Below are 135,074 nucleotides of genomic sequence, written 5' to 3'. Positions count from 1 at the left end.
AACAGGAAAGGTAGTGGTTGTTCTACAGACCTGAGAAGCACTTGTTTGGCATGCTGAGGACTGAGCAGAGGAACAGTCCCTGCCTTGAAGAGCGTACAGTCCCTTTCCTCAGCTGTGACCAGCCAAAGGTGCCAGAGCCGCTGCAGGGGCAAAGTGTACGAGCTGCAGGGAGAGGAGGAGACGGCCTCATCTTCATCACCTTGATGCTTGAATGTGAAGGCAAAGACTTGGATGGAGCCAGCAAAAGACTTCCATGTCAGTGTTGTCTCCCTCAAAGCCTGCCCAGTCACCCCTTTGCTGGGATTTCAGGTGACTCCTCTGGAAATTCCTTGCCTTGGAGACACGTGAGCCAAGGGCCACCTCCAATGCTGGAGCTGCAGTTGTCCCTGCTGCTGGCTGTCATTGTATGAAGATGATGCAGTGCTGCACTCGTGGGTTTGTGGATCCCTCCAAGATGTACATGTTCAGCTTCAGGCTGGTGTCTTGCCTGGCAGCAGGCTGTATGGATTCCTACAGCCCCACTTGGTTGTTTAAAGGTAAACCTGAGTCTACTTGCTATAAAGACAGCAGAGCTGTGAAACTTCACATGTGATTTACAAACTGACTAGGCTAAAAAAAAAATCCAAAACAAACGGATCTGGAGAACCAGCAGAATCTGGAAGGAAGAGGGAGACTGGCTGCATTTTGTAATACCTGGATGCCCTCGTGGCTTTTGTAGTTGTAACAAGGAGAGGGAAATGTCAGGTCTTTCTGCCTGCCTTTCCCTCAGCTGTTCCTTGAATATTTACGTGCCTAAGTGTTGCTTGTCTTTGCTCCTGCTGTCAGCAGACACAGAGAGGCTTGTTTGCTGTTTTCCCCTTACGATGACTGATTGCTTGGTATTTGTATGGAGCCTTTTTCCAGACAGGCTTGGGGCTGATGCTGATTCCAGCTGAACCCATCTAATAGGAAGACACTAGAAAGTTCAGCCGTGTTTTCTCATTGTTTATTCTCAGCAGAGAAAAACCTGCATGCAGAGATCACCAGTAACATCAAAGGCTGTTTCAGAAATTCCTAATCAAGGCACTTCACACCACTGCAATTATCCCACTTGCAAAACTCCCCATAGCAGAGCATGGAAGCCTGTGACAGCGAAGAGCACTCTATGCCTGACTCTGGTCTGCAGCTAGTATTGATATTAAAGATGAAGATCCTGCCTTCCTGCAGCCAGTGCTGCACATCTCAGCACTCGCCTCCAGTCCCCTGTTGCTCCTCAGACAGGGATCACTCCTTGCACAGCAGGAACTGATCTGGCTGCCCCGGCTGCGCAGGAAACTCGGAAGGCACGAGCCAGTTGTGCTTCCTAGATGAGGAATCAAGAAACAAATACTCCCTTGTTCTCCTCTGTCTTCATACAAAAAAAAAGAAAAAAAAAAAGATACTGCTCCCCACCATGGCTATTTATTATTCCCAGGATACTGGAGATTTCATTGCTTTCTAACATTCTTAATTTTTTCCAACTTCTTTTCTTTCATCATTAGGAGTTGTCAAAAATGTTCTGACATCCTTAAGAGGCTGTTCCGCTTCCCCCCTTCTCCAAAACCGTTCTGAGAAGGATTGAAAACTGCACAGTGGCAACTAGAGAGTCCCAGTGTGAGAATCCCTGCTGTTCCACATCCCTGCCTTGGCAATCCTCCCTTCCTCCTGCCAGCAGGTGAGGCAGAGGGATCCAAAGCTGATATTCCCTTAAATACTGTGACATTCCCAGTGTAATACACACTTGATAACAGCCCATCAAAAGCTTTTTAGGAAGCTTTTTAATTGGCCACAGCTACAGGAGCTGGACAGAGTTTGAGGAGGGAGATCTGAAGTGTTTAAACTGCTCCAAGTTGCTCTCAATGGTTGAAAAAAACAAGTTTGGGAGCTGAATTTGGATACAAAATATCGCTGTGAGCAGGAGAAAACTGGAATGCTGTAGGAACAGCTGTAGTGGCCCAGGTAAACAGAATGGGAATGGATAAAGCTGATTTTTGTTCCTCCTCATGCTGGGCTGTCTGATTCATGTTACCCAGGAGGTTTGGTGTGGAGTTGGCAGGAGGAGTTTTCCGTGTTTGGGTGTGTATTTTAGGAGGGATTAAAGCTCACAGTAGAGAAGCAGAACCACTGGAATTTTAATTCTGCTTTCACCCAGGAATTGATACCTATCTAATACATGCAGTCTATAATCTTAAATAGAGATGGGATATTTTTGCGTAGGTTGTATTCTATGGGACAGACTAAAGGTGCAGTGAAGTTTAAAAGCACAACTTGTCAAAAGCTGTCTCTGATAGGGCTTTACTCTTTTTTTGACTCTCTCGAAGAATCACCAGGATAAGCCAAGAATAAACAGGGCCAACAATCCCTCCCACCCCTTTTGGGTGATTATAACTGTCTTACTCTGCAAATTGGCTTCCACAGCAAGCAGGCTGTCTCTGTTCATATGCTTTACTTCCCTATGGGGTTTATAAAAATAAGATGAAGAAAGGGCAGGAAAAAAGTAGCTTTCCATTAAATTAATTTCTTTCTGATCCAAGAAAGACAAAATCATGGAGCAGCAGAAGGAACTGGTTAGGGCTCAAGGCTGATGCTACTCTCTGGGTGGGTTAATTTATTTATACATCCAGATTTTTTTCAAAGGTTTGAAGAGATGTCCATCAGCCTTGAGCCTTCCAATGGCATTGGAAGAGGCTCCATGGGGCCTGGATGGAGAAGCTGCCCTGCAGACAGGGGAAGCCCAGTGGGTGCCTCTGCCCAGGAGCAAACGACTCGTGCCTTTCAACCTTTCTCACATGCACATGTCCCTTTCCTTCATTCCGAGCAAGGAGAATCCTCTGAAATCTCAAAATCTCTCTGCTCAGCCTATGTGAGACGTTGAGGCTTTGGCTGAGGCTTAGGGCTGCATCCAGGCTTTAACAGACTTGATAGCAGAGCTTGCGGAAGCCCGGCAGCATCCCGGCATGCCCAGGATTTGTGCTGGCTACCAGGAGACAGGGGATGGAAATGTATTTAGCTGCTCCTATTGTTCTCCTTATTCAACCCAAGTTTTGTTGGTGTGAAGTTAAGGGAGGAAAATGTGGACTGGAGTTACGGAAACGTTCCCTGGAAAAGGAATATGGTGATTCCGGGGGGCGGGATTGTTGCGGCAGCGCGGGATGTGATGGCTGTGTGACAGCCTCTGACAGGGATCGAACTGGGAGTCGCTGTGGTACAATGGCACGGGGAAAATGAGTGATGGGAGCCTCCCCTGACTGCAGAGCTCCCGAATTGTGATGACACTCAGAGGGGGAGAAATCCTGGCGGGGGGCGGGGGAGGCTGACAGGGGTGCCAGGTTTTGCGAATCGCGTGCAGGCTGGTGTCTCTGACTCAGCCCTGGCTGCTGTCTGTGTTGGCTGCCTCCACCTTCCCACCCAGCCCAGGAGGGTCTGCCATCCCCCCTGCCACCCCCCTGGCCTTTGCAGGGTCTGCCATCCTCCTGCCCTCCTCCCCTCTGGCCTTGGCAGGAGGAGCCAGGCTGCCGGAGCAGCAGGAGGGCAGCCTGCATTCAGCTCCTCCGTGCTGCTGTGCTGCTCCAGCAATCCCGGAGCAGGCTTGGGGCGATGGCCCTGCTGGACACCCCTCACCCCCAGCTTTGTCAGCCCTTGCACTCGTTTCCTGCACCAGTTTATCTTACCACGCAGGACCAGCTCTGCTTTTGGGTCCTAGTGGACCCATCTATCCTCTGCAAGTCGTATTAGAGGTGCCAATCGTCATTTTCCTCCTGCGCCAACTTATAAATCCCACAGATTTATACATCCAAAGTCCTCATCAATCAAAAGATTAAGTCAAAGGCGACGAGTTAAAACAAGTGGGAGGTGACTCCATTGAGAGCAGTGCCGAGCCAGTGCTCACTCCTGCAGAGCTGGTGACTCGCTGAGCTGGGTGTTGTGGGTTCACCCTGCTCTCTCTGCCAGCCAGAGAGCTTAACCAGTGGAGAAAAGGGTTTTATCCGAAGGATTTAATTGGAGTGGTCCCTTTCCTCCCCACATCCACACACTGTCTGAGGAGCAGGAGCTGGATGGAGCAGGATGTGAAGCTCTCAGACCCCCGGTCTCCTGGCTGGAACCAGAAGCCAGACCACCATCCTTCCTCGTTTGGGGAGGAGCCTGCACTGAGTCACTGGAGTTATTCCTGCTGATGTGTCAGTGTTGTATATCACACACAGCTGGGAGTGACTCTCTGTGCAGGAAGGGAGTTTGTGCCTTGTCCTGCTGGACACTGGGAGATGTTTTTCCCAACAGCAGATCATCAGTTTATTTGCAGTAGGTTAATAACTCTCCTGGTGTGTAACAGGTTCTCCTTCATGTTGGGTTTGCCAGAAGGGGGTTGGCATTCCTGAAAGCTGGGGTGGTGGAGTGGATCTCAAACAGCACAGAAATCCAGTGATGCTTTTCTCTTTTCTCACCTTTATCTAGCACTAACAATACTCTCAACATCTGGTAAATGGTGGAGATTTTTTAACTTTATCTCTGCATCTGGATTATTTCCAGGCAAAGCTGGGGGTAATCTGTTCCTGCAGGGACAGGGACTTGGGAGCCCAGAGCTGGTGACAAGGGAAGCAGAGGGTAAGCAGGGAATGCTGCCTCTCTGCTCCAGTCATCCTTGGGTTGCCATGTGTGTTTGAGCCTTGAGATGCTCCTGCTGAAGCTTTCACAAGCTCTCTCTTGAGATTTTGGCCAGTGCAAGTAATTCCACTTGGGAGTCTTAAAACTGCCGTCTGGGGAGGCAGAGCTCAGCCTGCAGCTCTCTGTGCATATATCCTTGCTATTCCATGGATTAAAAAAAAAAAATAAAATAAACAGTGGTGCTCTTACCTCAGGCTATCCATTAGGAGTGTGATTTAGTGCAGGGAGGGCTATAAAGGCAGTTGATAAATCTTCCGTGCAGCACAAATAAAATCTCTTGCGGGAGGAGAAAGGGCCCTGGATAACGGAGCAGGGAGGGAACAGCCCTTTCCCCCTTGTCTAATTAGGCTGTCCAGGAGAAGTTAATATAAAATAATAGATCTGGAAAGTCCAAATCTTCACAGCCTTAGGAAGGACTTCATCCCCTTAAATTACGAGGCTAAGACCTCATTCAACAATGCTTTGAAGGAGATCAACTGGCAGCGCTATTCACGGCGGCTCTGGGCGCGGGCGCGGGCGCTGCGTGATTGCAGCATCTTCTGAAGAGAAGAGCTCGCTCCTGTTCCCGTTGAATGCTACTATTTTTGTCCTCCTTAATTTCTAGAAGGTATTTCCAAGTGGGAAGCAGAGCAGAGAATAGCAGATCTTAACTCTGCTCCGTGTAACAACTTCTGTAAAAAAGGAGGGTGAAATGTTTGAAATAGCTTGTACCTATTTTTGGTACCACCAGTGTGGTAGCAAAGCACCTGGAGGGTGATGGGGCACCCTGAGGGTGATTGGCCACTGGATGGGGGGGTTCACTGCTGGCCCTGTCTCCCATGGTGTTACAGGCTCCTGACTCTGCTTGGAGCCAGAGGTACCTGGGGATGTCTTGGAAGGGCCATGGGGAAGGGTGATGCTGGCAGGAGGGAAAGGCGGTGTCTGTGGTTGACTGTATCCCCCTTCCAGCTCAAGGGACCCCTCCTGTCTCGTCCATCCTGGGCCCCCCTAGCCTTTGGAGTGTGGTGGGGAGAGCTTTGATCCTTTCCCATATGGGAGGCAGAAGAGCAGAAGGACTTAATTAGATGCAGTTACCTTACCCACCGCAGAGCAGCCAGGCCTGTTGGCATAAGGTCAAAGAGGAAATCCAGGGCCCACCAGGGCCAAACTGGAGGAGTTGTGGGGGATGCGTTGGACCTTGTGCTCTTTCCTGTTGAGCTGTAAAAGGCTCAGCATCATGGAAAGGCTGGAGAGCTCAGGACTGACCATCACTGATCCCTAGATCGCTGTTGGAGCTGTGGGGTGAGGGGAGTGCTTTGGGAAGAGGACAATATGGGATGGATCCTGGCTGGAAAACACCGCCTGGGACTGAGCGTTGTGCACAGAGGCAAGTAGGGACAGTGACCTGCGAGTCCCTGTTTCAGTGTGTGACCCTGGCCGTGCAGTTTTGGATGTGTAACGGGGTTTTTATCTTGTGATTACTCTCTTCTGCAGCCACAGCTTTTGCTTCTCTACATGCCCAGGTTCTCTGAAGCTGCTGAGCACAATGCTGGCACACACAGCTCTTGTGCTGGGCAGAAGCATCCTGCTTCACTTGAACATGAAATATGAATCAGAGATCAAGTGAATTATTGTGCCATGCTGCTGCTCAGGCAATAGGGAGTCTTTAAATCAATCAGGCCCCAAATAAATAAATAAACGTGCAGCAGACATGCTGGAGTGCATGTCTGATTCCTATCAGAGGCAGTAATTCAAGGCAGATGCTTGCAGTTCTCTGCTTCCCGCTCTGCTTTACCTGGGCTGCTGAAGTCACAGGAGACAGAAAGCAAATTTTTTTCTAAGCTTTCATTATTGTTGCCAAAGAAACCGTTTCATTTGGTTGCCACGTGTGCAGCAAATCTGGTTCAATCCATCTGGATGGTGGCGGATGAAGGAGAAGGGCTTTGGGGAGGGAAGTCTGCAGAGTGCAGCCACCTCAATGCACTGTGATCCTGGGGATGAGGCTGGGAGCTGCAGGAGGGAGAGTGGGTGCTGCTCCTTGCAAGAGGCTGGAAGGGTCCCACTGCAAGGGTTTGACCTGCACAAGCATCCTCTCGGCAGCGTGGACACCGGGGTGAGCTGAGGCTGAAGGACTCATCCCTCGGAGACCCTCCAGACACAGCCCCAGGGAGCAGCACCGCCGGCTGTGAGCACCTGGCTGGAAGGTCCTTCCACCCTCAGGCATGAAGACTTCACTGGTTTTCCTTTTACCTCACACTGGCACTCGGGAGAGAAATGTTTGAAGCGTTTGATCTTTCTGGGCTGCCGTTTCCCTCCTGCAGGCACTGGGCTCGGGAGCAGAGCTCCCTGGGGTTCTGAGTCTGCCAGGCACCATCCTGCTGCCTCCTGGCTGGCACCATCCTGCTCCCTCTGTGCTGGTCAGCCTGGGCAGGAGCATGGAGGGTGCTCTGGGTGACTGTCCCCATCGCTGCCCAGCCCTGGGGATGGTTCCAACACCAGCAGTGAATGTGGGCAGCTGAGCCTCTGCTGGAGGGGACCAGGGTGACACGAGCTGTGCTAGCCAGGGAGAGCAGTGGCTGTGAGGTGGGCGTGCTGCCCCAGGAATGTGGCACTGGGGGCTTAATCCCTTTTCCAGGGCAGTTTTTGTCACATGCAGATGGTCCTGGGCAGCTCTCACCAGCTCCTGAGGCTGGTGCATTTGGATTTCACTGGAATTTTGCTTACAGCTGCAACCTCTGCCCTTGTGCATGCCCAGTTCTGGTGCTTTATAAAGGTAAACCAGTCCAGACACTGGCGGGAGGCTGCTGGCACAGCAGGGCTTTCCCCTGCACCGTCTGATCTGTCCTGAGCAGACTGGGCAGAATCAGTCCAAAGTGATGATATTTCACTAAGTCAGGGCCTCTTCTCCCTCGAGTTTCTCCAGGAGAGTGTTGAAAGTGAACCTTGGCCCAGTGGAGCTGACATTTGCCCGACACCTTGTGATGAAGATAAAGCAGTTGCAACACTGGGGATTCAGCCTGGATTTCTGAAGATTTATCCCCAGGGGAGAGCTGAACTGATGCATGGGTAAGGTTTTTTCCTCCTAAAACTCCACTTGTAACCCCAAAAGAATAAAGGTCAATCAGTTAAACCCACTCAGCACATAATCCTGTGCCCTTCTGAGTTAGCACAGTCCTTGATGATGCACGTAGTCATGCTGGATAGACACACTGTGTACCCCATAGCAGGTTCACCCCTCAGCTCTGAGTGCCATTTTTGGTGTGTTCCTCCTCCAGCAGCTCATCCCAGCCCTGGACAGCAGTGTAAATCCTTCTTTGGAAATCATTGACCCAATAGGTCATAAAAGTTCCTTTATGGCCTGTCAAGACAAGCGAGGTTCTTTACGTGCACCCTAAGTCAGCACAGTAAAACTTTTATGGTGTTTTCAATAACAAGAGCTACTGCACATGAACAGCAACTAATTTTTAAAGCCTTGATATTTCAGCTGAGATGAGGTTTTTTCCTCTTCTCTGTTGGAAAAACACTTAGATCAGTGTGCTCAGCAGTCAGTGCCTGGAGCTGACCTCTCTGCCTGACGTGGTGCTCCAGCTTCCACAATTACTGAGCACCCCTGGAAAGGAACCTCTGCAGACCAGGCTGCTCTTCTGGTGACATCTGTGTGAGTGGAGGAGCTCAGCTTCAGATTCCCAGGTGCCCTTGGGAAGCAGGAATCCCTAATCCCAGCCACTGCTGCACCCAAGGATTTAGTGTGGAGATATCCCAAGGGAGCAAGAGGGGCAAGGGGCGCAGAGGGGCACACGCCATCCTGGGACACCTTTGTTAGGGAATAACAGGGTTTATTCAGAGTGCTCAGCCTGCTGCTTGTTACAGTCATGATTTTGGTCCCCTAAGGTTGCTGTTGTGGCCATGTGTGACTGACCCCCCCAGAGTCCAGCCTGAGCAGAGATTATGGGACTCGCTGACATGGACAAGGGAATTGCTTTTTTGTGGTGTGTTGTTGCATTTTGTTTGTTTGTTTGTTTGTTCTTCTAAGAGAATAACATTCTTTTCTCAGCTCTGTCAGGCCGGAGCTGTCCTGGCTCTGTATTTGACCTGAGATGTCCTCAAACAAGGAGTGATGGATGCTGCCCCTGTGCCCTTTAACTACTTGGCTGGAATGACTGTGCCCTAAATTCACACTGCAGCAGCCAGGGGTTGTTACTTCTTTCTTCTTCACTGGAGCCTCAGCCACTTCATTGCTTCCTTCACTCCTACACCCCCAGTTACAGCCTTTGCCTCTTTGGACTTAGGCTTGCTTGAAGCTGTGTTGTGCCGTGACCCCAGTGTGGGGGCCCACACATGCCCCTGATCCCGGCAGGTTGCAGGGTTGTGGGGTCTGTGGTCCCATGCCAGCAGTGCTGGAGCCTCAGCCCTCAGTGCTGTTCCTGCACAATGAGCAGATGAGCTCCAGGCACCAGGGTGGGAATCGATCCTGGGACAGTCGGCACTGATTTCCCAGCCCTGACAGAAGCAGGGACCAGAAGGTGAGAGAGGCCTCACTCTTGGGGTTTGGTTTGGATTGATTTTACCACATTTTCATAGATAATCTCTCTGGGTTTGCTTTCTTTTTTATTTTTAAAAAATCCTCCTTTTAAGAAACATGCAAGCATGGGGAAACCCTTCCTCTTTCAGGTCTGTCCCTGGACAAAGAACATGGGATCGTTCAGGGACTGAGGGTGCTACATCCCAGCCCAGATCAGGATCCGTGGTCTGGGATGGAGGGGGTGCTCCTGCTCCTGGTCACAGCTATGGGTGGATGTGTGTCTCAGCTGGGCCTCCAGCAGGGCTGGAGCCGGTGGAGCCACTCCAGTTCTGTGCAGGATTTGGTTTTTTTTCCCATGTCAGGAACCACAGTGATGCTGGAGCAGCAGCACAGCAAAGGCTGGGAATGCTCAGGGGAGCTTCAGGGAGGAACTGTTGCTGTCGATCTGTTAATTAAGATTAATGTGCTAGCTGATAAGGATGACTCTGCGCCAATTGCTATTACGAGCCAAGATCCTGCAAGGCAGCAAGCAGCACATTCCTGCTTCCTCAGCAGTTGGAGCCTCTGCCTTGCAGCCCGAGGTTCAGGGCAGAAAGCGGGATCTCCGCAGCTCCCCAAATGCTTGAGGGCCCCTGGGGTCACTTGCTCTGCTGGTGGGATGCTCGAGAGCTTGGTCTTGTGCTCTCTTGGCAAAGGAACAGTTTTAGCTTTCCAGAGGGTGTTAAGGCAGAGCTTTGCATCCTCTCCTCCCAGGCATCAGTGTTAAAATTTCTCCACCCAAAAAGGGCATGAAATGAGGGACGTCATTGAAAAAGATATGTGTGCAAATATGCTTTTTTACCCTCTCAGGTGGGATTTCTGAGGAAGCTGGATGTGCCTGGTACAGTAGGATGTGATGAATTAGGACTTGGATTGCCTTTGTCACAGCTGTCAGTGCAGGATTTTGGAGCAGAGGCTGCTTGCTGAGCATCATAGCACCCTGTCCCATCCTGAGAAGAACCTGCTGAATCAACACCTTCACAGTCCCTGAGGGGACCCAAAAAGCCAGCAGGGTCACTGAAACTGGAACAGCTGCAGGGGAGCATGTGCTCAAGGTTTCAGAGCATCACACACACACACAGCTTGTCAAGGAGCTCATTTTAAAGTCCTTTACCCACTTCTCTGCCTTAACAACCTCCTCACTCCCTTGGCTTCTGTGTCTGGTACCAGCTGCATTTAAGGCCAAAATTTGTGTAACCAACATCATTAAAGTAAACAGGCTTGCCAAACCCTCACAGTTCACCTTTTTGGATAGCATCATTTTATTAGTGAAAGGTAGAAGTGGAAGGAGTGCTCCCTGAATCCCAGATGAATCTCCCCCTGCTCGGTCCCCTCCTGTCTTCTCCCCTTCCCACCCTGAGCTCTCCTGCAGCTGCTTTCATTTCCCTGCTGCTCCCCACGCAGGCCTCTGGCACCAGTCCTGATGAGTACGTGTAATTAACCTGTGACACATCCCAGTGCCTGCCAGCAGCGTGGGGGACAGTGGCCGTCCTTTCCTGCTGCCCTGGGATGCAGCGCTGCTGCGGCCAGGCAAGGACCAGTGCTGGCTCTTTGGGGCATCACCTCGGGTCATGGGCAGTATCTGCTGTCATGCAGAACAAAGATTTTGCTGAAATAACACTGCCCCAGGGGAGGAAATGTCATTTTCCCTGCCAGAAAAGAAATTCACCTTACATCAAAGGGAGAAGGTAATTTTTGTTTTAAAGTTAGGAGTGGGATATGATTTTGAATCCTCTGTTGTCCTAAAATTTGTTTTTCCTTACAGGCACTGCTCGATGGCCTCACCAGCATCCCCTTCCCACCCTGCTCCTGAGCTCCATCGGCTTCAAAGTTGAGCCAAAGTCTTTTTGCCCTGAGAGTCTGGAGTCAGCCCAAAGATGCCCAAGTCACATATGCAGAAGGAGATAACCTTATCACTGCACCCTGCACCCATCTGTAACTCCTGTGACTGTCAGCTCCCTGCAGACAGGGAATCTCCTAGCAACCTTGCACTGGCTCTTTGGATGCAGCCTAATTCAGTTTCTGGTCATCCAGAACAAAACCTCATGAAGGCATCTGGCAACCAGAGCAACAGACAGGCTGTGGTGGGGTGCTGGAGCATCTGGCACGATGATTATTTCAGCAAAATCTCTGCTTGGGGCTGATTTTGAGGTTTTTATGGTGAGCCTGAGTATAACATTCAGGTGAGGGCTCTGCAGCATCCTGCTGTGTGCTGGGTACCACTTATCTGAGCTGAGTGCTCAAAGGAATGATCCTGGTGCTCCTGCTCCTCGCTCTTTCATCCTTGTTTCCTGGTAAAAGGAGTGAGAGAATGTGCTGATGGTTGTGATGGCAGCAAAAAAAGAGGAAAGAGAGGAGGAGTGAGGAAAAGAGTGGCATTTCTCTAGCCTAGGGGAACAACATATCCAGCTCAAAATATTTGAAAAATTTGGCAGTCTTCCACTGCCAGTAGATTTTTTTGCAAATTGCAGCAGTGGAAGGATTTTAGCCACATCTGCTCTCATGTCTGTAGGTGACTCAGTGATGCCCAGTAACATGCTTGGCACTGGGAGCTGCTTTAGTGGAAAGTTTGAGCACCGCTGTCTCATAGTGCCAAGTTCTGACTTGGCAGGATGGGTTATGGAACCCGAATTCCAGCATTAACTGACTGGTGAGCATTTGGCTCTGGGATCTGAGGACTGGTCTTTACCCATGCTTCCCATGCAGAATCTATACAGGCAAAGCAGTAAGTCTTTCTGAAATAAATTAAATGCTGATGCTCATTTAGAAAGGATTTATAGGAGGCAGTGTGCAGCTCCAGCTGGCAGTGCAGGAATGGAAAACGGAGCACGAGGCAGGGATGGGGGCAGGAGCGGGGGCTCAGGGTCACGCCGTAGCCCTTGTGGCAGCTGCTGTGGCTGGAGGGTGGCTCTGTGCCCACACCCTGTGGGGACACAGCTGTCCCATCCCACAGGTCAGCGTGTTTCTGTTAATGATGCCCAGCATTGCCCAGGTCCCTGGGAACTGCCTGGAGCTGAGAGGGACTTCGAGTGCTCAGTCTGGGGATGTAAAAAATTTAAGTATGAGCCATTTCATGTGGATGGATGAGAGCCCTTTACTGCTGTCACTGAGCTCACTGACTCCCACCAGGGATGGCACATGCCACTGATTTTACTCCCTATCTGGAATCTCTTCAGAGGTGTCCAGATCCCAGGCTTGGAGCCAGCCCTCTGACCGAGCACAGACTGAAGATCTGAATTTAAACCCAGGCACAAAATTTGGGGTGCAGGGACTGAGGGGTTTCCTTTGGGCTCATCCCAAACTGAAACCTTCAACTAAGATTTCACCAGCTGGTGCTGGATGCCTGGAGAGCTTTGTGCCATCCCCTCTGCCCCAGCTCTCCCATCCCTCCATGCAGTGGCTCCAGATCCAATCCTGCATGCACAGAAACCTCTGATTCTCTGGAGCTCTGCAGGGGAGGGTTTTCCTCACACAGCGCTCTGCTCTGGGGCAGTTTATTCTCCTGGCATCTGGTTTTACCCTGCCCTGGCTGCTTGCAGAGGGTTTCAGAGAACAAGGGGCCGGTTTCAGATCTTGCTATTACAGCCTCACATTCAAGAATTACTACTACTATTATTTCCAAGGAAACAGGGACTCACGCTCGTATCTTTTATGTGATTTCTCACATCCGGAGGTTCTCACGTGACTTTGCTGCCTATTTTTAGCTCCTCAAACATCTCTGCCAGGATGAAAGCTTTAAAGAAAACCCACCCTTGAAAGGGATGAAACGGGCATTTGCTTTAACGGTAAATTTGTGACTGTGACCCCCGAATCCCTACATTTCAGCAGCCTGGGGAGAGCAGGCAGCAACATCAGGCTGCAGTTAACTGTTTCTGTGTTTGCTGTTACACCCTCCTTCATCAAACAGCAAAGACTTGTTGTAAAACAGAGCTGTTTCTAGAACCAGATCCACCTACAAGTCATTTAAAAGCCTCCTACCTCAATTTTGCAGGTAAAATGTTAGTCTAGCAGGAATTGAGAGGAGGGATTTTCCCCTCCATCTGCTTCTTGGCTGGTTTGTGGGAGGAAAAAAGCCACCCTGGCTGTTTTTGCTTGCAGCACCCACCTTGGAGTGAGATGGGTGAGGATGGGACCCCTCTGGCCTCGTGGACTTGGGGTGGCTGTGGGCACCCACCTGGTCCTGCCCATTCCAGCACATGGGATGCAAAACTTGGCATTTCCTTTGGATGCCTCACAGGAAGCATCCTATTTGAAAAAACCCAGCCATAAATAACACACAGTTGTATCCAGCTATTAGAGAGAGAGGAAAATTGTTCACATTGTCACAAACTTTCATTTCCATTTTTGTCTCAATTTCAGCTTCATTAACACACGCTGACCAGCCTTATCAATTATAGCTATTTCTAGTGCGGGCATTTTGGTAATTGGCATCAAAATGTCAGGACAGCCAGTTGGAGCTCTCTGGCTACAGAAACCTCAGCAGTGCCTCTCGCTGATTACAAGCTTCAGTAATTAGTGATCAGCCGAGTCCCACCCTCACTGCCACAGCTGCAAAAGCCTCGTGGGTGCCACACTGGGAGCAAAGCCCCAGCTTGGGTGCTCCCTCCCGGGATGTGATGGGTCACTGAGCACAGATCAGGGTGGCAATCAACCCCTCCCTGATACCCCAGAGCCACACAGAGCTGTGCACCCCGACAAGCTCTGCTGAAGGTGGCAAATTTATCCTGGATGAGTCAGGGCTAAATTTGTTCTCCTTCCCCGAGCTCGCAGCATGCAGCCCATGGCTTTGCTCTGGCTTTTCTTGTCCCTGTCCTTTCCTGGGTTTAGGGTCAGAGCCGTGGAGCTGTCTGGGCTGTTGGTGTAATGGCAGAGCCTGCTCCTGGTGGTGGAGGAGGCATGGAGGGGTTCAGCATTCCAAGAGACAGGCAGGTTGGGGGTGCTGGGCTGTAGGAGGATGAGCTGGAACAAGCTGCTGCCAGACAAGTAACTGGGGCTGCTCCAGCAGTGGGAGGTGGAGATTTTATAGGGCCTCTTGGTATTTGGTTTCCTTTTAAATGCTGGTCTCCAGGGCAGAGGCTCTGCTGCCTGCAGAAAGCCCTACAGAATGAGAAGAGCAAGGTTGGGACCCGCCTGTGTGCAGCACCTCGTGCAGGGCTCGGCTTAAGGGCTGTCATTAGATGTGGTCCAGGCAGGTCACTGCTGAGAGTTGCCTCTGCCAAATTTTCTTTTCCTTTGGGAAGCTGGGATGGGGAGAGGCCTCTGCCTTCATCTGAGGCATTCACTGCTCTGTGTCCCTGCTCTAGGGCTGGTCTCCTGCAGAGAAGGGGCAGCTCCAAGCACTGCTGGGCGCTGCACATGTATTTACCTTTCCATGCTGAAGCTACAAAGCTGTGGAGAGCTGGTGACCCCGTGTCACACGCTGCCCTGCCAAAGGGACAGGGCTAATTGAGATGTGACAGCCTGTGAAAGCAAACTTCTCCTCAGAGGTCAAGAAAGCAAAGCTGATGAACAGATGCAGAACCTGACACTTTGAGAAGCTCCTGGAAGAGCATCACGAGCGAGTGAAGGTGCATGCCAGCCGTGGCTTCACTGGGCTGGCTGCTTCTGTGTGCAGACAGGGAATTTAGCAAATGCCTGGCAAAGCCTTGGCGTTTTTGTGGCCGGATGCTGTGGAGGCGTGGGATGGCTGGGTCCTGGGAGAAGCCTCTGAGGGCACCAAGGGCTGCAGGGACACTGCCTGAAGCAGGCAGATAACACAGATCCTCAGGTGATTTGGGAGGGAAAGACGAGTGGGCGATGGGAGAGCAATCCGGAACACCCAGAGAAACCCTGAACTCCTCGTGCCTGAGGTAAGTTAAAATGGAAGGAGAGGAACTGCCTGGATGAGGTGGGTTAAGTGTGTGTGCCTGTTTCTCCCTTCAGGAACAAAACCAGCATAAACAAAATTGAGCTAACGAAAAGCTGCCAACATTTTGAAATGAGGCAAGGCTATAATTCTTAAAAAACCACCCGACCCACAGGGTGCAGGGGGATCCTGTGCCAGCTGTCCTCTCCCATCAGCACCAGCAGTCAGTGAGCACAGCCGCTCCCCAGCGTGTGCGGGTGACGCGCCAGCAGCCTGCTATCAGGGTGACATCCCAAAGACAAATGACTCCCATTATTGCCTTCATTCCCGGGCAGTCCCCTGAGGCCCCTGCACAGCCCCGGCAGCTGTGGCAGCCCCGGCAGCGGTGACCGAGGTGCTCAGGGCCCTTCACAGCAAATCCTCCCGGCTCTGGCTGCTCATGCAGGTGGGGCTTGCAAGGGCTCTTAACCTGACACAGCTCTGAGAATCTGAGCCATGCTTTGGGAGAGAGCTGAGGCTGCTGCACAGTGTTCTACCAAGAACAAGCCTGCTGCCAATATGCCCTGTATTGGGAGAGAACATCTGTGTCTGGCCCTTCTGGAGGTGTTTTTTGTGGCACCTCCCTCTGCTCAAGTTTTACAGCTGGGAGAGAGGCAGTGAGATGCCACGGCATGCTGTGGTGCTGTGCACTGCAGCCATCAGAAACACGCCTGCTGCTCTGTTTTAATCTTTCCCCCTGTTATTTGTCTCCATTCCCCACCTTGATTTCAGTTTGCAGTGCAAGGAAGCCTGTACCCCACAAGCACCCTTTTCACCCACTGGGGTGAGAGAGCAGGTAAAGCTGGCCCCTCTGCAAGCCACAGCAAAAGGCACGGCAGAGTTTGGGCTTTGTACCATCAGCTTGGGTGGAAAATGTCTTTGGGGTTAAATCATTCTCACAATGATCAGGTTTCACAAATATCTCGTTGTGCCTGGAACTAATGTGAATTAATTTGTGCAAAAAAATCCTTTACGAAGGTAGGTGCTGCCTTGGCTTTCTAGAAATAGAGATGCTTCCTGCACAAACATGGGTGCAGAGATCCCAACTTTCTGATCCTGACTTTCTCAGCCTCAAGAGACCCCACATGAGGTTGTACTCATGAGGTCGGGCTCAGAACCAGCACCCAATTCGGCTGCCAGCCCCACATCTGGGGGATGCTGAGAGTTCAGAGATGTGATCTGAGTTGTTTAATTCTATTACTCATGAGCTCTGAATAGCTGCTTTAGACACCCTTGACCTTCTGCTGCAGAACAGATCAAAGCAAATCTCTCTGTAGTGATACACTTTATCTGATTCAAAGGGGAAGCATCCAATGAAGCGCTTGTTTTGAAAACATTATTTCACATTGTGCCCCATTAAATTGTTGACATGTTGCCCTCTGGCTGTTTGGCATTAGTTATACTCAAACGCTATCTACAGCCTTAATCTAATTTCGTCTTTCCTCATCTTTATTCCTTGATCTTCATATTACACTGCTTAACAAATCTGTTCAAGGACGAAATTGTTTCAAGACGGAGTTTGATAAGCTGGGGGAAAGGGCTGCAGAGCCGGGCAGGAATTGTGTCTCAGGTCCCAGGCACAGGAATTCAGAGCAGCCAGAAGGGGCCTGGTTTATCTAAACTTTGCTCTTTCCCTCCATGAGTTCAGATTTCTGCTGGTCACAAGCTGTGCCAGAAGGGGTTTATGGATTGTGCCATTTATGGATATTTGACTTTGGGGTGGTTTTTGTGCCCTTCCCTTTGAGGAGCTGCAGGAGGCACCGAGCCCTGTGGGTGTGCTGGGACAGGCTCTGTGCCCTGTCCCCGTGGGTGGCACTGCTCCAGGAAGGGTTAATTGGTTTGCTCTTCTTCACAGCTTGGGCTAAAGCTCTTCAGGCTGGATCACCTACACATTTCAACAGATCCCCTGCTGGTTCAGGGGTGTTGGTGGTGCTCCACACTCCTCCTGAGCCCTGCCAGTCCTGTGCTTTGGTGATATTTTGCTGGGCTGCTGCTGAAGGAGTAATTTCTTCAGCAGAGCTGGACCCCAATTGCCATCTTTTTTGGTGTAAATCCACTAAGAAATCAGCAAGGAGAAAGAGGTTCCAGTGCCTTCCAGCCACTGAACCATCAGTCTGGAGGGAGAGCCTTTTGCTACCACCCTTCCAAGCTGCTCCGTGCCTTGGAGGGTTTATGCTGGGTAATGAGTCATATTTGTTCTGTGCTCCTTTGTGATAAGCCACAGGATTTGGTGGGGAATTTGGGAAAAGTGAGCCCTGCTGTGCTGGAAGCGTGCTGGATGCTCTCACTCCTTGCGTTGCAAGTCTAGATTGGAACCAGGTGAAAAAATATGCTCACACAGCAGCCAGTGGAAAAAAATAGCTTGATTTTAAAAGTGTTTCATTTTGAAAAGGGGAAGAAAACCTAAACAATCAGTGCTGTTAAAATTTTCCATCACTATCCTTTTCACGCAACAGGACTTTTTCCCGTGCTCCAAAGCTCCAGCTCCAGCAGCAGCACATGGCTCCTGGGAACCAGCTTTCATTAGAGGAGCATGGAAAATGTTCACAGAAGTGGGCCAGGGGTTTGCAAAATGGAAACAAGAGTTTTCATGAAATCCTTTTCCACCTTTGTAGTCTTTTCTGGGGGCTTATAGTGGATCCTCTTTGTGCTGGCCCAGTCACCGTCCCCAAAGGGCTACAACCATGGGCATCTGCACATGGAATTCTCCAAATGACAAACTGACAACCCTGTCAGTCCCTTTGAGAGCTTCAGACAGGAATCCTAGCAATTTTCCTAGGAGTTAAATGTATATTTATACTTTCTGTTTCTAGTAAACTGTCATGGGAATAAAAAAATAATAGTCCCTGACAAGATAAGAAGACCCAAGGATTTGAAAAATCCTTCGGCAATACAAAGAGCTGAATGAAACCCCAACAAACTGGACATGTTTAGCACCAGCTCATATCTTTCTGACATCCAAGCAGTTGGAAATATAGATATAATTAAAAGGATTTGCAAAGCCGGCATAACACTAAGAAGACTATTTTACTTTATTTTTATAATGAACTTTAGTATTTACAGTGTTGCAGCAGGAATCCAAATAAATGTTCGTGGTTTATCTCTTTTCTGCCTCCAGTATGCTGACTTTGGTTAAACAGCTACATGTATCTGTGCAATGCTGGCTATAAAAGTGAAAGAAACAAACTATAAAATGTCCAGTGAAGCTGTGTATTTCTTTAGGTTGGGTGGGTACACGGACAGTTCGTAATTCTGGGGGCAGTAGCCACATGAACAATGTCATCTACAGTGATGGTCCAAATTTACAAAGGTTTTTAAGATGTAAAAACAGTAGATATGTGTTCATCAGGATCATAAAATGCTTGGGGCTGGACTGGACCTTAAAGATCATCTGGTTCCAAGCCCCTGCCATGCTCAGGGACGTCACTCACTGCACCACAGCTGCTTAGGAAACCCTGTCCTCTTTGTCTGGAGAGGACAAACACTGGGAGGTACATCTGGTACTGCCTGGGTGACCCTGCCTTCCTAATGGGAGTGAATAACAGGAGGCTGACTATAACCCTGCTTTTTTTGAAGATTGAATCCTTCACCTGATGCAAGGGGGAAAACGGTGCTGCAGAGGCAAGAATGAAGACCAGCTCCAAAACTAACAAATGGGCAAAAAGGAGGAGTAAGGAGCCAGATCCCAAAAGGACACAATGGTTTAGATGGTCTCCAGCTTTACAGGTTTCTCTATGCAGTAAAGTGCCAGAAAATGAAAGATAAGGATCACTCTTCATCTTTATACTCTGCCTAATTCTGTGGTGGTCCATGGTGAAAGGTCCATAGCTCTGCTCTTGAAGTGCTGGTTCTGGTTGGGATTGAATATAATTTTCTCTCATCCAGGAATTTCTCTTGAACTGTGGACCTGGAGGGTCCTCCCTGTTACAGGCTTTGCAGGAGCCTGTCCCCACACCAGGAGCAGAGCAGAGTCCAGGCTCTTACAGGGCTGTGCAAGCAGACAAATACATGGGTTTTTTTGGAAAGGAAAAAAATAAGTAAAAAAATAATTGTGGTAGAGTGCCTGGTTGAGTTACAGTAAATCTTAGGAAGCAAGAGCAGAGGGCAGCTCCTTACATCTGGGTTAAAACTAATTGATTGCTTTCCCCCGGCACACAGACCTGTCTTTATACTGAGCCTGTAAAGAAAAGTTCCCTGAAAGTCACCGGAGACAAATAATCCTTCAGGAGTCAGTGCTGACATGGAATTACATTTTCAGTCATTTTTCAGTTGTATGCGTCTCCATCCTGTCACATTAGTTTGCTAACACTTCCAATGCAACAATGAGACAAACAGAGCATTGTGCTGGTCCAAGCCAAACATTCATCTCTGCTTGGCACCGCTTCAACAGGCCTGTCAAAACTCCTGGCGAGCTGGCCAAAGCTCATTAAGTGGTTGGATGCATATTTAGCATGGAAAAGAGCTTTACCCAGGGCTCTGAGTAATGTGCGGACTGAGCGGGCAGGAAAGAGGAGGGATGGTAGGAAGGAGAGAGCAGGATGTATTCCTTGTGGATTGTACCTAAGCTGAATAAAAGAATAATATAAATATCTATTGAGGCAACATATTTCAAGGCAGAACAGAAGTGAATTGCAAAATCCCTGGGCCCAACGCCAACCTGAAATGTGTCTCAGAAGAGACATTGATGTTACTGCTCCTCGATGTGCACAGAGCTACGAGGATGGTTTCCTTGGAACAGGAGCAGATCTGCTGGCCTGAGCTTTCCTTCCCAGCCTGAGCTTGATGGGTTTGGAGAGGTCTGGCCAGAGGCTCCCCTTGGACATTGACTTCACCAAAGTCCACGGAAGAATCTGACTTTTGGGAATCCAGCACGAGCCAATGTAGAGCATCCTGAGGTGCTGGCAGGAGCCTGGCTCAGCCCCCGGCAGTCTGACACAGCTGTTAACAGCTGGTGAAGCATTTCCTCAGGAGGAGACGAATTAAGAGAGAGATTTAATTGCAGAGCCTGAATGTTTGTGTTGCCTTCTGGTGTTGAGCTGATGTCAAGGAAAGAATAATCAGGGTACAAGTGGCACTTCCCAACTCGTCCGTATTCCCGTGCCTTTGCTTTCTGGACTGCTCAGTTTCAGTACATCTCTGCAGCAGACTTTCCCAGCTGCAGGAATGCTGCTGATTTTCACAAGCAAATTGTCAAATGTTAAAGAAAATTACCTCTAAACATGTATACACAAGACAGAAAAAATCCTTTCCTTCTTCGTGTATCCATGTTCACATACCAGTATCCCTGTAAATCTGAATTTCCTAAATTCACATCTAAAATTCCCAGCACTGTTCCATTAAGTACTCACTCTTGGACAAGTAATAATGAATAATAAAAAAAAACTATCTGTTGCAGGGGGGGGAAAAGAGAGAGAAAAACTTACTATTTAAGAAATAAATTTTTCTGTCTGCACTGAGATGATTCTATATGAAGGCAGATAACTAAGATGCTAGAATTGAGAAATCCTTCATTACAGACGATGAAAGAAGCCATTCATAGACTAATTAACAATGCTTCAAGCAAATGTTAACAATTAACCGACTGAGCATTTAAAGGTGTGGTTCATTTTAAAGCTAGCACCTCTGATTGCTTGCTTGCTTGCTTACAGGCTTGCAAACCATTGCTCTGTTCATTCAGCTTGTCTTCTTCCCCTACCTTTTTTTTTCTCTAAGTTTTTGTAGGGCCTTAGAAGGGGCCATCTAGTTTACAGTGATGTCCATATTGACCTGTGCAAGAAATTCAGGATCATCCAGGACTGTGGTCTCTGTGCCAAGAGCCGTCCTTGCCACGGTGAACATCTCCTGAGATGTCTCTGGAAGGTGCTGAGAGGTTATTGCCGCTGGATTTTGTCGTAGCTGTCAATCAGCTATGAATTGTTGAGCTTCAGTGTCTGTGATTTTAAAATGGAAGTTAATTATGCTTAAAAGTGTACAGAACTACCAGAACTGATTTAAAGGCTGTGAAAGGAGAAAGAGTTCAATCTTCCTTATCTAAGTAAAGAGCTTAATGAGCATATCTGTGAGCAAGGTAATTTCCTGGATAACTGGGATGACTTCTGGTGGATGAGAGTTGAAGCTGGGTCTGTAAGAGAAGATGGGGAGGTCATGTTACCCTGGACGTTACCAATCCTCCCTCTGGCTGATTCACCCAGGGACAGGGTGGGTAGTCTGAGCTCATTGCTTCAAGTCTGGCTGGGAATGGCTTTGTGCCTACAGGTGAGAATGGTCAGGTGAAAATGGGATTTTTTTTCTACCCATGGAATCACACCAGAATGGAGAGTGGCAAAGCTGTCTTGGAGTTTGATTAGTTCAACCACTCCTCAAGGCAGAACTTCAACCTCACAGAAGATAGTCCTGTAATCTGCCTCTTGTAAAGCCCCTTTTCTGCTGAGGGATAAGATCCCATCCCTCTCCAGGCTTTGGGGAGTTAACAGGCTGCAATATTTCATTTCCACAAAATGGAGACATGAGCACTGAGAAGACATCCAGAGCAGGATTTTCTTTATCTCTCTGGCCTTTGGGTGACTTTTTCTCTCACTATGGTGAGCATTGTTTCCTCTGCATGCAGTTACCTGACGCACTTACCTGACACTTAATCACTGCTGCCTGGGGTTGCTGTTCTGCTGGGTGTGCTCAGCAGAGAGTGCCTTGGAGGCAGAAGTCTTTGGCAAGGGTAAAAACCCCCTCAGAGCTTGGGTTTGGGAAATTCTTTTTGCCCCCACTTCTCAAGGGCTTATTATTGAAGGGCTCCAGGCTCAATTAGACCATAAAAGCTGCCTGACATCGTGATTTATGAGATCTTAAAAGTGAGTGCTGCTTATTGGCCACGGAGCAAGGGTCCCGTGTCTCCTGCAGGATGGAGCTCGGCTCCGCAGGGAGGGAGCCTTGGGAATTCTGCTGGAGGGAAGGTCCGAGGTCCACCTGAAGGGCTGGAGCACACAGAACAGGAGGGAGAGAGCAAGGGTGCAGCCGCTGATGGGTGGCACAGGCACTGCTGCTGTCTGTGCACCCGTGAGGAAGGATTTCAGGGACACCCAGCTCCAGCACGCTGTGATTCAGAGCTAAGGATGTTCTTCTCAGGAGTATTCTCCCATTTGCAGCATTTGGGAGTTTCTTCATTTTTTAAAGGCTCTATATTGTCTGGAGTGACTGGGAAAGCACGGTCTTGTCACAAAAATACAAATTCTGATGTGTTTTAGCTTTTCTCCAGCTGACAGAATGGCTGAAACATGTCCCCTCTCACAGCTGGCCAGAAACCTACTCAATTAAATTATTGTGGGTTTTTCAAATCAATATCTTTAAACCAATTGCTTTTTTGAAATCACGGGCATCTCTGGTGCTCCTCTCCAGCACTTGCAGGAGCTGCAGGCAGAGCTCAGTCACAGCTGGCACTCTGGGATACAGCGTGTGAGAGCTGTGCCTGAATTCCTGCCTGTCCCTGCTCTGGCTGCCTCCTCCGGACATCCCTCTGCTCTGGCTCTGGCTGTGTGGCCAGAGGGAGGTGACGTTATTGCTGTGACTCACAGCATTCCCATTCTGGCTTCCCCAGCCAGGACTGGGTTTCTCAGCCCACAGGGAGGCAGGAAGGTGTTTGACAGCCCTGCATTTAGATGCCTTTGTGACAAGCCCAGTCTTAACAGCTCCAGGTCCAAGGTTGCTTTTAAATGTATTATAAATTAAATTATTTACTTTTTCCCCCAGGGTTCAAGCATCTTAATGTGCTATGAAAGAAATGCCTCATAACTAAATACTGTTCTTCCACAATAGATGCCATAGCGTGGAGCCGCTGGCTCCAGCACAACATCTGTTAAGAATCTACAGATTATAGCTAACAGGATTTTTCACCTTAAATGAGGTTGCTGTGATCTGCAGAGTTTTCTTTGTGGTCCTCAGGTGATGAGGGAAAATGTAGCTGCACGACTTTGATCTCCAATGTACTCTTATCCCAAATCACTGTCGAGTGGCTTAATTGTACAAGATGCAAAATAAAACCTCTGTTAAAGCAGCACTTAGGTTTTTAAGTAGACTTAGATTTGCAGTTACAATAACAAAATACAAAGGATACAGAAAGGTAAGGTTCCAGCACTGTTGGCTTGATTGTGTTGTACACCCTGTGTATTTTTTTTAATGACATGAACCCAAATACACACATCTTACCAAAACTGCTGGGTTTGATATCGGGTTGCTTGTGAAAATTCATTCCATAATGTGAGCAGCACAGAGCCTGGCTGGTGGGGGAGCACAGGGCTGAGCTGACTGAGCACCCCTGGCCCTGCCTGGCCAAGTAGACCTGACACTTGTCCACAGCTGGTGCACAACAGGGCTCTGGCATCCTGTTCTTGGAGCACCCTCTGAGCTGGGATGCTGCCTCCTTCCACCTTCTTCTGTGGTTTCAAGCCTTCTTTTCATCCCCCTCCCTGCCTCCAAAACTGCATCAGAGTTGGCTTGGTTTGGTATTCCAACCTCTTGTCTTCACCATCTCACAGTACTAAAGCACTAAACCACATCATGTAACACCAAGTTATGGGACATAAAATCATTTCTCCAAAGAATTTTAAATGTCTCCAAACCAGAGAGTTCAATCTGATCGTTCATAGCCAAAGTACAAAGTTATTTTTCTGCATATGTATATTTCAGGTTGGGGGTTTTTTTTGGATGGAAAATAGGGTAAAAGGAACTCCAGGGGGTGACTGAAGTTGGAGTATCCTGGAGGAGCACAAAGATGTGGCCCAGGCAGATGCAAGGGGAAGGGAATGCTGGCAGGTGACAAGGGGAGATAAAATAGGTGGTGTTGGAGCTGCAGTGGACAGCTACAGGATAAAACTATGAGATATAAAACAGCACAAGAGTAAAACCTTGTCTCTGGTAATAAGATTTGTATTGGGGAAAGAGAAGAGCAGTAAAGACTTTTAAGAGTTACTGTGAAGCTTCAGGTTTTTAAAAAATATATTACTTTGTCCTTCAAAGAGACTGACTTTATTTTTATTTTTTTCAATAATGCAATAATCAATAATAGATTAAATGTCCACTCCATTAGAAATCCTTTTGCCCAGTAACAACAGAACTAAAATCTCCAGTGGTACATTAGAAAACGTAATTTGAACCCAAATCTGGCTGGAGTGTGCTTTATTCCAGGCCTAGCAAGACGGTCTGCCCAGACCTTTCCCTTTTACAGGCTGTGCATTGGATGAAGGCCTGTCTGGAAAGCCATAGCCCGTGAGTCTTACCCAGCCCCCTCATTAGATTTAGCCCTGCAATAGATGCTCAGAGACTTCAGTGCCTGTAAATTAATTTTCAAAGCCCCTCCAGCCTCTGGGATGGGCTTTGCTGCCAGCATGAAGAGCTTGGTGTGTTCCTGGGGCGTCAAGGATGCCCTGCACCATGACTTGAAAAACAATGGACTGCTGCAGGGTCCAGCTTGACAGGTCCTGGAAGTCCTGTGTGTCTTTCAAATCTAACAGATTTTCTTCTCTCTTGGCTTCTTGCCTCCCCATGCCCTCCTCCCCACCCTCAGGGAACTTCCATGAACTGAAGCTGCCCTGGCTGCTGCCCTGGGTGTCCTGCAAGACCTGAACACGAGGTTTCTATCCATGCAGGATGGCTCGAGAGTGGGAATGGCGAGAGAGAGTTGCCTCCTTCCTCATCACAGGCTTAATGGGACAATGAGAGAAAAAGGTGCTCCCTGCTGTTCCCGTATGTCCCAGAGGTTTTCCTGTGGCAATCATCCCATGAGCAGGCCTGCTGCTGGGGAACATGCTATCTCCTCTGGAAGCAGAAAATTCCACTTTCCCATGCTGTCTGACTGCATCTCTCCTGAGTATTAACATTAGCTCGTAAAGAAGTGTTTGTGAAGGAGAATTGAAGTCCAAAACCGCTTACTTGGCAAAATGCACGAAAAGCACGGGGGGAGGAGGAAGGGCATTGGTGGACCTTGAGCTTCTGACACATGACAATGCTGAAGCACATGTGTGAGATGCTTCTTCCAGCGACATCTTAAAAATGCCTACTAAGCACAGGCCAGGATGCTGATAAGTGTGGGGCTGATGAATGCTTTCATGGGGGGAGTGTAGCTGGACACCATATGGTCAGTAAAAAAGTGCAGGCGGAGAGGGGTTCGAGCAGGTATTTCTCCAGCAAAGCCTCTGTTCACTCGGGGTTTTGTTGCTTGCGCCTTGGAATGGGGGTGGCTCCCAGGACTGGTGGCAGGCACTGTCCAGCTGTGCCAGCCTGGGCTGAGCTGTGTCTGTTCTGGAACCAGAACGGACTTGTTGCAGCTGCCCCTGGCACCCAAGGCAGCTCCTTCAGACCTCACCTGGCTTAGCTTCACATCAGCATCTGATATCTCAGTATCTCTTATCAATGATGTCAAACACGAGGGTGACTCTCCTTCAGTGGTGTGTGCACAGTGCCTTCCACAAAGTCCTGAGCAGCAGCTGTGTCACTGAGGATGCTTCTGCTCTTTCTGGGAAATGTGTGCTTTCCTGGACAGAGAGGTTGATAAATCTCATCAAATACCAAAAAGTTTTATTAATCACCAGAGTAAAGTAACACATAAAACCTATGGAGCTCATTGGCAGGAAGGCAGCTCACTGCTGCCCAAGCCTGGGGTAATGTTTGCTGCTTTCCTCTCTCAAACTGTGTTTTCCTGCAGCTCTGCAGGATATCAAACCCTTTGGGAAAGGGCGTGTGCATTTGTGTGCGCACACGTGTGTGCGGACTCCGAGCCTGGATTCTTTGAAGCGCCTTGTTCAGTGGGTCCCTGTGGCGTGTGTGCTGAAGGAAAAGCTGAATTTAACATCTGTCTGGCTGTGACACAAGGTTTCCATGTGAAAGTGCATCCAGCGAAGCAGAGAGCAGGGTGGAATTCCTGCCCTCATTGAAGTCAATGGGAATTTTGCCACTGACCTTGATGGATCCAGGCTTTCACCCCAGACTATACAGTAGCTGATCCAGCCCTTTTGTCCATCAATCTCATGGAAGCAAGAGCCTCTATAAATCGCTCCTTGAAAGAGAAGAAAGGACATGGCTTCAAAGTCTCCCCTCACAGCCTTGTCCTGCAGAGGCTGGTCCTGGCTGGGGCTCTTTTGTGGAAGATGAGGCTTCCGACAGATCCGCAGCACTCGGCATTGGGTCACAGGGATTTTCATCCACCAGCAAGAAATGGGGACTCTGTGGGGCAGATTTACTGTCCATTTTGCTGGCTGGTAGAGTGAGGCACTGCTCCAAAAAGCAGCACATTGTATTTCTGACACAGGTGTGTCCGAGCAATGGCCCTGCGCTCCCTCACACAGAGGATGCAGCAGGATACCGAGTGAGCTTTGGAGCATCCTGCTGGTTTGCACTGAGCAAGGAGCAACTGGTAGGCTTTTTCAGGGAGCATTTGTTTGTTGGCTTAGTCAAAGTCATTCAAACATGTGACATTCAAACAAGATATTGTCTCTGCCATGAAGATTTGTTCAGTATCCACTGGTTCAAAGGGAGAACTGCGGAGGGCAAATGCGAGTGCAGCTGCCCTGGAATTATTTCGGAGCAGAAGGGGATGCAGATGATGTAGGACACCGGCTACTGGGAGCTGCCCATCCCACCAGGCAAAGGCTGCCTTTACAAAATACCATGCAGATAATGATTTGCAGGGCTGAGAAAACAAAGAAAGGACCCCAGCGACAGGGCAGGCTGTTCCCACTTCTCAAAGCACTTTCTTCACCTCACAATGTCCTCAGGGCTGCTGGAGTTTTTCCCCCATCGTGAGCCCCCACTGACTTGTGGGCCTCTCGCTGGCACTTTGGGCAGAATCTGCTTTGTTAGATGGCCTCCTGCTGCTCTTTTCTTTCCTTCTCTCCCCACCCCTTTCTCTTTTCTTTAAAAGCTTTATTGCAAAGCAATAAGTCGTTTCCCACCTCCCTGCCTCTCCCTTCCCAGACCCCTTTCCTAAGTCACTGGGGATTTTTTCACCTATACATGTAAGTTGACTCAAACAACATTCACCCTGTCAGTTCTCAGCTAAGAAAATAAACAGATTGTTATGAAAGAAGTTTAAAAACTTGTGGGTTTGAGCTCCTTTACTGTCCATTTTTTTGCAAGTGGCCTTGTGCTGCTGCGTGTGATGCTTCAGAGAGAAAACGCATGCTCAGGACCCAGACAGTGCTTGGACAGAGCTAATTAAAATAATAATCCAACTTTTCACAGCAGCTGAAATGTTCGTATGCTCACCATACCCCTCCAGAGGCTCAGGCACTTCCTTTGGGTGAACCCAGGGGCATTTACCAGCTCCCAGAGCACAAACAATGGGTGTTCTGGTGCTCTCAGCTGCTCATGCCCCCAGATGCCTCTGTTTCAGAAGCTGCTAATGGATTAAATGAGACATTTTGGTCAGCCTGGGGGCCAGAGCTGCTGAGGCCCTCACTGGTGTTGGGCGCCTGAACTGTAGGATGGAGCAGGACCAGAAAGTATCTGGTGCCAGGGAATGAGGCAGAATTACAGCAGGGCTGTGTGATAACAAGGAGGCAAAACCCACTGGGATGGGGGCCAGGGGTGCATGCTCTCAAGCCATTTGTAGACCAGCCAGAGCTGGGTGAGACCCTCCCACATGCCTCCTGCTCACCAAGGTGACCCCCCAGTCTCCACTGCTGTCATAAGGCTTTGTGCGAATTTGTGTGGAATAAATGAGCCACTGGAGTAAAAAACTGTGTCTCTGCTGCTCAAACAGAGCAAAAAAAGTGACATGAGGTCTAGGGCAAAAGTCCTAAGAGCTTCACTTGCCTCTTCCCAGAGTAACAACTGCCATTATAAATAATTTTCTCCTTTCATTAAAGCTCCAGTAAAAAGAAAATTGGCTTCAAAATTTCAGATGTAAAGTACTAAATTGGAGGAGAGGTTAGCTGGAGAAAGAGCTTTTCCAAAGGAGCCTTTTTGGGCAGCCCTTCAGATGGCATTAACTGTCATCTTCGGGGAAGAGCTCACCTAGGGCCCGTCTGATCAAAGTCCCGTATTGTGTCATTTAGGACAAAACAGTACAAAGCTCCAGAACTGGGAGGAAAGAATTAAAACAGGCAATGCAGTTTTCACCTCTGCCTCTTTCCCAGGAAGGCTGTTAGCTGACTGGGGGCACAGTTATTATTCCATCCATGGTGAGGTCCCATTGCACACACAGGAACAGCACTCCAGTCTCCCTCTTTTGCTGCAGGCAGAGCTTTGGTAGCAACTTCAGGTGCCCTGTGTAGCTATTGATCTTTTTCTTGGGCTAATTCAGCCTGCTTTCCATTTTTTATCCTTTTAAAGCCATTTTCTGTCTCAGTCCGAGTGGCACTCCTGCTGCCATGGATGGCACAGAGAACCTGCCCAGCAGGAGAAAACGCCCTCCTGGGAAATCTCTGCTGACTTCAGATAGACCTTAATTTATCTGGTAAAGGCCAAATTGTAAACAACCTAATACCCCTCAGGCCTCACAAGTCCTTTTAATTATTAGCACCAGGAGGAAGCTGAGTTAGATTCCTTCTCCACAGAGCTGGGGGGATTATTGCCACTTCAGGCCTCTCCCTGATTTTTTAACAGCAGCCAGTTTGGGTCTGTCCTGGTAACCAACAATAAATTCTAGCTCTTTGCTGGATGCTCTTAATTTGTTGGGTCCATGAGCACCACAGACTTATTTTGATGCCTTGTGGAACTATGTCTTGGACTAGGGGTTTGTGATTTACCACTTTCATTGCAGCTTGGGGAATAAAAAGGATGCAAAGAAAGTATGTGGAGAAACTCTGGGGTTTTTTGTATCCTCCTATTTCTCTTGTTCATTCCTCACAGGTAAAGCGGAATTCTCTTTCTTTCCAGCCTCTTTTTATCTCAGAAGCTGTAATATTCATAACTGGAAAAAAGGAAAAAAGTAAATGTAAAGAGGTAAATCTCCAAAGTCTGGAGACCACAGAGCTGCTGAATAAGACGGAGCCGCGTGAAGGTAATTGCAGGGGGATAAAGGATGTCTGTGTTGTAGGATGTCCTCGTTGTAGGACATAGTTATCAGATACACACTTTCTATATTTTATGACACTTCAAGATATTCACAGTGAATTTTGTCAGTCAGCTGGAGCTGCAGGGCGTGTATAAACCAGCTGTGAGTATTTAAGGAATTCAGTTATCTGGACCCACAGATCTGCATTTTTTCCCCAAAATGAAAGGCAAAAGGTACATTTCCCCTTGTACCTGCAGCCAGGTCTTTTGTTTGCTCTTGTGTCCCCAAAGCTGCCGTGTGCTTTTAAAATCAGCATTGAATTTGCATTCCAGATGAAATTCCTGATTTTGAAATGGGACTGTGGCAAATCAGAGGGTCTTGAGGAGCCGTATGGCTCTGGTAAGGACAGTCTTACCCTGCTCTCTGCAAAATATCCCTTCCTCATCCAGTATTTGCAGAGGCTTCACCCTCTCTTCATTCTCTCCTTCTCAACTGCCTCGGAGAGTTCCTGCTCTTTTCTGTCCTTCTTCTCACTTGCACCTTCCCTCCTTCCCTTGGATCCACTTAGGATTTCTTCCGAAATAACTTTTTTTGGAGGGGGGTCGCTTTCCCAGCAGGTTTCACATCAGTACATTGCTTTGATCCCGAGCTGATTTCCTCAGCCACCCCCCGATCCCATTTGGCACCAGTGAAAAGAGCTGCCAGTGGGTCCCAGCTCCTTGTGCTGCTGCTGGCAGTGCCCACAGCCAGTTTCTCTGTGCCAGCCTTGGCTCTGCTCGCTCCAGCCGGCAGCAATCCGTGCCACTGGCTGCAGCACTGGGTGGATTCCAAGCTGCTGCAGGCAAAAACATCCCCATATTTTGGAGGTCTGAGGTTCTAGTGCTCAGGGGGTGAAGGGAGCAGCCTGTGCCCTGGCAGGGACGATGAGCATCACTGTGGGGAAGGAACCACCAGAGATAAAGACTGGTGCTGGGTGGTGAGTTTGCTCCCTGATCTAGGAAATATCTTTCCTGTGCCTACCTGGTGTCTGGTTCAGGGGCTCACAGGCAGATTTGGAAGCTGGTTATGCTTCTTTTTTTTTTCACAAAACTGGTCTGTCTGGGCAGCATTTGCCTTCTTCACCAGAGTTTGCTGTGGTCTTGGCCGTTTCTTGGCACCAGCAGAGAGGGTCATGGCACTGCCAGCTGTCTCCCTCTCTTGTCTTTTTAGTGGCATTTCAGTTTTTAATTACTTACTTTATGATCCTTCTTAGGTCAGCTGTTTGCTGGAGGTTGCCAGAGCTACTGGAGGTGCCGGATGTTTCTGTAAACACCTCAGTCCAAGCACCCTCATGGTCAGACTTGAGGCCAGCTTGCTGCTGACTCCTGCCTCTGCCAGAAGGGCTCAGACTGGAGAATATGAACATTTCACAGATTGAGTTAAGCACGGATAAGTCACTCCTGTGACCATCCTTACCAGTCCCTTCAGGAGATGTGTTTGTCTGGAGCTGCTGGAAATCAAGCATTCCCCAGTATGTAACTTATTCCAGAGGCTGCTGGAATGCAGGAGACTTCCAGAGTATTTTAATAAATATAAAAATTTAAAACAAGTGCAGACGTGCTGGTTCCTGCCAATTCTCCTTCCTTTCCCATTCCGGGCGTGTGTTGCATTACTTTTTTCTTAAAGCACCAGCTGAGGAAAGAGCGAGTCAGGCTGTAACCGTGGGGGAGAAAAAACATCCCTGCCCTGCTCCTCATTTCTGCCCAGCCTCTCTGAATAGCTCGTCCCATGCCTCTCTGTCCCCCTCCAAGCAACTAACCACGTTTTCCCACAGGAAGCGTCTTTGGGATTAGAAAGCCGAGATTTTTATACGGAGCGTGTTTGTCTCTGTGATCAGGCAGGACCACAATGGCCGAGTCAATCACTTGTCAGCGAGGGCTCCTTGCAGCGGGCGGAGGGCAGGCTGTGCGCAGCGGGGAGCGTGGCACGGGCAGACGGCTCCCTGTGCCCCCGCGCTGCTCCATTCCCCTCCCCATCCCGGTGGCGAATCGGTGCCGGGGGCTGGCGAGTGCCCCCGGCAGAGGCTGCGGGATGCAGGATGCTCAGCCGCGCTGCTGTCGCTGTGGTGGCCGCGGACCGGTGGCCGCTCTAAGGACGCGTGCCGCCCCGAGTGACCGGGAACAGCCCATCCCACACCTTTCCTGGAGCACATCTGCTGCTCCTCATTCCCTTTCCGCTTCCCGACCCGCCACGGGGCTCAGCGCTCTGCCGAGCTCCTGAAATTGCTGTGAAATGAGGGCAACGCTAATTAGTGCAATTAGTCCTTTGCTCTTTCCCTGATGGAAAACGAAGGCAGCGGTCGGCCCGCCGAAGCCAGGCGTAGCTTTGCCCGGGGCTGCGAGGGTGTACGCAGCGGGGACGTGCTGGCACCTCCCTGTGCCTGCCGAGCTGACCTGGGGTTAATTGAGAGCAGGTCTCTTAACCCATTTTGCAAAAGACAAATTTGTTGCCCGTGTCCCTCCCGGCTGTGGGATTATGGCTTTCTCGCCTTGCTGGTGTCCCGCCAGCTCCAGGGCAATCTGTGGGCTCTCTCGCCTGGAAAAGGGATGAGGCAGTGGGAACATCCCCAAGCCAGAAGTTAATCCAGCTCCACGCGACCAGAAACTTATGCTCTGTAGCTGCAGAAATGAGCTTCCCCCCACCATTCCAGAGCTAATCCTGCCCAGAGCTGGTTTAGCACAGTCTCTCCTCCCCGGTATCTACAGGCACGGAAACTCAGCCATTTTGACATTTCTGGCTGCGAATCCTGCCCTTAGCAAACACACTTGATGCTGATACAAGGTCTCTTGGCTGCCTGTGCTCGTACCCATCTGTCGCGATGGCACCGTGCCCGTGAGCAAGATGCTCTGCTATATTTGCTGCAGCATAGGTGCCAAGCAGACCAGATGTTTTCAGCAGGAAAGTGAAATGGGGAGGCAGGGTCCTTTTTTAAAACTCCTGGCTCTCTTGGCAGCTCTGTAGGGTGGAAGTGTGCGATGGGCCCTCATCTGTCCCTGCCACGCCCGGCCACACGCCCCGACTCCCTGCGGGTGTTGCTGAGCCAGCCCTGTGCCTGCTGCCGCTGGAGGGACAGCCACAAACTGCCTTCGGCTGCCTGAGGAGGCTGGAGGCAGGAGGTCTCCTTCCCGGTCCGTGAGGACAGCCGGGAGGGACGGCTGAGCCCGTGTGGGTACCGGTGCCAGTACAGGTGCAGGTACTGGTGTGGGGCTCTGCCAGCGCTCACAGCTGGGGTTTGCATTTCGGCACCTCTCCGCAGCCTGTGAGTCAGCACTTGCTCAGCCCTCAGACGAGTCCCAGGAGAGACAGTAAATAAGATGTTATTTTCCTCTCCGGCTGAGCAGTAATTTTCTGCCAGCCCACACGAGCAGGGAATTGCAGCGCCTAATCGCAGCCCCTTATCCCCTTGGCAGTGCTGCTCAGCCCCGGGAGAGCACGGCAGCAGGGCAGGGCAGAGCCAGAGAGAGGGTACACACCACCGAGCAGGGAGAGGAGGATGCTCTGTCTGCATCTGGAGTCTCCTCTGGCAGATGGGCTGCACCCAGCTGTGCCTTTTGGGGCAAATCACAACGCAGCCTTGTGCCCCATTGCCTCCAGTGCAGGCAGCAGCCTTCCCAAAGCTGGGGGAGAAAGGAGGGGGAGTGTCTGGCTCCTGGTTACCCTGAGGAACTTGAAGTTTTTCAAGCAAGGTTGGAAAAAAAAAGCATCAGTAGCAGTTGTGAGTGTTTCAGGAAACAAGTCGTTGGTATCTGTTCTCACCAGTGAGAGAAAAATCAACCCTATAGGATTACAGCCCGCTTAAATCTGGGAATAAAGGATGTTTGAAGTTCCTCTCTATTAACAAAACCCCTGGAGTTTTTTTCTTGATACCGTTGTCAGGGAAATGCTGAGGTTGGAGATATCCGCCCCGTGTGTCTGCTGGCTCGCCTGTCAGATAGGAGAGCTGGAAGAAATGTGTGTGGGAGCTTTTTCCTGGTGCTGAGACCATTGAATGAGACAAATTCCAGGTAAGCTGAACAGTGACCACCTATTGCGATGCCCCTTGGCCGAAGAAGAAATGTGATTCCTCAGGGTTGCTTACTGACAAAATGGGAAAGTTGCATTTGAAACAAAAAGCGAGGAAAATGTTTGATTAATTCTTGTGAAAATCTGTTGGTTCTATATTTATTGTTCTGATTGACTTAAAAACTGAACTGCATCTGTGTTATTCTAATTAAGCAGCTCAGTGCTTCTGCAGTGTCACAGTGAGCATCTTGTCATGCAGTCGAACTCTGGAAAATAGTTTGAAGGCTCCTGAGACCAAAACCTGTATTTTTATTGCTTTTGGCTGCTGATGTTTGTGGAAGTTGGAGCAATGACCTGATAATTTGCCAATCACCATGAAACATGTGCTGTTAAACTTCTCTCCCGGGTGTCCCATGTGAAATCTCAGCTGCTTTAGATGCTTTGTGAAATAAAACTGAGCTTTTTTAATTTATGGGGAGTTGTGATAGACCTGGGAAGCTGATGCTGCTGGCTTTCAAACAAATGAAACTGTTTTTTTTTCAGTGCAGAAAAATTGAACTTCTTGCTCTTTGCATTAGCTAGTGCCTGTGAGGACTAAGCCAATTTGCTGAGCCAACTCCAGAGCTTGCAGCACTTGTTTGTTTTAAAGTAGTGCTGGCCAGAAAACAAAGATCCTGTAATACTACTGTAGTGAGGCCTTGGGTTTCCTTACCTTTAATTACGAAACCTTGGAAAACTTTTTCTACTGGAATTAAAAACTGTTGAGAGACAGAAATTCATCTACTGTGGACAACAAACGCCTACGGAAGAGCCACCACCTGCTACTGCTGCTGGAGATCCTCATCTGAAGTCCTGTTCATCAAAGCTCATGTGGTTCCCTCAAAATAGGTTGGTTTCTGTAGATCAGTGCACTTTTTTCCCACCCCCTTTCCAATCCATCACGCAGGAGGATTCAGAGAGATTTCTGAGCTGCCTGAAGCAGAGAAGGACAAGTCCTTGTGAAGCCTGTTCCCAGGGCAGGGAGGCTGGAGCAAGGTTAAAGGCAAGAAAAAGACTCCTCCTGGCAAAATTACTTTAAGCCTCGAGGTGTATTTAATGAGATTAAAGTTCCCTGGTTGCTCTCTCTTGCTCTCTTCCTGTCCTGTTTAATTTGCAATTGAACTCCCTTCCCAAGCCACCGACCTCACCGGAGTCACTGGGGATCCCGTGGGAGCCCTGCTGGGTCGGAGAGGTGGCTGTGCCCCTGCAGCACCCACAGGTGACAGTGTGCAACCCCGGGGTGTCTGAAGGAAGGTCACCTGGTGTGGGGAATCCTCCTTCTCCCAGCAGGACCCCGTGGTGCCCCAGGGACACAGAAGACCCCAGGAGGGAGCAGGGCTTCAGGCACAGCCACAGCCCCAGGATGAGACATGGAAGTACTTCAGCCCTCTTGCCTGTGGCTAGTTGCATCAGGAGTCAGTAATTTGGAGCAGAGGGATAATTTGTTACTATTTCTTCTCCCCACCACTTGGTCTCAGTCCCTGCCCTCCTCACACCTCTGCTGAGATGCTGTGATGAAGCTGCTGACCCGTTCTGGGACCTTTCCCATGCTTTCCAGCACGGCTGGGAAAGGATCTATGTCAGCAGAGATGCTGCTCATGTTTCTTCCACGTGTGGTGCAGATGCCCAGGGAAGGTGGGCATGGAGGATTCACCCTGCAGGGCCAGCCCAGGCCTGGGGCATCAGCCATCAGCCCAAATCCTGTGCTGGCAGCCTAGGAGCAGAGGAAAAAGGAGAAGTCGGAGATGATTTGCTTTACCTGGCAAAAGAAAGAGAGGCGGCAATGAATGAGAAATCATTTGAATGCCCATCCCTTCTGCCGAGGGGCAGACAGGGTGCTCCTGGGCTCTTCCCACCTCCCTTCTGCCAAGGGCTGCTCTTGGATGAGGCTTTCAAATCTGCTCTTCCCCACCCTAGCCAGTCGTTCCCTAAACGCTTATGGAAAGCTGGGACCTGCACAGCCCCCAGTGCCATGAGGCCCTGGCTCAGGATTGAGCCCCTGGCATGGTAAATCCTTGGGAGAGGTTGGAAAAACCCAAACACAATGGTGGCAGCCGCCTGCCAGGTGCCCTGCCCGGCCCTGGCTGCCTGCCTGGCACTGCTGGGGCCACGGGGTCTCTGCTGGCACTGGGATGTGCCACCACTGGCTCCAGACCTGAGCTCACCTGGGAGTGGCAGATGCTGTCCTGCGGAGTTGCAGATGCTCTCGTGGGGCACCCCCCTTCCCAGGGATGCTCTCCCTGTGTCCCACTTGCCCCTGGTGCTGCTGAAGGACAGCGCATCAATGAAGGGTATTTTTAACATCACCTTGGTAAAACATAAAGACTCCAAGTCTCTTGGCAGACAGAGAGCTATTCTTCTCATTCTGATGAAGAAACTATTTCCTTGTACATCTGGTTCATATTTTTCTTTAGGTTTCTGCCAGAAACAATTCTGAAAACAAAACGCAGAGCCGAGCGGAGTGAATGTATACATTCCTGAAAGATTCCTTCACTGCTCCTCTCAGACCCAAACCTACCAGTCCTCTTCACAAACCTTCTCTTTTTTTTTCTTTTTCATTTTTCATTTCTTTTTAATTAGTTTTCTTTTCGAAATGTGGAAACATATGGCCTGATTAGCTCTGGAACACTGCTGCCTGCATCGTATATAACGATCTACATTTAGAAAATAATTACAGCGAATAGGACGAGAAAATACTCCATCACAGAAATTCTTTTAAATTTTTTTTTCTTTTTCTAATTGTTTAAGCCTATTATCTCTCCAGTCAGATTTGTCTGGAAAGCCTTATTAATGACTGTGTGACACGAGCCTCACGCTGGGGCCTTGCGCCTCAGAGATCTTGTGTTTTTCTTCAAAACCCAGGTTTCAGACTAGAAAAGGGGAAGCAGCAGTGAGTAGAGTTTGAGGCCACTGGGCTGCACACATCCTGCTTTGGTCCACTGCCACAAGGAAATGTGGGCAACTGGCCAGGGTGGCTTTGCTGCTGCGAACCTGGGTGGGTTGGGCTGTGAAAAAAGATTTAGAATAGGGAAAAATAAAAGCAAAGGGAGAGTGTTATACCAGATGCAGCCTACCTAAGCTCCAGTAATTGGGAGGGAGGGGCCGGGGAGGTCACGGGTGGGTGCACCCGAAGGCTGCCTGTGCCACCTGTGAGATGGATGGCACCCACGGTGTTGTCATAGCACCACACTCTGCTCCCAGATCCGCTGCTGAGGAAGCGCGGCAGCTGAAAGCCGACGGCTTTGCCTAATTGGGAACAGAGGCAACGCGCGAAGGAAGAAATGTGTAGCCCCAAATTATTTATGTTCCTGGTGGGAGGAGTGCATTTGCCGTGTGACAGTCAGTCTCTACTCCCTCACCGAGGTATCCAAGTGATGCCTGGGCTGCAAGACCGTGCGTTTTGCAGGTGATGCTATGGAAATGTTTGAAAACATTCTACTGAGAGAGGTTTGTGTTGTGAGAAAGAAATCAGTCTTGGGTGTAGGACACCCTTTACCTCCTCCACGACATGTCCAGGTTTTCCTCCCTGGCTTAGCAGGGCTGCAGTTCCAGTTTAGGAGAGAGGAGGGGAGTGGTGGTGGCTGGGAGACGACCTGCAAACCACCTCAGGATGTCTTGCCTTGCTCTTAGCCCCTGTATAAACATTTATTTAAATGTCTGTGTAAGTACAGGCAGTCCTGTTTGCAGAGAAATGGGCTGGCTCTGGAACTGGGGACACCTTTGCTCGGGGCTGTGTGAGGTGTCCTGTGGGACAAGAGGAGGGCTGCGGTTGCTGGCAGGGTTATGAACCGGAGCCTGCTCCTTCCCTGCAGAGAGTTGCCTGCTTTCAGTCCAGTAATTGCTGCACACTTGGAAACGCTCCTGCTAAAAGACCAAAATGACTGATTACAAAAATTGGAAAGGATTAAAATCTCTAAAACAATGCAAAGGGAAGAAAATAGATGAACTAGCGAGGGAATGGGCTTATCGCTTCTTGAGCAAACAAACAAGTGAAAGCTAATTTTCTGAGCCAGCAAATGAATGATTAATGAACCAAGCCACGATTAACCCTTCGTCAGGAGCTCACCTCTTCGGGTGGCTGCTCTGCATGGCTATCGCTCTGCTTCACATTGGAATAAAGACACAGTTTGATGATCATAAATCTGTTGCTCAGGTTGTATTTCAAAGGGATCTGGCATAGTAGGTATATCTGGGGAAGGAAGAAAATATGATTTAAAGATGTTCCAGATGTACAGTGGGATGTGATGTTGTTTCAAGAGCCACCCATTTTTCTGTCTTTCCCAGCATGATAATAAACAAACCCCCTTGACAAAGGCACAACATATTTTAAAATATGAACTTGTCTTTTCGCCGCATTTTGTTAAATGATTAATTTGCCTTATATTAACTTAAAATGAGCTCATTAAAAGATTTCTTTTTTTCTTTGAAAGCACTGCTCATTATATTATCATTTTAAGTAATTAAATCAGAATAAATGGCTCTGTGAAGCTATTTTAATGTAACATCTAATTATATCTGACCTAGACACTGAACTATAATCATTAACTACATGAACTGTGTAATGTTCTGCAGACTCTTTAATAATTTATACGGGCTGAATTCAGCTGCGTGGAGTTGTAAGCTGAAGTGGTTGGATGCTGTGCACCTGTAGTGGTGTGGCACAGCTGATGGGAGTTTGCTTCTTAGGCGGTTTTCAGCCTTGCCTTGGCTTCACGAGGTTTCCCTGTGAAGTAGTGCCAGCCACAGATTCAGCTGCACTCGTCTGGGGTTGTTTCTTCTTTACTGTGTGTACAGAGATGGAGCACATGTGTGGTGTGATGTTTTCCTCTGTAGGATGCTCTGGTCAAGGTAACATGTTTATACAGTATATTTAAACTGTGACTTAGCTGTTTTCATGAGTGGTCAGCCTCAATTACAAGACGTTTTGGGTTTGCTGGGTTAAATTGAGATCTTGCTGTCTCTCCTACAGAGCCTTAGTCTGTCCTTCCATTTTAAGCAATTTTTTCTGATCTATTTGCATACAGCTTCCAGACTCATGTTCCCTGAAAGACTCATTCAAGTTAGATTTATTCGTGGAAATAAGTTTGTTTGGGGAAGGAAAAACTGGCTTGTGGGAGTTTTAACCTTTCCCTCCTCAAAGGAAAAAGAGAGGGGCTGGATGCTGCCATGGCAATAGATGGTCCATCCATCTTCCCTGCCCCGCCATGGGCTGGATGCCTCGTGGCAAGGGAACAGATGTACCATGTTGTAGCACATCCAAAAATTGCTGGTGCCACCTATTGGTGGAAAACTGCAGATTAAAACGTGATTAATGTACATTATTATGCCCTCTGCTTATCTCTCCCCAGCCGACAGGTGGGTCGGACCAGTTCTGCTGTTAGTTTTAATATCGGTTACCGCCGGCAAACATTGCTGGCATTCCTGGTGTATCTTGGGTGTGATTTGCAAACAGGAGGGCTTGCTGCGGGCAGGCAGCTGCCAGGGGACACGTGCGGCCCCAGGGATGCCTGTGTGGACAGGGCAGGTAGGCAGCTCCGCTCCCAGGGAGCGGTGGAGGGCAGACTGAAAAGCCAGGCTGGTGTGGATGGTGCTGCTGGGTGTGACAACAAACCCACCGGGCTCAGAGAAATGTTGGGTGTTCCTACAGCTGCTGGCCGTGGTTGGGATGCAGGGGAGAGGTGGTGTGGTGTGCCCCATGAGGGTGAAGATGCAGAGCTGCCTCGGGGGCCCCGCAGGCAGGGCACAGGGATGGATAATCTCTCCAGCCACAGGAGATCTGGGCACAGATGCAAAGGCTTTGCTGCGGAGTCTCTGCTGTGTGGATTTTTCCAGCCTCAGGGGGTTTTCCAGCCTTGCAAAGGAGGTGAGGGAAACCTGAACCCCTGCCTAGGGCCCTACTTCCCCCTGCCTTGTTGCAGGGGACTTTTAGCCAAGCCCTGATAGCCACAAAAAGCCCTGCTGGCCTCCTGCCTGGTACACTCGAGCAGTTTTATAGCTGTCATATAGAACAGCCCTATATTAGTATCAGGTTTAGTACTCCCAGGAAACATCCAGCCACAGCACTGACATCATGGACTAAAGGCTCCAAAGGTTTGCTTGCTTAAGTGGCTATTTGTAATAGAGTCTTTTAATAAAATCTCATTAAAGGAGTGCTCCTGCCCGAGCCTGGTTCCTGAGATTGCTGGAACAGAGCGCCAAGACCAGCCTTGAGCTGCTGCAAGAGGCAGGGGAGAATAAAAGGGGCCCTGCAAGGTTCTAGTGAGGATTAGAGAGAAGTGCTTGGTGCTCATGTTTGCTGCTCCTGCCTGGAACCAGAGGAGTAAAAGAGCCTTGTAGAATGCAGAGCAAACGATGAGCAGTGCAGAGGGAAAGGGACAGAGTTACTCCCAGCTTTTGTGTGGGACCACTCTGGCTGGGAAGGACTGGTGGGAGACAAGAAACGCTCAGACTCATCTCCAGTTTTCCCTCCCCACCACAAGCTCAGAAATGCTGACTATTTCAGCCCCTAAGCAATGTGCAGTGGATTCAGGTTGCTCCTATGTGAAGACATTGTAAGGTTGGTGCTCCCAGGACTTTCTTCATGTTTCCTGTAGCAGTTCGGCTGAACCTTTTTTACTGTGTGCTTGAAGAATAATCTGAATTCCAGGGAAGAGTTTTCTAAACACTTGTCTCCTCTGTAATTTTACTGTCATGTCATAGAGAGGAGCTGCTTGAAAGACTTCAGGAAAGAAATTATTCTCTACTTCAATCCTAGGGGATTTTTTTGTTGTTTTTATTTTTTTTTAAATACCTAAAAATTACCCTTTGATGTGAAAATTATATGCACTTAGAGATATGCTAATATGAGAATGATTGGAGAAATGTTGAACATGGAGAACAGCTCATTTCCGGGCTCTTTCTTTCACCACCTGCGCCTCTGACAACCTCAGTCCCACCCTTCCACATGCAGGTCTCTCTCTAAAGCTATTGTAAAAGCTGCCCTTCTTTTATCTGGGTTCAAAAGCAGATCCCTTGTTTTAATTGGGGGGAGTTTTAAAAATTATTTTTCAAGTGAAGGAATTTACACCCATTCTGTGGATTTGTCATAAAGATGGTGATAAAATTCCTGCTCAGGAGATGCTTAAAAGAAAGAACCAGCAGTTCTTTCCCAGACTGGACTTGGGCTGTGCACTGATCCCAAAGCCATCACCAGTCGTGGCAGAGCTAAAGCTTCTCAGCGGATCCCCCCTGATCCTTAGAGCCAGAAGTGGTCCCCAGCCTCCCTTCCTTAGGCACAGATTAAAAACTTGCTGCAGAATGAATGAAAACTGCCTGTGCTGGCCACCGATTTGGAGGGGATACGGCCTGTTCTGGTGTCTGTTTACTTTCAGAGATGCCTTGCCTGTAGTTCTTTACATATGTGAAATGAGATAAGCCAGGGGAAAAAAAGGATGGTTGTAGAGTGGCAGCCAGGATTACATCTTCTTGTTTTCCTCCCTTGCTGTCTTCAAAAGCAGAATTCAGAGTCAACAAAGGCAGAGCCGGTATCATCGCAGCTGAGGGTGGGTTTGTTTATAGCAGGTGCCCTGCTGCGTGCCTGGTGCGCTGCTGCAGATAGGAAAAGCTCTTAGAGAGAGCCTGAAAAGCAGGAGATGTGTCCTGTCTGTGTAGTGGCGTGGTGGCTACCAAGGGCTTAGGTTCAATGTGCTTCTGCCACAGTGTCCCGAGTATCCATGGTTAGCTCCTGGTGGCATCAACAGCTGATGTCAGGGCAGCAGCTCCTCAGGCCCTGGGTGGTGCTCGGTGCCATTAACACAGAAATTAGGCCAGCTGCAGGTTTTTGTTCAGAGACCAACACGGTGTTAAAGTGAAAACTTCCAGTGAGCAGCTCTTGCCTGTGCTCGAAGCCTGAAAGGGGCAGGGAAGGCATCCTTTCACTGATTAGCTCTGATTCCCCTGCTGGGGAATAGCCTGACTTACTTTATTAGTGCTGGTCCAGGTGGAATTCTTGGTAGATAATATGCCTTCGAGATGTTAGCATAAGGCAGAGGCTGCTGCTGCAGTCTTACCTCGTGTTGTCATCACTCCATGTGCTCTCCTGGTGTGTCCCTTTCCTGGCTCAGCCTGCAGGGAGCCCTCCTGCATCCCTGTGGCTGCCCCAGATGCCCTTCCTGTTTGTGGGGGGTGATCAGCAGCCTCCAGCACATCCCAGTTTCCTGGAAATCCATGTCCTTGTGTTGTCTTTCCCCTGCTGTTGGAATCTGGGGTGAGGGGGAAATATTCTTCTTGTGTCTTCCTTTTCCTGCTTGGTTTTTTTCAAATGAACATCTGTTGAACCACAGGTAGTCGTGTCAGGAAAAAAAAAAAAAAAACCCTCTTCAAAAGAACCCTGATATATTGAATTTCCAGCTGTTTTACAAGGCTGCTCCAAATCAACTGGTTACATTAATTAATTAGAAGAACTCTGATTTCAAGGGTCCCAGAGTTTATACCCAAATTCCATGAAAACATGCAAATCCCATGTAGGAAATGTTGTCTTTACTCACGTATTATTTGGTTCCATACTTTTTCTAATTGAGAGAGTCATTAAAAATATCTATGAAATGTAAAGTTTACATTTTAAGAAGTGTAGTACCTTTGGCACCAAAGGAACTCTGAACATTGGAATGCACATGCACCCACCACATCTGTCCCAAGGAAAGCTGCTGAGCACTGTAGGGTTGGTGACCAATGCTCAGAGTTGCATTAAACACTCATCTGAGTCCAGCAAAAGCTGAAATCTGGTATTTTGGGGTGGAGACACTCTTCATGCCTGGTTTCCTTTGGCAACCGGCTCCATGCTCATTTTTGTTTCTGGCAGGAGCACAGTGGGCTCTCTGTTTGCTCAGGCCCTGGTCCTGCAGATGGTTCAGATCCCCAGCCTGCAGCTTGGGCTTTGCTTTGTGTTAAACAAATCAGTTCATGGAAATCTTGCATCTGGATTGGAGGGCTTGGCTATAGGCAAAAGATTTCTGCTTTCAGTCCTAAATTCAAATCGCTTGGAGGCACAGGGGAAAATTTTTAACCTTGACAATGGGCAGAGGAACAGGTGAAATTTCCCTGCTAGCAAGGCCAGCTTTGGATGGGGTGGGCCTATTTGGGGGGCAAATAACATCCCAATTATTTATATTTATATATATATATATATATATATATATATATATATATATACCAGGCACTGGAGAAACAAGCCCTATTTATGAAGCTTTATATTAAATAAATCAGTTGTAACAAGCTCTGACTTTCCCATAAATGTGCCAAACTATGAAGTAACTTGCATAGGGTTGCACAAGTGTTTTTGGAAGGTTACTGTTACCTGTCACGTGGAAGCAGTTTTGATCCTAGGATCTCAGCATTCATCTGGGAATGGAGATATTCTGGCTCTAGAGAGGCTGTTAGAGGAAAGGTATTTTAAATGGCAAAGATGTGTGTGTTGTGAATGTATTTAAAACTGTAGGTACTTGGAGCCTGGTACCTGTGCAGCAATGAATCGCAATAAATAAATGCAAATGTCCAGAAGAACAAAAGGAACATTAAACAGATAACAAACGCTTCACTGGGAAACAGCAGAGTTTCAGAGTCCATAAATAAAACCCCCTAATCTAATAAATGTTCTGGAGATAACTGGAAAAAATACTGAAATGGTCACTTGGTTGTAAGGGAGCATATTTCACTTCTGCCTAGCAAAAGGACTTGAAGCCTCTGCAGTTGAGTTGATTCATAGCCTTCTGTAATGTCCCGGTTATCCCCAATCGCAGCAGGTTTCATGCAGCAAGTACTCCAGTATGTCAATGTCTAGTTAATATTTTAAGGATAACGGAGAACAACCAGATCGTAGTTTGCTGATGGATTTTTCCTTCCCCCCCCCGCCTCTTGTTTTTAGGAAATGGGCTACTGATAAGAGAAGAAGCTGCACAGAAAGGACTGCCTGATGTGCTAATCGCTGGGAAGATGCAACTTCCTTTGAACTCGCCAGGAAGAGAAGAGGCGGGAGGTGAGTCATGGTGAATGGACCATCTGAACGCGTGCCAGGATGGAGCAAACAATACAAGCTCCCGCGGGACTCCAGTTAAAATGCTGGGCCAAGCTGGTGTAAAAGTGCCGGTGGTTTTGCTGCTTGGTAAAGTTCTGACACGTGCAGAAAAACCGGAGAAGTTTGGTTTAAGCACTCCTTCTATTGTGGGAATTCCTGCTCATCTTCCTGCTTGCAGCCAACACAATCTGCATCCCTGTATCTCACAAAACCCCAGGAATCCCTGATGTGTGCTGGGACAGGTGATAACAGGCTGTTTGCACCCTAGTGGTGCTCAGAGGGTCAGGTGTACTCTGCCGCCTTCGCTGTTCCCCCTTGCTCCGCATCCTTTCCTCATCTGATGCTGGTGTCACCCTGGATATGGTGCACATCTCCACCAGTGAGAAACACAGATGCTGCTCATGGGCTTCCTCATCCCAAATCTGCCAGAAGCCTGGTGGGCTGGTTGCTGCTGGTGAGGAAGGAGGTGTTGGGTGTTTTGTTTTGTTTGGGTTCTGAGCTGAAGAAGGCCGAATTTGGTGTGTGGTCTGTGTGCTTCCATGAGGAAAGGCTCTCAGTGATTTGTATCTGTTCTGGCCCAGGTGTTTATCCAGGGAAGGATGGTTCCTGGTGTCTCCTTAGGAGGTGTTAAGATTGTTTGAACAGCACTGTGGAGTGCTTTCACCTGGTGCCAAATCTACCATCACTGAGCTGTAAGGAGCTCTGAGTGTAAGGAGCATCTTTGTGCTCCTTTCCAGGCACAAGTCACCCGAGAATGCACTCGACTGAGTTATTAAAGGGGAAAAAAATCAGCAGAAAGGGGTGTGTGGTGTGTCAGGACAAAGGAGACTGCTACGAGCTGTGTGGCTACAGGTGTGTCCCTCCCTTTGGGGCCAGAGGAGCCTTTGGGGCAGAGCCTTTGGGGAGGTGGAGGACAAGGGACTTGCCTGGCAGCTGGGCCCGGCGCTGGCCCGTGCCTACTGCTGAGATCCAAAGCTGTCAGTGTGTAACGCTCACGCTGTGCTCTCGAGTTAGCTGTGTCTGAACCCAAGAGACTCCTCAGAAGTCTATATTAAGCAACATTAAAAGCTGAAACAGGCTGCTCGGGTGGGTGCTTTGATAGATTTTCTGACTGTGTGTAGCGTAACGTTACGGCAGTGAAAAACTCCCAGCCTTGGCTGATCCTCCCTCTTTGCTCTGAGCGTGTGCTTTGCCATGAGTGATGGGGATGGTGAGACAAGCTTGTGCAGACACTGACCTGCAGTGCTCTGTGTGAATGCAAATCTTCCATTAACCCCTCTGCATCAACAGAAGATCCCTGGCTCCTGCTGTCCCTGGCAGATCTAAATGGGCAGCTTGGAGGAAGAGTATGGTTGGATAATAAATTACAGTTACAGATCCCTTTATTCATCATAGTCAGATATGTTGATTACCATATTTGCAGATATTTTGAATTTATTTTGGTAGAAGTGAGACAGAATTCATAAAGCTTGCATTTCTCCAAGTAATGGTCCCAGAGCATGACAGTGTGTACCTGTGCAAATGCAATTTAACAGTATTTTAGAATGCTACTGGTGACTTAGATGCAGTTTTAAAAATATTTGGGGGAATAAAGACTTTTTTTCCTTAAAGAATTCAAACACAAACTAAATGATGTGATTCCACAGCAGCAATGCTTTTCCAGGGCTGCTTGTCACAGTTCAAGCACTGGTGGGGGTGGGGAGGAGTTTGGGATCTGGGCACCTGGAAAAGGCATCGGCACAGAGACGAGCTGAGAGAAGTGAGAAATTGTGAGGTGTTGGTTTTGGCAGGGCTGCCCTGTTCTCTGGGGGGCTTTTCAGAGCCTGTATTCCCATTTTCTTTTGGGAGGCCTTCGCTGGGTGAATACCTTACACCCAGAGACACCTTTTTGTGTGCAGCCTGTTGTCAGGGCTACAGAGACTTGCAGATGTGCCTGTGTGAAATATGCTCAGTAAACAACCAGAGATTTTAGGTGGAGGATTTTAGGAGCATCACATCCTTTTATCACACACTTGTCACCTTCTGCTGGTGTGGTCGTGCAGGTTTCACCCTGTCAGTGACTGCTGGCTGGAGCAGCGATATTTTATGGTACATGGGTGACCAGGCAGCTCTGTGCTTGGGAAGTTCACAGCTCCCTGCCCATGAAATCCGTGCCCATGCTGCCCCAGAAATGCTCTGTGTGTGTGTGTGATATGGGGCACACGACCTGCTTTATCTTCTGCCTCTTGTCAAATGGTCCTTTCCCCCTTCACACACCATCCTCAATCCCAGGTTAACTCTTGGCTTTCTCAGCCTTTCAGCGTCCAAGTGGTAACATCTGGTCTAGCACTGAAAAGGGAATAGCACTTGTAGGAGATCATCGGGAAAAAGATGAAACTCTGGGTTAGAGTTGGAGCCTGCAGTTAATTCCCTGCTTTCAAATGGTGTGTTCTGAGTAGGTGATAATCAGTGGGCCTTTCCTGATTAATTAAAGGGCTTTACAAAGCAAATGATGTGGAGAATATGTGGCCTGGGAGAGCAGTGGGTAGGAGAGGCTGTTGGTGTCCGTGTGATTTTCATCTGGTCTGACAGTCTGCCTTGGTGGGAGGAAAGGGGGAAGAAAAGTTCACTCCTGGGAAACAGCTTGGGCCCTTTCCCCAGCTGATTTTGGGGCAGGAAGGGGGGTTTGTAAGGTGGAAAGTGGGTAAGACACTGCATTATTGGTTAACTGGGAAAGAATGAGCCTGTAGTGGAGAAGCAAACCACAGTTGTGCTGCTCCTACCGGTACAGTGGGAAGCAAGGTTGTGTCACCATCAAGTATTAATGTGTGACCTCCAGGTGATGTTTCAGAAATGTACACTGATGCTCTTTCAATGTTTCTTTAAGCTCCATGGGAGCCTTGCCACGGAATTCTATAAGAAAAAGATGATATTCCAGGATAGCTGATTTAAAAACTTTTCATCAGTAGCTCTGCAAAATGGAAAAAAATTTTTTTTCAAAGCTGTAACTATTGCAAGAATCAAACTTGGGCTTGAGGAGTTTTGGTGGTGCTTATCTTCCTGCATGTAAGAAAAAATAACTCAGATGAATTCTGAGCTTGCTCTCCATCATGCCTTTTACCATCTCTTGCAGTCTTTCTCCAAAGAGACACAGCCCCTTGAATTAAGGGTCTTCCTGGGTATAATTTTAGTTCTTTAAACTTCCAACTTCCCTGCTAACTTTTTATTGTTGGGCTTGATAGTCTGAAAGGTCTTTTCCAACCTAAATGATTCTACCTGGTGAATGGGAAAGGTCTGGAGGTTTAATTGAGAAGAGAGCCTACCTGCAAGGAGACTTTTGTAAGAGGAAAATTTTATTTCCCAGGATGGGATCACATTATCCACCTTCAATCTTTTATTCAATTTTGGGACCTGGGTGAATATGGCAGCACTAGTAATTAGTGTGTAGTGGCCAGGGAGGGTTGTTTGACACTAAGCTTCTACATTAAGACTGCAGGAAGCGTGCCTGGACTCTCAGCATGACTATGATCAAATCCATGTGAGGACAGGGATATCAAATTCCCCAGCTCCCCACAAAAATGTTGTGATTAATCACGCTGAGAGTTGCAATTAGACCAAATAAAAGCAGCATGTTAAAGAAGCTAAGAAGGAGGTGATGTGAATGTTATTAACGAGCAGGAGGCTTTGGCTTTGTGGAGCTTGCTTGAAATGTGTCAAACAAATAGAACCGAGATAAATGTAAAATCAGCTGACTGAATATTACCCTCGAGGTTTTGAAATGAGTGTTGGGGAGGGGAAGAAAGATCATAATTACCCAGAGGAAAAGGACTAAATCTATGGAGTGGAACAGTTATTTATGTTAATTGTGTCATCATTGCACAGATGCCGAAGGCAATGCGTTGTGAGGTTTTGCATGCAGGCTGTACCAGGGGATGGTTAATGGGATGGGCATTTACATACCCCTTAAAGGAGATGGATCCATCAGACACCTTCTAAATGTTCATCCCTGGTAGGGGAGAGGCGTACAGGGATGAGGGAATTGAGGAAGGGGGAATCTCAGCCATTAGTACAGGGCCATATTTGCAGAAAACAACCCAAACTTGTCTTGTCCTGTTTTCACCTGCTCTTCTGAAGCTTTTCCATCAGCAGAGTGATATATCATTGATTAAGATCTGTTGAGGCTTAATTAAGCTGTCATGTAGCACCTTTTCTGTGACTTACTGAAACTTTGACAGCAATGCTTAATCTGGCTTTCTTTGTCTCTTCTTCCATTGGTTATAAACCTTGTATTGGGTGGATTTTATGTTGGTTCTTTCCAGTATGTTTTATGGCTCTACAGCTTTCCTTATCTGTTTTTGTGCTGTGTGCTTGCAGAGATTTATGGGCTGAAGTATTAGATGCAGAGCAGGAAAGGGGGAAACAGAGCTAAACCCGTTAAAATCCTGGAATCCAAGCATTGGCGGCATTAAGTCTCTTAAAGAAAAGAGAGTAAAACCTGAACTAGAACATGTATGTGAAATCCCTGTGCTCTGGCCTCTGGAAAGAGCAGGCTGAGATTGTCATCCATGTCCTGTGGTTCAGGCTGGGGAAGTTAGAACACTGGCAGAAGAGCACTATGCAGGAGCTGCTCACCATCACTGCAGTTACTGGCTCTGTGTGTGCTTGTAGGGTTGGGAGTTACAGGGTGCATTTGGGGGATGTTACTGCTGGGGGGGGAGTTGGTGATGGAAACTGAAAGGACTCTGAGCAACCTGGTCTTGTGAAAGTTGTCCCCACCATGGCAGGGGTATTGAAACAAAGCGGTCTTTAAGGTCCCTTCCAACCCAAACCATTCTGGGATTCTGTGACTTTCTGTGGCCCCAGACCAATCCCCCTGTGTTGAGTTCACCAGGCTGAAGTTTTGTCTTGGACAAAAAGTTAGGCTTTACCTGTCTGCACACTGCTGGCTGACAGAAGTAATGGCTTTTGTCTGGACACTTCAGAGGAACAAACCTGCTCCTGGGCTTTGAGGACGAGCTCTGCTGCTGCCCTGCCCTGCCTCTGTCACTGCTCAGTGCTGGCCCTCAGGAAACTCCTTGTCTGCTTTGACATCCCCTTTGCCTCAGCCACGTGAGTGGCTTCCTCCTGCTTCCTCGGCCTCAAGGTCAAGTCTGCTCCTCTTGGTCTAATGGGTTTTTTGTCATATTTATTAGGTGTTTGCATGTATCTACCACTCAGCCTTTGAACCTGTCCTCTCCTCTACCTCAGTCTGGTTCATTCATCTGCACAGTTATTGGTCGTGTTTGGTTATTATCTGAGACTGAATGCTGTAGTTATTAACCTGGGCTTTTTTAACAGGGCTTTAAAAGCAAACTCAGGTATTGCAGAACATTGAGGCATACAAGGGCTCAGTACATTGGCTTATGACCCCTTCCCAGCCAGGCTGAGCTGGCAAATGTCTCTTAACTACAGAGAACAAGTCATGTGCACTGTTCTCCTGCCATAAAAACAGAGGGCTCTTCTTTCCAAGTGATAAAGCCTGTAGTTCACAGTTTCTAACTGTAGCAGACCAACAACTTTCAGCCTTTTTATTGCAGTTCTTCAAAACTCTTGCAATTCCTCACTACTCAGCATTTTATTGCAGTGATTGTATCCTGTGCTGCTGACCTGGGCCACTGCTGCTCTTTGTGTCTCCTGACACAGCCCACAAGCTGCTCTGGTGTTCATCTTGCTGATGGCACTGACTTCATCCAACTTGTCAACTGTCTCCACATCTGCTCTCCAATGCCTCTTCCTTATGCTTGGGTACAGCCACTTACCTGCTTAAATGTCTCCCAAATGCTCATTTTAAGTAAAACAATGTTAATCTAGAGCAGATGCCTAAGTGCATCTTGAAGAAAATTGCTCATGGCTGTGGACCTGTCATCGCTCCGCTCACAGGCACGTTTTCCCTGGCTCATGTGGTGACCACCTGGAGCTGGTGGTAACACACCGAGGGCTTCCACCTCCAAAATCCAGCCTCTGTCTTTGTTCTGCAGCTCGTGAGATTTCTGCCCGTGGTCTGGGGCCTCCCACATGCGTGGAGGCCATACAGACCCATCTCCCACGTTTCTCTGTCTGGACCCCCGTGCAAACCTGACTCCTTTCTGCCTAAGAAATGTGTTATGACAAGGTTCTGCCGGCCAGGTCTGCAGCAGCACTTTCTGGCTGCTTTACTGACTCACCTAAAGAGAGCTGATCTCCAGCTCACATTGGCTGACCCATCTCTCAACCCCCCCAAGCCCAAAGAAGCTACAATTTCTTGTGTGGTCCTTAGCTTTATACCTCTTCCTTGGAGTTCAGCTTCTGGAATGGTCCTTCCTTGCCTGTGCAGCTCTGAGGGTCACTGGCACACATGAAATTTCACCCAGTGTCAAGGAACAGACCTTGGGGAAGATGGGAAGCCCACAGTACCCAGTGTTACAGCATGGGAATAGCTTTTCAAAGGATGCAGGTGGGAGTCCAGGACCTCCAGGGCCAGGAGCAAATGAGAGATGTTGAAAGTGGCTTTTTACAGAATGAGCTGGCTTTTATTTATTCTTGTAGCTGCTGTAAGCCAAGGGAAAGGCCTTGAGCTTTTAATCAATATATTGGTTTGCTCTGCTGCCTTGTGCAGAGCGTAAGGAGAGTGGTAACTCGTTCCCTGCTCCATCCTGATGGCTCTGCTGTCTCAGCAATGATTAGATTGTTCCCTGAAGAAAGCAGAGAAAGTAGAAGAGGCTTTATAGGAAGAAGAGGAAACACCTATTGTCACTCTCCTCTTGATATACATCAAATTCAGGGGGAAAATTGGATGCAACAAAGATGTCTTGGGATTGTAAGAGACTATTCAGATGAAACTTCCATGTCAGAGTTATGGTTTTTGTCTTGCATGAACATTTGTGACACTTTTGAGTGTGGTGTGTCTCTCCTGAAAACAGCAGAGTGTAGTGACATCTCAGGCGAGTGCTGATATCAAGAGATGTGGGTAGATAACTGTTTTACCAGATGTTTCCTTTGTAGTCCAAGAAGTCCAAGAAAAGCCAGGCTTTTGCAGTGCAAGCAGAGGTCTGAGCCTATTACCGCAGGCCTGGTTTCTAGGGTCCATCACCGTGTCCCACAGCCATAGGGAGGAGGAGGAGAGAAGATCCAGCAGGCAGGAATTGTGCAGCAAGGTTGATTTATTTAATTATTTTACAAACTCTTTTATAGACTTTTTTCTTCATAGTCTAATTGGACAAAGGATCAGCCACCCCTTGGAGTGATTGGCTAAAATCCTAAAACATCCATTGTCAGAATATTTTTCTGCTGTACCATAAAGAAGACTTTTATAGGCTGCAGGTGTTTAGTTGTTTACAGAACTCTGCTACCTCTTCTGTGAGAGAGAAAAGTCTCTCACGGCTTAGAAAATAGCAAGGAAATCCTTGCTAGCAGCATTTTTGTATCTACATGAGCCTGTCCCAGCTCCATGTCCAGCAGGACCTGGAGAAACTTTAAAGCAGACTATGAAAGGCAGCTAAGTGACACAATACTGTTGTTGGGCATCCAGGCCCCAGTGGCCTGCCTGCACCTCTACTGGGAAAATTCTAAGTGCCCACCAAGTCAAAAGAAGGTCAAACCCCACCTGGAAGCCGCATAACTTCATTATTCCAAGTTCACAAGTGATAAATTTGGCTTCCTTGGCCAGATGTGTATATTCAGTCATCTTTACCCAAAGAAACACTAGTGCTCTTGCTCTGGGCACACCCTCACATCATGCCCTCCTCTGCAGTCTTCTGGTCCAGCACCTGGTTCATGCCTGAGACTCCTTGGTCATGGGTACCATCTCCACGGTGATTGCAGCTCCTTGATGAATGCTAGGAAGTGTCAAATGAGACTTCAGTGCAGGGAAGAAAAATATGCAGCTGGAAAATCAGTCAGAAGGACTTTTTACCCAGGAGAGAGGCTCTGCTGCAGCTCTCTGTGGCTGGGTCTCCTCCCCACCTCTGAGCTGCTGTGCTTCCTTAGCACCACTCTCCAGACCTCTCCTCTGTGCTAATTTTGTTGGTTACATCTTTGCACACACGATCTCATATGGCCAGAGATCCCCCAGCAGCCTCGATTTTCCTCTGACCCATCATATGGGAGAAATTTAAGATAGCTCAAGTGGACTTTGTTTATTTATTCTGCGCCTCAGCCATCAGAGACTGCCAGTGCTGTGGTGTGAATTACAGTAAAATAAATAAATGCAGTAATTTCTGCTGCTTTATATTGGAAGTCATTCTTACTTATGAAAACATCTCAAAAGGTGTAGAAAGGAGACACATCCGGGCCAGACCAGGCAAATCAACTGTCTGTCTTAATGAACCATTAACACAGGCTGTTAAAACATCCACGCTGAACCCAGGTGAAGTTCCAACATTGGCCTCTGAGCTTTGGGTAAAGCTCGTGATATACATCTTATTACAAGCACAGGAGAGTTGGTGAAATAGTGTGTATAGAAAAGGAGGAAGAGCAAAACAAGGTAGAGGTAACTCAGGTTTATGCCATGAAGGAATTCGCGCCCGCTGGAGTTGTGTGCATGGCTGTAACCACGTTCTGCTGCAGCCTGTGAGCCAAAAAATTGACACAAAAAGAAAGGATGGGGTGAGAGGGGGGAGGGGAAATGCTAATCACCATCTTTCCTTTCATATAAATGTGTTAATGGTTTAGTAAGTGTTTCCAAAAATGTCTGTGTGGGATTAAAATAGAAACCATGGCCAAGTTTAAAACGAGCTTTTGGATGGGGAGCAGACAGTAGTGTAAATCCTGGTGATCCCGTCCTGTCCAAGGCAGAGGGAAATGTGCACTTGCACGTCCAGCACAGGAGGAGGGAGAGGATGAAGTGTTTGTGCTGGGAACTTTCTGCTGGCTGTTTGGGAGCTTGGTCATCCCAGCAAGTGGGAACAGTGCTCTGCATAAGCAAAAGGCACCATGAACCAAAGCATGTGAGGGTTGCCATGGAAATCAGGAGTTGTTACTGAGAAAGCAGGAAAATCATGAATGATCTGGAAAACCATGGATTGTTGGAGCTTCCTGTGCTCTACTGTGTAAAACCCCACCCCAGACTGCTGAATTCCTTTCTGGGAAGATGTTTGTCCCTGTTACTGCTGCAGCTGCAAGGGACAGCAGGTTGTACATGCATTTATGGGGGGCACATAACCCACACTTTTCATTGCAGCTCTGGGCTTTGGCCCACTGACTGGTCCAGAGGAGGAGGTAGGAATTATGACCAGAGTGTGGAAATTACCTGGGAAGCCTCTGCTATGGGTCACAGCATGGTGTGACAATCCCCAGGCAGAAAAGCCCCCAAATTATCCATGAGTATCCCACCTGGAAGGCTTTTCCAGACCTGTTCCCAGGGAACAGAGTGAACCAGGAGATAGGATCAGAAAGCTGGGGATGGTCTCCATAATTCACCAGTGGCTGGTGGAGGATGCCCTCCATGTAAAGGCTGGGAAGGGGGTATAACATGCCAGAGGATCTGGGAAACCACTCCTGTTCCCAGTATCCACAGCATTCAGGGACCCTCAGCCCTGGTGAGCAGGAAGGACTGAGGAATTGGCTCCAGGACAGATCAGATGGAAGCCATGCTTAAATGAGTGTAATGATGTATGGATGTAAAATGTTATTTTGGAACTATAAGTTTAAATATATAAAACAGTAACGAAGGCAGGAGATCTGCGTTGGGAATGCCAGCACGCTTGCTGCTTCCAAGGTTTTATTTTAAAGTCAGGATACTGGAACTGCTGTTCAGCATGTTTCCAATGAGCTGCTAGGCCTCCTGCAAGAACTAAGGCCATGTTTACTAAGCAACTGCACAGTAGGTCCTGCTGGAGGCTGTTTGGGAGCTACTGACAGCCACAGGGTTTCACCTTTGCTAGTTTGGTGGCTGAACTCTGTGCAAAGCCACCCAAAGGACAGAGCCTGTGGGATGAGCAGGCTTCTTATTCCTGGGCAATAATGGAAGCAAAAGTCCTGGAAGCACTGACTGGACCTTCAGTTTTCCCACTGCCCCATCTCTGTCAGCACCCCTGGGACAGGAGCTTGTCCCCATTCTGGTCCATTCCTGGGACTCTGTTGCCTTCCTTGGCACTGAAGGGGCAGTGTCCCAGCCCCTCTCAGCCCCTCACTGCTGCAGCTGGAGCACAGTGACAGCAGGTCAGAGGTTTTTCTGGGTAGGACACAGCTACAGGGATGGATCCACTTCTCCCACCGTACTATTGGGATATTTTTGTTATCAGTGTGATTAACTTTCTACTGTTGACTTCCACCTGTGGGCTTATAAGCTCAAGCTGTCCATTTGCTACAGGTCTCAATGCATCATCTTACAAGGAGAGAAAGAATTTTCATTTATAATCCATGAGACCTATTCAGCAATGGGCTGTCCTCCCCCTCCCTCTGCCAATAGACCTCTAAGTGAACAAACAAATGTCTGGAAATACAGGCAATTTAGCTTGGAAGAGATATCATCAGTGAGGTTCAGAGGTTAATGGGCATGGAGGATTTATAACAACCCAGGCCTATAAAAAAAATGGGGGGGGGAAGGAAGAGGAGAAAAGAAAAAAAGGAGTGGGTAGTAATCTAGTTGACATCTATTGTTCTTTGTATAACAGCTCATCTGTATTCTATCTGGTCCAGGGTATTGCAAAGAGAATTTAAAAACACATGTGTGCAAGCACACACACACACATCTATCTATATGTATATGTGCACATATAAACTGAAATATAATGAGGGAAAAAGCCCCTGCAAGTTTGAACCAACAACAGCAATCCATATATCTTTATTTGCTGCCAACATCCAAGTGCTGAACTCTCAAGGAGCCTGGATCTCTGCCATCATCTGTCCGTGTCTGATCTCTTTGGTAAATACGATGGCTGCCAAGAATGAGGCAAACGAAAAGCGCTCGCAGATTAGAAAGAAACACATGGCAGCCACTGACCTGCTGAAATCATAAAATACATCATGAAGTAAGAAAAGAGGGGAAACAAATCATCCTCTCAGGGACTGCCCATCTGCTCGCATAAAGCCGCAATCATTATTGCAAATAAATACGTTCAGACCGGAGAAGTCTGGGAATAATTTGGGGGAGGTGGGTACCTTTCTGTGTGTGTGTGTCTCTGGAACCCTCTGGAAATTTTCCTACATAAACAAGGTGAGATCATCCTCCAGAAATAGATATCTATCAATTAATTATGTAGGGAGCAAATCTTTATTTTATGGGTACAATTAGGAAAAAAAAATATTCCAAGACAGGATGGGGCCATAGGGTTGGAAAGGAACCCCCACGGAAATTGCAGGTCCATGTTTTTCCAATGAAGGATGGATCAGTATTTATCATCTGAAAGACTCTGCAGTGTGAATAGTGGCTGTGTTTTCGCTATGAAGTGAAAGGATACACATCTTGCTTCGCCTCCTTATTCCCTTGGTATTCCACAGGGATTTATCCAGGCATTAGATTCAGTGCAAAGGTCCTACTTGGCTGGCTTTGGGTTAGATTTTTCTTGGTGTTTTTTTTTTTGTTTTTTAGGACTTAACAGATTAAGTTTGACTGGAGCCTGCTAGGGGCTTGGCGTAGTACATGTGTCTTCCTAAAATCCAGGACTCCGGGGTGAATAAGGGCTGACTCAAACGTGCAGTAGGAGAAGGCTGAAAACAGGAGCTACTTTAAGAAGTTGATTATCTACTTTTCTTCCCCTTTGTTCTTTTCCACCAAACTGTGCTGAGAACTTTTACTTCCTGATGGTACTCCATTCCTGTCCAAGACAAAGTTGCAGGTACAAGGCATTTTGTAACTTGGGAATATTTTCCTTAATATGCACAAGGGAAAGTTCTGTGCAGCATGTCCAGGGTGGACTGAGCCTGTGAGTTCCCTCATGTTCCCACTACAGGACTCAAACCACACGTTCTAGGTGAGGAGAAAAACACTCGAGGGAGGGATTTCCTATGGAGACCTGTGAGGGGAATGTGGTCTGTGCATCCCCATCTTCCATGGGAGGCATCTGGTGGTGTCTGAGGAAATCAAAGAAATGGATTTTGTGGTTATTTAGCCAGGTATGTTTCTGAAATGCCAGTTTTCAAAATCACCAGAACAGCGAGAAAAAGGTGGCTTTACAGGTTTATTCCTTCCCATCTGGGTAAGCAGCTGAGATCGTGGTGCCAGCATCTCCAAGCTCTAGCCTGGACCTGTTGTGTGTCTGTACACACTTGTGGACAAACCTGAGAGGTGTTTGGTGTCAGAGTGATGGCAGAAACACTCAGCTGAGGTTGCTCTGTGCCGGTGGTTTGGTTACCTGGCTGTGCCCATGTGTAGGTTGTGCCTCACGGGTGTATTTGTAGTGTCCAGGGAGGTGTCTGAAAGCCTGGGGCAGCTGTGGCCCTGCATAGTGAGCAGCCACCTTTGAGCTGCAAATCCAACTGCTCCTGTCACACCTAGCCAGTGATTCTGGCAGGAGATGTGTGCTCAGAGTTGTTTGAACTGGGAAAAACACCAAAGCACCCTGAACAGGCCTTCTCATGATGCACTACAGACTCCCACGTGCAGCACCAAACCCGTGCGCTCCAAACTCTGCTTGATGCAAACCAAACTCCTCAGCCTATTTTACCATTCAGTGATGCTAAAATCTCAGGTTTTGAGAGGTTATGTGTTCCTGGACACTCAGTAGATCTCTCAAGAGCCCATGTGAAATCCAGGGCAGGATGAGCAGGAACTGGCCAGCTGCCCCTGGGCAGCCTGCAGCTCTACCTGAGTCCGCTTGCCTCCCCTTGCAGTGGGGATGTGAAAGAGTAGGAAAATGCTTTAAACCTTAGGCACTAAAAAAATCCACAAATTCATAACCTCCCCAGTCTCATTTCAGGGTTTTAAGAGTTAAAAGAGCAGCAGTTACACCAAGAGAGACTTTGCTATGAGATGACTTAGCAGAGTCAGGAAGAAAATGAGGAAAAATTCCCCAGCTCTGAGTACAGGCTAGCTCTGTGACCCCTATTTTCTGGGAAAGCCAGCGGGGTAGTGGAATCTTGTCACAATGTGCTAATGTATAGGTTCCTCCCCAACATCTAAAATTGAAGATTTCACGCCTGGTGCCAAGCAGCTCTAAAAGAGGGGTTTCCCATCCCTGGCAGCTGCTGCTCTTGCTATGCTGTTGTGCCTTTAAAACTGCGTGAAGGATCCCAGCTTTCTGCCTTCTCTGAATTTATTTTTAATATTACTCAGCTTTCCACTCTCCGGCTTTATCTCCAGATTCCTCTGGGAGTATTTTCCATGGGTAAATCCCAATGCAGGCCACAGTGTCCCCCCTCTGCAGGAGTGGGTACCTGGCCACTCCTCCTGCTTGATTATAAAACCAGAAGGTGTTTCAGCATAATCTCCTGAGCATTTGTTAGCCTGTATTATTTCCCTCAGATTTATGATTATCTTTACACACTTTGCAGCTATTTTCTGAACTTGTAATTCTCTTAGATTCTCCTAACATTCAAGCTAACATGATGAATTACACCTTTGCTTAACCCTTTGCCTGCTGTTGGTAAGGAAAGCTGGTGTTGTCCTCTTCCTCTCTTGTCCTACAGGACTGAAATTTCTGGTTTGTGTTTTCTGTAGATGGCTCTTTACCAGTATTTATTAGTTTGTGGAATGGCAGAAATTAAATTTTTCTCTTTGACTTACTTCGTGCCAAAATTTTTATCCTTAGTGACAATAGGAATCTAGATATATAACATGAGCTGCAATATGTCATTTTCAGAAAATAATGATCCAGCCTATTTATCATATTTTTAGTTTCCTCTTTATGGATCCCAGGGGGTGCTCTGTTTTGTTTTCCTTTGGTTTTTTGTCTTCGTTCCAAGAACAGTGATGAAATGACATATCTTTCTTATTCCCTTGAGATCCTGGGCTAGCATGTGTGCTGTGCTACAAAAGTTAAAGCTCCTCATTCCCTCAGGGAATGCTGTCTCCCAGTTGCTCAAGCCTTCATGGGGCTTTGTGCCAAACTGTGCTGGATAGCACGTTCCAGCTCTTGTAAAGCCAAGGATAGGGGTTAGAATGTTGGGATTTTGCTCCAGCCCCCCTTAGCCTTGCTCCTGAGGATACATCTCTCAGGAGCTTATACCTGAGGTGCTGGTTTACACCTCACCCCCCACCTTGCTGATACAAAATCCAGCTGAGCTGGGGACCTCACCTGGCTTAAAAATAATCCTGCGCTATGGTAAAGGATCAAGGATTTGATTCCAGTAAGCCCTGGAGCAGGTTTCCCTCTCCTGCCTCCCGAAACACCCTCCCAGTGCAAAAGCAGGAGTGGTGGAGGGTGTGTGTGTGTTTGTGTGTGTGTGTTGTGTAGGGGCTGCGGTGCCAGCGGCTCCCCCGGCACAGCCGGGAGCGCGGCTTCAGGAATTGCTGCTGCAGGGATTGCTCCGGGGACACTGCCCGCTGCCTTACCCGTGTCCCACACCTTCCCACCCCACCCATTCACGTCCCAGCCACAGCCTGCAAGCTGCTCTGTTAATCACATCACTGAAATGAGCTGAGTTTTTGAAAGAGGGGGGAAAATTTCTCTCTGTTTTTGGTGCATGGGGACATCCCAAATAGGCTTTGCCAGGAGAAGGTGATGGTGGGATGGCACCTCTGTGCTGCTTCTGAGCAGCTCTGGCAGCATTTTAGAGGGGACCCAGCTCTCTGGGGGGGTCTGTGTTGCGGCCCTCCTTCTCCTTCTTAATGGTGAAATTTTTTAAGGCTGCTAACCTGGATTTTTAGGTAGCTATTTAACCATGGTCATTGTAAATAGAGATAAGTGCGGGCTGTCAAGCTTCTTGCTGAAAATGAAGCAAATCCTACTGATAAAGGGTGGTCCTAGGCTTACTGGGGAGGCGACCCTCCAGCCCACAGAAATGTGGGTGAGGTTGCCCAGTTCTGGTCCAAGGCAGGAAGGGGACACTAGAATCATTAAGATTGAAAAAAACCTCTGAGATCCTCGAGTCCAACCATTAACCCAGCAGTGCCACATCTGAGCTTCTCTCTGAGCGAGGTGCGCGTCGGGCTGAGCTGCACTGAGGCTGCTGCATGGATTGCTTGCAAACCCAACCAGATCCTGTGTCTGTTCTCTCCTGCACCTCTTGCAGCCCGTTTGGGTGGTTTAAGGGAAAGCTGATCCCATGCCAGATAGCATGTTGGGCTGTTATGAAAATCATTGCATTATAAAGCATAACATTGGCAAAGGTTTTCTTCTTTAATAGTGCATCCTGGGGAAATGATATGTCTCACTTGAGCTGAGAGCAAAACTTGCTTTGAGCCCCCAGCTATTTGAGAATGCTCCCTTTCCCATATGGCTGTGATGGGAGATGGAGGCAGGCCAGAAATGTGGATCTGTGTTGTCCTCCTGCCCTGATGCTGGGCATGGATCAGACCCTTGCTTCCTCTGTGTTAAAGGAGGTGGCCTTGTTTTGCTGAGGGAATCAGGGCTGCTGGGTTGATGCGCGTCCATATGCAAAACCAACATCCTTTCTGTGCAAAGAGAATGATTTCTGCTTAAAACAAAAATTAGATAAATCTCTGTATCAGATGATAGACCCCAGGACATACATGTAGGTTCAGGGACCTCTTTAGTCTTCCAGCCATGTAGAAAAGGCATGGTGTGCTCTTCAGAAACATCTGAAGGCATAACAACAAAAGCACTGTGTGGAGCTGGATTAGGGAGCTCTCCACTGCTGCCAGAGTGAAGTGATGGCCATCTCTGCCAAAAGCAGGGACAAACTCAAGGCACTGAGGGCTGGGGGCAGCAGCAGAGCAGGAAGACTTGGATTAATTGAGACAAAAACGCTGAGCTCTGCTGTGCCAAAGTCAGGAGAGAATGTTCTGTGCGTGCTAATATGCCTTAATAACCTCATTAGGCATAGAGGCACTTGACAGACAAAGCGCCTCCTTGATTCTTTAAGAAAATTTCAAGATTTGAGGGCAAATCAAGGATTAGGAGGCCTTTCAAAGGCTTAGGGAAGCGTTTTGTGTGGCTGGGATTAAATTACATTTTTATCAGGCTTTAGAAATGGGCTCTGCTTCTGCCTCCCAGTGTGTGGTGACAGGCTGGGCTGGTGTGGGGCTGAGTCCCACTGGCAGCATCATTCCACAGTCCAACACTGAGCTCAGGATATCCCTCCCCAGTGCTGGTTGGGGATGAGCTAGAGAAACCCTCTGGAGCTGTGGAAGAGAGTATTTAACCATCCTCTGCCTCTACCCCAGCCCAAACCCAGCCTTTATCTGCTGCAACCTGCACATGGGCAATGGCCTGTCTGGGGGTTATCCAAAACCGAGGACTTCTGCACCAAAGAGCCCCAAAACCTCAGGAAACACCTGTGTGTTTGCACTCTGGCAAATCCTTAGGATTCTCCTAAAGAAAAGGCCATTAATCTGTGCCAAATAGTTAATTATAAGGAGTCTGCAACCCTGCTAACCCTGTTTTATTTCCTCTGACCTTGCTTTGCTGAATTTGGCAGAGGATGTCCCATTTGTTTTGGTGAGAGCAGTAAAGAGAGACTGGATCACTCCAGGAACATCTCTTAGGAGAATTTAATCACTCTAAAAAGCAAAGGCCAGTACTGTGCCTGCAGAGCAGCTGGTCACAGAGCTGTCCTGATGGGACAACACTATAATATAAGCAATAACAACACCAGAAGCCAGATCAGCTCCCTTGGCTGTGGATGAAATCCCCTGTCTGTGGACAGGGCACAGCTGTAATCATGCCAATTGCTTTCTTTATTTTAAGCTTTGTGGTTTAACATTGTCTTTGTAATTGAGCTTTGCCACAGTAAAGAACAGGTTAGAGGTGCACCTGGGGATGGGGTAGTAGATCTGTGCCTGCCTTGAGGGAGGGGGAAGAGATTAGCTAACCTAAAAGTGTCTGTGTGTGTGTATATATATTTATTTATGTATACAAATATTCAAAGAAGAAGGCTCTGGCCACTTTCTGTGCCCTTTGACCAAGTGCTTTGCTATTTCAAGCAAATTGGAGCATGAGACCAATAGAACAAACTGCAATTTGGTTTAGCAAACATTTGCAGAAGAAGAAACCAGGCTCAGCTTCTTGATGCAAGAGTATAACCCCACATACTGAGGAGAGGGGAAGGAGAAGGAACCTTACAGCTGTGCCGAGCCCCCATGGCAGGGAGGAGACCTTTGGGCTCTGTGGGCCTTGAGGTGATAGAAAAGACCATTTTTTGAAAAATCACAGCTTGTTCACATTAGGGCTTTGGACAGGTGTTAAAATCCTTACCACAGCCCATCTTGTGCATCTGCCTAGCTGGTCTGGGTTTGCCTGCATGGACCACCTGTCTCTTCAGCTCTAACTTTATTCTTTGCTTACGTTTCCCTAAACGCCTTGGGCAAACAAATGTAGTTCTCTTAATGAAAAATGCATATATTTTGGTTAAATGGATCTTGCTGTCACTGCGTTGCTGCCTTCCCCTCAGTCAGGGCTTGCTAACAGGCTGGGCTCCACACATGTGCCGAATCTATCATCTGTCACGAGTGTGCACTGAGGCATGTAAGGACCCAGCACTAACTCTATTTCCTAGCAACCGGAGGAAACCATCACACACACCACTATTTTTCCTCTGTCAGCAGAATTGCTCCAATTTATGTAACCTACAAAATGTGTGTTATCACCACAATAAACCATATATTCCGAGGTGTTATTTACAGCCAGATAATCACAGCCCTGCAGGCCTGGTGCCAGATATGTCCTTGCTTGGGACCTCAGTTCTTTGGAAACCCCATAGAAATGTCATCCAGGGCTTCTTTGACAATGGCACTAACCACTTAATTATTGAGGAAGATATCAAGTGATGTGTGGCATGCTGGAGTATAAAAAAATAACTGAAACCAAGTGGTGCTGAAGGGCCTTCATCTGCAGGCTATGAAGGAGTAGTTGTAACAGTGAATAACCGGGTGGGATGTGTCCAAAGGGGCTGCTGGTGAAGCTTAGCTCTCAAAAAAGAGAAAGATGAAAGTATGGAGGGGCAAATTCATTGTAGGGAATGTCTAGAAACAGAGTTTGTTGGTGACCAGCCCCATTGCTGGATACCTGTGTTGTGATGAGGCTGAAGGGATGGGACATTGCTCCAGGACAGGGGCATCTCTGCACAGGCTGCTCGGGGCCTCTGAAAAAAAATGGGGTGTTTAATTCTTGCAGAGAATGGTCTCTTGGGGAATTTGTCCCTTGTGGTGTCCTTAATCCCAGCTTCCCGTTCTGCAGGGTGGCCTCTCTGCCATAGTGGAGTCAGTGGAAGCCTGGGTAGGAGCGGGTGCCACCTGCCAGTGCAGGATGCTGATCCAATTAACTTTTCTAGAAGAAAAAGGGCTTCTGGCTCTTTGGCGCATTTGCAAATCACAAGAAGCAAATGATTCAATCAACAGATGAATATCAAGCAACCTTAGTGAGAGGCTTCTGCATCATGAGCCTGTTTAACAGCAGATTGAGCTGCAGATTAGTGAGACATTAGAGCACAGTGTGATGCATCACAGCATAAATGGGAAGGCTGAAATCAGCACGAGTTTCCTGGAGAGCTGCTTTATTTTCCTGTAATGCCAAGCCCATTATAGCCCAAAGGTTCTTAAATAACTCTTCTTGCAATAGATAATAATACAGACTATGGAAAAAATTAAGGAATACAAAAGGAGGTAGAGCTGTGATGAAGGAAACACCATTTGCAGAGGGTTCAATAGAGTGGGAAAGCTGTGCAGCAGGACAGTGCAGAAATTCATAGGGCTCACTATGTGAGCCTTGCCATGGTCTAATCCAGATCCAGGGTGCCCCATGGGACACCTGCTTGGATCAAACACCCTCTTAAAGCCCTACCCTTCCTTCCCAGTGTGAGGAGGCTAACTCAGCACAGATGAATCCATCTCCAGCCTCCACAGCAGCTGCGTTAATGATGATGTAGGGGGAGTGAGTGTCACATCAGTTTTAGGTCTGAGGCTCACAGAGGAGCTGGCAGTGCCAGCCTGACCCTCCACACCACCCGTGCTGGCTGCAGCCAGCGCCGGGGCATTTGGATTGTGGCAGTGATGCAGCAGCCGCTCGCGCTGTGAGCGTGATGGATGTCTCACCTTCGGGATGCATAAAGGCACCCATTGCGTCAGTTAAACAGGACTGTGGTGGGCTGGGGAGTTTTTGTTTGCTCATTTGTTAGCTATTCAACTCGAAATAGAGGAGCCTATTTACACATGTAGCTTATTATTCGAAAGTAGGCAGCGTGATGCATAATGGGGCCTCCCAGTCAGAGCAGAGCATCATGATAATGACAAACAAACCCGGGAACGTAAGGTAATGCTTGTTTTTCTTGGCTGAAGCTGCTCTCTATTGAGGTAGCAGCTTTGCCAGCTGAAAGAGAAGCAAAGTGCAGAATAGGTGTTGACACACGTCCCTGGCACGCTGCTGGGGTTTGAGAGGACTGGTTGGCTCTGGTGCCGCTGGTTGACACCGTGCTGGCTGTGACCACCCTGTGAGTGAGGTGTGCACCAAAGCCTGCTCCAAACCCCAACAGCCAGAGCTGTAAGGAGAAGCTCTGGCAGGTCTCTGAAGTCTGAACTGCAGGGTGGTGGTGAGCAGCACTCACCCTCCCCCTACAGCCGCCCTAAAGGTGGTCCTTTGCCCAGTGCTGGGGGTCTGTGTGTAAGGAGCTTTGTGGTGACCTGAGAAGGGGAAGTGAGCAGTTTAGGAATAACAACCTGAGAACTAAAAAATCCCCACAGGATTATTTTTAGCTCGCAGCAGCTCCTGGTGTGATTCACCATGTGGCCTGTGTATGGCTGACTCAGCCCGGCGGAGGATGTGATGCAGGGAGAGGGATGGGTGGTGGGGAGGGTGCAGAGCTACTGGAGCTCCCCTGGCCCCTTCAGGAAGTCCTGGTCCAATGAACTCTTTTAGCTGGAGCTGAGTTACACCAGGATCTTGGCAGTAAGGCTGGTGTAAGTAATTCCACTGGTTGGAATAAGGCAGAAAGTGTGATTTAAACTGGTCCAGATAATGGTGTCTGTGCCCAGAGCGTGCAGCAGAGCAACCTGGTGCAAATTAACTCTGTGTCCAGGCAGTGTCTGGCACTGAAGGGTGGAGAGCCATCATCTGGGCAGATACAGACTGGGCACCTTTGTGGCTCAGGCAGGAACCAGATGGGAAGCATCAGCAGGATGGGTGGTTTGGCTGAGTAGAATGGCCATAGCTGGAGGAGAAGGGAAGAGAGCAGCTCTCGATATCCTGCCAGCCCAAGCCTATTTCCCTGGATATGTGGATGCCTCTGCTTGTAGGATAGGTGAGAGTGATGAGGAGTGGGTGTAAAGAAACTTCAGGCAAGATGCTCAGACCCTGGTGTCAGAGGAAGTGACTGTGACAAAAAGTACCTCTGTCCTCATGCAAACCTCATTCTTTGGTCAAAAAATACACTCAGCTCTTCAGTCTGTTGGGGGGAGGCAGTGTTGGGTTGGATATCAGGAAAAGGTTCTTCCCCCAGAGGGTGGTGGGGCACTGAACAGGCTCCTCACAGCAGTAGTCACAGTCTCAAAGCTGCCAGAGCTCCAGGAGCATTTGGACAACACTCCCAGGGGTCATGGTGTGATTCTTGGGGATGGTCAGTGCAGGGTTAGGAGTGGGATTTGATGATCCTCGTGGGTCTCTTCCAACTCAGGATATTCTGTGGTTCTAACCTCTTTTCTTTAAACACTCTCCAGGACATTATGTGGAGTTTCTCCATCTTTTCATACCCCTTCAGCCCCCTGTACTAAATTAAGAGACTATTTTGGCACACCATATTTTTGAAGTGCTCTGGGGTGGTTCAGGGGGGTTTTGGAGACTTTCTTTGCTTCTCCCTTACAAAGCCCAGGTGCCAAGGCTGGTCTGGGTGCCTGATGAAAGCCGAGGGACTCCTCTGTGCCCACAGCATTTTCTGCTCTGTGCTCTTTCCCACTGAGTGATTTCAGTGTGTAACAGCATTACCGGGGCTTTGGCTTTGTTGAAACAGTTGCAGCAAATTAAACTTTCTCCGGGGCCATGAGAGCATGTGTGCGCTTGGAGCGAGCGTGGGATCTGCCACCCTCTCAGGCTGCTTTCCAGCCCCTTGGAGCTCGCGGTTGTTGGACCGATTCCCTGAAGGATTCATTTACCTCTGTTTACAGCTCAGCCACTCATTTCCCTCAGGCTCTTGTAGATGAAGCTGGGCTGCTTTTAGAGCAGAGGCTGCTGAGGGCAGGAAGAGAGCAGAGGGAATCCCTCTCCCACCTCTTCTTGCCTGCACCTCTCATCTCAGTGGAATGCCCCTTTCTGCTGGCTGCTGCGGGAGTGGGGCAGATCCAGCCCTCAGTGAGTGATTTACATGCAGTGATTCTGGGGATAATCATGTTTTAAACGCAGCTGATCAGGCTGGCTTTTGCAGAAAGCCCAGAAATACACGGAGCAGCTCTGGAACTTGCTGCAACCCCACCTGTGCCAGGCTGCACTTTACTTTGGGATGGGGCTTTGCAAAAAACAATCAGCCTGTTCCTTATAGAAGATATGACTTTATGCTTTAATTGCATCCCCTTTCCCTCCCACAAGCACAGCACAATCCAGATTCCCCCAAGGACTTTCACAAGCCCTTCCAAGGAGGAAAGGATCAGCAAGGCAAAATTTGCTGCAAGCTCCACATATATTTTGAAGTGTTTCCATCTTGCGCCGATACCCATCTGTGTATTTCTGTGTAAGCATCTTCAAATCGAAGCTCTGATGTGCTAAAATATGTCCTAGACAGTTTTGATGAGGCACGACACTCCCAGATATGCATGCTAATGATAGGCTGACTCCCAAATTCCTGCAGCGTGGGTAACCCGGGTGTAGGAAAGAGCCAACCCCAAGTACTGTCAGTACAGGGCACTAAGCGGCTCTTCCCATCTGGACAGGACACACTAAGGCGAAAAACATTCTCTTGATTACATTTTTTTCTTCAAGATGGTATTTTCTAAGAAAGCCTGCCTTCATTATCTTCTATTCAGGACTCTATTTTACTAACTCCAGGTGACCAACGTACATGAGATGAGATCCCCTAAAGCTCCCTGAAGTTCCTGAGGTGCCATCTGTAGGTGGCCGGGATTTGCTTATTCCCAGTGCCCAGGCTGCTCCATGCTCCTGCCCCTTCCAGCCGTGCATGAGAGCAGCAGGCAGGGGGTAGGAAGTTAAGGACCAGATCATTACCTTTGGTGTTTACTTCCTCAGGGAAGGAGTAAGTAAAGTATTTGTCCAATATCCAAAATGATCCAGCAATATGAGTAAAAGTGTTCAAATTCAATCCATTTTCAACCAGGCATAACGGACTAGAGCCCAGATCTCTTAGGGTATTTAGGGGTCTGAGTGCTCTGGATTGAATCTGGGTCTTTCTGACCAAAGCCACTTTAATTAGGAAAGAACGGATTACAATAGTAACTAGTTTTAAAAGTCAAATTAATTTTTGTGCAACACGTGGCCTTTGCAATACCTGCATCCCTTGCACTGCTCCTATGTGGATTACCAAGGCTACACAGGTGCTGTGCAGACTCCCTGCATCTGAGCATGTCAGAAGCTGTTTGTCATTAGTTTTGTGTTCCTGATGCTGTCTGTCCTCTGCTAAGCCTAAGGCACTTCAGTGGTGATTTGGCATGTCAGCTGTTCTGAGCTGTGTCAGGAGGATGTGGAGCACAGGGCAGGATGTGGTGGGGTGCTCAGTTTGAGAAGGGCTGGGAGCTGATGCTGAGCTAAGAGCTTGGGGCAGCCTCAGTGCATTCAGGATGCTCTTACAGGTACCTCTCATGGACAACCAACCTCCACCATCTTCCTAGTCATGGGCATTTTCCTTTGTTTTGCCTGCTCCCTACTTATTTCAGAAAGGGGTTGTTTATAAACAACACTTTTGTGTCCCTGCTTAGCTCTGGAGGTGTAGTTTGAGCTGTTGATATGGTCCCTGCTGGGCTCTGAGGTGGCCAGGACTCGGCTGCGAGCATTCCCTTCACATCCTGCCCCAGACAGGAGGGGACTGGTGGCTGGCAGCTGGGGCAGAGGTGAAGGTGTATTGAGGATCACAAGCAGAGCTGTGTCCCAGGCAGCAGCACTTTGTAGCAGTTGGTTTTTACCTCGGTGTGCACTGGACACTCAAGAGCTGGGGCAAACTGCAGCCAGCTCCGGGTGTAATCTGGGATTTCAGTGAGCAGACCTGCTCAAGCCTTTGAACAGCAAAGTACATCTTTGTACCTGCATGTTTGTGTGCAAGACATAAGCTGAAATCCTTGGGCAATTCACGGGCTCTTCCTGTGCCTCAGTGACTCCTCCAGCAGACACACAATGATTTCAGGAGGTCCCTCCCAAACCCGACTTGTTAGTCCTGCTCCAGTGTCTCTCCGGTTTTGCTGCTGCTGTTGTTGTTGTTAATAAGTAGCCTGTGAAACCCTGGGAGGCAAATAAATATTTCGGTGGAGTTGGGCCGAGGAACCTTTTTTTATTTCCATGGTAACTACTTCCACTCTTTTGGGAAGCACATTTTCCAGGCAGCGGATTTGTCGACCTCGCTGTGCCAGGGGGGATGACAGGGCAGGTGGAGATAACGCCTTGACAGGCATGGTGTCGGTGCCCTGCGATGTCCTCGGGGTGTCCGGAGGTCACATCCCCGTCTGCCCCTGCCGGGGTCCCGTGTGGCGCCGCAGCCGCGCTCGGCGGGGAGATGGAGCCGTGCCGGGAGGTGGTTTGGGCTGGCACCGCCGCCTCCCTGCAAGCGCCTCCGGCTGCTCTGCACCAGCGCTGGCAGCTGGGAATTCTCTGCCGCGGAAGGCTTTTGCTCACAGTTTAAGCAGAAATGATGCGGCGCGGGCGGCCGTGCCCCGCCGCGGCGGGGAGCCGGCGCTCGCAGCGCTCCAGCCCCTTCCTAGGGCTCCTCCTGCGGGTTTGGGCACAGGCTGTCGCCGGTCCCTCCTGTCCTCTCCTGCTGACACCTCTTCGCTGGCAGCTCCAGCCCCTGGTGGATCTCCGTGATCGCGTTTTATGCCCTTTGCTGGAGACTCACCAAAGTGCATTAGTTTACATGAGCTTCATACGCAATTTGCTGGCAAATGAGGTGCAGCCACGTCTCGTGAGGACCTGAAAGCCTCCGAACCGGGAATGAGAAATAGTAAAGCTGGTGGGTGAGAGTGCAAGTGAAGCTGGATGTGGGAGGGGATGGAGAGGCAGAGCAAGAGCGTCTTTCTGCCGGGAGCAGCACCGCTCCTCGGGCTGCTGCGCTGCACATCAGGACACAGTCAAATTTAAGGGGGGGAAAAAGGCAGCTTGTTTTCCTTGATTGCTTATCCATTTCATTCCTCTCCCTGCCTCCAGAGTGACTGCTTGATGATTGGGAGGACCTTAGCCCCATCCAGACCTTCTCCCACCCAGGGGACCCCACCAAGCTCAGTGCAGTGGGTTTTTGGAGAGGTAGCAGTGCAGCCTCCTGTGCCTGACCTTTACCAGCCACAGCCAGCTCCACACCGAGATACAAATCAAAGTTAGAATGGAAAGGCTCAGGTTTAAAGGCTTAAAAGTCCATTGGTGCAATGTTTGGGCTGTAATTAGACAAAGTGCTGCCTTTCCTCTGCCCTGTGGGAGCTGGGCACACAGGGAGGGTATGGACACTCATCCTACTGGGTCCCTGATGTTTTTGACCTCTACAAGGGAAAGCCAAGCAAATATGGGATCTTTAAGTCTGGAGGTCCTTAATAAATGTTGGGAAAAAGATGACTAGCCTGATAAAACAGATTTTTCTTCAGCTAAAATGGGAACAAAAAAATTAGTCTTGTATCAAATCAAATGTTTCATTTGACCTGGAGCAAGGTTGTTCCTTCCTTTCAATCCTAATTTACCTTTCCATTAAAAGATTTTTAAATTCAGCTTCATCATAAATCACAGTTTAATTTAGAAATAAGCAATTTAATTTTTAAAGAGAGTCTCAGAAATTTCAGATCTGGTTGTCAGAAACTTTGTCACAAAGGAGGGATTTCTGTTCTCAGGTGGGCAGACCTTTGTGCTCATCCATTAACTTCCTCTGTAACAGAGCCTGTGGGGTTTTCACATCTTGCTGTGTTTGTGGCTCTGCCCAAAACAACACTCATGGCAAAAAGGTTTGGTACTGGATGTGAGCATGATTCCACAAACAGGGAGTGTGCAGTTCAAGGCTCTCATCCCTGCTTCTTAGGGACCATTGGGGACCTACAACAGACCTGAGCACATGATACCTCTAACAATGAGTAGATGAGGACTTTCTGATTTAATAACGAGAAAGGTGGGGGTCACAAGGCTGTGACACAGACTGGTGATTTGCAAAATTGCACACAATCTTTTGAAACAAATGGCCACATAAAAGTATCCCAGGCCAAAGTGATCAAGGCCAGGTTGGATGGGGCTTTGAACTTGTCTAGTGGAAGGTGCCCCTGCCCATGGCAGGGGGTTGATCTTTAAGGTCCCTTTCAACTCAAACCAGTCTATAATTCTATGATTCTATAAACAAATTCACAAAAGATAGCTTTGGGCTACAAACTGCATTTGAGCTGGGCTTGGTACCTGTTGCTACCTCACTCATTTTGTAGCAGGAGAGCCCTACATCTGAACATTCAGGTGGCCTGTTTTTGTCAAAAAGATAGTGTTGAATAAGAGTGTGAGGAATAAGCTCATCAAGTGCTTCTGTGCACACACCTGTGCAAGGTCACCTTTGCAGCCACTGAGGATTTTTTCCTACCTGCTAAGGGAGCAGTTTCCCCCTCCTGGGATGCTTTGCTTGGGGTCTCCATCTCTTGCACAGGAACCTTTAAATAAATTAGTTTAAATAAGTAAGATTTACATCAGCAGGGTTGATAGCGGTGTTATCTTCCCTTCTCTCCTGCACGACGCAGTCTCTGCTAACATCCAGAGGCATCAGTCTGCTGGGAATGCTGTGCCTGCCTGCGGTGCTCCACCAGGCCAAGCCACCACAGGCAAGGGACAGTCATCAAAAGACACAGGATGCACTTTGACACTGCATTTGATCTGCACGTGAGGCTTTCTGCTTTCAAAGGGAAAATCTGTCTATTATAATTTCCTGCCAGTGGGTAAACTGTGCTTGTCAACTCTTGTTAGGAAAAGGGCTGTTCCTGGGAGCTGGGTTTGCTGAGGCTGTGCATCTGTCTCCCCAAAGGAGGCCCGCAGCCCTCACTGAGTGTTGTCACTTGCACTTCAATTTCCAGGTCAGACCCAACAAATTGCTCCTCGTTCATAAAAGGTGAATACGATGATCCCACGGGCAGTAAGTCTGGATGCAGGATGGTGTTATTTCACTATGCTCGTATCGCTCTCGGTCAAGGTCAGGGCTGCAGTCACTTTATAGCTCAGCAAAGCTGCAGAAGATCAAGGCTTTTCAGGAGGAACAGCAAGGACTTTGTGGGTTTACCTGTCTCTCCTTCCCCTGGTCCTAAAGCTGCCTGCTGGGAATCCAGAGAGGGGCTGCCCTGATTAATGTCAGCTATTGGGAACTGAGGGATCATTGAGAAAAATAGCTAAAGGTATTAATGACTAAAGTTCCCTGTTAAATAACTTATTTGTAGCTAATAAAGCTGGTAAGATCCTGGAAAATAGCTACCTGAATGCTTTCGGAAAGTTAACAACAGAGGAGTTGGAGTTTTCAAAAACAATCCATCTGATCCTTCCCTTCCTCTCTGCCTCCTGTCAGCAGGGAGACTTCACACCTTCTTCAGAAGAGAGTTTCCCTTTGGACACTTCCATGTGACAGATGGTGTCTTAAACTGTCCAGAAAAGGTGATTTTAAAGTAGATCAGAGCCACCTCCTCCTGCTCTCCATAACACTGTCAGAATTCCTACACCACCCATAGTGACAACCTAGTCTGATGGTGTCTTCTTTGAGGCTACTCCAACTGGTTAGGCCAGGATAAAATCCTTTTGTCAGCCCAGTATCATCCTTCCAGGTTCGCTCCATTGTTATAATTAATGCTTATTTTATTCCAAGTGTCAAATTGCTTCTCGATGAAGCAAAGGAGAAGCACTTCACTGTAGAAAACACGACAGTGTATTTAATTGGCACTGAGTTGCAGACGCCGCTAATGGATTTTAAAAATACAATAATCAAAAGGAAATTGGCATAACATGACATGGGGATAAAATGTTCTGACGTATCTGGTGACCTGCCCTGGTGCATTGTACTGCTGTGACTGTTTGTGTCAGGCCAGAGTACAGAAACTTCATCATTCTCAAGCAAAATAAAAACAACACAACAATAATAATAACTTTGGAAAGAAATGCAGTGGCTTTTCTGATTTCAGTTCTCATAAGCCATTTTACTTCTTGTGTTGACACCAGCAGCTCAGGTCAGCACAGCGGAAGTTGTTCCACGTTTCTCCTCCCGTACGTCACATTGGACCCTCTCCCTGCCACACCTGGCATTGTGATTCCTTGATGGATTGAGTAATCCCTGTTAGCTGCGGTGGGGTCTGGCAGGGTGAGCTGCTGCATGGCCCAGGGGACTGTCGCCTCCTTTGAAGGCATGGGAAGGGGTAGCTGCTCCCAGGAGCACAACCTGATGAGAAACTCAGAGGAAGGCAAGGAAGCCTCTTTTTCTGACCTGTTTTCTGCCATCCTTTAACTTACCAAACACCAGGCGGGGTTTGTTTGAAAATTCCTCTGTGTGCAAACTGGCTCTGCCTTTAGCCAGCCACTAATTCCTCCTCACTGCTCAGCCTCCTCCAGGCTCTTACTGCAATTCTCTTCGGTGGGTTAACCATCACCCAACAGGCTTTTACAAACCCTGCCAGTTTTCTTCCCAAGCCATAAACCTATTGTGTGCTCCCACGTGGCACAAACCTGGTAAACAAATCACTTTGTCACACTCAAGCCGAGCCCTTTCAACAGGCACCGTCATTTTCCTGTGATAGCCTTTGCCGCAGTTCGGCTCATGCTTGAATACTTTGCTGAATATGATGGACTTAAACATGTGCTAAGTGCTTTGCTGAACTGGGTCTTTCTCCTGATTTATGCCAGGATAGATTAAAATAGAATCAGCCCCTTAAGTGGTCTGTGCCGCGTGTTGTCAGCGCACCGAGACACCGCGTCGGCGCTTGTGTTTTAATTAAAGGTTCCACCTATTTACACGGAGTCAATCAATCTCGGCACAAAAACGTCCTTGCAGTGGATTAGCACCGTAGTGCAGACAAATGACATTAAGCACAAATGGCTTTTTGGAGAAGTAATTCATCTGCATGGAAATGAAAAATACAATTATTTTAACTGATGCTGTCGTGTAATCAATCATGCTGGGCATGCCACGAGCCCCCCCGTGTGTGCAGGGATGTGCTGGCTCTTTTGGCTCAGAGCTGGGATGGCAGTGTTCATATTGATGAGGTGGGTACCCAAAGGGATCTAACTGCCTCCCAAGAAACACCACCTGGCTCCAACTGGGTTTCCAGATCCAGAGCTGGTATTTGGAGCTGGGCTCAAGTCCCTGCAATGGTGTTAATTAGGTCATATGTAGGGCAGAAATGAGCAGAACGTGGTTTCACTGACAGAGTTTTAGTTGGCTCAAGGCTAATGGGTGTTTTAATGGGAAAACACAGCATTCCAGCCTGTTGGAACAGCAATAAGGGAATCTATGGGCCATCATTAATATACTCCTGGTGATTAAAATCATTCTTCCCTCAGACCTGTGTCTCAACACACTCAAGGCATTTATTAGTGGTCCATTATATGCCCACTTCAATCTTACTGCTTAATTTGAACACTAATTAACATCATCATGCCTTCTAAAGCACAACTGGTACTTGGTAGGATTTCATTATCTCTGTGCTCTGCAAGCAAAGAGAGCCAAGCTTCACCTGAAAAACCACCTCCTTGGACTCATGGGGCCAGGGCCAGGAGGGTTCCCCCTCCATGTCCCACCTCCCAGGTCTCACAGTTAGGGGGGAAGTTGGTGGGAAGCAAAACGATGACTTCATTTCCCGAGGCACTGGGGCAGTAGCCAGCAGGACAGCTTAGATGTCTAAACACTGCTTAATTATCTGTCTGAACGGGGGCCCAGGGCTTGGGTTTGCTGCTGTTGCTGCTGTGAACTCTGCTCACTCTCGCTGGCTCTCCTGGAGCAGGGGGAAGGCAGAGCCAACCCAAAATGGAAAGGTTTACTGGTCCCAGCTCTCTCCTGTGCATTGTGCTGCCTTCTCAGGAAAGATAGAGTTCAATCAGCCTTTGGAAGTCAGTGAGGGATGCTTTTCCCCCATCTAAATTTCTTAAAATAAATTTCCTCTGCCGCAGTTCAAGCCCTACCTCCTTCCCAGCAGTAGGAAAAATGAACACCAGCTCTTTCTGAAGGAGTTTTATGGATTTGGGGGCTTTTATCACCTCTTCCTGAGGCTTTTCTTCTCTCTAAACTGAATTATGATCATTCCTTCTGCATGTCCCTGTGGGGCAAGAACTGTGCTCTATCTCCTTGCCCCCCTCCATCCTCCAGCTCCTTCCCACTTAGACACTGTAAGGTTCCTACTGCTGTCACCCCTGGCAATAGTTCCTTCTGGGATATTGGCTTCCCCCCTTACTCCAAAATAGGGGTTTTGGCTTCATTCCTAGGTCCTCTTCTACCTCTTAGGGCTGCTGCTTAAGCACTCATTTTGTATTTTGTATTTTTACAGCTAATTATTCTTAGTTAAGTGCTGAAGGTTCTCAGGCTGCTGGGCTGCTGCCTGTTTTTTTAATACTACTTCTCCACTTCTCCTACTGAACCCTTCTTGGTGATATTTGAGCTTCTCTGGAGTCTAATAACTTCTATTATTAGTCTTTTGAAATGGCAATAGGCTCCCGTTTGACAGCATCCCCAATAGTTTGAATACTGAATATGAGAAAAAGCATTAGAGGGAAAACCTGCCTGGTGGGGAGGGAATGTTCTGCTCCCTGCTGCTTCCAGGCTTTGCAGGAGTTAGCTTTCCTACTCAGAAATGCATTTGTCACCATCTCCTTAGCATTGCTCTAACTGAGAGGTGGGAGTGGGCCATGTGAGCAGGGGTCCCTCCATGCCCCAGTGCAGCACAGATGGTGGATTTGCAGAGAGCTAAAGTGACAGCACCTCAGGGCCAGAGCCAGTCCCCACAGCATTAATACTTAAGAAGTGTCTGAGTTGCTATCAGCTTAGTGAGAGAGAGGATAGGCAAAGTTTGGGGATGCCGTTTGCCCCTTTGGGATTGCTCTGCTTCGGCCTTTTGGCTCAGACTTAGTTTAATATCTGATCCATCCTCTGTCAGGAGGCTGTCAGTGCTTTTGCAAGGGAGCTGACACTGTACATATTTCCTTTGCTGCCAGCTTGTTACACTCCTGGCATGTCATGATCTGGGGTTTAGCCTTCGCAGCTGATGCATAGATTGGTGTGGGGAAGCAGCAGCAAAATTAAGTCCAGTTTCTCAGCACAGATAAGCAACCCTGAGAGCGGGGAAGCGAGCTCCGTCTCAGCAGCAGGCATGGCGCTTCCCCTGGAACAGCAAAGACTGACAAGGTGTTGGTATGAATAAAAACTGGGTGCCAGGGAGAGGCTGTCAGTGACATTACTACCTGTCACATGTGTGTAAAGTCATCAAACAGTGGGTGGGAGGCCGTGACAGCCCTGGGAAAGACATCTCTATTAGCGCTCAGCGCTGCGCTGGGGCGAGGCTGCAGCGTGCTAAGGGCAGGCAGGCTGTTCCACTTAAGGTGGAAAATGATATATTCGGCAATGGGAGTAATTTGATTTGGCTGAGGTTCACAGTGTTTTGGAATCTGATGTGAGTCTTCCTACTATTGGATACTGCCCCAGATTCCCAGTGCTGCAGCATATTGCATCTCCCTTTAGGGCTGTGTGGAGTAAATGAGCTTCTGAGCATGATGGTACGGATTTTGTACCCAGATGGGCAACTTCTCTCCTCTTCTGTTATAAACTGGATTTTAACTTTGCAAGAAAATACAGCAAGCAGGATATTCCTGCACCATCTGACTTATAAAACCAGCCAGTGATTGCATCCAGAGGCCTTTTTTCTATCCCAAAATTTTCTGCCCATCTCAGATTATACCTGCTTTCGAGAAATAGCCTTGGCCAATGCTGGGTTGGTACTGGAAGGGGTTCCAGGAGCAGGATTTTTTGTCCAGAAAGTGATTGAGGTGCAACTCCTACAGCAGGGAGGCGTGCATGTGGTGGAGTACACTGACATCCTCACAGCTGGATCACCAGGGACTGAGCATGAGACCTGAAAATCATCAGTTTAAGGAGATGTAGATCTAACTGGAGAGACTGTGGGCACCTGGAGAAAGAGCAGGCTGTGTGAGCTGGAAAGGAGGGAGCAGCACTGTGAAACCAGCTTAAAATGCATCCCCATGAGCTGTGTGTGCCAGCAGCTGGATGCTGTCTAGCTGCAGCCACCTTGTTAAACCGTTTTCCTTCCCCTGCTAAAGCCAGGACTGACGCTTTGCTCAAGCTTAATGGTTCATGTCAGCGCAGTGCTTTGTGCTGGGCTGGGTGAGAGCTTGCAGTGGGTGCAGAGAGGGGTTGTCCCCTCCTGGAGCCACTCAGGAATGGCTCAGCCTTGGGGGAAACCTGTGGGGCAGTGAGGTGGCAACCACTGCGCAGCAAACCCCACCCCAGGCAGAGCACGATGAGGACATGCACCAGCTGCCTGCTCTGAGGAGCCTGCCCACGCCGCCAGCAACACCCTTGGATTTTGTGCCAACTTTTAATTGCATGAATTTAATTATAGGGATTTTCTGGCTGTGTTGGGGGCTGTGAGCATCTCCCCTGCAGCTGGGAGTGTGCAGCTCCCTGTGCAGCCAAAGCAGAGGCGGTAGCAGGGGAGCTCAGTGCAGGGAGAGCGGGTGGCCAAGGCCCAGCCCTGCTGCCATTTGGCCAGAGGCGCTCTGTGGCCTCCAGCTGAACTGGTTAGAAAATGACCCTTTGCTTTCTGGGATCTTCTGTATTTTTCTGCACTGCGAAACAGCTTCAGCAGTGAACCATCAGTGCTGCTTTTCCCTGAGCCTCTTCTGTCCTGGTGGTTTGGACCCAGCCGAAGAGCTGAGGTCTATCAATGGACCAACTCTATCCACTGGTGGTGGTACTGCCATCAGTGTTCTGGTCATGCTGCCAAAGCCATTCTTTGTATGAACTGTGCCTTTCTCAGGCTTACAAGAGGTTCTAAAATCAGGCCAGCTCTCCTGGATCAAGGATGGTTGGAAGAAGAGATGAGAAGCTGGTGGGTGGCCATGGAAGGCCTCTGGGAGCACCCTGCCCTCTCCCTTTCCCCTGCTCGTGAATCCAGGTAGATGCTGGAAAGCTGTTTCTGGCTGTCATTGGGCAGCACTAGCTCTGCGGTGTCACCAGAGATAAGCACATCCGTGGGTTTCAGGCAGCTTTAGCAATACCTTAGCTACTGAAGATCCACAAGCTGTTACTATTTGCCCCCATGGCTTGAAGCTGAGCTGGCAGTTTGGGGTTAGAAGCAGTTTAATTCCTCCCTGTTGCCTGCGGTGTTTTGCTCTGCCACCACTTGACCTCCCTGTCCCTGCAGTAAAAAGATTGGCACGTGGAGCAGCTCTGCCTTCCTCCCACCAGCCCTTCCCTCTTAGGGTCCCTGGAGCTTTGGCTGCTTATTCCTGCCATTTTCCCACTTTGCACTGTTTAAAAACAAGCAAGCAAGAGCTCCCTGGAGCCAACCGTTCATTTGCTGGCAAGGACTGCCTGTTAATCAATTAAAGCTCTGCAAACGTATTTGCAGCAGGGTGGATGATTAAGATGCTTTCTGTCTCTAATGCATGCCTGGGGGTAGCTTGCCTGCATGGTAAGGGCGGGTGTGTTGGTCTGGAGGTCCTGCAATCCTTCTTTTTATAGGTCTTGGAATAAAGAAGTCACTTTAGTTGAGGACAGGGAGTGAAGAGGAAGAGGTTTGGCAAGAATCAGTCTTTTCCTAATGGATGTTATTACCTGAGCCCTCTCTGCAGGGCAGGATTTGCTGATCTGCTCAGAAGTAGCTCTGGGGAAACATCCCCTCAGGGACCATGACGTGCAGAAGAGGTGGCTCATGTGGGCAGTGAGGGAAATGGGCTGATTTGGAGGATATTCAGGAAAATCGACAGAAAAGGTACTGCTGAGGCCAGCACTGAAACAGCACCAGAAGTGTGTTTGTAACCAGGCTAAAATTCATCAGTGCCACTAAACTGAGGTTCATGTTTGTGATTTTATGCTCTGTTGTCAGAGCAAACCTCAGCTGTGGGAGCCTGCCAGCCCTTCTAAGCATTGCTTTAATTTCCACCACTGATCTTCATTTCCAGGCATGAATTTGGTTCATTTCAGAGCCTTAGGCAGGGGAATCAAAGGACATAAACCATTCTTTCACTCGGCCAGCAAAAGGGTGCAGGGCCCTTGTTGGGTCTATGTGTCATTTTAGGGATTGCAATGGATTCATGAGAAGTTCAATTTCTTAATACTGATGTGCCATAAACTGTAGTGCAGTCCTTGTAAAATGAAAATTGCATTCCTGTTTGTATTTAGGGAAGTCATCTACCAGGCTCTGAGCTGGCCACCAGTTCAAAACCCATGACCATAATAAGTCAAGCCAAAGAAGTCTTTGCACTGGCACAATTTATTGAGGTGTGATTTAATAGAAAGACCATTAGTGTTTCAAAGGGCTGACAGTGACTGGCTCACATTTGATATTTCATTAGATATTATGGTATTTGGCAAGAGCAAGATCCAAATCTTGGCCCAGGGCAGGAACCCTGGCTGAGGAGAACTTTGCAGCGTGGTGCTGGGGGTATGGAGTTATTCCATGCGTGGAAATGGCAGGGTAGAAGGAAAATGGCTGGAGAAGCAGCTAAATTTGGGAGATGGAAACTGAGGCATCCCCACAGGTGGGAGCTGTTAAGTGCAAAACTCAGCGTGGCTGGTGGTGCTGGCATGGGGAGATGAGGGAACAGGGAGAAGGGGCAGATGGGATCAGAGGCCAGTGGGAAATGGATGCTCTTCCAGGAGCACATTGCATCCCCATCCCAGCAGGGCCCTAGGGGAAGCACATTGTTCTTTAGAAGCTGCAAAAACAAACCCTCCAGTCTGCCCATGCACTGGGAATACTCCAAGAGAATTAATTGAGCCAATTAATTATTTAAAAATAAATATACATTTGCTATTTTGATAGCAAGGTTTCAGACTATCACTTAGTCCATAAAATAAACTAAAAGTGTGGTGGTCAGAGCAGAGCCCTGCCCTAAAGCTACCACCAGAGAGCATCCTTGTATACTTTTTCTGTGGAAAAACAGCACCGAGCTGGGAAATAACCCATCTTTCAGCAGCCTGTCTCTTTTTAAGTGCTTCCCAGTCAGTAAAGATACAATAATTGAAAGTTGTCTATCAATCATGTTAGCAGACAAAACAACATTGTTTCTCTTCTCTTTTTCTCCAAAGTGCTGGAGCTTGATCGGCTTAACAATGTGAACAAAGGCACCAAGTCAAAAATCCCACTTAAATGTTTTCAGGTATAAAAGCACATCATCTTTGGGGAGGGAAGGTGCAAAATTCATTGTTTAGAAGCGTTCTAGGGGAATGCTCAAAAGGCAAAAAAAAAAAAGAATGGTATGGAGAATAGACTATGTGGAGACAAAATATCTTTTGGGATGAATTAAAAAAACCTGCTGAGAAATTTGCATGTCTGAAACAGCTGATGTGGCCAGAGAAACAGGTCAGGCGATCAAGCTTTGACTTGTTTTAGTGTTTTCTTGGATTGTAAAATCATGCTAAATCTAGGTTTGTGCTTTAAGTCCCTGTGGATGCAGGGCCAGGCTTGCAGGGGTGGGCTGTACCTCTGACCACTGTGTAAATGATGCTCTTACTTTCCCTTTTGCCATCCAGGTGTTGCCCAGCATCCAGGCTCCCCAGAGGTTCAGCAGTCACCTCAGAGCTCCTCCTCAGTTTTTAGGTGCACTTTGCAGTTCTCATAAGCACATTTTTCTCCAGAAATCCTTGACTGGGCTGTGGCAGGTGTCTGTGTAGGTGGCTGACACCCTGGAGGGTTGGGGCAGGGGCTGCTCCGATGGTCCACAAACGATTTTGCTTTGCAGAGAGCAGCTTCCAACGTTTATCTTTCTTCGCCCAGGGCTTACTGTTGTCTGCTCCTGAGTGGTTTCAGTACAAAAGTCATTTGTTGGCTACAGGTCTGAAAAGTGGCAGCTCCTCCAGGCTAACAGGAACCTGTTGTCCATGCAGTACCACATAGCATAAGGTTTGCCACAACTTTCTGCTTGTTTCAGGGCAGGTTCTGCATTGCTGCGTTTTTGCAGCAGTGTTACTTTTGGTTTGTGCTTTTATATATACATTTATACCAACTGATTTAGCAGGGGATGCTGGAACGGGTCTAAGGTTAGTCCATGGAAGAGCAAAAGACAGATCTCTCAGTGCAAATCATTTCCCTTTCTCAGCCAGTTGCAGAAAAGGGAAATAAATAAGCAGTGAGAGGCACCATCACTTTTATAATCACTTGAGCAATGGCAGGACCAGTTCTCTGTGAGTCACAGCAGTGCTGCTGCTACCCCTTTGCAGATATTAACCAGTGGTTTTAGGGAGGTTTAAAATTAGTGGTCTGTTAGTTACTGTGTGTTTCATTCTCTGTACAGTCTGCTGGGAATGCCACAGCCTTTATAGCTCATAGACACTGTCCCCAGGACGACTTTTAGCTCTGGATGATTGCAGTTTGGGCAACTTAAATGCAGACAGCAGAGAAAATGTGGTCATTGCATCTTGGCACCTCACACCTGTGATGTTCATCGCCTCCACCAAGTGCTGTTCAAGTTCATTTGGGATTTTACTTAATACTTAAGGGGGTGGGAGAGGGTGTCTGAGCTGCCCTTTCCCTGGTGTGGTGCAAGCCAGGAAAATGCTTCAGTTAGGCTGAAACCAGGGTTTCCTTCAGCTTAAGTCTTTGAAATGTGAAGTCACAGGTCTACCACAGACCAAACACATTTCCAGAAGTTCTCATCATGTGTGGTTCTGGTCAGACAGGCAAAAAGATTCAATCTGTTGTTGCTATATTTTAGTTTCCCTTCTCCTCCCTGCAGAAGTTTCCTTTTCAGATGATTTTCTGAGTTCATTCCAATTCTGTTGCAAGAAACTCATAAAGCTGTTATTGCTCAGTCAATCTCAGTCTCCTTGTTAATATAACACAAGGGTAAGCAAAGCTCACGGAAACTGCCTACACTGGAGGAACGAAACAAGAAGACGTTTCTGAGCACTGCAGGTTTTTCAAAGCTTCTTTGTTCAGAGATAGGGAAAACAAGCTGTAAAACTTCACCCCGACAGAGGGAGTTGCAGATTTAAGGCTATTGACAAGAGTCATCTCTCCAGATGTAGGTTGGCATGTGGGTTCACAATTACAAATATGATTTATGATTCATCCCAGCACACTGGGATGATGGGGGGAGAGAGTGTCTATATTAGGACAAACCTTGAATGACGAGGGACAGCTCACAACTTGAGGAACATGAGAATGAGGTCATTTGAGATGAAATGCTTCAGCATTGCCAAACACATGTTAATTTACTGAAAGTAGAAATTTAAAGTGATTTTCCTAAGGGGAAGTATTCATTTGCCAGCAGACAGGAATCTCTGAGTTTGTTTTAGGCTCGGAGCAGCATCCTACCAGCCCAGCACACTGCTCCCTCTGCAGCCTCCAGTGCCTTCAGAGGCACCACACAACCATGTCTGGAAAATAATGGTTCTACTTGAGAGGTACCTTGTGCCACGAGCATGGTAATTTTTGAAATAAATCAGATTAAAGGGTCTTTACAACCAGATTGTGATGTAAATGTAAACTCTTGTGATTTAAGCTGTGCAATACCCTGTAACTGAGGCATAAGAAGATTTTTCTCTGATTTTCACATTTTGCTAGAGCTTTTATCTAGAAGGCTGCTGATTTGATGCTTTAGAGATAAGATACAGGACATGGAGAACCATCAGCTTGATTACTTTGGCATTTCCAGGGGTGCAGCACTGTGCTCTCACAGCCAGCAAAGATGGCTCTGTGCTGCCCTTTGCCTCTTGTTTGAACTTGCAGTCTGAAGGCATTTCCTCCCACACCTCGAACCTCAAGAGAGAGGAAAGTCCTGAAGTCAGCCTTTCTTGGTGTTCCGTCCCCAAAGGACCACCTGGGCTTGCAGGTGGTGTCAGCCAGCTGGGACTTGTGTCACCTGTGGGAATGGCCAGTTGGAGTGGGAAGAGGAAATGCTATGAGGGAAGAGTGGGAGGTATTTCATCTGGGAGAAGCGATGTGGGTTTTTTGTTGGTGGTAATGCCAAGCATCTGCCTCAGTTTTGTCTGTCCCAGGCCCTGGGGTTGCCCTGTGCTCTGGGCAGCTCCTGGATGCAGCCAGCTCCCACCAATCCATGATTCTGGCATCCAGACATCCTCTCCCCATGTCAGAGGGATTACCAGCTGCTTTGAATATACTCATGCAAAGCAGAGACTTAAGCCTCAAACTTCCATCTGTTCGTAATAAAACATCTTCACTGGCTGAATTTGACCAATTTAGTGATTACTGTTGGGACAGTATGGTCTCTCCAAGTCCTCCAGCTGTTCCACCATGGAAAGCCTCTTGCCTTAATGTAAAGGGTTGCAGCCACTTCCTCTGTGGTTTTCATCTAATTTTGCTACAATAATTCAGCAAGTCCACTTTGGCCAGCTGTTCCTCAGGCCTCCTGGCCCACATGGCTCATATATTGCTGCTGGTGATGATGTTAAATCAGTATTTCCTACAATTTTGCATCTGTCCTCAGCTCTTGGAGTGGTTCCGGCAGTTCTCAATATACAGCTGATAATTTCACAGCACCCCCCATGGTGATTCACTAGCCTGTGAAACCTCCTCACTGTGCTCCAGTTCCTCACTTCCCAGGCTGGTGATAGACATTGAAAATATTGTACAAGTGGCACTTCCAATAAATCAGCAGTAATTTAAACTCCTGATAGTAATTCACAGATCTGGTGGGTTTTGCTTGGCATCTCCTCACAGATCAGGATGTGGATCTATCTAAACTCAGATGCAGCATCATCTGAAGTCTATTTTCAGCAAAAGCTCAGACATCTAGTGGTGAGGGAAACTCCATAGGGTGGACAAGAGACCATGAAATTATACTTAAGATGTCCTTGGTGCTGTTTACCCATGAGAAAGAAGGCTCTTGCGAGATCTCTTTGTGGCCTTTCAATATTTAAAGGGGAGTTATAAGAAAGATGGTGACAGACAGGGCCTCTTACAATAGGACAAGGAGTGATGGTTTAAACTAAAAGAGGGTAGATTCAGCCTAGATCCTTGGAAAACTTTTCACAAAGATGGTGGTGAGGCCCTAGCACAGGTTGCCCAGAGAAGCTGTGGCTGCCTCATCCCCTGGCAGTGTTCAAGGTCAGGTTGGACGGGGTTTGGAGCAACCTGGGATAGTGGAAGTTGTCCCTGCCCATGGCAGGGGGTAGAATGAGATGTTCTTTAAGAGCGCCTTCCAACCCAAAGTATTCCATGATCATATGTCCCCAGGACAGATCAAGGGTTCCTGGCTCCCTTTCACTGCCTTCTCTTTGCTCCCCAGTGTCTCTTCTCCTGGGCCTACTTTGTGCAAGCAGAGAGAGTTAAGTGCTCTGTTCAAAACCCCCCTAGGTGTAAATGTTGTCTTTGTTCTCTTTGCTATTTCTCAAAGCCAGGGTTGGTCCCTGATTTCCTGCAGTGATTTCATTCAAGTACTTCTCCCCACACTGTGCCATGTTTTCTGCTGCAGTGCCCTGTTGGGCTTGCCCCCGTTTTTCTTCTCTGGGTTTGGGCTCTGCTTTGCAGAGGCCTTGGCAAATATCACAGTGAGGAAGCCCCAGCTTTGCTCTCTTTATTCTCTCCAGAAATATGGATGAGCACACAGCAGCTTCTGCTTTTCTGTGCCTTGATATTCTCTTCCCTTCCAGCTGAGAGGAAAAGTCTGGCTACAGCTTTCTGGATGCTGTACTGTCCCTTAAATCCTCGCAGAGATGTTGAGGCATTGGTCCACACTGTAATCACCGAAGGATTACAACCAGTGTCATTCCATATTAGTGGGATTATTAAGTAAAATTGGCTTATAGGATCCAGCATGCTGGCAGCTCACCCCAGCTGAACAACAGCTGCACGTCCCTTCTGCCGCCCGCCTCACGCTGCCTTCCTGCCACGCTTCCCATTGATTTTAAATTTCACCATTCGCTTCTCAAGCACTCGAGGGCTTGGGGGTTTTCCTCTGTCATTGATTTATTGCTTTCCTGAGAGTCAGGACAAGCTTCAAGATCTTCATTCATCAGCCTGTTGTGAGCGTCAGGGTTTTGCCCACAGATTTCAGCAGTGAAATGATCCAGGCCTGGCATTGGTGGTGTTCAGTCAAAATTTGAAGCCTGTTTATTCTTGACAACTGGTTTTGCTTGTTATAAACTGTCTCAATTCATAGCAGAGGTGGCCTCTGCATTATATTTGGTTCCCTGTTGCTGGTACTGAGGTCATGTGCAGTGCAGGACAGGTTATGGGAAGATGCTGCCCAGCATCCTCCAAATTTGGGAGAAATCACTAGAAACTGTTTTGGTCTTTACATTGACACCTGCTGCCTAGCATGAGCAGTGTGCTAAGTAGCCTGGAGGTGAAGAGACCCTTTTTTGAGCTTATTACTTCCATTTTTGAGACTTTCAGAAAGGGGGAGGAAAAGCACCAGACTTTGCCAGGCCTCCAGTCACCAGATGAAAGAAGTCTTTGAAAGCTTCAGAGGGTAATGTTGCCAGGGAGGGTTCAGTGAGAATGTGTGAGGTTCAGTATATCAGGAGAGTGCTGTGCTGTGCTGTGCTGGGCACCCAGAAAAATAAGTTAAAAGTAGGTAAAAGTTCTGCTGCTCCAGTTCAAGCTTACCTTTAATGAAATTCTTTTCTTCCCTTTTACATCATTGGGATGTGTAACTGGTTTTTTCCTTATTAACGATGCAGTAATTGGTTCCAGTGCAGGGTCTGTGTCCATTAGCACATCTGCTCAGACACTTGTACTTTCCGATACACGCTCTGTGTACAACAAACACATTTGTTCCTTGCCTGAGTGCGTGCCTTATCTAATCTACCTCATCTCCCCATCTGAATTTTAAAAAGAAAACTAATGAAAAAGATTACTGCACCATGACAATAACAATGCTAATTGTTCATCGGCACAGCGATGTCTTGGGGATGTTTCTGGAAGTTGCTTTGGTGAATTCTTAAGTGCAGGAGGGCTCTGCAGGCTCAGAGTTCCTGCCTCATGCAGAGGCCCCCTTGACTTGGCCAAGGTTTACAATTTCTCAGTATTATCACAAAAATTGTCAGAATTAAGTGTAGCCCACTTTTTGCTCTGACTTGCTACTGCTGTAGCAATAACCTTTGCTTCACTTCTTGTCCGGATACTGTGCTTGATTCAGATCCAATCCACAGTCCGTGCTCTTTCCCATTTTGCCCAGGAAGGTCCATTGCCTCCAGCAGCCAGGCTGGGGAACTCTGGGGAAAGCACAGAGAAAGTTTAGTCACTGCTAAACACAAGCAAAAATACCAGAGCAAAGCAAGTTACCTGCTGGAAACTGAGGAGAAAAAGTAACCCTGTGACCCTCAGTTATGGAAATCATAGAACAGAGTTAAAATTACAACAAGACAAAAGAGGGCTGAGATGACTTAGGTCTTGCCCAAGGAATTTAATTGAAAACTGTAACTTTGGGAAGCACTGGGTTGTTTTGCTCTGTGTTTGTGTAAGCAGTCAGCGTGAGGATTATTGGGAGCACAAGACACTGCCTGGCATCCTTCCAAAGGGGGAGCGTGAGGCTAGAGCTGCATAAGTCTCCTCTCATGTGCTGGGGAGCTTTGTTAAGCTGCCTGACACTGCTTGATCCTTCTGGATATAGAGAGAGGAGCTTTCCATCATCTGCAAAAAATTAGAGGTTATGTGAGCAGTGTCATGAGGCGTATCTGTCAGTGAATCACGGCGCTGATGTGTTGTGCAGCTCTCCCGTGGCTCAGGTACTGCAGAACAGCTCATGCTGCACACCTGGATCTGAGCCTTGGCCACACACCCATCATATACCTCTCAGAGCTCTGAGACTCCCAGAAGTCTCCAGCAGATGTTTCATACCCTCCTCTGCTGTGAGAGCTGTTATGAATTGAGTGTGGACCCAAACTAAGCCACAGCCCTCATTAAAACCCGTCCTTGTGACAGCTCCCAGGCAAGCTCTCAGCTCCACCAACTCCCTGCAGGGCAGCACATCACTCACAGCCAAGTGCATGTTCTGTGCAGGCACCATGGGGATGTGGAGCATCTTGGGGTCCTGAGGCTGGGCTGGAGCCTGTGATCCCAGAGAGAGGCAGAGGTTGGAGAGAGGACACGAGTGCACATCACACTCCAAACATCCTTGGCCTGAGCCCTTCAGGGATATTTTCTGAGCAAAAATGGTGTCCATTAGGGTCTGGTTTTGCTATGGTCAAAAAAAAAAAAAGTTTAGTGTCCTTTTGGTGTCAAAGGGGTGAAATGTGATGCATGTATCAGGCTAATCCTTTCTTGCAGAATTAGATTAACAAAGAATAGTCAGTGCAGTCCAAAGGGCAAAAGCTTTTGCAAGACATTCTTCATGTCTTAATTCCCACCAGTCCAATGAGAAAGTCCCAGGAAAGTCCTGAATTTCGCCAGAGATAATTGTGGTGCTTTCCCTTTTCCCTTGTCTTAATCTCCCTTCCTGTTTCATCCCAGCCCTGAGGAGCTCTTGGAGAGAGTCCCTTCCCTGTTTTCCCTTATGCCAACTTTTGGTGTGTCTTGTGGCTCTCAGGAGTGGTGCCAGGGCTTGCCTGGGTGCTCTTGAAGGCTGTGGAGCTCCTTCCTTGCAGTGCTAAGAACGTGGTGGTGCTCCCAAAAACCCGTGGTGCACACAGCTAGAGCATGACTGCATCTCACTTGCTCTCTGCATTGCAATCTTTGTGCAAAGGGTGAAATAAATAAATGAATAAATCATTGGCATTGTAGCACTGCAGACAGCTGGAAACACGATATAAATACTAAAGGCTGGATCTGTGCTTCCCAGCAGCGTTTGATGTGGGCCACAGACACAACTCCCCAAGGGACTTCTGGTCCCTGAGGACCTGATTTATGCCAGTGCTGCAGATCAAAAGCCAGGATGTGGTGCTGCACAGCTATAATAATGGATGTCCAAATTTCCTTCAGCTCCAGGTCTGCTGAGACAATGCTAAAATCGGCAGACCAGGAATTAAATGATTTGTGCTGGCTGGCTTAGGGAGAGGATTCACTGTTTTCATCACATGCCAGCACTGGTTCAGCCACATAGGGCTGAAGAGGCTTTATGAAGAAGCTTTATAAGGCTTTATGGATTGGCTGGATACCAGAACCTGAGCCTGCCTGGATATAGGGCTTATCCTTACAAATCTCACCTTACAGCTGTGGAAATGAGTGGGTCTGGATTTCCTTCATACAGCCCAGGATTGCTGCAAGTGTTGATGAGAGCTCTGGGCCCTCCAACCTGCAAAAAAATCATTGTATAAAGCTCTGAAGTGACTGATGTGCTGTTAATAGGTTCCATTATTTACTTTTTAATATTCATCATGCCAACCATTAAGCAGAGTGGAGACACCGTCCCTTACCACAGTGAGTGTTTCTCCCAGGACAGGAGCATCTGTTCCTCACTGGTTAACCAGAGCAGGGGCAGCTTCAGCTCTAAGGAGATCAAATTGTGGACTCCTCCTCTAGCACGAGGCCAACCTGCAGATCTGTGTGATGCTCCCACACTCGAGATCCCCAGCATGATGTGATCTCCAAGGACCTGTCTTTGCTGGCTGTCACAACCTGAGATCACAGTGTGAGATTTCTTCCACTGGAGAATCTGTATCCCTGAGTATTCAGGACTGTTCCCTCCAGGAGACAACATCTAAACTCTACATCACTGCAGATTAGTCTGTGGCTTCTACAAATATGAATTTAAATAGTCTATTATCTCAAAGTACTGTTAATGTTTTTATTCCCAGTTCCTAGATGCTCCATACTGAATATCCTCCAAGTCCATTAGCTTCCATTTCATGTTGCATAAATTTGTAGTCTGCTCTTCTAAAGAGAAGATGAAACCTGACTGAAAAATTTACTGAACAATTGTTCCAATGTAGCTTAATTAGAATCTTGCAAGGATTTTGCAAGCATCTGAGATCGCTTGGAATGCTTGAGTCATTTAATTATAAGATTTAGGGTTAATATCTCAGATTATTAATACATATGAATGTTTATTAAACTCTAGGCAGCACTTTTAAACAACAAAAAATGGCTTATCATATTTATAACAGCCTCAAGGAAGAGAAACTTTCAAGTGACTCAGGCTCTGCTGTCTTTTCCTTCATGCTGAGTTGTAGCTGGAGTTCTGAGGAAGGCTGAACTCCCTGGGAGAAGGACAGGCTTCATTTCATGGGCTGCTCTGTCACTCCCAAGTTTTCTTTTGAGAGCAAGTCAATGGCAAACTTTAAAACAGACTCAAATTGTTTGGAAGGGAGTTGCTTCAAAAATGTAATTTCCTTCAAATGTGTTCAAGATGGGCCCTAAACTTTCAGGCACCAAGAACTACCCTTTGCTAAAGGACACCTTAACCATCATTTGGCATGTTTTGGAGGGCTGTTGATCTGAGTTAAGCTGGTTCTTGGTTGCTCTGTGGTGCCCCAGCAGCCCACAAGGCTGATTCAGTGCAGCTTTTTGATCCCTCCAGTACTTGCTGGATCACACAGCAGCTCATGTACAAACCAGTGTGGGTTTTACATCAGTGCATTTAGACTCACATGTCCCTGATTTAAAGACTGCTGCCCGGAACACCTTGTTAATAGGCAGCACTTCATGTGCTACCATAAAAAGAGAAAGTCTCCCCATGGAGAGATTTCAAACTTTCTTGACTGAGTTTTCATAACTTTAGGAGATCAAATTTATCCACATCTAAGTGAGAGGAGCAGCACCAAAAATATAACAATGCACCCATTTATGCCAGCAGAGATTCTTAACCATGCACTGCGATGCGCTCCTTCCTGCTGGAGAGAGGCAGAGGGAAGCAAGCAATGGAAGTTAAATGAAGAAGATAAGGTCTAGCTTGGAAGTGAAGCCTTAGGAAGAAAATTTAAAACTGGTGCAACAACATGGCAGAGTGTAGGACCATTGGAAAGGTCCAACAAGTGTGATTAATCCATGGGCTTTTCTCCAACGCCTGCAGGCACCTCCACTGAAAGTGCCGCATCGGGCTGGGGAGGGAAGGACAGGCTTTGCCATCAAGCCATCACAGGGCTTGCAATAATGACGAATGCAAACGTATTTGGAGAGCTGAGTTCAGCTCTGTGTGTAAAGCCTGTGCATAACTCATTCATTTAGAGTTTGTGAGACACATCAACCTAGTGCTGGCTCTCTCCATGGGACTAGATTCCCTTTAAACTGTTTCACGTGGTGTGCAAACTGGAAACAGGCGCGTTAGTGATGCTCACAGCGGGGCCTGCAGTGGAGCAGCGGCTCGAGGATGACTCAGAATAAGAACCTTGTCATCCTGGGTGAGCCAGCCAGGGAAGGGGGGAGAGCAAGGGCATCCAAAGGGGGCCCTGCATCCCACAGCCAGGCTGGGAGCTGTGGCAGGCTGGTGCCAGGGGAAGGGGGTCTCTGGACGTTCCCACTGTTGTGCTATCCAAGACTGATTTATCCTGTGCAATGAGGAGAAGCTGTTCTGAGGAAAGACTTTATTCTTTGCTAATTCATCCACTGAGGCTTGTGTGGTGCATCCAAGAGCTCCTGTCTGAGTGCTCTTCTAGGTCTGGGGGTGGGAAATGTTGGTGGGAGAGCAGGACACAATACCCAGCACGTGCTTCAGCTCATTTTGTTTGTGCTGTTCACAGCCCTTCCAGCCCAGTCTCTCCCCAGCTTCTTGCTCTGTGTCCCATCCAGCCCATCAGTCTCAGAGTGCTGTCACTGAATGACACAGGGGGATGGGATGGGATGTGCTGAGCTGGCCAGAGCTTTCTCCTGTGGCTTAGGAGAAGCCAATGCCATAATTCAGCTGGATCTAGCATGCAGTGAAGGTGGGCTGGGGACCAACCACTTTATACTTTGTCTATTTGATTATCACTGGTGTCTTGAAGGAAATATAGGTACTGCTAAAAACGGCACTGGTTCTATTTTTAGTATATCTGGGTCAAGATCTCCCTTTTTATGTCAGTGATCAAATTCATTATTCACTTTCTGGGCATTGCTTTTATCCTCTTGTTATGTTTGACTACAAGATTAGTGGACCTGACTCTGTTAGTGCTTTTCAATGGTGTTGTCAAAATAAATAAGAAATTAGGATATTGCAGAAACAACCCAAATGCAGTCTCTTTGGAGTTGGTTCTTGGGAAGTTTCCTCCATCTACTCAGGTTTGGCTTTGAGGCTCACTCAAACCTTTTGTGTCACCTGCTCCTTTCTGTGTCTACCCAAGTATTTACAATCAAGTAAAATAATTGTAGCATCCAAAGCGTGAAACTCCAGATCACCCACATGCTCCTTTTTGGCACATTTCTTGTCCAGCCAGTGATGCCTGAAGTGGCCACCTAAAAACAGAGGCTAGACAGGAGTAAGGGAATAAAGGCAGGTATTTATTTGAAAGGCTTTCAAAGGTACCCCTGGGCAGCCAGAGGCCACTGCCCAGAGGGACCCCAAGGTGGACTCCAGGGCACGAGTTCTTCACACTTTTATGAGTTTGGTTCATTTGCATATCAGGGTTAATTCTCCAATTAAAGCTTCAATTAATGATGTAGTTTCCCCAAGCTTCCCCCCCCCTTTAGAGGCCTTTGGTTTATACTTTTTGGGCCTAGGACAGTCTGGGTGTCCCTGGAGAGCAGGCCTGGAGAGGCTTTGTTACATCTGCCCAGCACGAGAGAGCAGAAGTGAACAGGCTACAAGAAACTTCAGAGTTACACACTGGGCAGTGCAGGATTTGAAAAATATGAAAGTTAAAACCTAAGGCATCACTAGGACAAACCCAGGAAGTTAAGTTCAAATGTGAGTCTATGTTGCATGAAGGACTTACCTCTGCTCCTGCCCATTCACCAACACCCAAGACAAACATCCTCCTGCAGCCATCCAAATCAGTCTAATTGTAAGCAACAGAAAATGGTGCTTTAAATAAATCTCATTTGCATACTGAGAAAAACTTCTCAGCTTACTGAATATGGAAATTACTAGTGGAAAATTATTTATCGCCTCAGTATCAAAATACCAGAGGTTGGCTGGTGCCTTTGGGAAAATCAATTGTGATACAGCAATATTTCTCACTTCCCCATATATAATGTGATCTGCCAAATTTAATCCAGTTTTGCATTTGATGGTCCCCAGTAGGATGAAAAGGTGAAGCTAATGTCATATAAACAATGCCAAGCATCATCCCCCATGAAATTTTATGTGACAGTTGAAAGGTGCTGAATTATCCCAAAATAGCCCGGGGACTTCACAGTTCATGCAACCTGGCAGTTTACAACAATGCAAATATTCTGCTGCTCACTTAGCTGCTGTTCTCTCTTTTTAATTGTAAATTCACTCCCAGTATTTCAGCCTAGAAGGTGAGAGAATGGAGGGGGTTCATGCTGTGCCATGCTCTATCCTCAGTAACAAAATGCTGCAGAGTGAGAATGTGGAGGCAGAAGCAAGCATTTGCTAAGCCCAAATGCTTCCCTCTTCGCACACTGTTGATCAACTAAAAGTCTCATCTGCTGCTATTATAGGGTAATTTTCCCTAAATGTGGTCAAAATGAGAGATTTGTCCAAGGACGTATCATGAGCCAAATTGCAGGGATTTTACCACATAAAAAAATATCCTCCTCTTCTGCTTTTTGCCTGCCTTCCCAGCTCCTGAGAACTGTCTCCATTACGTGGGCACATCATTGCTAAGGGAACTCCTTGTTTTTCTCGTCATTATCTGCAAAAGGAATCTTGATGTATATGTAGGCTGTTAAAAATGTACACATTTATTGAAAATTGTCTGAGTAAGATGAACTGCTGTTGAGAGTATTTGAGTTCAGCCTACAAAGTGCTTGTAGTTCCTAGTCCAAGGAAAAGGCTAGATGTGTTTTTCTGTTTCCTTCAGCTTCCCTTGGGCAGTATTGCCAATCTTTGACATCCAAGATCTGGAAAAAAAAAAAAGAAGGGGGGAGAAAATCCTTTTGTGGTTGTATCTGTGCCGGGCTTCATCCCTTAAGCAGATCTGCACGAGAGACCAGCATTGTCTATCAGCACAAGTTTGTCAGGCGCTGCATTCTGCTTATTTTAGTGGGCATGAGAATTTCTAATTCACCTATAATGTGGCTAATTGCCAAAGGAACTGAGTTTGTCTCGATACATGTCACAGGACCTGAGACCCTTCTGTTCATGCTTTTGGAAGGGGTTTGGTTTGACTTTTCCTCTCCCTGGGGAGGCAGTGGCCTGTCTGCTGCCCGCACAGACCTGGGATGATGCCCAGTCCCTGTGCTCCATTCCCAGCATCACAGTGCCAGCCCATGAAGGGACACAGCTGAAACTGCCCAGCCTGGTTGGTCCAGAGGGTTCGTATTGTCAGGGTTTGTGCAGCTGTGAACTTGGGCAGGATCCGACCTCTGGCTGTAAAACTGCCAAACAATGTTCATTCATCGTTTTTGGCCGGTCCCCGAGCCCCATGGAGTAGCTTGTTCCATTAGGTGTAGTGGGCTGAGGTTTAGCTTGGGGCTGGAAGTTCGGCTGCAGGGAGGGAGCTGGGGCTCCTGGCTGCAGCCACCACCTGTCCCTGCAGCTGCCCTGCTCAGACATCCGGGGTGGCTCTTGGTGACCATCCCCTGCTGCCTTGGCCATCCGGGACCTGGTCTCTGCACCAGCCTGTGCCCATTGCAGACAGCCGCCTTGCAGAGGACAGAAACCAGCAGTGTCCTGTCCTTGTGAGGACTGGGAAATCCTGGACGTGCTTGGAGATTTTCTCCCTGCCCTCAGAGAGAGCCAGAGCTGAAGTTCCACTGCAGGATGGGTCCAGAGCAGTGCCAAAATTTGGGAATTGGGCTGGGGGCAGGAACTCTGCAGAGCAATCGACTGCTCAGAGCAACTGTAACCCCCAAATACTAAGTATTTCCTCCCATTTTATTTATGAAAATTAGACAGATAATCCTAAAGGCAAAGTTAATGTTAGCCAACAAAGAGACATCTTCAGGTAACCCAGCAAATAACTGTTCAAATACTGATATCTTGCATTGCCAACATGAAAAGGGGATAGCTGCATTGTATAAAATATAAGAAGAGAAAGGCATATTATTGTTTTAATGCAACCTTTCCAAACAAATTTGTATTCACATTGTATCTTAACAGAGAGATGCAGGAAGCAGACAGAAATTTATCTTCTCCAGAGAGTGATAAATCAGTGCCTGGCTCACAGGGACATTTTTCAGACATCTCAAGAGCACCATGCACAAAAATATACATACCATGAATTTCCTGAGTGGACAAGGGCTAGTTGGAATGATGACAACAGTAGGAAGAGCACACACCAATAGCAGAAACCTGGCAGGAGAAATCTGAATTATTCCTCTGGAAATGCAGTGAAAACAGCTAGGAAAAGTTTGTCTGCTCATTAGGCAAATGATTTGTATTTCCTTCACTGCCTGTTCTCAGTGTGCCTTTCATGTAGAGTTCAGCTTCCAGGATGCTCAGGGCTCCTGAGGAACTCACTCCCACGGAAGCATCTCTTCCCCGCTAGTTTGAAGAGTTCAGCCTCAGAGAAATTTGGGCCAGTGGAAACTTTTGGAATTAAGTATCACTGTCAGGAAGAGGCCAGCTGAGGTCTCTTAAAGAGCGTTTAGCAGGAAAACACAACTTCTTTGTGGGACTCGCACCCCTCCAGCCTAATTTCCCCTGACAAGAGCGCGGTGGCAGTAGGGTTGTTGGACCAGTGGAGCAGGGACTGTTTTCTTTCCCTTCCTGTAGACATTAACAACAGCTCTCTCCCTTTTAAACAAATCCATACAATAGAAGACAAGTTGTCAAGAAAGATTAAATCAGTCTGTAAAGCATCCAAATCCCAGACTCAGCTTTTGCATCAGAGAGGGCAAAATTTTCCCCAAGATGGGTTGTGCCACCACCAGGGGTGGCAAGAACACAGTGTTGGCACGGGAGGAGATAGCATCCCCCTTGGGTAGCAGGGCACAGGTGGTCTCAGCACACCTCAGCTGTGATCCTGTGATGGGTTTTGGGGTGCTGTTTCCCAGATTTTAGTGCAGGTTTCTTCTTCCAGTAGCGTCATCCACACTGGGACTCTGCAGCCCCAAGGCATTTTCTGATTTGCCTCAGTGCTGCCTCCAACAAGTTGTACTGAAGCAAAACCAGACAATAGTGCAGCTCCAGTGGAGGAGAGTCCTGGGCAGGCAATTGATGCTGGGAATGGATTTATGTCAGGTATGGAAAATCAATGCACAGGAAGGAGAAGTGCTGTACAAATCTGATGACTCTTCACTTGGCCTTTGCTTGTGCAGGAGAATAATCATATTGAAGGGACCTAAAATTGAAAAGGCTGAGTCAACATGGTTATCCCTGTTAAATACTTAACTCTGGGTTGCATTTTTCCTCAGTGGATGACAAATGTGTTACAAAAGCTTTTGGTGTCACTGTTATGTTACAGGTGACCCAATTACACCTTTTTTCTGGCACTTTTGGGACCAGAAGGTCTGTGTAGGAAAGTGGTCCCATGGTGGCGAGGGGAGAAAGAGGGACTCTGGCACTGTCCTTGGGTCACAGCCTCAGTTTGTCACCCCTTTTGCCCCACTGATGCATAGTTCCTAGGCCATCACCCTCCTTTCCCTCGGTAGACCATTTCCTGACCCTTCTGCAAACATGAAGCCATAACTATAAGCACCAGTCTTGCAGCATCATGCACAGGATTTACTGGGGCATTTGCTCTTTGTCCTTGCAGTGCAAGTTTCCTGTTTTCCCCCTTCTAATAAGAGCTGTGATGGATAGGTAAGCATCTAAAATAAACCAGCTAAGAGTCAGTGATTGGTTGGCTTTGTCATAGCAAGCCAGGAGGGACCGAGCTTGATGGCACAAAATGCAGAGCAGCAAGTGGGAGCTTCTCCATGAGTGGTTTGGATGTGAACTGTGTGATGGTGGAGAGCACCAACTGGTGGCAAGGTGGGGTGGGAGAGGAGGAGGTGCAGTTTATCAAGCCATGTCCCCCAAGGGTAAAACAGTCTGCAAAAACAGCTGAGTCTTCTCAATTTTTTTCCTCAGTAGGGTGTTGGAGGGATGGGGAAAATCTCCAGACATACAGAGGTGGTACAGAGGAACATCCCCAGCCCAGGCTGCTGCCACGTGGAGTTAAGCTGTGGTGGAGGAGAAGCAGTGAAGCCGTTCCCAAAGCCACACTGTGCATGTTCACTGCTGCTGAGGAGGGCTGGGGGTACAGCAAACATGCCAGCATCCCGGCTAGATGGGAGCTGGCTTTCTTCCTAGAAGGGCTGTGAGCTGCCTCCTCAGCAGGGAGGGCTCATTTGGCACCTGATTGCTGCCATCCCCCTTCCAAGGGCTCCCATAATGTCCCCATAACCAGTGCATCGTGTCCCAAATTGGTGCCCGATTGCCACTGCGTGCTGCCGAATCAGAGCTCATCAGGGCTGCTGTGTCTTGAGGCTGACGGAAAAAATTATTCCGTGGCAGAGATGAGTCTGTGGAAAGTATGGCCTTGAAGCAGTCAAAACACAGAGCAGGAGGGAGAGGAGAGTTCTCAGTCTTTTTTGGATGTGTGTGGGCAGCCAGGACCTTGTATCACCTCTGACCCCAGCAGGCAGGGGCTTGTCCTGGTGTGGGAGATGCTTTTTTCTCAAGTGCTGCCACTGTGATTTGGGCTGCATCAGCTGCTGCAGGGTGAATGAAGGCACAGCCTGAGCTGGGTGGAGGATGCTGAGGCTCCTGCAGGCTTATCTGATGGGCAGCAGTTCAACAGGGATCCCGTGATAATGAGGACGCTGTGATTTGCTGCTCCTGCTGCTGGATGTCAGCGTATTTTTAATGCCTCAAGGACAGTGTTTGACTAGGGAGAGAATTCCAGAAATGGCAGATTGTACTTAATTGGTGATGTAATTAGTAACGCAATTATAAATTGTCTAATGCCAGAAGTGTATTGTGGCTAATAACAGTCTGTGCCATGAGAATACATTTGGATCCCGGCTCTGGGCCTGCATCCTGTGCTGGCTGCTCCCACAGCTCATCAGCAGGTTAAAAGGACCAAATCCTGGTGGATCCTCCACTGGATGGAGGCTGGGTAAATGCCTGCTGGTGGAAATCCTGCAGGACTCCAACAACATGTGCTGACAATGCTCTCCTTGGTTATTCCTTGAAATCCCAGCTGTATGGAACACAACCATCCTCCTTTCCCCTTTCTCCTTGTTTAGATTACAGGCTCTCTGCAAACAGGGAACATTACTGGCTCTGAACCTGTGCTCTGGTTTTTAAGCCTTGGAACTCCTGCAAGCTCCCATTTCTGTGTGGTTCATTGCTGAGATGGCAGGAACTGGCTGGTCTCCACCACCAATATCAAGAGCAGTGGCAAAGTGTGATGACCTTCCTGGAGGTGCTTGGAGGAGAAGAGGAAGAAGGACAGAGCCCAATAATTTGAGAGTGTACATAATAGTGTGACTTGGGTGTTTTTCAGCACACTGATTTCAGGGCAGGAGATTTATGTTTGCATGGGTACCTGTGGAAATGAATGTGTCTGGCCATATGCCTCCTGTTACAGGATTAAGACTTTGATCAAACATTCTGGCATGAAGAATACTCCTATTTGATGTAGCTCTAAGGAAGAAAATAGTTTTGACCGTATGAGGAGAGATTATGAGAGCAAAGATGATACTTTCTTGCATAATTATTAAATGATCATTATCCCATAAGTGCAAGCTTCTGGGTAGCTCAGTGTCTTAAAGCAAACATTTGTTATAACTTGCTCCAGAGTTTTCAACACATGGCTTTAGATTTTTCTAACTTCATATTCTTCCACCAGTCAGCTGAATAATTAAATCGCTAGTCTGGGGATTTTATTGTGATGAAAATCTGCAATTGAGCATTTGTTGCACTGAAAATGGACACATTTCTTTTCCAGATACATTTGGACACAGTAGGGATCTGTATCTCTAGTGATTTCATTTATAGAAGTTCCACAAGTGTTAAGTGGTATTAAATTAAGTGAAATGAAACACTTGGAGTCTAAATATTTCACATCTCTGTATAAATAGCTTCTTCTATTATTGAAGCATAAAAGTTGCAGGCTTGTCCCTACATTTCATCACGGTGAGTGAGGATTTAGCCCTGGGACACCTCGTAAAGGTGATGAGTGTCAGTGTGCCCATGTACTACTTTACCATCTGTGCAAGGTGAAATGCAGACAAACAGCCTTTTCATTTCCTCACCTTCACAGTTTTCCTCTGGCCTACCTGGAGCTCCGGGCTGTTGACACTATACATTAAATTTTCTTCCGGAAGCTATTTGTATTACTGGGCCTGGCACCATATCTACAACAACCCAGTGAGTAACACTCTGTAGTAGGAGCTGATGCTGCAAAACGGGTTTGGCACAATCCCATGGCCTTTGGTTTCAGAGGTGGACATGCATGGACATCAGGGCAGGGAGTAAGTGCTGCCCAGGACAGAGAGGGATGAAGGGCTTCTGCTCAAGCTTTGGGTTTTATTTTAAAAGCTGCCTCCAGTGGAGCTTATTAAAGGCTGAAAGAAGGAAAGGAATGACTCGACTTTCAGGAGCAGTAGCAACTCAGCTGTTCCCCCCCAGCTGTTCCCCCTCCACCCTCCCGGTGGAGGTTTACCAAAATTAGTACTTGCTGATTTTCAAATTGGAGAAGCCTTTAATATTTGGTTCCTCAAAGCCTGAACCCTGACATTAGCAGGGGTTATGGAGGCTGCAGTGAGGTAAATCTTGTTATTTCACAAAGTTGATTGAGTTTGTCTTGATTTTAGATGTCTCACTGTGTGGTGCTCTCCTCAGGCTTGACCCGCTGCCTATTGAAGTCACTAAAAGACTTGTGTGGATGTCAGCAGGGTTTGGGTCAGGCATTCAATGTGATAATGATGCCTCTTTAACCCACTGATGTCATTAAGAACCTGTTTATTGCAAAAAAACCCAAACAGATTTCTGGATATGTAACCAGCTCTTGCCACTGTGTCAGCAGCAATGTTTGGGGAGGTGCCCATCCCATGCTAGGGTGTAACAGATGGGGATCAGAATGCTGAGAACAGAACATCCACAATGCCTCACTTCAACACATGGCACTGAACTGAAAAATATCTGCCTTGGTTTGCTTGAACTCTTGTCATTTAAACTCATCTTCAATCACCACTGGGTAGCCCTTTGAGAAGGGTGTTTCTGAGTCCACGCTGAGCTTTGCTTCATGCAGCTTTATGAAGCTTTCTAAGCATTGCTGGGATGTCTTTTGAACACACACCAAACAAGTGGTGCCAAGCAGAGGCCATTGGGCCTCCTCAGTGGTTGGATCTCCTGTCCCTGGTGTATTTTCTCCTCTGAATAATAATCTCCCCTCCCTTTGCGTACACAGACCTCTTGAGCTGACCCAGCTGTTGCCATCGTGTGTCTGCTATAAAAGCATTGCTTTTTTCTCTGCTCAGATATCTGAGCCCCTGGAAATCTCTTGTGTCTACATCCTTTAGGGTTTGATGCCTTCCAGACCTCCTCTTTCACCTTGATTTCTGTGTTCTGTGGTTTGGGCACTCCCTGCCTTGTCTTCAAAAGATGCAGGAGAAAATTTTGCTGCTTTTTACCAGACACTGGTGGTCCTCCTTTGGTGGTTTCTTCCCTGGAATGAGAGTCACCAAGACTTCATAATCATTTGTTATCACTGCTTTGAGAGCTACACATCAGAGACCCATGAGCAAACACTGACCCCAGACACATGGTCAATGAAGGAACTGAAAAATATCCTCAAGGGATTAACTGTTCATACTGAAATATTAATTACCCATCTCAGAAGAAAATAAGGAGGGAGAAATCAGGGTGCTTCCCTGCAAGCAGGGTGGGGACAGGGCAGCTACAGGTCCCAGGGCCTAAAGGAGGACTGGGGTAGAACTGCATCCCAAAATTGGAGTTGTCCTCAGTGTCCTGCCCCCCACCACACTGCCTGTGTTCTGCCAGCCCATCTGCCTTTCAGGTACCATCAGAAAAGCATTTATTTAATTCTAGCACATGCTGGTGACTGAGAAGTCTCCAAAGACAGTTGAAGTATTTAATGTGTCTCACAGGACCTCTTGGCAGGTTTCTGCAGGCTCTCCTTGGTGAATTGTGGCTGCTGAGGGACTGTGGGGAGTGGGTGGGGGACAGACCAGGAGGTTTTGGAAGCCTGGGCTGTTCCCTGTGGTGCCACCACCAGCCACTGCTCAGGGGCAAGAGGTGAGTCTGGCCTCGCCCCATACTCTTGCCGTGGCTCCTACTGCTGCCCTGTGTTTTGCTTTAAATTATGATGATTTGCATAGAGAACGCTGTCTGTGTGGATATTTTTAGGCTGATAAAATTACAGAGATAAGCTGGGACAATGAATTGAATCAAGGGAGTGGCTTTGGGCTCCTGTTTCCCCTGCAAACAGCTCCTGCTTTATTTATAGCTGCATGTATGTGCGTGTATGGCTACGTGTTCACCTCTTTCCCAAAATCAGATCAAATCTTTCTGGCATAGATGAGTCCCAGTCCATGTTCCTTTATTCATCAAAGGCCCATCACATCAGGTTTCATGTCTAAGTCATACCTAGAAACGCATGAAGTGGAGCTTTTTTGAGCTGAATTAAGATCAAATGAGTAGGAGGTGCATCTACAACTCTGTGATGTAGACAAACCAGGAAAGCTCTCTCCATGGCGAGGGGCTGGGAGACACTCTTTCCTTCCCAGCACAACTCAATTCCCTCTTCCTATAAACTGCTTAAATAACTATTAGCTTAAAAGGGTGCTCCCATGAGCACTCATAGTCTTTCTGATCACTTCAGAGCTGTCCATTCGCCTTGTAATGAGATCTTTGTGCTCTGTCTCCATAACGCTGCTACAGGAGTTGTAATAGTAATAAATAACATTGCAACCACTCCTGATTTACAACCACTGCTAAGGTTGGCCAGGGAGAAAATTGTACTTGGATTTTGTCCCACTTGTTTTAATCAGGCTTCTGAAACACTTTTAACTTGTCCAAGTACCTGTGAGCCTTTGTCTAAAGTGATTGTTTCTATTAGTCACGAGGATGTATTGCTCAGGGATTGAGCTTCAGTGTGAGTTGTATGTCTGGGGAATGGGTTGTGCTGCAAATACTCATAACATAGTGGGCACTGGCTGTGCAGGACAGAGGTTTTGTGGTTACAGGACTGCCTGTAATGTTTTTGCGCATTTCATACAGATCTGGGAAAAGGATATGGAAGGGAAGCCCACGCTGTCAGGGCTGGAGGGAGGGAGAAGCTCAGGCTGTACTTTGTTTTACAGGATTTTAGGTCAGGGCTGGTCTGCAAGGGAGGTGGGAGATGGTGCTGTACATTTTGTCAGTCACAAATCTCTCTGCCATTCCTAAGTAAAGCAGACATATTAAAAAAAACCCCAGGTGCTGCCCCAACTCATGCTCATACTCATACTCAGGAGCTGCTTACACTTGAGTATAAGGTTGAAAACCTTCAGCTGCCTCTGTGCAGCTGAAGCAGATAGATCAGAGTCCTTCTCATTGGACTCTGAAGCAAAACAAACACAGCAATATGCTCTGACCTGCAAGAAGGGGATTCCTCTGGCTGTTTATCTCCTTGCTGGGTGTCTCTGCCTGTTTGCAGTGCTCACTGCTAGGGCCAGGTGTCTTCCTCATTGTCTTTCCTTCGCCCTCTTGCCTCTCCTCTTTTTGCTGCTCTCATAGAGCCACTGGGGCTGGTAAATGCCAGCAGAGAGGACAGGCAGACTCCTTTGTATGGGGCTTCTCTGTCCCAGTTGTCCAGAGTCCCATGCAATCATAGAACTCAGACACTTAGAATTATATCTGGGTGAAGAAACAAGATAAAGTTTAACTTACAGTTCATTTCCATCCCCCAAAAAAGGAAAAAATTAGCCTTTAATGGCTTGTCTAAAGAAATCCATTTCTTTAATGGCTTTGAGACTTCAAAAAGGTCAGGCTAGGCAAATGCTCTGAGATGACTGCTTCTAGTAGCAATTCTGCTGTATCTTGAATTCATTATTTTAGATTTTATTTTATTTTTTAAAATACAAAATAAAGGTATTTCTTTTGTACATCTAGTGCAAGGTGTCCCTGTCCATTCTGGGGTGTTGGAAGGAAATTATCTTTAGGGTCCCTTCCAGCCCAAACCATTCTATCATCATTCTATCATTCTATGTCCTTTTGGTCCAGTACAACTCTCCTCAAAGGAGTGACAGGATCAGCATTTATTGTCCAGGAAAGTGAGTACTGTACAGAGATGTCACCTCCATAGATATTGAGATCTGATGGGCGACTTACAGACTTGAGTCTCAATTTCAGAAGTTTGAGATGCTTCAAATGGTGGCAAACCAGTGGGATTTGTGTCTTTAATTTTTTCTAGAACAGTATTTGCCTACTTTTCCCTGTCTCATCCTTTTCCTACAAGCAGCATTTCACAGTAGTTTTAACCACATGGATAGAAGATATGAAAGAGTATTCACTGGGTTGAATTAATTCATTTAATAACTCATTAACTTGTTTGATTTCCCTAAAAGTGACAAACTGTTGTTGCACCTTCCCCAGGTCAGCCATACAGCAAGATGAGAAATACCATATTCTCATGTTCTTACTTTGATAAAACAGATTTTGTGTTCTTTAACAGGGAGAAGGCATTGCCAGTCAAGAGCTCAATGTGACATAAACTCATGTTATTTATCTTAGGGCAGAGGAAAAGCCCAAACAACCAAACTGAAATCTCAGTTTTATCCAATATGATATTTCTCGTAGTTCTAGTCCAGGATGTTGCAACATTGATTTAAGTCGACCACAAAATGTGGATCCAGTCCTGACTGTAAGGTTTGGGTTCACCTTTATTTCTCTGGCTGCTTCAACCCTGACATAGAGGACGATGATTCACTCAAAGGCGCCTTGCAAAGTGCTCTCTGTACTTTTTTATCAGCAGAAGTTTCCTTGATCACCGTGTTCCTACTATTTTCCAGGCTCTGATATTAACAGCATGCATTGCCTGTAAAGTAGAATGAGAGACAGAAACACCACATCTCTTCCTTCTGAGCAGCCCTTCCAGACTCCTCTTCTTGGTTGCTAGGATGATCTGGGTACAGCAGCACTCGAAATGACAAATTAAAAAATAAGTCACTTTTTCCAACTTTAGGTGCTGCAACAATTAAACACAAACAAATTAAATGAAAATAATTAAAGTTCAAATAGAACCTCAGTATCATTAAAGATCTGCAATCATATCCGTGCAGACCCATAGTAATTACAATGCATGCACAGTAATAGAAGCCTAATGGTTGCAAAATGTTCTTTGGATTAATTGGCTTTGGCAGCTTACACACTCACATGATTTTCTACATTTCTGCCCATCCTGACAATCATTCTGTGCTCTAGGCAAGCTTTGCCTGAGCTGTCTGTCTTTATAACCATCACATTATTCTGGCTTTTTGAACATCATAGTGCAGTAGTTTGCCTCTCAGCATCCAGTATGCTTTAATCATGTCCTTATTTGTGCACTATTGTGCAGGAGATGGCTGCTCCTTCCCTTTGGAGAGCAGGCAGTTTGCACAGGAATGCCAACGGTGTTCCTGGAGCCATGGAAGGCGAGCAGTGGGGCTGGGGACGGTGACTCTGATCTTGCTTCACAGAGAGGGGCAACACTCAGGGATCACCACAGAAACAACAGGAGATCTTAGCATGGGTTAGGGAATGAATGCCAAACCGTGGTTATTTCCATGTGAATAATGTTCATTGTAAAAAAACACCGAGCAAGGGCTGGGAGCATGGCCTCCAAACCCACTTTGGTTTGATAAACTCATTCCAGAGTGGTTGCAGCTAGGAGATATCGTTCCCCCTAATTCCCCACAAAACCAGAGCACTCAGCAGGGCAGCTCCAGGTCAGCAGGACCATGACCCAGAGACATCCTGTACCCCACGGAGGGGACACCACGTCACACAGAGCCCTGTCCTCATGGCAGGAGAGGATGTTACAGTGTTGTAACTGTGACTCTGCAAGAGCTAAAGCCCATGCATTGCATTACATGATACTTAAGCATGGACTTAAGTGCCTCGCTGCATCAGGGACTAAATTGCTTGGAATAAGGGAAGATGACTTGCAGCAGAGAGGCCACAGTACAGCAGATTAAGCCTGCCTTTAAAAGTTTGAGTTATGGAATTAAATCAGCATCAGAGTTGGCACAAACCTGCAGTAGGACGAGGTGTGGTGGAAGCACTTTTTGCTGCTCCTTGCTGTGAGTTTCAGAAAAGCTGCAATATGGTCCTACCAGAAAGATGTTATTGTTTCAGAAAAGAACAACAGCGTTGCTGGTATCTTACAGAGCATCCTGAGGGAAATGAGGAAAACATCCCCAAACTGATGTATAAGCCTATCAGCTCTGGTCCTGCAAGTGACGTGGGTTTATTTCTCCCACAATTAAGCTGTGCAGTACGTTAGGCAGGGAGCAGCAGGGGCTGTGCACCGTGGGAAGCTGCAGGGAAATCCTTAACCTGCGTGGTCTGCATGCAGAGCTATGTGTGTGCTGGAACTTTGAAATTTGGGCTTGTTTGAAGCTGAAACTTGAAAGCAAACCTCCAGGGAGGAAAAATTGTGAACCTTTTTTTTTTTTTTTTAACCCCTGGAAACTAAGAGCACTTTCTGCTCACAGTTTCACATAAATTCGAGCAGATGGGCAAGTGTCTGAAAAGTCTCTTGACTAAGCATCAGTTCAAGTTTTCAGGTCTGCTCCTGCACCTGAATACAGGAGCATGACTGGAGCTGTGCCTTCCCTTTGTGGCTCTGGACTCAAACTAAAGCAAGGGCTGGGTGAGAGGATCCTCAGCAGGAGCTGTTCCTGTGGTGGCTAGAGGAGCATTCCTGCAGCAGGCAAAAGCCCTGGCTGGTGGTACTGAAGGTGTGACAGGGCCAGGTCCGCAGCACTGTGACCTCCAGGTACCAAACAGCCTCATCCCAGCACCCTTTCGTCATTGCTAATGTTTGTAGAAATGTCTTAAAGTTTTCCCATGCAGAATCTGGGCTGAAACACTCCAGAATGTCCCATCCTGTAGCATTTGGGCTTCTTCCAGCTATCCTGCAGTGTGTAGGACACTGCAGCCAGCTTTAGGAGGGAGATGCTGAAGCCCCTGTCAGCATGTAGTCGTGGTGTGAGTAGAGTGCAGCTTTACAGCCTCTCTCTCTGTAACAACTCCTGGCTGGAATGGGCCACAGAGGGCACTGACACTCTGTTTTTGGAGTGCCAAAGATCAGCCATAGGCTGGTGGTGTCCCAAAGCAAGCTTAGCACAGCCAGGGGTGCATGAAGGGTTCCAGTTGGCACCTGTTGTGCTCATTCATGCAAAACCCATCAGCAGGGCTCTGTATGGACTAGAGAGTGTCCAGCCTGTGTTGTAGTGAGCACTCATGGACAGCACAGACCACCATGGACCCCAACCCCATCACTGGGGTCAGCAGCGGGCACAGGTGGTGGGCTGGGATGAGAATTCCAAAGCAGGTCCTATTTTAGGATACGAGCTGCACAAGCCAGCAGGACCTTGTTACCTGGAAACCTCTACGCTGTGATCCAAATTGCTAATCAGCTTGCTTGGCAAAGCTCAGATGCCTTCTAAGAAATGCATTCATTTTCAGAACCCAGCGCTGAAGCCAAGGTCACATCTCTGACGCACCCAGACAGTACAGTGTGTTGTGACAGTCCTTTAAAGAATGATTAAACAAACGTAATAGGCAGGCACGGGTACCGAGGTCCCATCTGTCTGAGGAAGAGTCAGAAGTTAATTTAAGTGACTCCTCCAACATGTTGCCTAATTCCAGTGGCAGCAGAGCTAATTAAGATGGAGCTGGCCCAGGAGCGTGGTGCTGTGTCAGTGGTATGGAGCAAACACTGTCACAGAGGCACCAGCAAATCACAGCCACCCTAACGAGCCAGTAGGCACCGGGCATCCGGCGCCAGAGGAACTGCTCAGCAACATCATTAACTGGGTATCTTGGTCCCATTGATAACTTCATGAATATTTCATACTCCTTTCCCACCAATCTGTACCGACAATTTGTGACACAGGACTAGCTGGAGTAAAAAGCTCTTAATATGCAGTTGCTGGAGCTGTAAATTTATCGTCAGATGTTATTTTCTTAAGAATACTCTTCCAAGACCCTGACCAGCTACTCAGTGACTCAAATGAGCTCCAAAGGCCAAAGAGCAAGCGGAGCACTTCTCTAATGAGTGTTTTAATGGTTGTGAAACATAGAGCAAGACAGCAGTGTGGGTCTGCAGCCCTTGTTAGGGAATGTGAAATTAGCAGATCCCTGAGGACGGCAGCACCAGCTCGAAGGGGTCATTCTTGGAGAGCAGATGCACCAGCAGCTTCTTTTTTCCTGGTGGGAATGAGTGACTTGGTGCAAAATTTGCTTGCTTTTGTAGAAGGGTGATGTGAGTGAGGCTGTGTGTTTCTGTGCCAGATTTGGGGTTGTTTTCTTTTATTTTGTTACTGTCTAGTTCACTTAAACTCTGCTTTTAAAAACCGCCCATGTGGGGAGGGTGAGGGATGTCAGGCAGGGAAGCTGGGGCTCTGCTGCTGTCATCACTATCTCAGCAGTGAAGCTGCCAAGGAGGTTTCTATAGCCTCTCCCAGGAAAACCAGCCATGGAAGGGTGAAGGATTTGAGGTACTTCATCCAGGGACAGCTGTGGGCACCTTTTCCCACCAGCCCCAGCTGAATAAACAAGTGAAGTCTGGGTGTTTTCCTGCAACTCCCAGCAAAAGTGAAGCAAATCTATTCTGTATGGATACAACATGTCAGAAGACCCTGGAACAGTAAGGAGCAGTGGAAGTTGATCTGTGCTGCTGCAGGTAGAGCAGAAGCCACGGCAATGGTAAAGCAGATTCTGCTTGTGGGGGAAAAGCTGATAACTCGCTGGGAGAACTTGCTGTGACTCTGTAGAGGAGAGTGTCAGGCTCACCAAAGGCTTGCTCCATGTTCAGTGCCTGGATGGGCTGGGAGCCAGCACGGTTAAGGTACGTGCCAGTGATGCAGATGTCCGGGACAGCCACGGGATGGTGGCTGGGGTGACAGGGAGCCCCGGTGACACAGCAGCCCCCCCACCTGCAGGTGTGACTCAGGGCCCGCAGCCGCGGGCTGCGCCTGTCGGGATGCTCCGGCTGCACTCCCTGCGGTCGTGGGAGCCAACACTCCCGCGGCGGCACAGCCCGGCTGCCCCGGGAGTGAGTAATGGCAGAGGTTTTCTCTTCCTTTCGTCTGTTTTCATAAGTTGAACATGAGCTTTGAAGAAGCTGTGCCTCATCCCCTGGCTCTCCGCCAGCCATGGCTCCCTGGGGCTGCTGCTGCTGCGGGCAGCATCAGGAATCTCCTCTGGGTACGCAGGACTGTGCCTGCCCAGAGAAACGCCAAAGCCACAGGACCCGAGACCCACAGGAGCACAGGATGGGCCATTTCTACCAGTGATGGGTTTTAGTTAGTTGTCCCCGTCCCAGCTCTGATCACTGGCTGTGCCTGCGCCAGACAGGCTGCAAGTCTGGCAGTCACATGGAAAAAAACCCATAACCTTTTAGTAGAGAAGAAGGAATTGTAGCTTCAAATTAAAAGCAAGCTATATGTTTACATAAACCTTTTGTTTTTAAACCAAGGCTGTGATTCAAGGGGAGGGCCTGGATTAGCGGGAATGAAAGCAGATCCTTTCCTGTCTTGTCTGAGCTCCTGGGTTCATCCACCCGGTAAACATGCCGCAGGAGGCTGGCACGTCCCACGCTCACACCTCTTGCAGCCAGCAGTGGAACAAATGGCAGTGATCTCAGCCTCATGGAGGACAGCTCCGGAAGGGAGCTGTCCCCTCTTTTTCCATCATTGGATTTACACGTGGAGCAAAGGGGCTGAGAGCAGAAAGTACATGCATGGAGTGAGGAGCTCCAAGAGCCCTTGGGGCAAGTTCATGTGGCCATGAACTTTGTTGGCTTCAATGCTCTTTGTCTGTAGTCTTTGCACTGCTGTCTTCAGCAATTTAGGGGCTCAGACGTTGTGTTGTTTTTTCCAGCACACAAAATGGGTTACTAAGGAACACAGAGATAAAAACCACAACAGCAGTGTTCTGCATCATTGTTTCCCTGTGTGCCCACATCAAAATTTCTCTGCAGAGGAGCTGGTGCTCCTCAGGCTTGGCATGGAGCTGGCAAGGGGCTGGCAGGAGCGGGTGGCAGGGAGGATGTGGATGAGCAGTCAGAAAGTCCTGCGGTGGTGGAGGCAGGGCGTGTTGAACGGGTGATCTACATTTAGAGAAGAGGCAGGGGCAATCTGTCAGAAATCAGCTGTCAGGGAGGGTCTGCCAGGGCCTGATCCTGCTCTGGGGCAGGGCACTGGCTGCCTGGGCTCCGCAGGTCCCTTGCAGCCCTGCAGCTCCGTGCTGCTGCTCCGTGAGCGGAGTTGACAGTCCCATATGGCAGCGGGCACAGCCGTCACCCCGCGCTCCGTCAGCGCAGCCCTTTGGCCGCAGCGGCAGCACCTGGCAGGTCCCTCAGCCTGAGCTCCCCTCAGCAATGTCCTGCTACCCCCTGCACTCAGACAGACCTTCCTCTGACCTTCTTCAACCTTCCCTGACCTCCATCAGCACAGCTGGGAAACTGAATTCCCACACATGGTGTATTCCCAGGGAGCTTCCCTGTACTCACACTTGCTTCCACTGTCAGGTTTGGAGGTTTGGCTGAACCATAGATTTGCATTTTTAAACAAAACTGCCCAGGGTTGTGTCCTTGCATGTTGGGGACCTGTGGGGGTCCCTGTGGGCTGCCTTTGTGTGTGGAGGGTAAGCAGCTCCCAGCCAGGCACAAGACCAAAGAGATGGTATCCAACCAAGCGTTACCCAAAGAGACACTGAGGTGCAATCTTGGGACATGGCTGGCAGGACATCCTCATTTTTAAGGCAGATTTGGACTGTCTGAACTGGCATGTACCTTGCCTCTCTGTACAATGCAATCAATTTAAAACTTTTTGCATGTTTGAGCAGCACTTAATCAAAAGGGTCAGATGTTATTAGTATATAATTTACTTCTTCTCAGTTAACTTTCAAGCAACACACCAAGAATGACTAATTCTGCATCTCTCTGTCACCTCTGCAACTGGAGCAGCAGCAGAATTGCCACAGATACTGCAAGTAGCTTCCTATGTTTTATTCAGTTGAGTTCATTTTTATCTCTTTAATCATAAAAATATAAAAACAGGATAATATCACCACTGGTAATTACGTAACAAGCCACTGGACATGAAAGAGCACATTTAAAGTTGTGGTATAAGCAAAGGATATTTTGGGGGTTTTAACGACCTTGAGTATTGAAGCTGAAAGACTGAAACAAATGTATGGGGTTACAATGCATTTAAGATACAGGAGGGAAAAAATAAATCAGCTGAATAGTTGTAAGGAAATTGAAAATTGTGGAGAGAGAGTAACAAAACTACATGGAGATTGAAGGACTTATGTCTGTTGCTAAGAATGGTAATGAGAATATGCAATTTGAATAGGTCTAAACTGCCCTTGAAATATCATTATAACTTATTTGAAAAGACATTTACCATTTGTATGGTTTTCCCAAATGCAATATATTTCCTTGCAACTTTGTTCGTTGAAAGCCTCAGAAATATGCCTGAAATAAACCCATATTGGGGTTGAAAACAACAGAATGTTCCAGGAAATCAAATCAAAAGCATTTTTTAATCGGTAGGACTTCCACAAGAAAAGTATCACAGCGTAGAGACACAGCAGCAGGATCCAGGTTAATTCTCTTTTCTTCTTTTTCCTCCTATAAATAAATGACCAAAGGGAGTGAGGAGCTCCGTTCGCTTTACAGAGTGAGCCATGGCAGCAGTGCTCTGCTGAACATCAAAGTGCTGAGTATTCATTCCATTAGTGCTGCCTATTTCTCCCTCTGTCCCAGTTAGCTGTGTCCATCCAGGCCTGGACACATGGACTGCTGTACCTGCTGCCACTGCCCATGGTGGGTGTCAGTAGGACATTGGGAATGCCAAGGAGACAGAGAGGAAATCAAACAGACAAAGGGATTTAGAACTCAATGCAAGGGTTATCAAAGTCACTGGGAACCACCCCACAGCCTTTGCAAAGACCCCTTCCCTGTAACCACTCTGAGCCACTGCAACAGGCATTGCTTAATAACTTTCAGCAGAGAAACAGGAGAAATTTTCTTTGAAATTTTCTTTGAAAGTATGTGACAATCTCCCAAATACTATTTCCAGCAAAAAGGCCACTTAACAGCTGCTACCCCTGCAGACAGAAAAGTGAAGTGTTCCTCACCTTTCAACGCCACAGTGCAATGAGTGCTGGTAAATGGCTCTGAAATACGGGCTCTGGGTTGCTCCAGTTGCATTTTGATAAACTTTGAACTGATGTTGTAAGCAGTTCCAGACAGGGATAGCTTAGACATTGTTGCAAGTTACCCACAAGAAAGTGGTAGAGTTTATTTTAAAAGGTTGCTGCAAGCAGCAGTTTAGTAAGGAGAACTTAACTAGAAGGCTTCAGTGTTTTTAACGCCGCCTCTCCAGCCAGGTCCTGTAAGGACTGGAACTGTATGGGAAGATGTTGCCTCTTCCAAAGAACCATAGGATCCTTCTGGTTGGAAAAGACCTCTAAGATCCTTGAGTCCAACTGTTACCCCAGCAGCGCTGTGGTCACCAGTAAACCATGTCCCTCAGTGTCACATCTGCACACCTACATCCTTCCAGGGATGGTGACTCCACCACTGCCCTGTGCAACCTGTTCCAACAGCTTTCAGTGAAGAATTTTTTCCTGTAGAAGGCACAGGTTGCTTCTTTTTAACAACTATTCCTCTTCATGGTAAAGTCCACCGTTTTATCTGGCTGTGAAGAGGCAGAGGAACAGAAAAGGAAGTAGAAATAAAGTCAAACAGAAAGAGACATATTTGCTGCCATCATAGCAAGCAGGTTGGGTTTTTTTCCTTTCTTGAAGATTCAACACACATAAGTCAGGAAAATCAAACTTATAGTTCCCCCAGTAGCCATAACTCTGTTCCTGGCAGAGAAGGAGCAAGACATAAATATAACCTCATACCCAGTAGCACGTGTGACATATGTGCAAGCAGGTGAGTTATGGGTGCTGCGGGAACCATGATTTTGAATGTCTTGACTTCAGAGTTTGAATCCTCAAGTCCAGTGTTTTGGGGAGTTCCGTTCTTTCCCTTTTCCTCCTCATGGTTATAAAATGTATTACAGCTCTTGCTTTACTTTGTTCTGGCACAGCAATTTGGATCCTGCAAGTTGCTGAGAACTTTGTTTTTCATTAGAATCACAGAAACATAGAATGGTTTGGGTTGGAATGGACCTTAAAGCTCCTCTAGTTCCAACCCCCCTACCATGGGCAGGGACACCTTCCACTAGACCAGGTTGCTCCAAGCCTCATCATCTTGCTGGGAAAGGCAATAAGAGGAGAATGAAATCCAGGGAAGAGGCTGTTCAGTGGCTGGAAATTTTGCAGACCCATGGTATATAAGTGGCAATGCTGACCATGCCACAGGTGTATATGTGTGAAGGCAAACACGACTCTGAATGCCTCAATCATTTCTTTCATTGTCGTTCAGATTGCCAGAGGTTCTCCTGTGGATAGGTACATATACTCTGATTGTAGAGGTAAACCCCAAGCTGATACTGCATCTAAGGAGACATCTGTGTTTCCCTAGGAGGCCAAAGCCTTTTGGAGTGTTTTTATGTTTACAGGACTGCTTCAAACATCTTCCTCCTGCAAATTCACTTGGCTAGAGTCAAGTGGAGGTTACAGAACTTTGTGTTAATATGTGTTTTGAAAAAAATTTTCCGCTGAAGCTGAGAGGTCTTTAGTAGAATTCACCCCCAAGCAGGCCCGTGTTTCAGATCCACACATGTAAGTTCACTGAGCAGAGATAGGTTCAGGTAAGCTCTTAAAGGCTCTGAAGATTTGCAAGCAGAGTGTGTAAACTTGAGCTTGTGCCGTATCGCAATGTTAAAAATACATCCAAACAGGCAGGTCATCCTCTATATAATCCTGTCCGGCTGCAAATCTTCACTCCAGGAATATTTAACCTTTCCAGGCTTACTGGAGACTTATGTAAGAAGGAATAATGTGGCATAAATATGCTCCATCTGACTTTTTCTTGCAATGTTTTGTGCAAATTTAACATGCACGTCAGGTGTCAGGGTAGCTGTTGGAAATCTGTAACGCTGACAGTATTTGGTAATAAAATAATAATCGCTGCGTGTATCTCTGATGGAAAGAGATTCACATCCTTTTGAATCCCTAATTGTGTGCCACACTACATTAGAGACAGATAGTTCATTGTCTCCACCTTTCAGAGATGGGAAATTCAGAGCAACACGCAAGACGTTCCAGAAATAAGCTGGTTTAATGAAGCAGCAAATTAGACCCTTCTATCTCTTTATTTAACATGTAGTCCCTTGAATTTATCAGAGTTCATTATGCAGGTACAAAATGGAAAAGAAGCTGCAAAATTCATTTGTGATTAGAGCTAATGATTTTGAAAATGGCTTTTTATATTTTCCTAGATAACAGCTAATATTTATTATTCAATTTATGTCACGTCTCCTCTAATGAAATTATATTCCCTGCTTTCCCTTGTTTCTGTTGTTTATGGTTTGGATTTTGTGAAAGGAAGAATCATAAAGATGCTATATGTTTCTTGCCAACTGCAGTGCCTTTGACATGGCTTCTGATAGCTTACTCCTGTGACTCATGTCAGAAGAATGGTTTTAAAATTTCCTTCCCAATTTATTCCTTCTATACCATTTGACAGATAATGAACCCAAGTAAATGCACTGAAGATTTTTCCCCCCCATAATTTCAATTTCAGACGTGAAGTGAATAATGGACTCAAGGCTGTAAATTTAAAGGAAGGAGAAAACCATTTAAAGAGCAAAATAAAAACATTCAGAGTTCCTGCCTCTTTCCAAGCTCTGCTCCTCATCCTGCTCCTGGCAGGTGAGTGGGGGGAAACTGAGGTAGGTTTACATCCACCCTGCTGCACATCCCAGCACATCCCTGAGGGCACTCATCCTGCTCAGGGCTGAAATGAGGGGATTGGGGGATGGCAACATAAATTTTGCTGCTATTCATCAAATCTTATCACATGCTGGGGTACAGGAGCCAGTGCTGGGCACTCAACTGCAGCTGAAGGTGGAATGGGGACCTCTTGTGAAACCCTTCTGGGGCACAAAAAGCTTTAACAGTTTTCCTGATTTTGCCAGCTTTGTCTTTGGTACTATCACAGCTTCCTGAAGGAGAGTTTGTTTTGTGGTATGAGCTTGATAAAGTGCTTTCAAAATGCTTCATAATATTTAGAGTTAAGATGTTGGTTGGAGCTAGATGAATCTTTAAGGTCCCTTCCAAACCAAGCCTTTCTGTGATTCTAAGAAACGTAATATCAGCCTGTTAGTTCACTTACCCGTGCAACAGCAGGGAAATGCTTTGTTTAATATTTGCAAATGTTATTAATAGTTAATGATCCTTATTCCTGAATACCAGACGTGGAATCACCATTTCTGACGTAGGATGTTAAGTGAGCTGCTTGTGTTACTTTTGGGAAGGATCTCCTGAATCATTGTTTATATTGACTGTTACTTTGCTCTGCTCTTTCTTTCCAGCCTCCCTCTTGTTGCAGCATTTCTTCTCTTTCTTCTTCGTGTGGTGAAATCCAAGTATGAATGGGAGAAGTTCATTCGTAATGTGGCCAGCCCTGTGGTGCCAAGACAAGAAAGTTTGTGGTTATTATTTCCTCCTATGAGGAGCTTGTGGATGACCATCTGAGCTTTGAGAGAAACAGTTTCTTTGGCAGACCACATGCAATCTCTAGGCAACTGAGCCCAAAATGTCCCCAAGGTAATGCTGTTAGACCAGCAGTGCCCTGGGTCAGACAGCCACTCCATCCCTGAGAGAGAAGGGATTATAGCATTTATTCCACAGGATCTTCCTTGTCTGGGTTTCTGATGAACTCAGAGATCTTGTGCTTTTTTGCTTCTAATTCTCTTTGCCCACAGGACTCACGGGGTTCCCATACCTGACGTGACCAAGTGACCTTGCTTGTAAGTTTGTTAAATACATGACCAGGAATTAGCTGCAGCAATATCCCCACAGAGCTCAAGCACTGAAAAAAACCCTCATTATTCAATACCTTATTTCATGCTTTGGAAACAGCAGCAACAACCTTAGCACTTCCTACTTTTACAGCTTTGCGGTTTCCGTCATTCTTTTCAACTCATAATGAGATTTAGTGTTGGAGAGAGATGGTTGTGCCAGAAAAACCAAGGTGGGATGGTTTTGCTCAAAAAAACCCATTGAAGTTTGTAGGAAAGCTCAATTTCAGTGTGGAAGAACAAAGCTAACGCCACCTTTGTGAACGTCTTTGGCGTTGTCTCCCGACTCCTGCTACGTCAGGAATATGTTTGTGGAAAGTCTGCGAGGTCTCACTGAGCAAACTTGCCAGAGATCTGCTTCATGCCAAAAGAAACGTCGTCCCATAGATGCTGGGTCAGTGAATGGATTAGGTCAGGCTGGAGATGTCGGGAACACGCAGCAATGCTCCGTCCCTGCGTCACTGGGCAGCAGTTTGTCGCTGCTGCCGACGAGCCGACAAAGAGGAGAGGCTTCTTTCAGTGTGATCAGTATCACATTGCAAAGTGAAAAGGGAAAAAAAACCCTCTGTGGCTGAGCACCTCCTGCAGTAGATTGAGTCTGAAGGCAGGAGTGCAGTAAAAGTATGTTTTCTGCTAATAAACTGAGCAGAAGTGACAGGGAAGTCAGTGCAACACGGAACATGCATCTTACTTTTTGCCATTTTCCTGATGATCTTGTCTTACCCAGGGCGTTTTGCAGACAAGTGCAGTTATCTCTTATTCTTGGTAAGGATGCAATGGGAAAAACAAACACTTGAAGGGTCAGGATGCTGTAAAGCTGTACTAACTCACAGATTTTGCAGCTATGCAGAACTATAAGAGTAATAAATCTACTAATTCATCATACAGCAATATTAAAATTACCCATTTCAGATTTTTATATAAAATTTTTTAATATCCAGAGGACTGAAAATGTGGATAAATTTCTCCCAGTTATGACTAAATACCACATCAGGAAGGGGCAGTATGGTTTGAGGTGCAGAGATGTGCATGTACCACACCCAGTGTGCAGCATCCCACAGCCCAGCCCCTGCTCCTGCCTGTATGTGACCCAGTCCCAAAGGAGCAGCTCTTCCTGCTGCAGTCCTGCAGAAGGACCAGCACCCTCAATACCTGATCTCTGCTACTCATCAAGCTGGACCACCTCACTTGCTACCCTCAGTGGAGAGGGACTAGCCATGGGGATGGAGACCACAAATAACCAGAGTGGAAGAATATGGCAGCAGAAGCAGTGGTTCAATGCTCTCCCTTTAATTTAGCTGCTTTGACCACTATTAAAACACCACAAGGGCCAAAGTGGGAGCACACAAATACCTCGGGATTGCTCATTCCTGGTGCTGAGCCATGGAGTGGTGTGTAGGCTCCGGATGGCTGCTGTCCCTCCTCCTGCTTCAGCAAGCCAAGCTGTGGGCAGGATTCCACAGCCCCTGGCTATCTCATCAGCCCTGGAGCCAGCCCTGCTCCAGGCTGGAGCTGGCCAGCCTGTGCTGAGCACGAGCACCTTCACATCATGCAAGGGCCAGCCTGTGCAGCCTCACAGGAGCCACCTTCAAAGCTCAGCCATGCGCCCTAAAATGATTAATTTCCATACCAACAAGGCCCTGATGAATACACTCAGGGCTCTAATCTTAATGAATCGCATAAAATGTTATGCCCTTTGGAAAGGCAAATACAACCCCAGTGATGATGAGCTGCTTTAGTTTCTGCCTTGACGTCCAGCTCTGCCTTTTGGGTTTGCTGTCTCTACACACAAGTTTTGTGAGCACACCTTTGCCTTTGGATCACCACAGAGCTCTGACACTGAGGTCATCCCCGTGCCTGGAGCACCAGCGTGTGTCTGGAGGTGTAGGAGCAGATGCTGGAGGCACAAAGCAGAGATGGTAATTACTCCCTTCCTAATCGAGCATCTGAGAGGCGGCACTGACCCAAACTCAGTGCTGCCGTGAGAGTAAACCCAAAGTGAAAGAACACCGGAGCCAGGGAATGAGCCCCCTTCCTTTGGAGGTGTGGGTGGGCAGCAGCCTGCCAGGGAAGCTGGACCAGCCTGGGGGACCCAGGGTGCTGAGCAAAGAGCTGCGGTGTGGCCAGGCGTGCAAAGGGCTGGAGCAGCTGCGGGGGCGGCCCCGCTCTCCCTGCGGGACCTCCGTGGCATAGCCCAGCCTTTGAAGCTGCAGCAGTCAGGGTTGATGCTGGGGAAAAGAACTGAGGATTTGGTTTGTTCTTTTTCAAAGGCTTTATTCCTCTGACAGCTGAGCTGGAGTCAAACCCGACTGTTCGTTGAATCCAGCCCTTTTATTTTTCCCTCTTTAAGTTCTGAGTTTGCACTTTACATACAGTCATGGCAGGCTTAAGCTTGACTGTCAGAATAAAAGCCTTTTCTTTTCATATTGCTTCCTCTCCACAGTTCAAAACACCTCCAACCCAAGTGATGTCAGCTTCAAAGGCTTCCCCGCACTGCACCCAGGGCTTTCTCCTGCTGCAGCCTATTTCGGGGTCTCTTGATGGCCTGGGGATCTGAGGGCAATCTGTGGGGCTCCAGCTGTTTAAATGAGAGCTGTCAGGGTGCAGCAGAGTGGGGTGATAGATACCAGCCAGGTACAATAACTCCCAGTGTGTTGGGAGCTGCAGTGGGGATGCCAAGGTGAAGGGAGCTGTGTTTCTTATGCAGGGGGATCTCTCTGTCCCACCACTCAGACAGTGAGGAAGAATTTGTCCTTGTACAGAAAAACCTCAAGAGCTTCTCCAGCTAACGTTGGATTAGAGGAAGAAGCATAGACAACCATAGCCCTTCCCAGGCCAAAGGAAAGCCACAGGTCCCAGGAGATGAGGAGTTAATTCCTGGGTGCTGCTGGTTGAACTCAAGTTAGGATTTGTCTGTGGCAAAGTTTGCTCTTTCATCTACATTCTGGGCAGCTTTTCTGGTAGAGGAAGTTGTTTAAGATGCCGATAAAGATGATAATGTACAGAGGGATTTCTTTAAGTTCCTGATTTATTGAAACCACACACTTTCCTTTATTTTCCCCTCAGTTTGTGTTTAATATTAAGCAAGCGGGACTATTCAGTTGGAGAAAACTACATGCATGGTTGAATATTGCTCCATTTCACCTTATTTTCCACAGAATATCCTGTTTATGCTGCTAAGAAAAAGTAAGATCCATGTCCATGAAAATTGTACCTGCTTTTTTAAAAACCCATGCAAATTTCTGGCCATGTCACCCCAAGCTGTAACCAGGAAGTGCAGAACAAGGAGCAAACACGGGGGAGTTTCAGCTAATAGTGTTCATTCACAGAGGAGAAGGAAACAGCAGGAAAAGGTCAGCATAGACTAACAGTTATGTGGGTTTTTTCCAATGGAAGATACACTCCTCTCTCTTTTCTCCCAGGCAATTAGTGTAATGACAGAAACTAGCCATTTAGCAGACTTCTAACTGAGCACTATCAGCACCAGCTATGAGAGCTAAGGCACTTGACTTTACACCAGTCAGACACAAAGCACTTGCTGCTTAAAATGTCATCTCAGACAAGATGATGAAATGAGCTGGAACCATGCCAGCTCTGACTATTAACCTTGGCAGGATGAGGCATGTAAGGACACCCTGATGGCAGATGTGAAAGGGATCTGAACAGGATAAACAGAAAAGGTTTTATTGGGGGATTTAAATACGGAAGCAATCCACTGAGAATTGATTTGTTCATGTTCCTTACTGTGCTAGGTGATGCAAAACTAAAGGATGGCTGGTTACATCACTCGCTGGAATTTAGGGTAAACTGAAGGAAATATTTCATCATCTGGGGTGCAATTGCTCTGTCTTGCTGCAGGAAGTTGAGAAACTAGGTTTAGAAAGAGCTGGATTTAGAAAGAGCTGGAGCAGTACCTGCCTGTTCCGCTCTTGATGCTTCCAACAGGTCTGCATACATTCAGATGTTCATGCAACCACACATTGTGGGACCTCGAGCAGATGGCTCAATGCTTCTCAGAAAAGGGACTCCTGAACCTCCAGCACTGCAGGATAATCCTGGCTGGGCAATGACCCTCATAATAAAGCCTATTTCTTATTTATTTGTAGAGATCCTACATGGAGTGATGAAGGGAGGAGTCACTTTATGAAATGGTGCTGTTCCCCAGAGACCAAGTAGTGGAACTGAGCTTATGCAGCCGTGTTTAACTGTTTTCTCACTGCTCCATGCTCCTGTCATGGCACTGAAGTGTATTGGTCACTGAGGAATTCCTAAATTAGATGTGCCATGATTGGAATTAATAGCAATGTTAAAGAAACAGCGCTCTGGAAAATAGGAATTACAGTTCTTGGTAAGCAGCAGCCTGTTGGTTAAACCCTCTAAGCCCATGGATGTTGGCTGCAGGTCATCTTCAGACTCAGCAGATTTTGCAGGAGGCTCTAGCTAAAGAACATGAGTGCTTTGAACATTTGGGATAATTTTTGTATTTTCAAAAAACAGTGGAGTACTGGGAAGGGATTTGCTATACAGTACTTGAAAATTCAGCCTTTAGAGGGAGAGACTGGAGACTCTTCCCAGGCAAAAAGCCAGCCCCTCTCTGGAGGCAAAACCCCACTTATCCTGATGATCCTACACATGTGTGAAAACTAGGTTTTGCGAGTCTAGTTGCTTGCCTTGTTTCCAGCAGCATTTCATCAGCTGGTATTACCCCAGCACAGGGTTAAAATGGATCTCTCAGGCTTCAGTGTATTGTCAAGGCAATAAGAAACAATGGTATGGTCTTATTCAGCCATTCCCCACAACTGTGTTGTCCTCGGGCAAAGCTGTTTTGGTGGCACCCTGGTCAGAGGAGGGAGGCAACAGGAGATATTGGCTCTGGGTGGAATGGAAAATATCACTGCCACGTGTCCTTGAGCTGGCCATGCTGTTTTGATGTAATTGGTAGAATGGGAAAATGCCCCTTGGGAACCTGGGCAGCAAAAGAAGTGGTGCAGGTCCATGGGGACATTGGCTAATGGGGCAGGTCTGTGGTGGGGAAAGATGAGCCCACCTGGGTGTGCATGGCCCAAAAAACCTGCTATGACCCAAAATCACCCAGGAACTGGAATTTAGACAATACCAGCACCCACTAAAGTGGTTTTGAGACTGCAGAGCTGCTGTTGGGCTGCGTGGTCGAGCATGGACAACCTTGGTCACGTTTTTCATCTGTCACACTTTAACACACTCCTTTTGTTGCTTCCTTTCCCTCAGCTTTGTGCCATCCTCATCCTCCTGTGCCTCCATTCCTTCCCATCTGTGGTCTGGCAACTTCTGCCCAGATAATGAGCTGTTGGGAGAATGAGATGCATCTTCCCAGCACTGGGCTGGCAGCTGAGGCAGGCAGTCAGCGCCAGCCCACACTGCTGGGGGTTTGATTTGTTTGATCTTTGCCATAAAAGGAACCAATTTGAATTCCCAGAATAATTAGCTGCCCTTTGCACTAGTGGCTCTTGAAAAGCGAGCTGGCAGAAGAACAGAGTGGAAAGTAGGAGGATGAGGTGGATAATTTGTCCTTTGTAGCAGGTCGTTTTCAGGAGATGATGCTGTAGGTCACGGTCTTCCCTTGAAAGCCAGGGCTTCCCTGCTGCCTCCTGCCCTCACCTGGGGCTTGTGCACCTCTCATCAGACCCAGCCAAGACACAGTTAAAGCATTTCAGGGCTGTAGTCCCAGGCAGTGCCCTCAGTTGCATGTTCAGGACTTACCCTCTTGTCAGTTGTTTGTCAGCTGTATCCAGCTAAAAGATAAACCCAAGGTGCTGACTTCTTCTGATGCTGAAAACTCCATTATATTCCCTGAGAATAGCCCAAATAGATCTCTAAGCTCCACATTAGCACTTTATTTTCTGCATCCTAAGAGAAAACCCCAAACCACGCCACTACCAAGCCGGGGGTGGGGTTCTTCCTCTTGTCAAGCCAAAGTTCATTTTTAATGAGGGCATGTGAACTTAAGCACTTGCCAGTTGTCACCCCAGCTCTTGTTATACCCCAATCACAGCTGAAGAAAGTCAGGAGAATGTAATTTACTAAGTGCTTTGGGATTCTTAGAAACATAAGTCGCTAGAGAGACATTACAATTTTCTAAGTTCATCCTTAAGGGAGTAGTAAGTGAAGTTTCCGTGTTGGAGGTGGCTCTGGTGAGGGAAAGCATTTTGCAGCCATCCCCACAGGGTTGTTAATGCATGCTTTTTGCTAACATGCCGTTTCACTGGAATTTTCACCCTTCTGAGCAATCTTGCATATGGATGAAAAGAAGAAAAAGGAACTCAGTGGTACTCGGGGCCCTGGAGGCACCTCAGATGGGCTCTGCTGGGAATACCCGCCTTCCCACGGCAGTGACAGATGAAGCAGCACAAAGTACAGGGATGAGAGGAAAGAGTCAGAAACGAGAAAAATGGGAGAGAAATTAAAATTTAAAAAACCTCACAGGGGGCCTGAAAGCCAAGGCAGATGGGTAAGTGGGTGAAATCCTCATGTAAGTGTCCTCCCTGTTTCTGCCTTGGATGTTCAGAGCATCAGGGAAGGCTGGAGAGCCATGAAGCTGCCAATCCCACATCAGCACATCCAGTGGGATGGACGGAGATGGTCCCGGCTGCCTCTGCTTCCCTCCCTGCAGATGACACCCCACACCCTGCCACAGAGAAGACGCCTACCATACATACCCCAAATGAACAGGGGAACAGCTACAGCTAACACAGGCCTTGGGAGGACAGTGGGACAGAACAGAGGTGCAGAACAAGGGATTTTAGTGGAGAAATTCTGGCAATTTGCAGAACAACTGACTGTTTTTTCTAGGCATTGCCTGTTTGGATAATTATTTCCAGACCTAATATGCTAATAGGGGTAGACACAACCTGTCCTGTATCCTCTCGCTGGCCACCACCACATTCCAGCCAAGGACTGGAAAAGCAAAGAAACAAAACCAAAACAGAAACTAAACTGTGTGTTAAGGGGAAAAGAACCCTGCTCCCTGCAGGCAATCTCAGGAAGCCATGTGGCACCAGTACAGTAAATAAAAACTGAACAAGTGTCCTCTTCTTGGTCCCCTTGGAGACAGTGGCAAGCCAGGGATTAGCAGCATTCATAGTGCTCCTACTGGTTTCCATGATGAGGGACACAGAGGGGACTTGTGTGGTGCCTGGGGAACTGGGGGAGGCAGAACTGGAAGGGACCACAGGGACCCATGAGGGCCCTGGAAGGGAAGGAAGGTGGGCTGCTTTGTTTATTAAATATGAGCCTACAAAACCTGCTTTGGCTTTGGTCTCACCAGATCCCATCAAGGCATAGGATAAATTGCTTGTCCGTGGTGGGAGCAGACCTACAACGATGCCCTCCTAAATAGCTCCTCTCTTGTGTTTGGTAGATTTCTATGGCCATGGAAGCCTTCCCATCTCCTTCCCCCATGGCCCAGTAAGTCCCATTTCAGTGAAAAATGACCTCACTCTGTATGTTAGATGTGTGGAGAGAGACCCTGGCCCCACCAGACAGTCCCCTGACCACAGCTCACAGCTACTGACCCATTTTGGTGAGCAGGGGAAAGCTGTTTCCCACCAAAAGCAATCAGCAGGAAGAAAAAATGCTGAAAGAATGTTTCCCCAGAGTCCAGCTAACTCCCCAAACCAATTCTCTATCTTCTTGGCAGGAACTCTACATTTTTTAAAAGACATATCTGAAAATTACAGAAAGGCATTGAGTCTCTGCCCATCACATAAATCCACAGCTCCTTCTGAATCATTCAGAACTGTACTGCCCTGGACTTTGCCAACGCAGTCACACATCTGCACAAAAGTCTAAATAAAATCTGTGTGCAGATCAAAGGAGTAAATTTCATGAGTAACTAGAAATCGTTAGTTTTTGTGGTATGTTTGCAGCTTTTTCTTATTCTAGCACTGTTTCCTGAGCAGACTCTGTAATATTCCACTTCAATCCCTCTAAGCTGACGGGAGAGCGTGTACTTCGCAATCAAAGTGATTCATGCAATTACATGAGCCAGTGCAGAGTAAGGGAGTGAGAATCCCTAATCTAGAACATTAGCACTTATCTGTTAAATGCTCTTTTTTAGCGTACTGCAGAACCATCATCTCATTCCTTATGTAAGGTTCTTCAGGGACTACTATGACAACAGCAGTGCTGAAAAGCAGCGTAATGAGACACCAGGAGCACTGGGAACAGATCGCTGCAACAGCAGGTCATTACAACAATTTCTTGTCTGACCCCAAAAATAACATCACTTGTGGATGCTTTTTTATTGCTGAAGTTCTTTGTCAATCTGTTTCATTTTTATTAGTGCATTCACGGGGCTGTTTCTCTTTGTACACTGATTATTGACTTGGTCTGCAATATATAACTAGGAATAGAACAGTGTGGCTGTTCCCAGGGGATGACAAGACTCCTGAAATCATGCCATAAACTTTACAAAGTTTGCTGATCTCTTGGAAAGAGCTTGGAGATGAGCTACCAGAACCACTTGTTGGCGATGAAAATGTTGCTGTGTGTGAAACAGGTATTGTGGAATTTGTTTCCAGTTTATTACACATGGAAGGTGAAAATTCCTGGTATTAGAGGGCTTAATATCATGTGCTGGTCCAGATCAGTGAAATCCAAACAGAAAATGAGCTTTTAAGAGTTGGAGTAGTTTGCTGAGGGAAGTTGTCTTCATTGTTGTAAGTCAGTGCTTGGTATCTCTTGAGATATGTGCTAGTTTGAAACAAAACTTGTCTCTCTACATTTAGGATTCACTAATGAAATTTAAGTCTCGATTTGGTAAGAATTCAGACAACAGTGCCTCTTCTAATCCCAAAATACGCATTTGTGTTTAGACTTTTTAAAACTTAGTTTATTTGACGTCAGAAGAGGCCAGTCATGAGCATGAGGTGTGTGGATGCTGCTGCTCTCCTCACCTGCATCCCATCCTGGGGCAGAAAAGCGCTGAGCTCTCAGACAATGCTACAAGTTCCCGCAAGCAGCAGCCCCATGGACATCTCCAAAGGCAATTCTGCGTGTGAGAATTGTGTCTCACAGCCTGAACTGCCTCTCATTTTCTCCACATTACGCAAACCACTGTTCATGTGATCCAGCATCACACCGGGGGTGCCCAGACTTGCTAAGCCACTCACACCTCGGATCCCAGCTGGCTTTTACAGTCTCAGTGAGAGCTGCAGGTATGAAGCCTCCATTTCTCTGCCAGGCTGCTGCTGGTAACCTGAGAAGGCACTGGCCAACTCCAGCCACATCAGAGAGGGGGGCAGGAAACTTAGAAGTCATTTACAAAAATATTTGCAACTCAAAAAACCATAAATAGTGGTTGCATAAATGATGAGGACCCAAATTAATGTCACCAGAAATGGTCTCTTCTGCCTCATGTACAGTCCCTAAGAGAGAGAGCAAATGATTGAGAAGGGTCTTGGGCTGGCTGTCTGTGAAGCCTCCACTTCACTGAACATTAATTATTGACCTAAAGCAGAAATGTTGAGTGAAAGAAGGACTGCATCCCAGTTCAGGGTACAGCTTAGAAATTTATTCTTGAATTACTTGCATGTTTGGGTTATTTCAGGCACTACAGGCAACTGATTTGAGGTCTTTCATACCTTGGGAGAACATCACACCTAGACTATACATTTATATATATATATCTTACATATATAAATACATTCTTCCTCCATGAGTCAGCAAACTTTCACCATTTTTCTGCATCAAGACCATTGTTGGATATACAGTGTGAAAGATTAAACAAATTAGATACTGTCATTATTAAGAGAGTTTTTAGGGCAAAAAGATAATTCTTCTGTCTCACATTACATGCTTTTTCTCATTTCTTTTATGAGAAAATAATCTTTTTAGATAGAGGATGTATTCACATTCTCAGTCTTCAAAATTCTGTAAACTCTGTAGTGCTTTATCACTTGAATAGGCCAAATAATTATTTTAATGCCTACTCATAGATAGTGTTCAGTAGAATTGAGACTTTAAGAAGAACCAGAGAGACCCACCAACTGCCCTGAAAGCTAAAACCAGGTATTTCACTCCAGATTCTTAAAGCAGCTTGGGGCTTTTGTATAATCATTGTCATACTGTGTCAAATCTAAAATATTGTGATTAATTCAGGGTGATGTTTCCTAATTCTGATATTAGAATTTTTATGGTGGCAGATGTTTACTGGATTTGTGAAGGCGATCTGAAAATGGGACTTTTGGAGTTCCCTCTTGGGAAAAAGCCGAACCCTTCCCAAGCACAGCCAGAGCTGGAGCTCCACTGCAGCTTTGCCCACAGGCAGCTACACTGGATCCTCCGGCTGGGTGCTCCCATATGGAAGGAAGAAGGTTCTTCTGGGGTAGGTTCCTTTACACCAGGGCAGTATCAGGGGTGTCAGTGGACAAGTATTTGCGTGGAGGATTGGGGACGGTACACTGTGCTTATTGTGATAAAGTAAAAGAGGCTGGAGAGCTGTTCCTGCCCCGTGCTGACCCCAGGTGCCCTACGGGGTACTCTTGGTCCTGTACCAGCAAAGACTGAAAGGGTACAGCGAGAAATGTCATGTTTCAGAATGAATTTGTTCAGGAAAAACCCAACTACACAAAAAAACCTTTTAAACGAAGAAAAGTAATATGAAACTACTCTTCAAAGTGCATCAAAGAAATAAAAGAACTTCTGAAACTGTGGTGCATTCACGAGATGGGCAATGTGAAGATTTACATTTAAGACACGTTGTGGATTTTTACTGCTTTTGCAGTAAAACAATTGTAATGACACTGAAATTCAGAAAGTCCTCTCCTCAACTTTCACCTTTTCTTTAAGAACAGGAATGATATAAGTGGAATTGATTAATATTTCATTACAATTTTGTAATCACCCAAAGGCCATATAGAAGTGCAAGGTCTCTTCTGATAGTCATCCAGTTTTAGCACAAGTTGGTAGTAAGACCATTGACATTAGGGTGGCTTCTATTAAGTCTATAGCAACCCCATTGTAATGTATAATGCTTCCCTTCCAGGCTCAGGACTGACAACCTTTCATAAATGATATTTTTTATGTCAAATGGCTTTTACAAGAAATGACTGAGTCAACACAAACCTGCACAAAATTCTTCTCTTCCCCCTTATTATTTCTCCTCAATTTTACAGTGTTTTTAGAGGATCAGGAGGTTTAGAACTGAAAGTGATGATTTATTTTTAAAAGTTCTGGGCATCTGGAGATTGTGAAAATAATCATTCCTGGCTTATATTCATTTTTAATTTCTAGGATACAAATAAAACTTAAAACAAGCTAATCCCTTCACCTGATTTAAACTGCCAATGCTTCAGGCAGCGACATGAGTTTACAACAGCTAAGGATACATCCCAGTTATTTTTAATCATCTCACGTCAAAATTGGCTTATCCCAACTTGCTTTTAAAGCATCCTCGGAGTAAGGCTCTATTTACTCAGCCCATATTTGTCTTGGGAGCACTTGTACAAAATAACCGTAAGCACCCAAAAAGGCCACGTTTGTAACGAAAACACCTCCAGACAGACTGACCCCCCCGAGGGGAGGCCGCTAAGGAATCGATTCGACAGCTCCTGACCGGGACTGAACCGAGCGGGAGCGCGCCAGACACTCGGTGTGTTACTGCTCCCCTGCAGCTGCGCTCAGACTCGCCTCAGTCAGTGGGGGAGACTGGCTGAGGGCTCAGGGAAATGGGGGCTCTGCAAAGGCTCAGCCTTCCCAGTTGGAACAAAAATATAAATTGAAAAATCTGGCGGGAAAAGGGACCTACATGTGAGAGCGGGACATGCTGGAGGAGGGGAGCAGCACAAAGGGCCCAGAGAGATGGAAGTGGGAACAGAGAGGCAGGAAAAGGGACAAAACGAGAGTTAGGAGGGAGAAGAAAGGGAAAAAGAAGCATAAAGAGCTGGAAAAGTAAGGAAAATAGAGAAGGAAAACAGTGAGAGAAGGAGGGAAGGAAACACTGCTTATGTTTCAGTGATTGAACTGGGCTCTGATGCTCCTCACAGGGGATGGAGGTGCCCAAAGGTACCACCGTTAGCGGTTACATCTTGGTTTGTGCTAAATTTCAGTGGTGTGCATGTAGAAACAGGAGCTCGCTGAGACCATGAGACCATTAGTGCTGGAAGGAGCCAGCGGTGTACTGTGCCTGAAATGGGGCTCCCTGCTCCCAGTGCTCCTTCTTCTCACCATCTTCCCATGGATCTTTGGTGGGAGCCAGCCCTGCTGAAGAAGAGAGTTGTTTTCCTCTTGTGCCCCTGGGTGCCGTGGGAGCTGGGAGGGCTCAGGCAGGGGCAGGAACTTGCCTGTGGCAAGGAGGGGAGAACCACAGGAGAACATGAATTCAAATGGGGTTCTGGGCTTCCAGCAGGAGCAGGGATTGGTCCAGTTCTTACTGGGACTGTGGGGCATGTTTGCTTTGATGTTGCTCTGCCTCAGACAAAATGAGGTGCAGCCTCTGTGTCCCCCCACAGCCATGTCCACAGCTTTGCCATCTGTCAGCAGAGGTTGGATTGGGAGCTGCAGGTGGTTTCTGTTCCAGGGGCAGCATCAGACTTGGGTCTGCTGCAGGCCAGGGAGCTTGAGACACACGAGCAGAGGGGACATGGGCACCAGTACAAGCTGGCTCCAGTGGCTGTGGGCTACCACTGCCCCACTGTGGGATGTGCTCTGACCTGCTCTGGATTCCTGCCTCCTTCAGCAGGATCTCCTGTGGATCTGCTGTGTGCTGTCCTCGACTTGCTGCGGATTGTCCCCATCATGCTGTTGGATGTCCTCGAGACCTGCTGTGGGGTGTTCCTTCCTCCCCAGCACTGCAATGAGATGACCCCACGCCAGCCCTGGGACGTTCCCCCAGACGTGCTGTGGGATGTTTCCCGCTAAGCCCAGGCCGCCCAGACCGCCCAGACCCGACGCGGGACGTCCCCATCACGCTGTGGGATGTTCCTTCAGCCAGCCCCGGGCTGCCCCCATCCCTGCGCGGCGCCCCCGCCCCTCGGCCCGCAGCCGCGCACCTGGGCGCGGTGTGTGCGCACGGCGCCCGCGGCCGCGACGCTGCCGGGCGGGGGTGACTCAGCCCCGGCTTTATAACGCCGGGGCGGCCGCCGAGCCCGGCTCCGCTGCGCCGCACCGCGCCCGCGGGGAGCGCCGGGCCGCGGCACCGCACCATGCGGAGCCTGCGCGGAGCCCCGCCGGCCCTGCCCCTGCCGCTGCTGGTGCTGCTGGTGCTGCTGGTGCTGCTGGCCGCGGGGCACGGCGCCGTCATCACCGGGGTGAGCGCCGCCGCTCGGCACCGACGGCACCGACGGGAGCCGGCACCGGGCGGGCTGGGGCTGGCCGGCGCTGCGGGGGCGGGAGGGCTCCGCCGCGGCAGCGGGGACGGGAGCCGGGTTTTGTTCGCGGGGAGTGATAGCGGGACTGGGGAGAGCCTCCCGGGATAAGACATGCCGGGAGAGAGGGGAGCGCTCTGCTGTGCGGGATGCCCGGGGCTGGTCTCGCTGGGTGAGCACTGCCGAGACTCGGGGTCTGTCCGCAATCGGTGATGCCAGGACGGAGCGGTCTCGAGTGCGGTGACGGATGGCCGGAGCTGGGATAAGTGATAACGAGGACGTGGGAGGGAAAGCTGTACCAGGTGATGAGGATGACAGGGCTTGGGGGTCCGTCTGGGATAAGTGATACGGGACGTGGCATCTCTCCAGGGGTGAGGGATGCTCGGGGCTGCGGGTCTCTCCTGATTAAGTGGTATCAGAGCCTGGGGGTCTCTCTGCGGTGAGTGATGTCAGGATGTGTCAGTGACTGCGGTGAGCAATGCCAGGGTCTCTGAGGTGCGGGGATGCCGCAATGTGGGGTCTGTTCCTTTGGGGTGAGGGACGTCTGGACTCGGAGAGGTTGTCTCCAGGCTGGTCCGGGAGTGTGCAGAGATTCCTGCTGCTTTTCCAGGGCTGGAGCTGTCTGCTGTCTCCTCTCTCCCCCATGCAGCCCCAGCTGTCCCCAAACCTGCTCTGGGATGGTCTGGCTCAGGGCACTGTGCTGCCCACTGTGCACCCCAAGTTCCTCCAGCCCCTCTGTGTATAGGGCAGGATTACAACCCTCATAAAATGCTGCTTTCCTTCTTTCTTTGGCTATGACTGTGCTGCTTTTCCCCCTCAACAGCCACCCCTTGCAAGTAAGTCTCTGTTGTCATTGTTTTTAAACTCAAGATTTACTCTGGTTGTGAAAATACTTTTTTCCTAAAGACGTTATTCAACCCAAGGCGTTGCATCACTCTAAAGTAAAATCATTTTTTTAAGTGTTTGCTTTGGATTAATAACCCAGTGCTTGCATTCCTTTGAGAGCTTACATGTCTTTTGTAACCATCAGAAGTTGCACTCACAGCAGCAGATTTCTCTGTGGCTGTCCAGGCTCCCTGTCTGGATCCCTAAAGTCCATGAAACAGCTCATGGGCATTTCTCTGGAAGTCAGATCAGTTCCCAGGACTGATTATTTTTTTAGAGCAGAGAATGTGAGGGAATTTTTTAGTATTTGAGGATTTCAATTTTCTCTTAGGTAGAAACATTCCTAGCAATGGAGGAGAAGTTTATCTGTTATTAGAGTTGTGGCTACACCTTTAAAGCATAATTAATCCATTAAATAAAGTAGTTGTGAGGCACTGAATAATAGATCAAGGACAAAGCAGATTCAAAAAGTAAAAATAGATTAGAACTAGAAAATGTTACTTTATTAACTATTGCAGAGCGTTTCTGCTTAAATCACTTTGATGCATTTTTGGCTTTTGATGAATGGGCAAATCTTAGATGAGAGCTGACGTAGGTGTTCCCCAACCTCTGAGCCTGCAAGATGTTTTTCCTTTGCAATTTAAGGACTTTTTAAAAACTTTCCTCACTTCAGTGGTGGTTCCTGTGCTGACACCAGTTGCCTTTGCAGCTGGCATTTCACCTGGGACATATTCTTGGGCTGATTTTCCAGAAACCGTGTTTAAATGAGGTGCTCATGTGGTGTTCAGAGATTAGGAGTAGCAGCAGGAATCACACACTGCAGATGAGCAGGCAGGAGCACTTGGGTTGAATATTTTCAATACTTGTCACCCATATTTTGAAAGGGAGCCTTAAAAGTTCTGCCAGAGGTAAATATGTGTGTGTGAGTTTTAGAAAGAAATTGTTCAGCCTGAACATAGAGACCCTTGCTTGGTAGAACATACTCGGGCGTGTTTTTCAACTGAGTGGTACTTCACCCCAGGACCAGTCCCACAGAGATGGATGGGGTTTGAGATATATAACTGAGGAAAAAAAGGGAGTCAGGAGACGACAGGTGAGAAACAGCAGAGCCTGTGACTCCAGCTGAGCAGTGGACACTGGTGTGCCAGTGGCAGCCAAAATCACTGGACCTGCATTTTTATTTGTAACCAGGGCAAAATAAGATCATTGGAGTGCTTTTTTTTTTTTTTAGAGAGAGGTCAGAAAGTGAACGTTATCTGCCTGGCAGGCAGGAGTCGTGGTTTTATGGCCATATTAGTCTTAGAAGCAAATGCGCTGTGTTTGGGCTTACCTGCAGCACAGAGCTCTGTGTTTAGGAGTTGTTTGATTCATACACACTATTTAATAGTGATCCTAATGCAACAGCTTCTTCGTAAATCACTGGCTGATCTTTAAACATGTATTTTGATCTGGCTTCTGCTGGTCAGTGCAGTATTTACCCAGTGAGTAGAGTCTAGTCATTTATCATGTAAATCCCAAGGTGAGATCAGTGAGTTTTTCCCTCAAGAGAATGTTTACTCTGATATGCGTCTTCCCCAGAGCTGTTATCATCGTTGATGTACTTTTTATGAGTTTGCCATTTACGTAGTGCTGACCAGTGCCTTCGGTCTCTCACTGCTGCTGTCAGACACCAAGACCAGTGAGTTAATCAAGCTTACATTTGGGGTGTAAGCAGAACCTTTAACTGATGGCATTTCTCACTGGAGAAAGGAGACTGGGTTTTGCATTAAATCCATATAAGCTTTTGATTAACAATTAACTGAAAGATGTGCAGTAACTTGTTTTCAAACCCTAATGTGTCAATTGCTCTTCATGGTTTGTGGGTTTTAAAACATACCCACTAGTTTGCATTTTGGTTTTTGCTTATCTAAGCTGTATTGGGTAAGTGGCTAAAATATTTTTTGCCTTCCTTGAAGGGGAATGCTACCACAGCAGCAATTTTTTGGATGTGGACACTTACGCAAAGCTTTTCTTAAGACCTCTTTTAGCTACATGTAATTCTAGATAATAACCACAGAATCCATATTTAAACTCTTATTTTAGCTACTTCCACTTGGATTTCTCTAACCAAACTATCGTGCAGTTTTGCAAAGGCCCTCACAACCATGATATTATCATGTGAAATTAGAAAGAATAGTTACTTAAAAGTTATTAAGTTAATGGATAATTTCCTATCTTAGTTCCTCCATAAGACTGGTTAGGTGACTCTTTTTGGGACTCTTTTTGGTGACAAGTTTAGTGTGGTTGTTCCTTGCTCCTGCCTGAGCTCACTCAGGCACCGATCTGGGAGCTGGGAAAGCAAGTGGCATGTGCCATGGTCTATCAGTGCTCAGAAGTTGGGACTGTAAATCACTGACAGTCCTGGGTTTGGCCCCGAGCAGCTTTGTGTGTGGTCCTGGCTTTAAACAACCTGCTCTCAACTCCGAAATGTGCCAGCAGCCTCCACGTTCCAATCCATGGGAGACACAAGTATTGCAAATCAGCCTTAAATCTTATTAATCAGCCTTAATGAGCCATGATAACTTATGGGGTGCCAGAGGCAGCTCCTGAGCACCTGATCTGTCCTATTTCTGGACTACATTTTTTATTCATTTAATTTGCTTAATGCTGTGTTGAACTCCAGGCCTGTGACCGAGACCAGCAGTGTGGAGGTGGGATGTGCTGTGCCATCAGCCTCTGGATCCGCAGCCTGAGGATGTGCACCCCGATGGGAAACCTGGGAGACGAGTGCCATCCCTTGAGTCACAGAGTGAGTATGTCACTGGGGGGGCTGTGGGGCTGGAGCAGGAATGTCCTGAGCTGTACATCACATGGCATAAAAACTACAACGTGTTGGAAAGGCAGGGAAACTTCCCATTCCTTACAGTATCCAGATACTTGTATCTGTCTGGGAACAGCGATGAAGGTACCTACGTAAGGAAGCACATTACTGTCAGAATTATGTTGAAGAGAATCAGAGGATGAAAGCACTTGAAAGTGCTACACGCTTCCCAGATTGTTTTCTTATTAGTTTGTTGTAGCTGCTTTGTTTTGTTATGTGATCCGAAACAGCGTTAGCAGTTCCCCAGCCCAGCCTTGCCAATCCTTACTCGGGTGCTCAGGAGCACAGCAAGTGCCACCGACCCCAGTGCCAGTGGACAAGATCCTGTCACAAGCATAAAAACATCACAGCTGGTGCTGGGACACTTGGTGCACTGAGAAGGTGTTGACACACACTTGGAGTTAACTCCTCACAGGCTCTCTTTGTTTCTATTCTACCTATTAATTTCAAATATCCGTGTATGTATACATAAATACACACACATACATCTAATACCAGTTACATACTAGTACATTTTTAGGTGATACACAGTATTATTAATACAATTATTTTAACAAGTACATTTCTTTAAGGCTATGTAATTATGTATTTTATATGCAGTCTGAAAAAAGCTGCTTATTTAAAACACAAAAGACTGAATGGGATGGTACCAGGGAGCTTGAGAACCTGGTGGTCTTCAGAGCCATCCTCAGGGAAGAGCACAGCCCAAGAGTCATTGCAAGTGAAAGATACAAGGCAATAAATTCAGATCATATATGTGCAGCTGGTTAGCTGCCTCTCTCACTGTTTCTTCCAAGGCCTGGCTTCTCAGCTCACTATCTACAGTTTATTTTCTCAGTTTTAGGAAGTTTAAGGCTCTATTTTATTGCAGTTAAATTTTTAAAACTTCTGCTGTGATATTGGGGACCAAACTGACATTTTTACTATGTAATGTAGCAGGTTTTTCTTGTAAGGGCTCTTTCCATTACCACGAATTAGGATAAGAGAAATTGTCTTCTAGGGGGTTTTATGAACTTACTGTTATTGGGCAATAATTTAAACTGTCTGATATATTTCAAGCTGATTGCTTGCATAATTACAATCAGAGAAGATGCCTGTCCACCCCAAACTTAGTCACTGATGTTTATAAGCTTTATGAGGTTAATTTTAGATTTTTGATTTCTCACCCCACTGCTCTTCCTGGGAAACATAAAGCAAATTGATTTACTATAGCACGTGGAATGAGGTTATTTTAAGGATGGAGGGTTCAATGGTTCCTCTCAAGTAAATACTTGTGTAGGGAGCAGCTGGGTGCCCTGATCACCAAAACCTTTCATTTCATACCTTCATATTAAAAAAAGCAGGCACCACAAATGGCCATGGCACCACAGGGACCTCCAGAGGAGCCTGGAAATTCCTGGAGAAGATGGTTGGCACTTGGGGTTCTGCTTTCTAGCTTGATTTCAACAACTAGATGGTGATGGACTGATGCCATTAGCAGGCCCAGCTGGAATTTCGAGGCAGGGTCTGAGGCAGGGCCAGGCAGGGTTTGCAGGCAGGGCCAGGCAGGTGAGCTTTGGCAGCATGGGAGTCCTGCTGAAAGGAACATTTCCTTGCAGCAAGTGGAATGTTTTGAATAAATCACCTGAGCTGTTGGAAGGCTGAGAGTTCAGGGTTTGGGGTTTGCTGCAGTGCTGTGTGTGGGCTCCCAAAGGAGCGATTCCCACGCGGAGTCCCCAGCACCTGTGGTTGGTGCCTCTCTGCTCACACCAGAGCAGAGGGGCTGTGGTGGGTGGCATGGGGAACCCCACTGCATCCCTTGCACTGGGGCTGCTCTTCAGGCAGCGCTGGGCAGGAGGCTGGTGCTGGCCCAGGGCACTGCAGGTGATGTGAGCCCTCTGCCCACTCCCTGCACCCAGCGGGGTGTCACTGGAGTCAGGCTGGTGCTTGGCACCATGCACAGGGTCTGTGCAGGACTTCCTCAAAGATAAAATTTGTACACTGACACAAGAAAATCTTGGAATATTAAAATTTTAGGCTCCAACCACACAGAAATCTGGAAGTGAGGGAATTAGGGCTGGCTGCCTGGCTGGTAGCAGTGGCTTTGTACCTCTGTGCCTCCTTTGCTGCATCCAGGGAATCCTCAGTGTGTGCTGCCAGCTGGCAGCACCAGAGCTCCCAGACATTTCCCACTGGGCTGTCCTGCTTGGCTCCTGTAAGAAACAGAGCTTGTGACCAAGTTGTTGAAGAGTGCCAGTGCATGTGCATGTCGTGGCACAATTAAATTTGTCTAATGTACTCCATATGTACTCCCTGCAGCACAATGTGGCTGGAGGAGGGTGGGATGAAATAAGAAACCTCTGCCCTGTGGTGAAAAGGATCCTGCTCAAAGGGAGGTCAGGCAAGGTGACCTCCAGAAGTCCCTTCCAGCCTGATTACCACGGGATTCCAAGGTTCCCAGGTCCTGCTCTGTGCCGTGTGACAAGGCAGGATTCAGGACATGCAGAAAGCCGTGCACAGTGGCACCACAAAACGTGGTGTTAAAGGCCAGTGCAGTTTCACAACAAACTCCTTTATTAAACAGGAGTAAATGGAGAACATGTGTCACAGATGCAGATTTACACAGCAACAGGACTGTTAACATCCTGCCCTTAACCGTGGCTTGACCAGGGTGTACAACAGGGTTGGCTTTGCCATCTGCTCTGTGCTGCAGCTCGTGGGGATCTCTGGTTGTGGAGAGAGGGAATTAGGCAGCATTCCCCATAGCCCCACTATTCCTCCCATCCCATCCCATCCCATCCCATCCCATCCCATCCCATCCCATCCCATCCCATCCCATCCCATCCCATCCCATCCCATCCCATCCCATCCCATCCCATCCCATCCCATCCCATCCCATCCTATCCCATCCCATCCCATCCCATCCCATCCCATCCCATCCCATCCCATCCCATCCCATCCCATCTCATCCCATCCCATCCCATCCCATCCCATCCCATCCCATCCCATCCCATCCCTCCAGCCACCAGGGCTGTGGCTCTCCCTGTCACTGACGTCCTTGCTTTGTCCCCAGGTCCCCTTCTCCGGGCGGCGGATGCACCACACCTGCCCGTGCCTCCCGGGCCTGGCCTGCGTGCGGACTTCTCCCAGCAGGTTCAAATGTTTACTGGACTTCAGAAAAGAAGACATCTTTTTTTAGCAGGAGCTGTTCTGCACCAGAAAGAGCCACTCGGTATTTTCGTTCTCTCATTATTGTGACAAAAACAGGCCAGCCATGGGAAGCCCTTCACCACATTTTCCTGCCTCACCAACATCAGCTGGAGATGAGACACTGCTGTTGTGGCCAAGGTTTTCAGGAGGGACTCGCAGTGGAGGATGCTTTCATTTTGGGGTAGCAAAATGACATCTGCTAGAGCAAAACTCTTTCTGAGGGCAGGGGCTTGACCATTCCTGAATAATTTTGTGGTCTTCATGGTTCCAGTTTAACCCCAGAATGAAAAAATCCAAGTTTATTGCCAGTTTTGGAAAAATCTGGCTACATTTTTACACTTTGGAATACCTGAATGGAACTGAGAGTTGGATAACTGCGTAGTGTGAAGAACATGACAATTGCCAAAAGAACTGTATTTACATTGCATTTCATATCTTTATTAATATAATTTTACTTGTAAGTTAGGCGCACATCTAGGGTAAAGGTTTAACCAATAGATGTAGTCTACACTTTTAAAAAGTGGCAGGTGGAACCAAAGCATTTCAATATCCAAGAGCGTTAAAAGATTTTGTTATTTTAGTATTCTAAGATGAGAAGTTGTTGTTACTTGAATTGGTGTAAAACTACCTGATCATCTCAAACTATGTATTAGGATGTAGTTTATATTAAAGAAAATGAAGTTTATTGTAATGAGCTGCCTGACTTCTTGTATATGTATCAAATTTGCTGTGTAAAAATTCTGTATCAGAATAATTGCAGTGTATGATTTGACTTATTTTACTATTATAACATTATTTTGTCATTGTGGTTTTTCATTTTTATTCAGAGTAATCTGTTATCCCACACTTGATTTCACCCAAGCTAGCAGAGCTCCTTGTGGATAGCTTAGCAAAAGATTATGTGCCTCTGGCTGCTTCTTGGGAAATTTGGAGTTTACAAGGCATGAACTCCTCAATCAAGCTGCAGTCTCAGAATTTGGAGGAATCTTGGTGTAAATAATATGAGACGTTTTTCTTGGCTCATGCCTCAAAGGATCAACTTTAGCCCAGCAAACATAAGATTTGTGGGTTTTCTATGAAATACTGTGTGACTTCATATTTACTTGCCAGTCCCCAGCGCTGGAATTCCAATAGTTTGTGTGAGATTCACACGTTTCTTGCTCTCAGACATGCAAACATATGCTGGAACTGGAAAAGTGAAGGCATTCATCTTTCAACAATCAGTGCTTTGCTACTGGTGGAGATGGGGAGGTTGGAGAACTGAGCATGCTGTATCAAGGCCAGACCTGTGTTACTTAGAGAAGAAACATCCCTGTGAGTTACCAGGTACCTTCTACTGGGCTCCACAACCTTCCTCAGGAGACAGAAAAGAATAACTGGATCAGTTATTGCCAGATCTGTTATTGCATGGATCCTGTACATATCAGGAAAATAAAATCTTGAGAGAGATTGCATCCTCCTGGCTCAAGACAGCCCATCCCCAGGGTACCCTCTCCAATGCCACTGTTTTTTGTCTCCCCCTTTACAGTGGGGATACAGCAGCTGTGCAAGTGGCAGCAGAAGAGAAAAATACTGACGTGCCACTAAAAGGTAATATTACATGTAGTTTGCATTAATGTGATCAGGTACAAAGAGCCTGTATTAGATCTGAAGTCTCAGAGGGGCTCAACACTAACCCAAAGGGCTGGTGAAAGGCCAAGTCATTCCCATGCACTGCAGAAATTCCCATAACCTGGATTTAAAACCAAACTCCAAGGCTGATCCTACCACCGTCACTAAATAGGGGGGCTCCCCAAACACCCCGTGCACCCACAAAGTCTGGGCTTGCAGAGGGGGAACACAATGGGAGTCTGGGGGTTACTTTTCTGTCCATATCTGCCCCTATAAAATAAGCTCAAAATCATGGACTTCACTTTACACAAAATCAAGAAGAAAAATAGGAGCAGTCCAAACGTGCATGTGTCCCATCTCCTGCTCCATTTTTTTTAATCAGAGCACAAAAAATGAACCATAGCAGGAAACAGTAGCCCTGCTCCTCATCTCCTGATGGCATAATTCACCAGTGACTCCACTGAAGGCAGTAATCCTGGTTTATATCATTGTCAATGAGTGGACAATTATATCTAAGGACTGCCTCAGAACTGCCAAACTGAAATCCTAGGAGAGTTTATCAGACAAGAGCAGAGCAACTTTGTAGTTGTAATTTGTGCCAATTAACTTGTGGGATTAAGCATTTATCTGGGTAATGAGAACAGCCCCAATTAAGTGAGTTCAAAGTTCACACCATCTATAGCAAGTGGAAGTTCTCATGTCCTGCAGACACTCCTGGACAGGGTATTTGGATGGTGCAGCTTTGAGAGAAGCATTATCCCATAGTTGTCCTTGGGGGGCTTCTCCACACCTTCCCTAATGATGTAGGGGAGATAAAGGCAAAACCTCACTGTCCTACATCCCCATTATATTCACTTGGCAACAATTATTACGACTCCCCTTTTAGTAATTTAATTTCCATTAATTGACACTCACAATGGAGGTTAGTTGATTTGAGAGAATCATTCTGGAAGGAAGATTAAGCTTTTTGCATCCCTGTTATTTCCTAAACTCTGCCCTAATCAATTATCTTTTCTCCCATCCTAGGGGAGATTTCCTCATCCAAGCACATGTGCAAAGTCCCTTTAATTTCTTTCTGCAGTGGAAGGGGCTGAGAGGGCACCCTCTACTTTTGCTTTACACTGATAATAGGCAAATCAGTGACCACGAGTATTTCCAAATGTGAATGGCCATGCATTCCCCCCTGCTTTTCCCTGCAGCCAGCTTTTGTCTTGAGGAGCACAGCAAATGACTCAAGATGACCCATGGAAAAGGTGGCCAGCCTCAAGCCAGCCCTGCCACAAAAAGTTTCCTGCAGCCCCTTGTGCTGCCCAGTTTGCGCCAGAATCATCCTGGAAATTATCTCAGGCCAGGGACAGTTTCCTCACCCGCCTTGGAGCAAGGGAAGGGGACAGGCCCTTGCAGGAGAAATCAGATGAGAAAACAGAACAGAACTTGTGCAGCCCTGGAACCTCCCAGGTGCACAGAAGAAGCCTCATTCCCCAGTAAATACTGCTTGTGAAGAGAGAGACTGGTTTAAACACTTCCCTTTATTCGCTCCACTTAGGA

General features: G+C 47.5%; 1 protein-coding gene and 1 long non-coding RNA gene across 6 annotated transcripts; one reads left to right on the top strand and one right to left on the bottom strand.

Moving 5' to 3' along the window:
• Positions 1-36,337: 36,337 nt before the first annotated feature.
• Positions 36,338-37,733, bottom strand: LOC138117787 (uncharacterized). Its single transcript, XR_011154857.1, has 3 exons — positions 37,686-37,733; positions 37,232-37,354; positions 36,338-37,029 (listed from the first exon to the last, which is right to left on the bottom strand). It is a non-coding gene; the product is annotated as an uncharacterized lncRNA (long non-coding RNA).
• Positions 37,734-37,877: 144 nt separating this feature from the next.
• PROK2 (prokineticin 2) lies at positions 37,878-132,637 on the top strand. 5 transcript variants are annotated; one of them, XR_011154649.1, is made up of 3 exons: positions 37,878-38,013; positions 43,067-43,177; positions 128,529-128,556. XR_011154649.1 is itself a non-coding variant. In XM_069027774.1 (3 exons), the coding sequence occupies exons 1-3, from the start codon at positions 124,820-124,822 to the stop codon at positions 131,902-131,904; spliced, it is 357 nt and encodes a 118-aa protein (XP_068883875.1). In that variant the 3' UTR covers positions 131,905-132,637. The 5 variants fall into 5 exon arrangements, 1 of the variants encoding a protein (XP_068883875.1); XR_011154646.1 differs by lacking the exon at positions 128,529-128,556 and adding an exon at positions 69,435-69,880; XR_011154647.1 differs by lacking the exon at positions 128,529-128,556 and adding an exon at positions 50,964-51,376.
• Positions 132,638-135,074: the final 2,437 nt, after the last annotated feature.

This window comes from Aphelocoma coerulescens, chromosome 12 (assembly GCF_041296385.1).
Source record: "Aphelocoma coerulescens isolate FSJ_1873_10779 chromosome 12, UR_Acoe_1.0, whole genome shotgun sequence".
NCBI classification, from domain to species: domain Eukaryota; kingdom Metazoa; phylum Chordata; class Aves; order Passeriformes; family Corvidae; genus Aphelocoma; species Aphelocoma coerulescens.
The sequence above is the reverse complement of the archived record's forward strand: the minus strand, read 5'-3'. Positions and strand labels throughout refer to the sequence as shown.

Coding starts and splice junctions, on each gene's coding strand:
- PROK2 (XM_069027774.1), top strand. CDS start 124,820: ATGCGGAGCCTGCGCGGAGCCCCGCCGGCCCTGCCCCTGCCGCTGCTG. Junction 124,925..128,528: donor ACGGCGCCGTCATCACCGGG/GTGAGCGCCGCC, acceptor GTTGAACTCCAG/GCCTGTGACCGAGACCAGCA. Junction 128,655..131,778: donor GCCATCCCTTGAGTCACAGA/GTGAGTATGTCA, acceptor CTTTGTCCCCAG/GTCCCCTTCTCCGGGCGGCG.